The sequence below is a fragment of the Stenella coeruleoalba genome (assembly GCF_951394435.1).
Source record: "Stenella coeruleoalba genome assembly, chromosome: 6".
Classification (NCBI taxonomy): domain Eukaryota; kingdom Metazoa; phylum Chordata; class Mammalia; order Artiodactyla; family Delphinidae; genus Stenella; species Stenella coeruleoalba.
In genome coordinates this window covers 6457611-6593361 of record NC_137151.1, presented here as the reverse complement: position 1 = coordinate 6593361, position 135751 = coordinate 6457611, and the positions used below count along the sequence as shown (strand labels likewise).

Genomic DNA, 135751 nt, shown 5'->3' with positions numbered 1-135751 from the left:
GAGACAGTGCAGAATGGCACAGGAGGTCTTAACGGGCCCGGGCCTGGAAGTGAAGCATATCACTTACCCTCATTCTGTGGCCGATCCTAATCACGAGTGAGGCTGAAAAGAGTATCCCAGCTGTGGGAACAGGAGGACACACAGAGCATTTGGTGCACACAGAGCATTGCAGCCAGGGGTAAGAGTCCAGCATTCTAATGCTTCTTTTTTCCGAAATAAAGCTCTTAGCAATGGGCCTCTCACCCTCAACCTCTTCCAAGGGCTGGACAAAGTATTATTATCATCATCAAAATCAGCATCATTTAGCTGGTTATCGAGCTGCCACATAACCAGGTTTTGCTTTCCCCTTCCACTACTTCAACCTCCCCAGGGAAATCATATTAGTCACCAGGATGCCATTATTCTGGTCATGGGGCAGAGGTCCCCCTGTTTACAACCAGTGGCCTGGGTTTAAGTGCCAGAGGCCAAGACTGAGATTTATTCACTGGACTGCCCACAGTTCTCCAGAGAGGAGAAAGGGACTCTTATTTTGTACCTGTATGGTCAGGCCACTCAAGATAGCTGTTCTCTTGCTCTCTGTACATCCCCTGCCCAACCAGTGCCTGCTTCACCTATATTCTACTCACCTGACTGACCTTCCTACATACTTGCCTCGGGCCTCAGCTAACGATTGTTCTTATCAAAAAGACAGTGAGGGGCGTGTCCCTCTGCTGGTCCCTGGTAACTAATGAGCCAACCCTACGTCAATTTCCCCTTATAAACTGGCCACCATGTCCTGCCTGCCCTTCACAGCACACAGTGGGGTGTCACTCCAGGACCTTGCTTCAGACTCCCCCCATCCATTAAACCATTGATGTCTCTGTCGCTGACTCTGGGCTCTTCCTTTGGTCTTAAAGCTGGGCAAGGGCAGGCCTTAGAGGCCTGCGGGGTGCAGCCCAGCAGTGCCCCTCCTGCGGCCTAACCCTTGGACAAACCTCTGGGTGGGTCCCTCAGATGGCGTATGATAAAGCACAATCAGAAATGAGTCATTCCTCCTGGACAGAGATTGTAGACACCCCCCTGGCCCATAAGGACTTTGGATCTAAACTTCACCCAGTCTGGAAATGTCTATCTCACAGCTGCTGATCCAGGGAGGATGCAGTAGCTGGGCTTCCCTGATGATACAGGCATTTCCTTGGTTTGTCAGAACCAAGATCCTCTAGGGAACACAGTCCAGTAGCCCCTTCCCTGTACCTCCTCCCTCCCCCATCTTCTGAGCCATATTTTCTTGCCGTTCCAGGAGGCCAATTTTGGTGTCACCTCTTCCAGGAAGCCATTCCATTCTGGCTCTTGGGGGCCTCCACTTTTTCCCAGCCGTAATTGCACTTGGACCTAGGAGCTATATGTTGGTTCTCAGTGGGGGCTGGGTTTTCCCCCTATTTGGAAATATTTGGAGACAATTTGATTGCACCACCAGGGGAGTGCATATAGTTGGTAGAGGCCAGAGGTGGTGCTAAAAATCCTAAAAATCCCACAGTGCACAAGACAGCTCCTCCCAATGCCCCTATAAACAATAATCTACTCTGAAGTGTCAATAGTACCAAGACTGAGAAACTCTGAACTACCCAGATAGAATGTTTTCTGTGACCTACAGTCCTGTACTGTGCATAACTGTTTCTGGGGAAACATTTAAGCCCTGCTTTTCCCCAGATATTCCTCTGCCGTTGAACTTTGGAGATCACAGAAATGAAAGGCGAAAGGGCCTTCAGATCCTGAGCTAGGATGAGCAAGTTGGAGAAGCACCTTCCCTGAAAAATCTCTAAAAATGGAAGTCTTATCTGTCTTTGAGGAAGGGGAGGGAGTCCAGGTTTGTTTGAGGGTTGGTGTGGTGTAATGTAGTGCAGTGAGCACTGGCCCTGGAGTCAGGTTGACCTTGATTCAAATCTTGCCCCTGCCACTTTTAGCCATGTGACCTAAGCAAGTTTCTTAACTTCTTTGGTTTTAATTTTCTTACTGTGAAATGAGGATAAACACGCCAAATTTGTAGGGTTTTTGAGGAGGGTTGAATGGGTTCACATGCAATGAAGCCAGTACACCAAAAGCACTCACTAAGTGCTCATTCTCTTTGAGACCGAGAATTATAAAATTCTCTAAACAGTAACTCTGTCACAGAGGTCTATGCTTACTGCTGTGCTATTTTAAAGTGTTAATGGATAACTTGGCTGCTGTAGACCAGATGGGAAGTTCGGGGTTACCAGGAAACAAACCACTTCAGGTCGCTCTATGATGTGTTGGCAGAGCTGAAATGAAATACTCACTGTGCTCTGTTTTAGTTGCTATGGTGATACTACAATGGGTTTGATCATTGGACAGAAATGGAATGAAACAGATTGTCCCATGGAGGCATTTTGGCTCAAGTCAGAAACACATTCTTTTTTTTTTTTCCTGTGGACTTAAATTTTATAATGTGTATAATACAAATATTAACTTCTATCGTCTTCTCATATGTTTACTTGTGGCAGGCAAATATTATTTAAAACACACACACACACACGTACACACACACACACACACACACACACACACATATACACACAGCTCCCTGCATCTTGAGGAGAATCCAGGTAACTGGAGTATCCAAATTGTCCTTTGTTTGCTGACAAGTGAGGGGTGTATGGACACGAGACCGAAGAGCATGGAGGTGGAGAGTTGAAAGGCTCTAGCAAAAACGAGGTTGGTTTGGTTGCTTGGAAGAGGCGATTGTCAGCTGGTGGCCTGGATGAGGGCCTGGGGGAGAACTGTGCTGAACAATGTGAATTCCACCTTCCCAATCCCAAGCAAACTTCTGTCTCTCTTAGGAGACCATTAGTAAACTTGCCATGTCTTGTTAATGGGGTGGATTTTTCAGGGAGGTAGAAGGGGAGAGTGCAGAAGCAGTATGAGAACACAGGCTGATTGCTGCATCCAATTATTTCTGGGTTACATAGCTTCTCTTTCTGGGATATAAGTGCTAGGTCCCCAAATTACTAATAAAATGACAGTAAAGTAATTTAAAATTTTGGAAGACACTATAAACACCAACTTGTAATTTGTTTAGTCTAGATTCTTTTCTATGTATAGGAATTAGAAAAGAAGCATAAAACTATACAACAATTAAAATCTGGTTTAATGAATGTCAATTAGTCCAATTCTCATGGCCTCCTTCCAGATCCTGTATTATGTCTATCAGATACACAGAATTATTACCGGATAAATAGGCTTTCCTGTATCATTCTAAGCGGAGTTCAATTATTATTGAACATTTCTTTTTTTTTTAATTTATCTATCTATCTATTTATTTATTTATTTTTGGATGCATTGGGGTCTTCGTTGCTGCATGTGGGCTTTCTCTAGTTGCAACGAGCGGGGGCTACTCTTCCTTGCGGTGCACGGGCTTCTCACTGCGGTGGCTTCTCTTGTTGCGGAGCATGGGCTCTAGGCGCGCAAGCTTCAGTAGTTGTGGCTCATGGGCTCTAGAGCTCAGGCTCAGTAATTGTGGTGCACGGACTTAGTTGTTCCTTGGCATGTGGGATCTTCCCAGACCAGGGACCGAACCCGTGTCCCCTGTATTGGCAGGCGGATTCTTAAGCACTGCGCCACAAGGGAAGTCCCTATTTCTTTTTCTATGATAAAATTCTTTTGAAAATAGCAATTTCAGAAATGAAAAATTTCTAAGATTGTGAAGTACCATATCTAGTAAAGTCATAAATTTTGAATATTCAATAATAGAAAAGTCCATTCCTCTTGCCCACAAAAATCCAGATACATAATAATCTAGTAGACTGGCTTCCTTTAAACAAGTTTGAAGACTTTTGAAATCCAAAAACTTTTCCAGTTTCTGTTGGACTCCATCTACACCCTCTGCTAGCATTTCAGGGATCTGGGCAACTGAAAGAAAATCTGGAGACAGAATCTTTTCATGCTCCTGGAACTCACTGTCTTTCTCCAACTCGGACACGGTTCCCCCGGAGTCATCCCCGAGGGGGTCGTTCCCCTCACCTTCCAGTGGTCCCCAGAGACGTTGCCCTGATCCAGCCGCCACGCGGTGGCCCCTCGTCGCCGGGTCCCAGAAACATATTCTTAAAGGTTAGCGGACTATTTGCACCTTGAGGAGAATTGTGGAAGTAGCACTAGGCCGTGGGAGAGCCCAGTCTGGCCACACATGTGACAGGGAATAACGTGCCCTGACTTCCCAGCCTCTCTTCTTGATTTCCAGGGCTTGGGGTACCTCAGCAACAGAAAACCCGAGGCTCTCAGAGAACTGCCCCTCAGGTGCTCCCTCTGAGCTCTGCCAACTGACACAGCAGTCAGGCCAGGTCCTTGAAGTCATATGGACACTGTTTGCTGGGAGGGAGGACTTGACGTGCCACTTGAGAAAGGTTAGCAACAAAACATTCAAGCCCCTTGTTTCAGTAAGTTCCCTTCTGGAATCTCCCTGTAATGACATAATGCAAGCAAAGCTGTGAGCACAGACTTGTCCATTGCAGTGCTGTGGACGATAGTGATGGACTGGCTGCCTCCTGATGTCCATTCAGGGATGACTGTTACACAAATAATGGAGCACTTGTAGATTGGACCACCATGTTGTCTTTTTTTTTTTTTTTTTTTGGCGGTACGCAGGCCTCTCACCGTTGTGGCCTCTCCCGTTGCGGAGCACAGGCTCTTCCCGGACCGGGGCACGAACCTGAGTACCCTGCATCGGCAGGCGGACTCTCAACCACTGCGCCACCAGGGAAGCCCTTTTTTTTTAATTTTTATCGGAGTGTAGTTGATTTACAATGTTGTGCTAGTTTCTGCTGTACAGCAAAGTGAATCATTTATACATATACATATATCCACTCTTTTCTAGGTTCTTTTCCCTTGTATGCCAATACAGAGTATTGAGTAGAGTTCCCTGTGCTATACAGTAGGTCTGTATTAGTTATCTATTTTATACATAATAGAGTGCATGTGTCAATCCCAACCTCCCAATTTATCCCTCCCCCGCCTTTACCCCTTTGTAACAGAAAGTTTGTTTTCTACATCTGTGACTCTATTTCTGTTTTGTAAATAAGTCCATTTGTACCATTTATTTTAGATTCCACATATAAGCGATATCATATGATATGTGTCTTTCTCTCAGCACGCTGTCTTTAAAGACTGGTGGTTAAAGTTTGGTACAGTGTCAGAAAATGCTTATGATTTAATGTCAGATGTAAAAAAAAAAAGCAGGAGACGCGTTTGTAAGTATCCCAAATGTGTTTCTATCAAATTTGAAGACAGGCTCTGGAGAGAGATGTCTTATAAGTCATTTTGTTCTACAGAGATATTCTGTTTCACTACCTGTTTTTGCAAGAGGACAGTGGAACGAGAGCTGTAGAGGACCTAACCCGGTCCCGGGAGTCCCAAAGTCGGGGGCTCGCCATTTCCAGGAGCTGCTAGGATCAGCAGTGCCAATCCTGTGGGAGTGAAATGGTATCTTTCTAAACCAGAAAAACCACCATCCACGTGAAGCCCCCCCAGAAGCAAGCATTGGCCCAGGAAGTGGATGAGGTTTTAGGGGCCGGGAGGCTAGCTGGAGCCGGGCAGATCTTGAACACAGTGCTTGCGGGGAGTGGGTGGGAAGCTGGCTGAAAACCTCGGAGCGCACGCTTCCTCCAAAAGGCCCTTCCTTAAGTCACCTCCCAATTCGCTTCCCTGCCTTTGTCCTGGGCTGGTTGGGCTGTAAGCGACAGAAACTCCTTCAAGCTGTCTCAACAATGGAGTGTGCCGCAGAAGGAAGCTTCCGTGGAGCGCGCTGCAGGAAACACAGAAAGTTCGGGCAGCAGTGGCCCCTGCCTCTCTCTGGGGCCACGTGGTCTCTGCCCCTGTGGCTCTTCTACTTTACCCTTCTCTCTCCCACCAGCATTTGGCTCCTGTCCCCCAAAGAGGCCCAAGGTCAGGGCTGCTGCCCTGCTGTGGCCTCAACTCTGTCTAAAAGATGATAGCTGGTCCTCACACCTCTGCCTGGAGTTCCCTCCCAAGTCCTGGAGAAGGGATAGAACCTGACCGGCTCTAGTTGGGCCAACAGTGAGGACCCCCGAGGCCTCTGCTGGCCCAGGGAAGGCATTGCAGCTGAGCAGGCATCTCCCGTGGACTCATTTTCCACCCACCTCCAAAGCCCTCACCCTCACTTCCAGGGACGGCCTGTCCCCTCCAGCCTGGCCTCTCCCAGGACACACTGCCTGATGCCCTTTCCTTCGGAAGGATCTGTATTGCCTCATAGCAAAATTCCCTGCTGCATTCAAGTCCCAGCCCAAGCCAGCCCCCTCTGCTCCCAGGGACCCTCCTGGGAATCTAGTTGCCCCAACGGCCTTTAGCTCTGGTGTAAGGCTTCATGGCATCTCCTGTATGTGACCCCGATTAGGACATGGGGTGTTTGGGAGCACAGCCCCCGCGTGGGCTGCCTTGGAGTCCCCTTGGTGCCCGGAAAGATGCCCAGCTTCCTGGATGGATGGTCACCGTGGGATTTGGCTGGTGACCAGCAACAGGTGTGTGGAATTGGGCTTCAATGGCCCATGGAGACTCTCTGCTGAAGACGCTGGGGTTAAAGATCGGACCGCTGGGAAGCTCTGCTAGCTGGGGCTGCAGGAGCCATGTGGGAGTGGGTGTGCCTGGAGCCCCAGGACAAAGTCCTGTAATAAATTACGTGGGCCCAGAGGACTCTGCCGTTTCCTCTTGGGGCCCTTCCGCCGTGCTCTCCGACGCGCCCAGAGCCCTGGCACTGTCTCCTTGCCCAGCTCTTTCAGAGTGCTGAGGGCAGAGGGGAAGGTGGTCAACAGGAGCCCCACCCTGACAAGGTAAGAGCGCCCTTGGGGCCCTCTCCGTGTGCCAGGTGCCCCGGGCCTGCGTTCTGCCGGCTGGGGGCATGGGAGGGGAAGCGCCTCCCGGGAGGAGGGTCTCTGGGCAGCAGGTGGGTTGGGAGACACAGACCTGGGGAAGCCCTGTAGGGAACAAGGTGGAAAAAACCTCGTCCACATGACCAGGAGAGAGCTGGAGAGCCCCTGCGGCAGGCTGGAAACCAGAGCCCCAGTGCAGAGATCCATCCCAGCAGCTGCAGGGCCCCTGGGGGGCTAAGCAGGAGGACGGACAGGAGGCGGCCCAGGCTTCTGCTCTAGGAAGGCTTACTCAGGAGCGGAGGGGAGAGACAGGGGCCGGGGCTGCCTTTTTCCAGCAGGAGGGCCTCGGTTGGGTGGGGGGGGGGCGGGCTCATGGGGCGTGAAGGACAGCCTAGGCGCCAAGGACCGAGCGCCTGGCAACGTCAGCCATGCCGTAAGTGCCATGTCACTGCATGCTGGTGTTTTACCGACAAGGAGACTGAGGACCATGGGAGTCAAAGTGCCCACGCGAAGAAGCAGAGGGCGACTCGACTCCAAGACCCGGGCTCCTCTGAGCCACCACCTACCTTCTTGGACAATTGTGGACACGTGTGTTAGTCGCCTCTGAACGGCCTGGGTCCCCGGGTAAGGCAGGACCCTGCCTGCCAGGCCTCAAGGTCTTCCCTGGGAGGGGCGCTGGGCTGTGGGGAATGGAGAGCTGAGAGGAGGGCCACGACCCTGGGCCCCTCCCTCGAGCAGTCAGCGTGGTGGGCACCCGTCCCCTCCTCCCAGAGGAGGGAATCTGACATGGACTCTCTCTGGGGAGGGGCTGGCAACGGGCAGGGGGCGACCCCATCCTAAGCCTCCTGACCCTACAACCAGGCCTCCCCTTCAGCCTCCACTCTGTAACTCTGCACTTGAATTTTGTTCCAACCCATAAAACCCCTGAACTCCATACAGTATTTTATTTTGAAGAAAACCAAAGCTCTGCGTGCGGAGGACAACCCCCCACCCCAACCAAGGAATGTTTTTTTCAGAAGCACTCAGCTCAGGGGCTTCCCTGGCAGTCCAGTGGTGAAGACTCCGCACTTCCAGTGCAGGGGGCGCGTGTTCGATCCCTGGTCGGGGAACTAAAATCCCACAAGCTGTGCAGCACGGCCGAAAAAAAAAAATAAAGATGCAGAGGAAAGAAAGTACAAGTCCAGCTCGGGCACTGCTGGCTCCTGGCAGGAACCCAGCATAGGTGTAGGGAGGCAGTGGGAAATGCTCTTTCCATGCTGAGAGCAGCGTTCTCTCCTGCACTGTCTAATACAGCAGCCACTGGCCACATGTGGCCATGGAGCCCAGGGAGTGTGGCCAGTGTACCTGAGGAACTGAATTTTTAATTTTCACTAAGATTAATTTAAATTTCAATAGCCACATGTGGCTAGTGGCTACCATAATAGACAGTGCAGCCCTAGAGAGTGGAGCATGTCAGACTCAGGAAAGAGGTAAAGTGGAATCAGCGAGCAGAGCCAGACAAGCGTGGGTTCAAATCCTGACTCAACCGCCTACCAAGTATGGGACCTGAAGCCTCGGTTTCTTCATCGGTCAAACGCAACCACATCACTTACGTTGCAGCATTATTGTACAGATTAAATGAATGGACTACCATTGGAGAACTTTCAGCACAGCGTAGTATGAGCCCCTACTCTGTTTTGGGGGCTAGGGACGGAGCGCTGAGGGTACAGAAAGGGGCCATAGCACAGTGGGAGACCAGCATGCACATGTGGATGTATCTCTCAACCTCTCTTTCATTCATCACCTGCCTTATTCAAAAGTAAACAGAAGAGACAGCTTGAGACAGCTTACAGAGATACGTGCAATACAACAGAATCAGAAACATGAATAAAATAAATGAGAAACCAAGATGAAGGAAAATTAAGGTAAACACAATGCATCTGGAGAAAGGTTTGCAAACGAAGCTCCAGTCTATTTGCTAGACAGAGCTACCAAATGTATTCTGAGCTTCCTGGCGGATAATGCAAAAATAAAATAGCGACTAGATTAATAATGTCCTTGAGTTAAGAACAAGCCCGTTTCTGAGAAGAAGCCCATCTTTCCTGATGGGATACCATGAAGGGGGTACCAAAAGAGGAAATGCTATTGACATAAATGGTAAATTCAGGAGGGCTTCTCAAGGGCCGTCCCTGTCAAGCTCTCTCCAGGCAGGCTGACAGCACCCCACCAAAGCAAAGCTTGAGGAAAAAAAATATTCTCTGGACAGGTGTAAACCATGGGTTTCAGTGCAGGGTGGTGAACATCCTTCCCAAGGGCTGGCTAGGGTCTTCTGGGACATGAGAGAGACAGATATTAGCTAGGGTGGCTGAGGACAGCGTCAAGGAGGCTGCAAGGGGACTCTTAAGCCAGGTCTGGAAGAGTGGCCTGGAGATGAGTTTGGAGAGGCAGGGACTTCACCTATACCTGCAGGGAGCCAGAAAGCACTTGAACCCAGGTGTGAGAGGGGACTGGATAAACCTAGTTTAATTCACTCACTGTATGACTTTGCGGAGGACCAACAGCTTGCTTGCTGAGTTCCCCACAAGTGCACTGCGTCTCAAGAGTGGGAGTAGAGCCCTGCTAGGAGGAGAGAGTCCCCTGTGAGGGCCCCTTCACCGGGGCCACCCTGCCATCTCTGACTTCCCCTGCAGGGGCCAGGAGCCTGGCTCCGGGGGAACGGGATCTCTCATTGTCTCACACTGCAAGGTTTTTGGCAGTGAGGGTGGCCAGGCCCTGTGCCCTCTAAGGGAAGACGGGACCCAGGACTATACCTTCACATCCTCACCCTGGGTGACCTGGGCAGAAGGGAAGGAGCCCTAGCAGGGACCCAGGAGCATCACATCTCTGGGCCGGGGGCACCTCTCCACACCTTCTGGGCGGCCAGTCACGGGTATTCCTGGGAGTGCCACCCCTGGACAACATCCCGAATGCCGGGCAGTCCTGGGTGGGGTGGGACTTGCTTTCAACAGAGGGTGTGTCCTTCTTCAGGCCCTCTGGGGTCCTGGGCTGCAGAGAGGGGCTGAGCTGTCCCTGGGTGGCTCAGGGCCCACAGAGGGGCTTAGAATCTGGATTCCCAGGCCCTTTCCTGTATGCGCAGCTGAACCCTGCCACACTGAGAGCTCCCAGCTCAGTGGGGCTGCTGCTGCCGTGAGCTCTACTGCCCTGTCACTGAGCCTCGTGGCTGATGGTGGTAGGTAGTCGTCACTGTGGGGACGAGGTGGGATCTCAGGCCCCTGGACAATCCTGTGAGCTGTAAAATAAATAATAAAAGCGATCTCTGGCTGTGGAAAAGCTCATCTCCCTCTGCTCCCCCTCCCCATTCCCTTTTCCAGAAGAAACCACTGTCGATGGTTTAATATAATTACCTCTAAAAAAGTTGTATCCCCAAAAAATACATCTTATAGCTTGTGTGGATTACGTACTCATATATCAACACGTATTAGACGGGACCACGTGAAACTGCCGATATTTGACTTTTCTTCACTGTCTGGAGTGGGTGGTCCAGCCCGGATCCCTATCACCTGCTGGACGATGCTGATTTCCACAGAGCATTGGCCCTTCCCACCTTTGCCAGCCCATGCAGGCTTTGTTTTCCTTGCAGTGACGGATTCTACACTAGGGACCTTGAGCTCTGGGAGGGTGGGGAATAGCCAGTTAGCTGGTGGCATAGCGTATCAATCTCTCACCCAACCCCAGACACCCTTTCGACCCAAAGATGCTCGCATCCCTGACTTGGGCAATGCTTTGTCGGCCCTCTAGGACAGGGGCTCCTTTTGGCCTGGCAGCCCGTAGACTAGAGTCTCAATTTGGTTTTGCCTCTTAGACCCCAGTCACCTGATCTGTGCCCCACCCACCACCTGGCACACAGCACCCTGCCCACTCTGGTCCCTCCTGGTCCCTGCAACCTTTGATTTTCTCCCCAGGTCCACTTTCTCATTCACCTTTCAGCATTTTCTTACCTACACCCCCCACACTGCTGTTCAATGATGACCCAGAGAGGCATATTGTGGTGTGGTTTTAGACCTCCAGCAGCTCTGAGGACGTCTTTGGGAACCAGCAGCTTACCCTTCTCCCCTCGGGTGGTAGTCATCCCCATTCTGATTCTTAAGATTAGGTAGACCCTGGGGCCTATGCAGGATACTGACCACCATGGGCTCAGCCACAGTGACCTGCCTCAGAGCTGGACAAGAGGGTCTGAGCTAAGAAGAAGCATCTCACCTCCAGGGGGCAGGAACTTGCAAATACCCCTGGGCTTCCCCTCAGAAACAACCCTTTACCTGCCATCCTGGGATGTGGGCAGGGCTGCTTCCATCCCCCAGGAACCATTCGTCCATCCACCTATCCACCCACCCATCCATCCATTCATTCAGCAATGATATCGTGAACTCCTTCTGGGATGAGTAAGGCACAGTTCTGCTCCTAAGTTTCTCACAAATGTGGGAGAAACAGAAGTAAGTGATATAAGAAAAAAACAGAAGTAAGGGATGATGTAGCAAGAGCTGCTGCGTGCGAGATGTATGTGCCTGTGTGTGAGTACATGTGTGCATGCGTATGTGTTCTTAACTCATTTCTGATCAAGTTCAGAGACACTGAGGTGAGAGAGAATATGGGGTATTTCAGGAACCACATGAAATTCAGCACATCCTGGGAGAAGAGGTGAGATACAGGGCAAGCTGAAAAGGTAGGCAGGTTAGGATCCTGAAGGACCTTGAATGCTATAAAGACACAGCACACTCTTAGCTGTGGAGAGGCGTGACACGATTGATTTTTTCCATCTTTTAAAGATTACTTGGTTGGTTAAATGAAGAATGATTTTTGGAGAGCACGGAAGAAGCAAGTCCACCTGGGAGGCTTCCATTCTACCAAGTGAAGGATGATGGGGACTAAGGGATGGGCAGGGGGGAGAAACCCTCAAGTTTTTCCTTTCTTCTAATGTCTGTTATCTGGTCTTGGTATTAGGGTAATGCTGGCCTCATTGAATGAGTTAGGAAGTGGTCTCTCTGCTTCTATTTCTCGGAAGATATTGTAGAGAATTGGTATCATTTTTTTCCTTAAATGTTTGGTAGACTTTATCAATGAAACCATCTGAGCCTGGCACACTCTTTTTTGAAAAGTTGTTAATTATTAATTCAGTTTTTCTAATAGGTATAGACCTATGTAGATAGTCTATTTCTTTTTATGAGAGTTTCAGTATATTGCATCTTTCTGGGAATTGGTCCACTTCATCTAAGTTACCAAATTCGTAGGGATAGAGTTGTTCATAATATTGCTTTATTATCCTTTTAATGTGCCTGGGATCCGATCAGTTATCAATGGGGTGTCCCTCTTTCATTTCCATATTAGAAATTGTGTCTTCTCTCTTTTTTTCTTGGTTAGCCTGGCTAGAGGTTTATCAGTCTAATTGTTGTTTCCTAAGAACCAGATTTTGGTTTCATTGATCTTCTCTGTTGATTTCCTGTTTTCAAGTTCATGATTTCTGCTCTAATTTTTAATATTCATTTATTTTTCTTATTGCTTTAGGATTATATTGCTCCTCTTTCTCTAAGGTGGAAGCTTAGATCATTAATTTTATATCTTTTTTCTTTTATTTTTGAATTTAAAAATTTTACTGAAATATAGTGGATTTACATATTATATTAGTTTCAGTTGTACAGCGTAGTGACTCAGTATTTTTACAGATTATACTCCATTAAAAGTTATTACAAGATAATGGCTGTATTTCCCTGTGCTATACAATATATCTGTGTTACTTAGTTTGTGTCTCTTAACCCTATATCCCTAACTTGCCCCTCCCTCTTCCCTTGCCCTCTTGGAAACCATTAGTTTTCTGTATCTGTGAGTCTGTTCATGTTTTGCTATATACATTCATTTGTATATATATATATTTTTTGGCTGCACCGTGTAGCATGTGGGATCTCGGTTCCCCAACCAGGGATCGAACCCGTGCCCCCTGCAGTGGAAGCTCAGAGTCTTAACCACTGGACAGCCAAGGAAGCCCCTCATTTGTATTATTTTTTAGATTCCACATATAAGTGATATCATACAGTATTTGTCTTTCTCTATTTGACTTATTTCACTAAGCATAATATTCTCTAGGACCATCCACATTGCTGCAAAGGGCAGAATTTCACTCTCATTTTATGGCCAAGTAATAGTCCATTGTATATCTATATACCACATCTTCTTTATCCATTTGTCTGTTGATGGACACTTGGGTAACTTCCATATCTTGGCTATTGTAAACAGTGCTGCTCTGAGCACTGAGGCACATGTATCTTTTCAAATTAGTGTTTCTGGTTTTTTCTGGATATATACCCAGGAGTGCAAATGCTGGATCATATGGTAGTTCTATTTTTAGGTTTTTTGAGGATGATGATAGCCATTTTGACAGGTGTGAAGTTTCTCATTGTGTTTTTGATTTGCATTTCTCTGATAATTAGTAATGTTGAGCATTGTTCCTTTTTGTTAATATTTATTTATTTGGTTGTGCTGGCTCCTTAGCTGCATCACATGGGCTCCTTAGTTGTGGCTTACAGGCTTCTTAGCTGTGGCATGCAAACTCATAGTTGTGGCATGCATGTGGGATCTAGTTTGCTGACCAGGTATCAAACCCAGGCCCCCCACATTGGGAGTGTGGAGTCTTACCACTTCGCCACCAGGGAAGTCCCCAGCATTTATTCATATGCCTGTTGGCCATCTGTGTATCTTCTCTGGAAAAATGTATATTCAGGTTTTCTGCTCATTTTTAAATTGGGTTCTTTGGTTTTCATTTTGTTTTTGATGCTGAGTTGTATGAACTGTTTATACATTTTGGATATTAACCCCTTATCAGTCATATAATTTGCAAGTATATTCTCCCATTTAGTAGGTTGTCTTTTCATTTTGTTGATGCTTTCCATGCTGTGAAAAAGTTTTAGGCTTAATTAAGACCCATTTGTTTATTTTTGATTTCATTTCATTTGCCTTAGGAGACAGCTCCAAAAATTGTTGCTACAATTTATGTCAGAGTGTTCTGCCTATTTTCTCTTGTAGGAGTTTTGAAGTTTCAGGTCTCACATTTAGTCTTTAAACCATTTTGAGTTTATTTTGTATATGATGTGAGGAAATGTTTGAATCTCTTTCTTTTACATGCAGCTGTCCAGTTTTTCCAGCAGAACTTATTGAAGAGACTGTATTTTCTCCATTATATATTCTTGCCTCCTTTGTGATATATTAATGGACCATAAATACATGGGTTTATTTCTGGGCTCTCTATTCTGTTCCATTGATTGATATGTCTGTTTTTGTGCCAATATCATGCTGTTTTGATTACTGTAGCTTTGTAATATAATCTGAAGTTAGGGAGCATGATGCCTCTAGCTTTGTTCTTTCTCAAGATAGTTTTAGCAATTTGGGGTCTTCTGCGGTTCTATAAAAAATTTAGAATTATTTGTCCTAGTTCTGTGAAAAATGTCATGGGTATTTTGACAGGGATTACATTAAGTCTGTATATTGCTTTTGGTAGTATGGACATTTTAACAATATTATTCTTCCAATCCAAGAACACAGGCTATCTTCCCACTTCTTTGTAGCATTTTCAAATTCCTTCTTCAATGTTTCATTGTTTTCAGAGTACAGGTTTTTCACCTTCTTGGTTAAGTCTACTCCTAGTTATTTTATTCTTTTTGATGTGTTTGTAAATAAAATTTTTTCCTTAATTTCTCTTTCTTATACTTCATTATTATTGTATGGAAAACCAACAGATTTCTGTATATTAATACTGTATCCTGCAACTTTACTGAATTCACCTATTAGTTCTAATGGTATTTTGGTGGAGAGTCTAGGGTTTTCTATATATAGTATCATCTCACCTGCAAATAATGGCAGTTTTACCTCTTGCCTTCCAATTTGAATGCATTTTACTTCTTTTTCTTGTGTGATTGCTGAGTCTAGGACTTCCAATTCTGTGTTAAATAGAAGTGGCAAGAGTGGGCATCCTTGTCTTGTTCCTGATTTTAGAGGAAAAGCTTTCAGGTCTTCACTGTTGAATATGATATTAGTTGTGGGGTTGTCATAAATGGACTTTATTATGTTGAGATATTCCCTCTATAACAATTTTGATGAAAGTTTTTTATCATGGATGGGTGTTGAATTTTGTGAAATGCTTTTTCTGCATCTATTGAGATGATCATGTGCTTTTTTATCCTTCCTTTTGTTAATGTGGCATATAACATTGATCAATTTGTAAATATTGAACCATCCTTGCACCCCTGGAATAAATCCCACTTGATCATGGTGTATGATTCTTTTTATATATTGTTGAATTAAATTTGCTATTTTTTGAGGACTTTTGTATCTATATGCATCAGAAATATTGGCCTGTAAGCTACTTTTTTTTTTTTGGTAGTGTCTTTGTCTAGTTTTGGTGTCAGGAGAATGGTGGTGGCTTCACAGAATGATGTGGGGAGTGTTACATCCTCTTTGATATTTTTGGAATAGTTTGAGAAGGATAGATATTAGCTCTTCTTTGTATGTTTGGTAAGATTTCCCTGTGAATCTGTCTAGTCCTGGGCTTTTGCTTGCCAGAAAGTGTTTTTGTTTTTCTTTTTTAATTACAAATCAGCTTCACTACTAGTGATTGGTTTGTTCACGTTGTATAATTCTTCCTGACTTACTATTGGAAGGTTGTATGTTTCTAAAAATATTGTCCATTTCTTCTAAGTTATTCAGTTTGTTGACATATAACTGCCTGTAGTAGTCTCTTACAAATTTTTGCATCTCTGTTGTATTGGTTGTTATTTCTCCTCTTTCATTTATTATTTTGTTTATTTGTATCTTATTTGGTTTATTTGCGTGTCTCTTTTCTTCTTGATGAGGCTGGCTAAAGGTTTATCAATTGTGTTTATCTTTTCAATGAACATGCTCTTGGTTTCATTGATCTTTTCCATTGTTTTTTGGTCTCTATTTTATTTATTTCCTTTCTGATTTTTATTATTTCCTTCTTCGGCTGACTTTAGGCTTTGCTTGTCCTTTTTTTTCCTTTAGATGGAATGTTAAGTTGTTTATTTGAGATTTTTCTTGTTTCTTGAGATAGGTCTGCATTGCTGTGTATCCCTCTTAGAACTGCTATGCAGCATCTCAAAAATTTTGGAAAGTTCTGTTCACATTTTCATTTGTCTTAAGGCATCTTCTAATTTCCTCTTTGATTTCTTCATTGACTCGTTGGTTTTTAGTAGCATGTTGTTTAGTCTCCACATATTTTTGCCGTTTTTCTTCCTGTAATGAATTTTTACTTTCATACCATTGTGGAAAAAAATTGCTTGATATAATTACTTTCTTCTTAAATTTGTTGAGACTTGTTTTGTGGCCTAGCATGTGATCTATCCTGGAGAATGTACCATGTGCATTTGAAAAGAGTGTATATTCTGCTGGTTTTGGATGGAATGTCCTGTGATACGTATTCAGTCCAACTGGTCTATTGTGTCATTTAAGACCACTGTTCCCTTACTGATTTTCTGTCTGTATGATCTGTCTATTGATGTAAATGGGGTATAAAGTCCCCTACTATTTTTTTCTCTTTTGTAACATCTTTATTGGAGTATTATTGCTTTACCATAGTGTGTTAGTTTCTGCTGTATAACAAAGTGAATCAGCTATATGTATACATACATCCCCATATCTCCTCCATCTTGCATCTCCCTCCCACCCTCCCTATCCCATCCCCTAGGTGGACACAAATACTGAGCTGATCTCCCTGTGCTATGCGGCTGCTTCCCACTAGCTATCTATTTTACATTAGTGTATATATGTCCATGCCACTCTCTCACTTCATCCCAGCTTACCCTTCCCCTTCCCGTGTCCTCAAGTCCATTCTCTATGTCTGCATCTTTATTCCTGTCCTGCCCCTAGGTTCTTCAGAACCTTTTTTTTTTTTTAGATTCCATATATATATGTGTTAGCATATGGTATTTGTTTTTCTCTTTCTGACTTACTTCACTCTGTATGACAGTCCCTAGGTCCATCCACCTTGCTACAAATAACTCAATTTCATTTCTTTTTATGACTGAATAATAGTCCGTTGTATATATGTGCCACATCTTCTTTATCCATTCATCTGTCGATGGGCACTTAGGTTGCTTCCATGTCCTGGATATTGTAAATAGAGCTGCAATGAACATTGTGGTACGTGACTCTTTTTGAATTATGGTTTTCTCAGGGTATATGCCCAGTAGTGGGATTGCTGGGTCGTATGGTAGTTCTATTTGTAGATTTTTAAGGAACCTCCATACTGTTCTCCATACTGGCTGTATCAATTTACATTCTCACCAACAGTGCAAGAGGGCTCCCTTTTCTCCTCACCCTCTCCAGCATTTATTATTTGTAGATTTTTTGATGGTGGCCATTCTGACCAGTGTGAATTGATACCTCATTGTGGTTTTGACTTGCATTTCTCTAATGATTAGTGATGTTGAGCATTCTTTCATGTGTTTGTTGCCAATCTGTGTATCTTCTTTGGAGAATGTCTATTTAGGTCTTCTGCCTGTTTTTGGATTGGGTTGTTTGATTTTTTTATATTGAGCTGCATGAGCTGCTTGTATATTTTGGAGATTAATCCTTGTTCAGTTGCTTCATTTGCAAATATTTTCTCCCATTCTGAGGGTTGTCTTTTCATCTTGGTTATGGTTTCCTTTGCTGTGAAAAAGCTTTTAAGTTTCATTAGGTCCCATTTGTTTATTTTTGTTTTTATTTCCATTTCTCTAGGAGGTGGGTCAAAAAGGATCTTGTTGTGATTTATGTCATGGAGTGTTCTGCCTATGTTTTCCTCTAAGAGTTTTATAGTGTCTGGCCTTACATTTAGGTCTTTAATCCATTTTGAGTTTATTTTTGTGTATGGTGTTAGGGAGTGTTCTAACTTCGTTCTTTTACATGTAGCTGTCCAGTTTTCCCAGCATCACTTATTGAAAAGGCCATCTTTTCTCCATTGTATATTCTTACCTCCTTTATCAAAGATAAGTTGACCATATGTGTGTGGGTTTATCTCTGGGCTTTCTATACTGTTCCACTGATCTATATTTCTGTTTTTGTGCCAGTACCATATTGTCTTGATAACTGTAGCTCTGTAGTATAGTCTGAAGTCAGGGAGCCTGATTCCTCCAGCTCTGTTTTTCTTTCTCAAGATTGCTTTTGCTCTTCAGGGTCTTTGGTGTTCCCATACAAATTGTGAATTTTTTTGTTCTAGTTCTGTGAAAAATGCCATTGGTAGTTTGATAGGGATTGCACTGAATCTGTAGTTTGCTTTTGGTAGTATAGTCATTTTCACAATGTTGATTCTTCCAATCCAAGAACATGGTGTATCTCTCCATCTGTTTGGACCTTTAATTTCTTTCATCAGTGTCTTATAATTTTCTGCATACAGGTCTTTTGTCTCCTTAGGTAGGTTTATTCCTAGATATTTTATTCTTTTTGTTGCAATGGTAAATGGGAGTGTTTCCTTAATTTCTCTTTCAGACTTTTCATCATTAGTGTATAGGAATGCAAGAGATTTCTGTGCATTAATTTTGTATCCTGCTACTTTACCAAATTCACTGATTAGCTCTAGTAGTTTTCTGGTAGCATCTTTAGGATTCTCTATGTATAGTATCATGTCACCTGCAAACAGTGACAGTTTTACTTCTTCTTTTCCAATTTGGATTCCTTGTATTTCTTTTTCTTCTCTGATTGCTATGGCTAAAACTTCCAAAACTATGTTGAATAATAGTGGTGATAGTGGGCAACCTTGTCTTGTTCCTGATCTTAGTGAAAATGGTTTAAGGTTTTCACCATTGAGAACGATGTTGGCTGTGGGTTTGTCATATATGGCCTTTATTATGTTGAGGTAAGTTCCCTCTATGCCTACTTTCTGGAGAGTTTTTATCATAAATCGGTGTTGAATTTTGTCAAAAGCTTTTTCTGCATCTATTGAGATGATCATGTGGGTTTTCTCCTTCAATTTGTTAATATGGTGTATCACATTGATTGATTTGCATATATTGAGGAATCCTTGCATTCCTGGGATAAACCCCACTTGATCATGGTGTATGATCCTTTTAATGTGCTGTTGGATTCTGCTTGCTAGTATTTTCTCGAGGATTTTTGCATTTATGTTCATCAGTGATATTGGCCTGTAGTTTTCTTTTTTTGTGGCATCTTTGTCTGGTTTTGGTATCAGGGTGATGGTGGCCTTGTAGAATGAGTTTGGGAGTGTTCTCCCCTCTGCTATATTTTGGAAGAGTTTGAGAAGGATAGGTGTTAGCTCTTCTCTAAATGTTGGATAGAATTCACCTGTGAAGCCATCTGTTCCTGGGCTTAAAATTAAATTAAAATCAAAATTAAAATTAAATGTGTTAATTTCAAATACATGCTACAAGAGATACATTTTTTATTCGTTTCCCCCATACTTTGTGTTTTTGGTGCCATATTTTATATCTTCATGTTTATACCTTTACTGATTATTGTAGTTATACTTAATTTTATAATTTTTTGTCTTTTAACCTTCATACTAACTTTTTTAAGTTGCTGATCCTCAGCCTTTACTATATGTGTGCCTTTACTAGTGGGCTTTTTTTCTTTCCTATAGATACTTACTTCTTCTTATAGCTTTTTCTCTTCCACCTTGTGGAGACCCTTTAACATTTCTTTTAGGGTTATTTTAGTACTGATGAACTCTTTCAGGTTTTGCTGGTTTGAAAAGTTGTTTATCCTTGAATTCTAAATGATAATTTTGCTGGGCAGAGTATCCTAGATTTCAGGTTTTTCCCTTTTAACATTTTAAATATATCATGTCACTTCCTTTTGGTCTGTAAAGCTTCTGCAGAAAAATCAGCTGAGAGTCTTATGGGGGTTCCCTTGTATATAACTCTTTGGTTTTCTCTTGCAGCCTCTAGAATTCTCTTTTTTCTTTAACTTTTGCCATTTTAATTATGATATGTCTTGGTGTGGGTCTGTTTGTGTTCATCTTGTTTGGGACTCTCTGTGCTTCCTGTACCCAGATATATGTTTCCTTCTTCAGGCTTGGGAAGTTTTCAGCCATAATTTCATTAAATACATTTTTTACTTTCTTCTCTATCTCTTCTTCTTCTGGGACTCCTACGCTGTAAATATTGGTACACTTGATGTTGTCTCAAAGATACCTTAAACTGTTTTCATTTTTAAAAATTTGTTTTTCTTTTTACTGTTTTGTTTGGGTGATTTCCACTATTCTACCTCCAGATCACTTATGCATCATTCTGTATCACCTAGTCTGTTGTTCATTCCTTCTAGAACACTTTTCATTTGAGTTATTGTATTCTTCAGTTCTGACTGGTTCTTTTTTTTTTTTTTTTTTTTTTGTGGTACGCGGGCCTCTCACTGCTGTGGCCTCTCCCGTTGCAGAGCACAGGCTCCGGACGCGCAGGCTCAGCGGCCATGGCTCACGGGCCCAGCCGCTCCGCGGCACATGGGACCTTCCCGGACCGGGACACGAACTCACGTCCCCTGCCTCAGCAGGCAGACTCCCAACCACTGCGCCACCAGGGAAGCCCTGACTGGTTCTTTTTTATATTTTCCAGTTCCTTGTTAAAATTCTCCCTGTGTGCATCTATTCTTTTCCCTAATTCAGTTAGCATTCTTATTACTACTACATTGAATTCTTTATCTAGTAAATTATTTCTGTTTCATTAGCTGTTTTTTTTTAGGGGTTTTCTCTTGTTCTTTCAATTGAGACAAATTCTTCTCTCTTCTCATTTTAATTATCTTTCTCTTTCTCTACGAATTTTAGTTAAATTGTTACCTGTGGTGGTCTTGAAAGTGTGTCCTTATGTGGGAGCATCCCTATACATTTTGTTTGTGCTCAGTGGCTTTGCTGGGAAAGATGGATTTGATGTGAACAAAAGTGATGTCTTTCCTCAGGGTGTGTTGGCAGCTGTCTTCTTGGTAGTAGGTGGGGCTGGAGAAGGAGGGTCTAGGGCTAGAGCCAGGTGTGAAGTGGGGCTTACCCTTTGTTCAGTGGCAAACTTTGCCTTATCAAGGGCGGGGTTAGGTCTCAAGTTGCTGGAACAGAAGCCCTGAGTGTCGGGTGTGAGCTGGCTACATTCCCTTTAAGTGTGTGCTCTTCCCCCTCCCAGCACCAGCACCTTTAGCCCCAGAGGGGAGCAGAGCTGGAGCAAGAGGCACTGGGCTGGGTATTCAATGAACGTTGGGCACAGAGTATGTTGATATGGCCACTGTCAAAGATCTGGAGTGCCTCTGATGTATCACTTGTGCAATCACCAGTAATGACAGCCCCCTCCCTACTCAGAAGCTGCTTAGTGTTTGAGCTGCCACAGAGTCTCACAGCAAAGCTTTTTCCTTGGCCATGGCAGCCCTCACTCCAGTGTGGAGCTGTGACATGGGGCAAACAGTGCTGGAGCATTTGCTCAGCTCGGGCTAGGGCATGCTCCGGGGTAGTCCTGGGAAACAAGTCAGCCAGCTGTGTGGTTTCAATCTGCCCTCTCCACCCTGCTTTGGGAGTAGGCAACTGTTCATGTGCTCCTCACAAGCAAGGTACAGGATTTCCACCTCCTTCCTGTTAGTCCCACTTGCCCTCCAATGAGCCAAGGGGGCTTGTCTTCCCTTTGTCAGACCCCAGGGTTAGAGCACCCAGTATGTGGCTCAAACTGCTCCCTCTCCAGGGAGGGTCTCTGCCCATGTAATCTCTCTTTTCTTTTGAGTCCCCTCCCAGGGGCACAGAACCCCACCTGACCGCTTCTCTTCCCTTCCTACCCAATTTTGTGTGTATCTTTCTTAGAGCCTTGGTTGTACAGGAGTCTTTCTGTCAGTCTCCAGTTAGTTTTCCACAAGAATTGTTCCACATGTAGATGTATTTTTGATATGTTCGTGGGGGGAGGTGAGTTCTGTGTCTTCCTACTCCACCATCTTGATTTGGATCCTCATCTTTTTAAATATAGTCTTTCAGTATTATAAATTTCCTTCTAAGCATTGCTTTCTACAACTTTTAGTAAGTTGTAGCTTCATTTTCAATTAGTTGAAAACACTTTAAGAATTTTCTTGAGACTTTGACTCGTGTTATTTATAAGTATGTTTCTTAATCTCCAAATATTTGGGGATTTTCTAGTTATTTTGATTTCTAGTTTAATTTCTTTGTGGTCTGACAACAACAGACATTGTATGATTTTTATTTTTTTAAATTTCCTCAGGGGTGTTATGGCCGAGAAGGTGGTCTATCTTGGTGAATGGTCCATGTGAACTTGAGAAGAAGGTATATTCTGCTGTTGTTAGATGAAGTATTCTACAAATGTCAATTAGATCCAGTTGACTAAAGATGTTATGCATTTCAACTATGTACTTATTGATTTTATGCCTGCCAAATATGTCAATTACTGATAAAGGGGTGTTAAAGCCTCCAACTATAATAGTGGATTTATCTTTTTCTCCTTGTAGGTTTACCAGTTTACCACATGTATTTTGATGCTCTGTTGTTACACACATACATGTTAAGTAAAGTTATGTCTTCTTTGGAAATTGGCCCCTTTATTATTATGTAATTCCCCTTTATATTCCTCATAATTTTCCTTGCCCTGAAGTCAGCACTACCTAAAATTAGTATAGCTACTCCAGCTTTCTTTTTTTTTAATATTTATTTATTTATTTGGTTGTGCTGGGTCTTAGTTGTGGCAGGGGAGCTCCTTAGTTGTGGTTCGCGGGCTCCTTAGTTGCAGCTCCTGATCTCCTTAGTTGCGGCTCACTGGTTCTTTAGTTGTGGCACACGGACTCCTTAATTGTGGCACGCAAACTCTTAGTTGTGGCATGCATGTGAGATCTAGATCTCCAACCAGGGATCGAATCCAAGCCCCCTGCATTAGGAGTGTGGAGTCTTAACCACTTCACCACCAGGGAAGTCCCCAGCTTTCTTTTGATTAATATCAACATGGTATATTTTTCTCTATCTCTTTATCTTTAATCTATCTGTGTCTTTATATTTAAAGTGAGTTTCTTGCAGACAACATATAGTTGGGAGCCTCAAGCTTTTAAAAGATGAAATCTTCAGATCCTGGTGATCATTTAGATATGAGGATCATAGGATGACTCAAGTGTTTTCTTCAACAATTGCTAGTTCCATTCACTGAGATAAAGAATGAAGGGGAAAGAGCAGATTTAGGGACAGAGGAGATGTGTGGTCATGTTGAGTTTGTTGTGCCCATGGCCTATCTCCTGGAGATATCCAGAGACTAGGGCCTTGGTGGAGCTGGAGTTCCAGATAGAGATGAGGGTTTGAGACATTGACTTCAGACTCAGAAGTGCTTTGATTTTGTCAGTGGCCCTGGGAGAGGGTGGAAATGTGCAAGGGGAGTGGGCAGACTGAAGGAGAATAGAATGAGGACCACCATATCAATGAGAATTCTTTGGTTTCAATGACAGAGTACAGATGGCTTAGCTCAAATAACAAAGTGCAAAAAGTCAAAGACAGGATTTCTGTCTTTTGTTTCATTCCCTCCTGTCCTTCCAACTTTCTTCTCTCATATCAGCTATTTTCAGGACACTAGGACCGTAGCCCCTGGCAGTTCTGGAATCACATTTCAGAACTTTGCAACTAGAGAAGAAAACTAATCCCCAGCTTCAATTCAGAACATCTCAGAGAAAGCCCTTTCTTGGATTGCATGCCATCTTTGAGGTACCATGATTCATGGTTCCTATCAGAAACATTTTGGACAAAGGGAGGAGAATTTCCCCCAAAAGAAAATAGGGGACGGCACATCAGGCAGACAAAAACAACCAGCATCTCCCTCAGACACCAAGAGATCAAGGTGAGGGAAAGGGCCCTGGGAGGAGATTGAGGGGACCCCCTAAAGCAAAGGAATGACAGGGAAGTGTAGTCCTGCAGAAGCCAAGGGGGCGTGCTCAGGGAACAGGACATGGCTGAAAAAGTCCTGTCATGGACTTGGGCAATGTTAGCCCTGGAGGAGTCGCTGCAGCGTTTGTGGGTACGTGTGTGTGACCCAAGGCTTGGGAAGGCATGAAGGGTGAGATAGTGGAGGCAGCATCATGGGGCAACTCTTTCAGGCAGTTCAGCTGTGGAATAGAAACAAGAGGAGGGCAATAGCTGGAGGCGGTCAAGAGGCCAAGAAAATTCATTTTAAGATAGACAAAATTTGGATCTCTATGCAGGGAGAAAACTAGAAGAGTAAGAAAGAATGAAGATGTGAGAGGGAGGGGTAATTGTATTAGTTATCTACTGCTGCAAAACAAATTACTCCAAGATTTTGCAGCTTAAAATGACAAATATTTATTTCCTCACCCAATTTCTGAAATCCAAGAACAGCTTATCTGGGTGGTTCTGGGCCAGGAACACTCACGTGGTTTATATTCATTTTCTAAGGTTCATTTATATTCAGCTTCTGGAGCTGGAAGTCTCAGACCAAAGATGTTGGCAGGGGTGGTGCTTCCCAAGGCCCCTCTCCTTGGCTTGCAGACAGTTAACCTCTTGCTGCTTTGTCCTCGTATGACCATCCCTCTGCATGTACAGCTCTGGTATTTCTTCCTCTTCTTACAAGGATATCAGTAATGTTGGATTACGTCCCACCCTCACAGCTTCAGTTTAACTTCACCACCTCTTCAAAAGGGCTTTATCCTCAAATACAGTTCCAATGTGAGGTACTGAGGGTTAGGACTTTCAACACGTGAACTTGGAGAGGGGTTCACAATTCAGCCCATAACAAGGTTGCAGTCAAGACGTTGGCTGGAGCTCTGGTCATCTGAAGCCTTGACCACGGCTGGAAGATCTGCTTTCAAGATCACTGGCTGTTGACTGGAGACCTGAGTTCCTCACCACATGGGTCCTCCCTGGGGCTGCTTGAGTATCCTCCTGACACGGCAGCAAGTTCCCCCAGGCCGAGTGATCTCAGACAGAGCAAGGAGGAGGACACAGAGCCTTTTATGGACTAGTCTCAGAAGCTATACTCCATCACTCCGACCTCATTCTAGTTGTTAGAAGGGAGTCACTAAACCCACATCCACAGTAGGGAGAATGAGTCTCCGTATTTGGAAGGGAGCAGTGTCAAAGAACTTGTGGGAGTATTTAAACCACCAGAGTAATCGATAAAGCAAAAGCCCTGATGGAGGAGGCCAGAGAGGGCAGGGCTGGAAGGGTTAGCGTGGGGCTGTCAGGGGGCCCCTTCCCCTGGGCAGTCCCTTAAATGTTCTCAGATATAGGGAAAGGCAGGGAGTGGGCAGAGCTGGAAGCTGAGGGTGATTTTTCTCTCTTTTTTCAATGACACAGATCAAGGTGTTCTGCAGAGTGAGTAGTGGGAGGGAGATTTGAAATAAGAGTGTCGTTGGGTTTTTTTTTCCAGAAAGAACTGACCAGGGCCCACTCAAGTGTCCCTGAACATTTCTAAGGTCGTAGGGGAGGTGCCGGCCCCTGTCGTCAAGAGGGTGTGACCCATCCTTGGTGGGCTCAGCTTGGTGCCGGGACTTTGCAAGGTACAAGGAGGAGTCAACAACATTCACAAGACAAGGGTGGACCAGAGGGGGCCACATGGAGTGCAGCTTACCGTACTTTATTTTTATATTCCGTTTATGGGTACTTATAAAACCACTTTGTTCCAGAAAAGATGTAAGTCAGTTTCCAGGCAGGTTGGGATAGAAATGAAGCTCGGATGCCTGGTTGATAGAATGGAGAGAAAAGCAAGGGCTGAGGGGTCGTGATGAAATGAGGGAACAGTTGGCCATGGGCGGAGGGCCTGGTGCTGGCCTGGGGTGTGGCTGGAGGGTGGCAGCTGGAGGACATAGCTTCTGAAGTGGAGAAGTTCTGGGACACAGGAAGACCAGGGCCAGTCGTGGGGGAGTGGAGGTCAGTGGAGTCTGGGGACCAGAGGAGTGGGAGTCCAGAACACTTGGCAGGTTCCTCCCCCAGGGATGGCAGGACTGGTGGGGGGCACCTATGGGACACATCCTGGTGTCTGGAGAGGGATTATGTCCATGGAGGTCAGTGCCATGGGTGAGGGGGTAGAGGGTGACAGAGCTAAAGAACGTGGGTGAGCCTCAGATTCCTACCTGGGGTGGAGAAGTGAGGGGACAGAGCCACAGTGGGGAGCGAGAGGCAGGCAATGCCCTCTGCGTCTTTCCCACCCACCACCTCATTGCAGTATGTGAGGCGCAGAGATGGACCAGCCTCCCCTTGAAAGAGCAGTAGCCTCAGACCCTTAAAAAGGAATCTCAATCTGATTACTACCGCCTTTTACATTGTAGGCACTCAACAAATGCTAGGAGGAGTAGATCGCCATAAACATATATGCTCACACACGAAAGAAAAATTGGAATAAGAAAATTCTTTGTCCAGCAGAACAGAGTGGCAAAGCTTCTCTGTCACATTCACCCACTACCTACACCTCCCAGCTTGGTCTGCTCAACCCAAATGTGCTGGCCCCTCACATCCTTTGCACTTTTCCCTCTGCCTTTGCTAAAGTTGCAGCATCCCTAGAGAATCGCTCCCCCCTCCCTTTTATTTTGGTCTCGCGACTTGCAAGATCTCAGTTCCCTGACCAGGGATTGGACCCGGGCCACGACAGTGAAAGCCCTGAATCCTAACCACTAGGCGACCAGGGAACTCCCGAGAAGGCCCCTCTTTCCTTCCACTGTGAATTCTTACAAATCTGGCAAAACCATTGTCAAAGGACATCCTCTCCAAGGGCTTCGTTCTCTGTTTCACTGAACAACTATTTCCTGGGTCCCTCCTTGGAGCAAGTCTGTGTTAGAAGCAGGGAGCATACGATGAACAAAAAAGCCAGTACCTGCCTCCCGCTGCTCAGTGGGGCAAGGCTGGGGATGGGTGGGGCTCCTCCTTGAGATCAGGGCCTCCACCCTCCCTCCCTCCCTCCCCTCCCTCCCCTCCCTCCCTCCCTCCCCTCCCTCCCTCCCTCCCTCCCCTCCCCTCCCCCACCTGCTGGCAGCTACACAGGCCTGTCTGTGTGCTCCCAGGGCACCAGGGAGGCCGCCAGGTGCTGCGGACAGGTTTGAAAGGAGGCAGGTCCAGGTTGAATTCCCAGCTGTGCTACTGATCAACGGGTCACCTTTCCTTTGTTGAGTCCCATGAGTGAAATGGGGGGTATCTGTGTTTTGGGGGTGTCCGTGAGGTTTATTTATTTATTCTTGGCTGCCTTGGGTCTTTGTTGCTGTGTGCGGGCTTTCTCTAGTTGCGGCGAGCAGGAGCTACTCTTCGTTGCGGTGCGCGGCTTCTCATCGTGGTGGCTTCTCTTGTTGCGGAGCACAGGCTCTAGGTGCACGGGCTTCAGTAGCTGTGGCTCGAAGGCTCTAGAGCGCAGGCTCAGTAGTTGTGGCGCACGGGCTCAGTTGCTCCGCGGCATGTGGGATCTTCCCGGACCAGGGCTCGAACCCGTGTCCCCTTCATTGACAGGTGGATTCTTAACCACTGCGCCACCGGGGAAGCCCCTGTCCGTGAGGTTTAGATCAAGTATGTTGTGTCTCTAGTTCTGCTGGCTGCTTCCCTCAGCACTCCGTGTGGTGTAGGGTGATGACTGGTATTCACGGATGTCTGACCAGACACAGCTTGAGCTTCTGGACGGCAGGGATGGTGTCCTAGGGATGTTCAGAACCACCGCACTCCCAGTTGAGCCCAGTGCCAAGTGCAAACTAGACGTTCAGTAAAGATGAGATAGGATGGACGAAGCTGAGGGCGCCTCCTCTCACACTTGCGGTGGGACCATGACTCATCCATCCATTCACTGAAGAGTCATTTCTCGGCCCCATGCCAGGCGCTCAGAGCCACGCTGATGAACACACGTGGCTCCTGCCCTCCAGGGCTCCAACTCAGGGCCACAAGGACTGACATTCTGCTTTCTCTCTGCACACAGGTTGTCAGGAGTGGCTGCCTCAGGATGTCGGGCTTGAGACTGGTAAGAATGGCATCTCTTCCGTCGAGGGGTTGTTCGTGGGAGTTGCCACAGGCTGAGTCAAATCACTCCCAAGGAAAGAAGAAGAGAGGCAATGAGACCCTATAAGGAGAATATCGGAGACAGGGAGTTTGGAGGAAAGAGACAGATTGTATTACCTAAAGAAAATGACCTTGGCCAACCTTTGGGCTTTGGCAGGGGGACCACACTTGCACAGTAATCCCTCACTTATATTCAGGGCTTAAAATGTCCTGACAAAACACACTACAATATATAAACTAGGTAACCAACAAGGACCTACTGTATAGCACAGGGAACTATACTCAGTATCTTGTAGTAACCTATAATGGAAGAGAATGTAAAAAAAGAATATATATATATATATGTATAACTGAATCACTTTGCTATACACCTGAAACTAACACAACATTGTAAATCAACTATATTTCAATAAAAATTTTAAAAATAGAATAAAATGAAAAATAAAAGAACAGAAAAAAAAAGTCTTGACAGGGTATTTCTCATTGGTTGGATCCTTCATTTATCTAAGTAAAGGCAGCACAGAGGCATCTCTAGGCCCATCTTTTCTATGGGAAGAGAAGACATGGCAGGTGGGCACATGGGATCAGGGCACAGCGCCCATTTCAGCCAATGTCCAGAAGAGCCAGCCCACCTCGGAAGACTGAGGATCAGGTCTCCCGGAAGTGGATTCTTCATGGCCTTGGGTCTTTGAGTTTCCTTGTAGTAATTTCTGTCTCAGGCTGGGAAAGGAACTTTCTGCATCATGGGTAGCAGCCAGTTGTCAGGTATTTCTTATCACAAAGAACAAGGAAGGTCACGTAGATCTCTGCTTTCTGTAATTCCTCCTCTGTTTCTTGAATCTCAACATAGACGACTTTCTTTGCAGCTGATAGCTTCTGCTTTATCTCTTCTCACTCACTCTTCTCCTGATTCAGCTGTTTCTGCACAGTCATCTTTTTCTTCCAATAGAGTTCATGAAGCAGCTCTATTTTCTGCGCTCGGCTTCTCATTTATTTCCTAGGAGAGCTTTGGCCAAATGGAGTGAACAAAAGTCATGTTCTAGCTCTTTTGTTTATCTTTCCAGCTCATGTTGGCCTGACACCTTATCATTAAGTGTGGACTGGAAATGGTCTTTCTCTTTTTCATCTCTGGTTAATATCAAGTTCACTGTGAGATGCCCATCATCTGTCTTTTTATTTATTTATGTACGTATTCATTTATTTATTGGCTGCGTCGGGTCTTCGACGCATGCGGGATCTTCGTTGAGGCATGCGGGATCTTCCGCCGTGGCGTGCAGGCTTCTCTCTAGTTGTGGCGTGCGGGTTTTCTCTTCTCTAGTTGTGGTACACAGGCTCCAGGGAACGTGGGCTCTGTAGTTACGGTGCGCGGGTTCCAGAGCGCGTGGGCTCTGTAGTCTTCGGCACGTGGGCTCTCTAGTTGAGGTGCGCAAGCTCAGTAGTTGTGGCACTTGGGCTTAGCTGCCCCGCGGCATGTGGGATCTTAGTTCCCTGACCAAGGATCAAACCTGTATCCCCAGCATTGGAAGGTGAATTCTTTACCACTGGACCACGAGGGAAGTTCCCATCATCTGTCTTTGACTGATAATCTTCTCTCTTTGGTAATCTGCCCGCTGTTTCAGCTGCATGCCGCAATTTTCACACTGGAATTTTATCCTTGTTGTAAGAAAGCTTTTCTAGGTCTCTGAGGTTCCTGATGTGATTCAATTAGTTCACTGAATCTAGTATGTTTCTCAGGCTGGTCTTCTGCATCCTGTGGCAGCTGTTCCTTACTGTTCTTTTTCATTTCGCTTTTAGTTTTATTAAGTTGTTTTGGGCACACAGTTTGAAGAATCAGTCCCCCACTTCCTCTTCCAGAGAGGTGACCACCTCGACCTTCTAGTCGATTCATTGATACTTCCCTCTGTGTCTCTAAAGGACATGTGTACAGGGCTGTTTGAGTTTTCGGTTCCAGGCAACACCTATTACTGACTTCCCACTAGGTGAGAAGGGCCTTAGCTCCTTGTCCCTAACGCCCGCCCACAGCACTCATATTGTCTCTCCTTCCTCCCGAAATTGTTAAATCCTAGCTTTCATTAGATCTACATACAGAGTTTACCTGTTTTATCTAAGAAAATGTTCCTCTCAAACGAAATTACGGTTACCGGGGGGAAGTGACAGGGGTGGGGAAGGATAGTTAGGGAGTTTGGGACTGACATGTACATACTGCTATATTTAAAACAGATAACCAACAAGGACCTACTGTAGAGCACAGGGAACTCTGCTCCATATTATATAACAACCTAAACGGGAAAAGAATTTGAAAAAGAAGAGATACATGTATATACATAACTGAATCACTTTGCTGTACACCTGAAACTAACACCACATTATTTTTTTGTTGTTTTTGTTTTTATTTTTGGCTGCGTCGGGTCTTAGTTGCGGCACGCAGGGTCCTCGTTGAGGCACGCAGGATCTTTCTTTGTAGCACGTGGGCTCTTCGTTGTGGTGTGTGGGCTTCTCTCTAATTGTGGCCTGTGGGTTTTCTCTTCTCTAGTTGTGGTGCACAGGCTCCAGGGTGCGTGGGCTCTGTAGTTGTGGCTCATGGGTTCCAGAGCACATGGGCTCTGTAGTTTGTGGCATGTGCACTCTAGTTGAGGCACTAGAGCTCAGTAGTTGTGGCATACGGGGTTAGTTGCCCCATGGCATGTGGCATCTTAGTTCCCTGACCAAGGATCGAACCCACGTCCCCTGCATTGGAAGGTGAATTCTTCACCACTGTACCAGCAGGGAAGTCCCTAACACAACACTGTTAATCAGCTATACTCCAATATAAAATAAAAAGTTTAAAAAAAGAAAGAAAGAAAATGTTCCTCTCGACTGAGCCCTGCAATGTATTGGAAGTGCTGTGCTTCCCTTTGCTAGACTTTGTAATTGTCCTTCTGCCCTATCTGCTTTGTTTTCTCTGTACTTATGACGACATAACCTTCCCCCGACCCCCCCGACCCAGCTTTCTCCCAGATATGTCAATGTCCTTTCAAAATGATTCATCTGGGAGTTCAATCAGTTTCATCCTCAGGAAGAAGTTTCTCCCAGCGTTGCTGAGGCCATATCTAAACTGGCATCTTCTACTTCTGAGGCACACATCTCAGAACTGTCCTGGGGTCTCCTTCACAACCACCCTGAAGATTTCTTTCACCTCTCCTTTGCACTGAATCCCTCTTCTTGGACCCAAGGTTCTTCTCTCTCTTGGTTTACTCCCTTGTTTTGATCAAGCACAACCTGTAATAGCTTCCTGAGAAAGGGTACATATGAAGTATTTTTAACAACTTGCATGTCTGAAAATATGTTTATTCACATTTGAATGTCAGCTGGGCATAGGATTCCATACTAGATGTAATTTTCCCTGAGAACTGTGAAGACATGTACTCCTTCTGGTTTCCAGCCTTGCTATGGAGAAGGTGGACAACATTTTAATTCTTGAGCCTTTGTATAAAACTTATTTTTCTCTCTGAAAGCCTTTATGATCTTTTCTTTGTCCCAAGTATTTTGAAATTTCTTGATGTGTGTGTTGGTGTGGACCTATATTCATTCTTTGCACTGTTGACTGAAGTTCGTCCCCTAATCGTTTTTTTCCAAAAGGCTTATGGGAAAATATTGTATCTTCAATAATGTTTGTTATCTTTATACTGGAAAGACAATTTGGCTGGGTAAAAAAATTATTGGATTTTTTTTTCTGTTTTTTTTTTTTATTGTGGTAAAAAATATAACATTCAATTTACCATCTTAACCATTTTTAAGTGTACATTTCAGTATTGTTACGTATATTCACGTTGTTGTGCAACAGAGAACATTTTCATCTTGCACACTTGAAACTCTATACTCATTAAACACTATGTTCCTTCCGTCCTCCTCCAGCCCCTGACGACCACCTTTCTACTTTCTGTTTCTATGATTTTGACTACTTTAGATACTTTCCATGAGTGGAATCATACAGCATGTGTCCTTCTGTGACTGGCTTCTCTTGCTCAGCATAATGTCCTTGAGGTCCATCCACACTGTAGCACATGACAGGACTTCCTTCTTTTTTAAGGCTGCATAATATTCCATGGTGTGTAGTATTCATTGTGCTATATCATTTTATATAAGGCACTTGAGTATCCATGGATTTTGGTATCTGCAGGGGCTCCTGAATCCATCCCCCAAGTACTTTTAGGGATGACTGCATGTACTACATTTTTGTTTATTTGTTCATCTGCCAATGGACATTTGGGTTGCTTTTACTGCTTGGCTATTTTGAATAACGCTGCAATGAACACGGGAATGCAAATACGTCTTTGATATCCTGCTTTGAATTTCTTTGGATATTTACCCAGAAGTGGGATTGCTGGATCATATGGTAATTCTATTTTTAATTTATTGAGGAACCTTCATACTGTTTTCCCCAGTGGCTGCACCATTTTCCATTCCCACCAACAGTGTACAAGGGTTCCAATGTCTCCACATCCTCAGTAACACTTGTTGTTTTCTGTACTTTTTTATAATGGCCATCCTAACAGCTGTATTGCTCTCTTCCTGAGATCTGTGTAGGAGATGTTCGGCCCTCGTATATGATTTGAATTTGTCCTGACTTATCTCCTTATAAGTGAACTTGTCTTTTTGTCTGCCTACCCCTCAAAAAATTATTTCTTAATTTTTTAGTCCAATACCTTTATGTCCTAGCGTTGATTTTTCTTTGTCATTATTTCAAAGAAATAATGGTGTGTCTTCAATCCATAGATTCAAGGCTTCATTAATTTCTTGAAAGTTGTCTTGAATTTTATATTTAAGTAATTTTTCTGGTTTTTCCCCCGATTTTCTTCTTTGTGCACTTCAATTATTAGTATTTTTGTCCGCCTTCCATATCTGTCCTTTTTTTCCTAATCCTAACTTTGAAATTTTCTCTGTCATTTTGCTCACTTTTCTCCTGTCTTCTATGATCTTTATTACGATTTTAGCAAGTGCTTATTCCCCTGTTGTTGCTTCCAGTTTTGCTTTCATCTCCGGCCCATGTTTACTTCTTTTCCTCCCTTTCTTTCTTGAGCTCTGCCAGTTCACGTCCCATCCTTTTCAGTTGTCTCGGCGTCTAATTTCTGAGCCCTCGTGCCTCAGCTCTACACCTCAATAAGTTTTTTGGAAATCATGGTGAGATACTTGGTCACAACTTTCCACTGCTCTGCGGCAGTTCGTTTCCCCCTGGTGAGTGTTATTCCCCTGCTCATTTCCTCCTTTTGAATGTCAGTATATTTGCATGTGGGTCTCTGCTTGTTCCTTTGGGATTCCTCCTCTTTGAGCAGCGTGAACTTTCCTGGATTAGAAAGAGGTTCATGTGGGTCAATGCCATGCTGCAGGCCAGGCACAAACCTAGTGAGATTTTAGTCTTTGTCTTTCCCCAGCCAACGGGTTTGGGTGCTACAGGGCTATTCGCAGGGCAAAGACTCTCTTTTTGCACCTCACAGAGAGATACTTTCCTGCAAAAAGCTGGGCCGGGGAAGCTTCCCCTGCCACCTCCCATTAACTTCCCGGCAAGAGTGAGAAAGGGCTGGGAGCAGGGTAGGAGAGAGGGAAGAAGAAAAAGAAAAAGGAGGAGGAGGGGAAGGGGGAGACAGCATGGCTCAGCCAGCGTGGGATCTCTTGGTTGGAAGGGACACCCCCCGGGGAGGTAAGTCCTGAGCAGGAAGGGGAAGGTGGATCAAGCGTCTGACCACCGACTCCTCTCTGCTCTCCAGGGCGACCACGTGTGGCTGAACTTCACCTCTGCTGACAAGACCAGCGTGCCCATCGGGGGCGTCATCAAAGAGACAAAGCCTGGCAAGATCTTGGTTGAAGATGATGACTACAAGGTCAGTATGGCCTCGCTCTCCTGAGGGGCTCAGCCTTCTCAGCCCCATCCCCCCACCCCTCCTGGGCCCCGAGCCCCCTCCCTTCTCTGGTGCTGCCCCCAGCACCAGGGATTCCAGAGCCCAAGTCAGGGACCCATGTGGCAGGACAGACTACAGGGAAGTCCCGTCGTGGTGAACGTTGTGTGTCTGTCTTGGGAACTGCTCCTATAGGGAAGAAGCAGGGAGTGTGTTGGCAGATGGACAATTAGGACTATTAGGGGACCAGGAAAGCGTGAAGTGGGAAACGGGCTGTGATAGAGAGAGGGGGAGGGCAGGAAGATTGTTTGCAAAGTAAAGGAAGCTGAGCAGGAAGGACAGGAGGAGGGAGGGAAAGGTGAGAAGGATGCCTGGAGGGGAGGCCCTGGAATGTGAGATGGAGGAAGCCCAGCTCACGCTGAGCAGAACAGCCCAGAAGAGAGAGTAGGAAGCTCAGGGTGACCTGCTGGGAAGCAAGCTCCGTCCCCTGGGGGGCTGGGGAGCAGCAGGGGAGCGACAGTGGAGAAGGGCATGCAGAGTGAGGGGTCCAGCTGGTCATTTAAGTCCTCCTTGGGCAACCCTCTTTGCTGAGGTGCTTCAAAGTGAAGCATGTGGAGACTTCGCCTCCAAGGAGAAAATTCTAGACTGTGACCTGTGAGCCCCACAGATTGGAAGCCAGTCAAATGTTAACAATAATACCTTCGATTTGCAAAATGATGTCATGCCATTTAAAGAACACTTTCACTTGCACTCTTTTATTCCAACCATCTGTGAGGCTCCCCAGCTGCAAACGGCCCCTGACCCCAATCACTGACCCTCAGTGCACACTGACCCTCGGCCCTGGACGTGTGCTGACTCCAGCCTCGGATTGAGCCGATCCCTTGACCTTCACCACAGACCAAAGCCGGCCACGTGCCGGCCACCAGATCGTCTGATCCATTGAGGACGTGGGGGACAGGTTGGCCCAGGACAACCCCCGCTCAGGAAAGCCTGTGCCCTTTGTTCCAGGAACACTGGATCCGAGCAGAGGACCTTGGCACCCTCAGCCCCATGCACCCCAACTCTGCTCAGGGCGTGGATGACATGATCCTCCTGGGGGACCTGAACGAGGCGGGCATGGTGCACAACCTCCTGATCCGCTACCGGCAGCACAAGATCTACGTGAGTCCCTCCTGGCCACATGGGGCCCCCTGGTGTGCTGGGGCCACACGTGCTGACTTGGCTGGGGAAGCAAACTATGCCCCGGGCACACCTGGCTCAGTCCCTACTCCCCACGCCCTCATAGCATGAGAATGCTCATCGATCTCTGCTCCCCAGTCTGAAAGAAGCAGGGGGATAAAGCCTTCAAGCGTACAGAAAGCTGACATGCAGCATGCCAGCTCAGTACCCGGCACATAGGAGGCACTCAATTACTGCTGCCTCTTCGCTCCTCTGTGGCTGAGCGGAAGGCCTGCTCTGATGGCCGAGGGGACTGAAGGCCATGGGGCGTAGTCTTCTGCCTGGTTCCTTCCTAGGTATGTGGCAGAGACAGGGTCACCAGGCAGAAGACCTCTGCCCTCCTATGAAGTAAGTTGCGTATGACCAGGAGGGCCGCGTAGGTAAATGCGGGTCCTTCTCCCAAAGCCTAGCGGTGGATGGGAGGGTCTCATCCCTGTTCTAATGCAGACCTCCCAGGGGAGGTGGTATTCCAACACTGACACCAGCCCTGCCGTGAGTGGGTGTGACCCGGGGAAGTCACCACCTGCCTGGGCTTCTCAGAGGGAGGTGGCTCATTGACCTCTGACCAGCCCTGATGCTGGGATGCTCAGAGGAGTGGGAGAGTGAGCAGGGGCCCCCGAATAGAGGGCTGGGCTGGGAGAGGAGAAGGAGGAGACCCTCGGGAAGGAGATGGGGATGGGGCACTCTGAGTCCACTTTGGATGAGTGAGCCTCAGATGCTGGGACCAAAACCAGCGATTATCCAAGTTGAACGGCAGCTTATCTTTTCCAAAGAGCTTATGCTTGCATTCTTTTATCTGGTGGTTGTCATAGTCCCGAGCCAGAGAGATTATCCTCTCCCTTCCTAAAATGAAAACGAAGACACGACTTCATGACAAGTCATGAAAACATGACTGTTGAGGTGGCCGTCCCCGTCCCAACCCAGAGGGGCAGGCAGGCCCAGTGGAGGCTCCAGAGGAGTGGGAGGGTCCAGGAGGGGTCCAGGAGGGCTACTGTGGTGGCCCAGCCTCACGGAGGCCCCTGTGAAAGGCAGGTGAAGACTTGCTTCATACATTCACTCCTTTTTTTTTTTTTTTGGCTGCGCTGGGTCTTCGTTGCTGCACGTGGGCTTTCTCTACCTGCAGCGAGCTGGGGCTACTCTTCATTGCGGTGCACAGGCTTCTCATGGCGGTGGCTTCTCTTGTTGCAGAGCACGGGCTCTAGGCGCACAGGCTTCAGGAGTTGCAGCACGCTGGGCTCAGTAGTTGTGGTACATGGGCTTACTTGCTCCGTGGCATGTGGGATCTTCCCAGACCAGGGATCAAACCCGTGTCCCCTGCATTGGCAGGCAGATTCTTAACCACTGCTTTTTTTTTGCGGTACGCAGGCCTCTCACTGTTGTGGCCTCTCCCGTTGCGGAGCACAGGCTCCGGACGCACAGGCTCAGCGGCCATGGCTCACAGGCGCAGCCGCTCCGCGGCATGTGGGATCCTCCCAGACCAGGGCACGAACCCGTGTCCCCTGCATCGGCAGGCGGATTCTCAACCACTGTGCCACCAGGGAAGCCCCATTCAGTCCATTTTTATCAAGCCTCTTCTGAATACCAGACAGAGCGCCAAACATTAAGCACGACCACCTCATTTAACGCCCCTGTGAATGCACGCCTGCCTGGGAGCTCTCTTTCCTGGTGAAGGATCTGAGCTGCTGAAGGATCTCGTCTCTCGGTCCAGAATCAGACCCCGCCTCCCCGCCACAGTCAGCCAGCCCTGGTGGCCCTCGGGGGGTGGCATCCAAGGCCCAGATCAGGGCCAGGCAGCGCTGATCCTCAGAGTAGGGGTCACTAACCACCTTCTCCCTTCCCCAGACGTACACAGGCTCCATCCTTGTGGCCGTGAACCCGTACCAGGCGCTGCCCCTCTACACCGTGGAGCAGGTGCAGCTGTACTACAAGCGCCACGTGGGCGAGCTGCCACCGCACATCTTTGCCATCGCAAACAACTGCTACTTCAACATGAAGCAGCACAGGATGGACCAGTGCTGCATTATCAGGTGAGGTCCTGGGCGGGCAGGTGGGCCAGACACTGCCTCCGAGCATCTCATAAAGGAGGGCGCATCTCCTCTCCCAAAACCTCTCCCGAGTAGTGTGTGACTTAGGGCCTCTCGTTCAACTGCAAACACCCCCCTTCACGGCCACAAAGTCCTTCTGAGGCTGCCTTCCGTCAGAACCTGCTCTTCCACTGTATCATCAGGGCCTGGACCGCCCCAGCCTTCTGTTAATATTTCCTGAGACAAGGAAGGAAGGGTGGGGATCGGTTGGTTTACAAATGGGACCCAAGATAGGCACTTGGGGTGCAAGGATCCAACAGGTGAGGCCCCTCAAAAACAACCTCAGGGAGACTTCCCTGGCAGTCCAGTGGTTAGGATTTTGCCTTCCAATGCAGGGGACATGGGTTCGATCCCTGGTTTGGAAGCTAAGATCCCACATGCCTCAGGGCCAAAAAAACAAAACATTACACAGAAGCAATATTGTAGAAAGTTCAAGAAGGACTTTAAAAATGGTTCACATCAAAAAATCTTAAAAAAAAAAAACCCTCAGGGCAAGTCTCAGGGAGGACAGATCGCAGGTACTTGGGCCCAGAAGGGATGTGTCCCTCTCCAGTCCAGGTGATGCTGCTGCTTCAGAGACTCGGGCCTGGCCTGGCTTCTCTGCCTTCTGCCCTCCTGGTACCCATGGAAGGGAGGCAGAGCGGGAAAGAAAGCGGGGAGAGGGAATTTGGCTCCAGGACACCTTGCTTAGTTCTCTAGTAGAGTCATCCATTCACTCAGTCACTCATGCATTTGTTCATTCATCCACTCATCCATCCATTCACCCATTCATTCACTCATTCATTCATTCCTTCGAGGTTCTTTTGTGCTCCAATTCTGTCTCCTGTCCTGTCCTAACATGAGGAGACAGCAGCAAAGGAAAGGGACTAAAATCCCTGCCTTGTGGACCTTACATTCTAGAAGAGGAGACAGGCAATAAACAAGCGAATTGTTTCAGCGGGTAATAAGAACTTTGAAGGAAAATACTGCAGGGAAAGAGGAGAAAGAGAGTGATGGGGCCGCTGCTTTAGGTAAAAGGGCAGATCGGGCTGGCCTCTCTGAGGAGGGGACCTTGGAACAGAGACTGGAACGAAGTCCTACAGCTTAGGTTCTCATGTTTCACGCTGTCAGCAACTCTCTGTAGTAGATACTCCTATTCCTGTTTTACTGCTGGGGAAACCTCCCACCGGTTGACATTCTTTTCTAGAGACGCACAGCTGTTAAACAGGGAATTTAAACCCAGGGCTCTGGGAAAAGAAGACAGAGTGATGTCTTGCCAGGAAGCCTCACCGCCAGGACAGCAGCGCCTGTAGAAAAGCACAGAGCACCCGGGTGGCTGTTTGCATGACAAGCATCACTTGAGTCCAACTGCCTCCCCGGGGCGCGAGAGAGGCACCTGAGCCCTCTTCCTTCGGAGTCATCTCTACATGCAGGGGTGTTCTCCTGACTGGCTCCCCTGGCATAGTGATCGGGGACATTTGGATCAAAACTTTTTTTAAAAATTAATATTTTCAGAGTAAACCATATTTGTCTGAGGTTTGCTTCAAAACAGTACAGGAAGGGAAACAAAACTGGTCAGGAGTTGCATTTCATATCCGTGACTCATTGATTTTGTGACTGGAAGTTTGTACCTCTTAATCTCTCTCACCTATGTCTTTCCTCCCCACACCCCTGACTCTCAGGCAACCACCTGCTTGTCCTCTGTATCTATAACTTTGTTGATGTTTTGTTCTGTTTGTTCATTTGTTGTGTTTTTTAGATTCCACCGGAAATCACACAGTATTTGTCTTTCTCTGACTTATTTCACTTAGCATAATACCCTCTAGGTCCATTCATGTTGTAGCAAATGGCAAGATTTCATTCTTTTTTATGGCTGAGTAATATTCCATCGTATAGATATCATTTAGTCCCTTTACATTTAAAGTAATTGTTAATAGGTATGTCCTTATTGTCATTTTGCTAATTGCCTTCGGGTTGTTTTGTAGTTCTTTCTGTTCCTTTCTTCTTCTTTTGTTCTCTTCCCTTGTGATTGGAGGACTATCTTTAGCGTTATGTTTGGATTCCTTTATTTTTCTCTGTGTGTCTCTATTATAGATTTTTGGTTTGTGGTTTCTGTGAGGTTTATATATTGCTATGTAGATATGTATGTCATATATCCTACATATAATCATGTATATAATCATACGTATACATGATATATCATACATAATCATACATATATACATGATTATTTTAAGTTGCTGATCTCATAGGCTAAAACATATTTTAATAACACTGCATTTTTACTACTCCCGCCCATTTACTATTTTCCACATCATATTTTATATCCTTTTCTTTTGTATATCCCTTGACTACTTATTGTGGATTTAACTCCTCTTGTCTTTTAACCCTCCTACTAGCTTTGTATGTGGTTGACTCACTACCTTTACTGTATACTTACCTTTAACCATGAGCGTTCTTCCTGTCATGATTTTCATGTGTCTAGTAGTGGCCTTTTCTTTTTTGCTTAGAGAACTCCCTTTAACATTTTTTGTAAAGCTGGTTTGGTGGTGCAGAATTCCTTTAGCTTTTGCTTGTCTGTAAAGCTTTTGATCTCTCCGTCAGATCTGAATGAGAGCCTTGCTGGGTAGAGCATTCTTGGTTGTATGTCTTCCCTTTCTTCACTTCAAATATACTGTGCCACCCCCTCTGGCCTGCAGAGTTTCTGCTGGAAAGTCAGCTGACAGCCGTATGGGAGTTCCCTTGTATGTTACTTGTTGCTTTTCCCTTGCTGCTTTTAATATTTTCTCATCCCATTATCATTTTAATGACAATGTGTCTTGGTGTGGCCCTCACTGGTTGATCCTGCTTGGGTCTCTCAGTGCTTCTTGGACCTGGATGTGTGTTTCCTCTCCCAGATTAGGGAAATTTTCAGCTATCATGCCTTCAAATATGTTTTCTGCCCCTTTCTCTCTTCCCCTTCTGGGACCCTTGTAATGTGAACGTTAATATGCTTGATGTGGTCCCAGATTAAACTGCCCTCATTTCTTTTCATTCTTTTTCCTGTTGAGCATCAGTGATTTCCACTACTCTGTCTTCCAGCTTCCTGATCCATGTCTCTGTATCATCTGATCTACTGCTGTTCCTTCTAGTGCATCTAGCTGATGGGTGGGGCCAGTTCCCGCCATGGCTAGCTGCAGGGCCTGGGGTGTCCCAAACCTGGCTTCGGCCTGTTGGTGAGGGGGTCTGGATCTCAGGGTGTCCTGGGGCTATTGCTGGCTCACTGTGGACAGAACTGGGTTCCCAAGGTGTCTCAGAGTTGGTGTCAACCTGCTGGTAGGCAGGGCTCGGGGATTTCCAAGGTTGGTGTTGGCCTGTTGGTGGGTGTGGGCTGGTCCCAGGGGTCCTGAGGTTAGTGCCGGCTCACTGGTGGGTGAGGCTGGGTTCCAGGTCCTCTGGTGGACAGAGCCAGGTCCTAGGGCAGCTGTCTGGGGGGTCTTAAGGCAGCCTCCTGCTGGTGGGTGGGGCTGTGTCCCCACCTAGCAGTTGCTTGGCCTGAGATGTCCCAGCACTGGCAGCAACAGGCTGTTGACGTCTTGGCACTAAAGAGCTCGAGGGAGGATTCCACAATGGCACCCCCAGCCCCAGTGTCCACTTGCTCAACAAGCTCCCCAAACGGCTGCCACCAGTGTCCGTGTCCCCAGGGGGAGCTGCAGTTACCCCTTGCCTTCAGGAGACTCTCCGAGATCAGCAGGTCTGACCCAGCCTCCTTTCAAATCACTGCTTCTGCCCCAGGCAAGCAGTGTGAGGTTTTGTGTGCGCCCTTCAGGAGGGGAGTCTCTATCCCCCACAGCTCTCTGGCTCTTCTTAAAGTAGGTCCCATGGGCCTTCAAAGGCAAACATCGTGAGGGTTTGTCTTCCTGGTTCAGGAGCCCAGTGCAGGGCTCAGACCCCTCTCTCCTTGGGGAGAACCTCTATAATTGTAATTATTCTTCCACTCGTGGGTCACCTACCCGGGGGGTATGGGTCTTGACTGTACTGCATCTCTGCCCCTCCTACCATCTCATTGCGGTTCCTACTTTGTTGTTGTTGGTTTAGTTGTTTTTTTGTTTTTGAGTTGATATAATTTAACTGTGAACTAAATGTATTTTATTCTTTAAACATAATGCCATTTAACATTTAGTCCCAAGACAATTAAGCAAATATTTTTGTTTGTTTTGTTTTGTTGTTGTTGTTGTTTTGGGGTTTTTGTCTTTTTAATTTTATTAGAGTTGATTTACAACGTTGTGTTAGTTTCAGGTGTACAGCAAAGTGATTCAGTTATACATACACATATATACATTCTTTTTCAGATTCTTTTCTCATGTAGGTTATCACAGAATATTGAGTCCAGTTCCCTGTGCTGTGATTCCTTCTTTATGTATTTAGTTAAAGAATTTCTTTTCCTCTAGTCGTCCAGTTTTTTTCATCAATAATTTCTCTGTACATAGTTGTAATTTGGGGGGACTTCCCTGGTGGTCCAGTGGTAAAGAATCCACCTTACAATGCAGGGGACGTGGGTTCGATCCCTGGTCAGGGAACTAAGATCCCACATGCCGCGGAGCAACTAAGCCCGCGCGCCACAACTACTGAGTTCACGCGCCTCAACTAGAGAGGCTGTGTGCCACACACTACAGAGCCCACGCGCCCTGGAGCTCAAGCACCACAACTAGAGAGAGAAAATCTGCCCACCACAACTAGAGAGAAGCCTGTGAGCCACAAAGAAAGATCCCACATGCCTCAACGAAGATCCCGCGTGCCGCAGCTAAGACCCGACACAGCCAAAAATAAAATAAATAAATAAATAATGAATAAATCTTTTAAACAAATAAACAGTTGTAATTTTGGGGGGCTCATGGCAGGAGGCAAGCTCAGGGTCCTCAAGGTCCTTCTCTAGCACTCTCTTGACCACTGCACTGCCCTAAAATATGAAAAAAACTGGCTTTCATATTTTACCATTATGAAATTAATATATATTCACTATGAACATTTTAGAAAATTTCAGAAAAATATTCTCAGCAAAAATATTGCCAGACATTTTTGGAAGAAAAAGCTTCCTCTACCCACTTGGTTAAAATGTGACTGAATACTGCCTACATTTACCACTTCACTTCACTAGTAAGCGTTGCTCGTGTGACTGCAGGCTCTGTGCAGACCTGGACTAAGTGGCTGCACAATGTTCTCTGACTGGATGGACTGTAACTAATTTCCCCCATTTTTGTTGCTTCCCATGTAATCGCAATGATAAATAAATAACACTTCAATGAGCAGGAAGCTTTGTGGACAAGGCTTTTTCTGATTTTAGGAGTCTTTCCTTAGACTGATGGCGGAATAATTCTGAAGCGTTTTGATACCTATGCCAGACTGCTTTCCCAAAAGGCTCATGCAGTTCCCCCTCTGGCCAGCATGAGCTCACCGCTCACAGAGAGAACGTTATTATCAGGGCATCGCATCACCTGGTCTTATTCATTCATGGAGTTACTGAACACTGTGCCAGGGACCCTGGAATGAACGACATACAACCATACCTGCATAGTCGAGCAGGAAAGATGAACACACTAATAAACTAACACAGAGTAGGCAGGGGACGTCAGGGAGAACGCAGTGGGATTTCTGCACAGGGAGAGAGCATCCTTGTTCAGACCGGCCCAGAAAGCGGGCATGTGATGGGTCTGCAGGACAGCTGCAGGTGTTGAAAACTAGTTGTTCTACTGACTGACGTTCCTGCATGCCCTCTTTGCAGTGGCGAGTCTGGAGCAGGGAAAACAGAGACCACCAAGCTCATCCTGCAGTTCCTGGCCACCATCAGCAGCCAGCATTCGTGGATTGAGCAGCAGGTCCTGGAGGCCAACCCCATCCTGGAAGGTATGCAGTCACCCACGGGACCAACCTCCTTTCCAGGACCTGTGGGCTGGCACCTTCCTGCCCGGGGGTGCCTGTGGGGAAGGGCAGGATAAGCCATACTCTTTTAGCGACTTCTCAGGATTTCAAAAGGGCTCCAAGGGACTTCCCTGGCTGTCCAGTGGTTAGGACTCTGCGCTCGTACTGCAGGGGAAGCGGGTTCGATCCCTGGTCAGGGAACTAAGATCCCACATGTCGCGCAATGCAGCCAAAAACTAAAAAATAAAATACAAAGGGCTCCAAGATGAAATCAATTTGCGAAATGCTGGGAATGGATTATTGATACATGGAAGGATCCCAAAGGCATTCTACGGTTAAGAGTAGACAGATCCTCTATTCTTTCCAATTATGTGTGCAGGAGAGGATGTGTGTGCAAAGGATCTCTCTTAATGCAGTCACACCATAAAACCCTGCAGAAACGGCTCTATGGAATGTACTTTGGATCGTGCTGCAGCCCAAAGGCCATCTGGTCTAAGCTCCTCATCTGCGCTCTGACCCGTGCCAGCTCTTGCCACTCTCTCTGCGAGCTTGCCCTCTCTAACCCAGCCTCCACCCTACAGCCTGAGCAATCTTTCTAAAATGTAAATCAGCCTCCACACTCCCTCAGAAGGTTTCCCCCTTCCCCCATCACCTGTGGGACTAATGCCAAACTTCTCAGCTTGGCATTCAAGGCTCTGCGCTACTTGGCTCCGCCTGCTAACGGTTCCATCCATCTTCCACTGCTTTCCTCCTGTATCCTATGGTCCAGCCGAATTTCCCTCCCTGGAAGCACACCCCATGCTTCCTGACCTCCGAACCTTTAGCTGCACTTTGCCTTCCTCTTAGCGAACCCTTGGCTGCCGCCACTGTCCAGTGTAATCCTACCCATCCTTCGAGTCTGGGCTTGGCCACCTCCTCTGAGAAGCCTTCCCAGAGGATCCCAGTAAAAGTAAATTTTCTCTTCTCTGCTCCCGTCATGGGCATCATCCGTCGGCCCTCAGCCTTCGGAAATGCCAAGACGATCCGAAACGACAACTCAAGCCGCTTTGGGAAGTACATCGACATCTACTTCAACTCCAGTGGGGTGATTGAGGGGGCGTGCATCGAGCAATTTCTCCTGGAGAAATCCCGGGTCTGCCGGCAGGTAAGGCCTCTGCCTGCTGCACTGGTCCTGGGGGAACCTCCTCCCACCCCAGGATGGGAGTCAGGGGATTGGGGAGGCTTCCAAGAGGGGTCCCTTCCATCACTCTTACCCCTCCTTTCCTCCGCCCCAGACTCCCATAGGCCTTAGCTTGCTGTCATTGAACCCTGGTCCAAGACGGGCCAAGGACCCTTAGAATAGGATAATGATGGTCCTTCCCCAATATTCAAGGAAATGATTTATTCAAGGATTTTCTCTTTCGAATTTTCCATCTGTATAGTTGGCCTCATCCTTTGGTGCTTACTACTCTTCACCTCTACTAGAATTAATTCTGAGGCCAGGCCAGTCCCCATCTGGGGGTGGATGTATCATCAGGTGTGCTGGGGCCCCTGGCAGGAGGACCTAGATGACACTGTCCAAAAGACCACCTGCAGGAAATGAGGTGGCACGTGGTCTGTGTCGTCAACACAGGGCCTTGTACTCGCAGGGGCCCGGTTTGATGCTCTGTCGTTGCCATCTTGAAATTCTTAATAACTCTTTAGCAAGAAGCGCCATGCTTTCATTTCGCACTGCGCCCCACAAGTCAAGGAGACAGTCCTGGGTAACAAGGAACCCAAAGTGTGGCAGCCACATCGGCTGAGCTAACACGGCTTTGTTGGGGGTAAGGTGCTCTCTCATATGATGGTATAACCCCTAACACGTGTGTGCACGAGCGCACACGTACCACACACACACGATGTTTCAGATTGGGGATATGCCACCAAAGGGACTGGCGCTGTGTGTTAGGACAGACAGACACCTGGGCAAGCTGAAGAAGGAAGCTCACCTTTAGTGACCCCCACCTGGTGCCAGGTGTTTCCCCTGCATAATCTCATTAGACCTTCACAACAACCATGAGAGACGGGTCTCTTTCTCCCCATTGTAGAGATGAAGAAACTGAGTCCAGGTAAGTTAAGTAACTTACCCAGGGTCACAGAACTAGTAGAAGGTAGTCTCTCCGACTCCAAAGTCTGCCCTTTCCAGAAGCCTGTAATTCTTCGCACGGTGGTTGGTGAATTCAGAGAATTCGTTCCTCAGAGAGGTACCCCAGAATGGACAGGAGACTTCTAGAGCAGATCAGAGACAAGTCCTGTCCATGAGAAGATTAAAAAATCTTGGCATATCTATACTGTGGAATGCTGGGTCAGCTAAAAGGCTGAGGAGGTGGGTCTGTGTCAGTGTAGACAGACGGCTAAGAGACCCGTTTAGGTGAAAAAAAGAGGAAGCTGAAGAACAACAAGTATGTTCTTGCCTAAAAAATAAACTTTTTATAGATATACTCTAAGTAAATACATTAGTGATGTCTGCAAAGGAACACAGACCATCAAACTGTTCTGAGGAGGTCATTTGAGGAGTGGCAAGTTGGGGCAGAAAGAAACTCACCCTTTAACACTCTATACTTGGAATTTCACAACGGGGATGTGAAATAAAGTTTAAAAATAATGTTTAGGGCTTCCCTGGTGGCACAGTGGTTGAGAGTCCGCCTGCCGATGCAGGGGACACGGGTTCGTGCCCCGGTCCGGGAAGATCCCACCTGCCACGGAGCGGCTGGGCCCGTGAGCCATGGCCGCTGAGCCTGCGCGTCCGGAGCCTGTGCTCCGCAACGGGAGAGGCCACAGCAGTGAGAGGAACGCGTACCGCAAAAATAATAATAATAATAATAATGTTTAAAAATGCAGAGGCCCAGCTAGGTAAACCTGTGGATGCCAGGTCCTGGGGGTCACAAGGTGAATAGGAAGGCTTCACCGTAGACTGTAAAGAGTCCGGGGTTCTGAGTCAGAGGGCCCGGGTCTGAATCTGGACTCGCTGCCTCACCTGTGACTCCGGGCTGCAAGGAGCGGTCAGGATGCAGGGAAGCCCCGGGGACTGACGAGTTCCAAGGGCAAGGTGGCCTTTCCACGCAGAACAGTCAGGATGAGCTGGCCTTGGAGGAGGACAGCGACCAGGCATGGCCATCCCTCAGGTCAATGCCGGAGCGCTACCCGCTGAGGAAGAAGGAAGCTGGGACAGGGGTGGGGGCAGGAGACAGTCCTGAGGCCCCGTAGCCTCAGGCGTGATGCTTACAAGCTCCCTGGAACTCCCTCCCCGCCAGGCCCCGGAGGAGCGGAACTACCACATCTTCTACGGCATGCTCATGGGCATGAGCGCAGAGGAGAAGGACCTGCTGTGCCTGGGAGCGCCCTCCGAGTACCACTACCTGAACATGGTGAGGCCCGCCCTGCGCCTTCCCTCCTCCCCCCTCCCCTTCCCACCCTGCCCCCGCCCTGCCCTGCCTCTCCCTTCCCCCCTCCCCTTCCTACCCTTTCCCTCCTCTCCCTGCCCCGTCTCTCCCTTCCCCTCCCCCTCCCCTTCCTGCCCCTTCCCTCCTCTCCCTGCCCCGCCTCTCCCTGCCCCTCCTCTCCCTTCCCCTTCCCCCCTCCCCTTCCTACTCCTTCCCTCCTCTCCCCTCCCCTCTTCTCCCTGCCTCTCCTCTCCCCTCCCGCCTCTCCCTTCCCTTCCTCTCCCCACCCCGCCTCTCAGTAACAGTGAGGAAGACGGAAGAAGGGCCGCCTCCTGCTCAACGCTTGGTTTACAGCCTCATAAAAGCCCAAACTGTGGTTGGGCCCCTGGGCAGGGACTGAGGACTCCCCTTTTCCATTCTCCACTCCAGCCCTCCTGTGTTTGGCATCCACTTTACGGCCATCAGAGGCTTACCCTTGTCCGTGTGCGTCCTTGTTTCCTACTGAACCCATGGTCCCGCCCCACAAGCCTCAACTTTCTTTGGTCCCTATGGACAGAAGGCTCTGAAACCCTCATTTCATTCCACTCACCGTCCTCGTAGGTGCCGCTAGAACTTGAGCCCCAGGAGAGCAGGGGCCTTGCTCGCCGCGTCCCCATGCACGAACAGTGTAGCACAGGCAGCCATCAGGCTCACCTTGCTGCTGAGGGAGTGAATGAAACCCATGTCTTGACCCTGTGTCCTGCCTAAGCCCTCTCTCCTGAGTCTCTGCCTGGAGGCCTTCATCATCTCTTGCCTAGACCATGGTGCTATCTTCCTCCTGGGTCCCCCCGTCTCTCCAGACTTGACCCCAATCTATCATCCAGCCCAAGACCTACCACAGAGCAAGTCTGACAGACCACGTCTCTCATTACAGCTCTTCAGGGGCTCCTTGTGTCTCCTTGGCAAGGTTTCCAAGTCCCTCCAGATCCCACCATCCACCAACCTCTCCCCCGCAACGGCGACGCCAGGCTCCTTGCAGTTTCCACCCGTGCCTCGCACCTCACTGCCCAGTTCTGGCCGTTTCTCCCCTGTGCTGCTGTGCAGCTCAGCCTGAGGGACCGCTCAGATGCCTCCTCCAGGAAGCCTTTCCCCAGCTCCCAGGAGGCCGGCCCAGCCCCCTTGGTCTCAGCGCCTGTAACAGCCTATGACCCCGCCATTCTCTTTGTGCCTCCCCTCCTGGGTGCAAGAGCACCCAGGGCAGGGCCTGGTCTCTCCATTTCTGAATTCCCAACAAATAGCCCAGGGGCTGGCACACAGTGAGCCTTGGAAGGTGTTTGTTAAAGGAACGAACCCGTGATGTTCCCGCCCCCCACCACCACCACCAGAGGGTGAGGCAGGCGTTACCATGGATGGCTGACAAATAGAGGCTCAGAGAAGCCTACTGACTTGGCCGTGGCCACACAACTGTCAGGCTACCATAGGACGCTGCGTCTGTGTCACCACCGTTCCGCCTCTGTGTATTTTCTTTTTTTTAAATATTTAAGTATTTATTTATTTTTGGCTGATTTGGGTCTTTGTTGCTGTGCACGGGCTTTCTCTAGTTGTGGCGAGCGGGGGCTACTCTTCATTGCGGTGCACGGGCTTCTCATTGTGGTGGCTTCTCTTGTTGCAGAGCATGGGCTCTAGACGCGCGGGCTTCAGTAGTTGTGGCACGCAAGCTCGGTAGTTGTGGCACACGGGCTTAGCTGCTCTGCGGCACGTGGGATCTTCCCCGACCAGGGCGTGAACCCATGTCCCCCTGCATTGGGAGGTGGATTCCTAACCACTGCGTCACCAGGGAAGCCCTTCTGCGTGTTTTTTGAGCTTGGGCCTCCAGGTGGCCCCTTGGGATCCACCCAGAGCCAGTGCAGGATCACTTACCAGGGCCCTTTGGCTGAATCCCTGATGCACCCCTGCCTTGCTGGCCCTACAGTGGAGGAGGTAGGGTGTGGGGTGGCCTCAGGAACCTGATGGGCCCCATCTTGCAGGGGAACTGTACCTCCTGTGAGGGGCTCAATGACGCCAAGGACTATGCCCACGTCCGCTCAGCCATGAAGATCCTCATGTTCTCCGACTCCGAGAACTGGGACCTCAGCAAGCTGCTGGCCGCCATTCTCCACCTGGGGAATGTGGAGTTCATGGGTAATGCTGTTTCCACCCAGAGTACACCCCCTGGGGAGGAAGAATGGGGAGACTGGGACAGAGGAGGAAAAAATCCCTGCAGGTCCTCACCCAAAGGACCCACCAAAGTCACGGCATCTTGGAAAAGTACATTGAAAATTTTAGCTATGATTTTGGAGGCCTTGTGGGGTTAGGGGGAAGATGCCAAACCTTAGGGCCCTCCAAAGGTGAAGACTCTGATCAGTCACCCCCCACTTTTGGCTGGGAACCCAAAGGGCGAACCAGAGCAAGCAAAGCCCCGCGTGAACTTACAGACCAGTTTGTAGGTGTCCAGTTGGTCTGCGGATGAAGGTGTCCTGGCTTGCTAAAACAGGTAAAATTAAATGCTACAAAGGAATGCAGGTGGTTAGATGACACACAGGTAAACAGGTAAAAGTAAATGCTGTTTAGGGATTCATAGGTAGGTAGTAAAAAGATAAAGAGAAAATAGGGAACTGGTTTCCATGGAGGTCAGGAGAATACTGCCTCTTGTGGAGGAACTGGTCTGAGCAGGAAAGGATGTAGGCGGCTCCGGGTGTTAGCGAGGCTCTGGGTTTTGGCTTCATTGTCGTTACACAATGTTGACTTAATAATTATCCGTTATAACATGCCCTTGGATTTTATGCATTTTAAAAAATCTGTATGCTTTATTTTACAATTTTTTAAAGTTTAAAAAAGAAAACAAATACAGAAACAGCATTCCTTCCTCCGCCAGCTCAGCAGCCCTAAGGTGGAGGGACCCAAAAGGGGGAGACTTGAACTAGGAGGTGGGTCAGGAGACTTGCAACAGAGCTGGGCCCGGCTTCCAACCACTCCTCCTCTCAGCTCCGTGCTTGTTTGACCAAACGAATGAACACGCCTAGGTTTCTATGGACAGCAGAGTGGATGGAAGGGGACTGATGGCTGATTTTCTCCCTCAGTAGACCCCACATGCCCCACCAGCACCTTCTCCCTCCAATAACTTCAAACTCCCCTTTGCATCAGGGTCCCGATCTCAGCAGAGGGGGACATACCCTGTTAACAGTAGTTACAGCTAAGGTGTTGATAGGTCCCCAGGGAGGCCTCGGCTCTCAGAGGCGCTACTGGGAGAGGCAGTGCTTCCCTCCTGGGGACGGTTGTCTCTAAGTGTGCATCTGGGGCTGCCTTCCTGAGGCCTCTGTCCCATCACTTCAGGCCAATTTGCCTCTCAGGGTCATTGCTTCTCTCTGCAGCTACGGTCTTCGAGAACCTGGACTCCTCTGATGTGATGGAGACGCCCGCCTTTCCCACCGTGATGAAGTTACTGGAGGTGACTGGGCTGTTATGTCCGCCAGCTTCCATTTTCGTGAGGAGCCCCGGGGGTCTGGGCTGACAGCCCTTCCCAGGCTCTAGTTCCTTCCTCCTACCCCTCTCCCAGGCTCTCCGCTCACCCCTTGAGCTCCCTCGTGGAGCGTTGCAGGCCCTGGGGGTGGGAATCAGGGTGGGGCCGTGGAGCTAACCATTAACCAAGTCCCGGAAATGATCAGTTTGACTTGAACGTGTGTTTCTTCCCTTTTCCCTGACCCTCCTGCTCTTCTGTGGCCTTTACTCAACTTTCCACCCCACCCAGACCCCAGGCTCTCCCCACTCACACAATCTGATGTCCTTACATCAGAAGGTCCCTGCCCCGTGTCCTGGTCCCCGGGGCTTCTCCATGAGTTGTGCTATTCTGGGCCGGTGGAATGTGCTCAGACCATTCACCCTACAGGTTATTAAGGAGACCACATAGAGCGTTGACTTGGAGGATGAGCGATGGGGCATTGTCATGTCCTCCACATCACACCCCGCTGGCAGGTCCAGTGGAAAATTAATAGAATCAGAAGGGGTGGGGGAAGCAATCACATTAGGTGGGCATGTTTTGCTCCTAATGTTCTTCATGTGATTCAGGGTTCTCAGAAACCTTCCATTTTTGCTGGTTCAGTCTTCCCCGCATGGTGGGAGGGACTCCATCCAGACTCGTCTTGCTCCCTTGGGTCTTCAGCCTCCAGGCAGGAGTGGCGTCAGCTGGGGCGTATCCAGATGTCAATGGCCGGGCCTCAGAGCCCTTCCTTCCCACTGTTTCCCAGGGTCCACCCAATGGTGGACCCAGCCGCAGGAGACCAGCACAGGACTGGTCAACCAAGGAGCCAGCATGCTCGGGGCCCACCCAGCTTGTGCATCCTCCCCCAACACTGATACCCCAGTGCTCAGACTGACCCTGGACCGGGCCCTGCCCAGCATCCCGACTCTGGCCCTAGTCACAGGCATCTCCTACCCTCAGGCCTTGGGCATAGGGTATTTGGTCATAAGACAAGGTGTTGGCGCCAGGCCCTGCTCAGTCAGCTGTGATGCCAGCCCCCACCCGCCTTCCAGGTGAAGGACCAGGAACTCCGAGACTGTCTGATCAAACACTCCATCATCATCCGTGGGGAGTTTGTCACCAGGCCCCTGAACATCTCCCAGGCTGCAGACCGGAGGGATGCCTTCGTCAAGGTGCAGCGCTGCGGGAAAAGGGGCCCGCGTGTCAACCTGTTGAGCCTTGTGGGTGGACAGCAGGGAAGGGCAGAGATAGCTGGGCAAGTCCCAACTCTGCCGGTCACCTGCCTGGTGACGGTGGGCTGCCTAGTCTCTCCAGGGTGGTTTCTTACCTTAAAGTAGGGATGATCTCCTTGAGTAGGTCCATGAGATCCAGTGTGCCTGCAGCCTTTCCAGGTGAACTGGAAAGGGGCAACCTTCCTCTTGTACATCATAGCCTGTGGGCTCTACCCCATGTCTCCACAGGGCATCTATGGGCACCTCTTCCTGTGGATTCTCAAGAAAATCAACGCCGCAATTTTCACCCCACCTGCTCAGGACCCCAAAAACGTGCGAAGGACCATCGGCCTCCTGGACATATTTGGTTTTGAAAATTTCCAGAAAAATAGGTATGGAGATCGGTGCACCTGCTTTTGGAAAATGGAAGATAAGCTTAGCTCTTCTCTGAGCCAGCTGGAGGGTAGCCACTCCTCCCCCTCTGGGCTAGGAGCAGGACCTCTCACCTCCGCTCACAGACACCAGGGTGAGTCCCTCAGCAAGACTAGGGCTTTCCTCAGTGAGGTGGTCCGTGCACATCCCCTGGCATCCACAACATGTCTAGAAAAAGCCACATAACTAAAAGCATCCCTGAGAGTCAGGCTAAAAGCACCTCAGCATTCATCACCCCTCTTGAGCCATCCACCCTCCTCATGAACTGGAGTGAATCATCACATGTGGTTAGGGTGAAAATGGAAATCAGTAACACTGATGCAACTGCATCTAGGTGGGATATCATACTGGGTAATGGAGTTTGTGGCCCATCACCGACTCTTCAGTTTGGCAGGGGTAAGGTGAGGCAGGACACTTCTGATCCAGTGTCCCAGTCTGGAGGCTGAAGATCTGGAGGCAGGAGGCAGTTCAGAGAAGTAATTCCCAGCTGAGACTGTGATGAAGGCTGGGAGTGGGGGTAGAGAGGGGTGGTTAGGGGAGCCAGGCAGTGGGGCCAGATGAGGACAGGTGTTGCTCTGGGGCATTATCCGGGGGCTGGAGGACGAGGAAATGAGGACTGGGAACAAGCAAGCAGGAAGCGTCCTACATGCGTGACCTAGCTTACCCAGGTGAGCCTGGTTCATTTAAAGGGATGGGCTGGATGGAGCCTAGAGTTGGTCCTATTACCGAACTGAATTCAGGTCTGCTCACCCAGTGTGCAGCAAAGCCAATCTACTGACACTGGGCTATAGTGAAGGAAAACACAGCGTTTATTGCAGGGTCAGGCAAGGAGAATGGGCAGCTCATGCTCAAAACACAAACTCCTTGATGACTTTCAGGGAAAGTTTTTTAAAGGCAACTTTAGGGGTGAGGATCACAGGGTACGTGGTCAGCTTGTGGACTTTCTTCTGATTGGTTGGTGGTGAGGTAATGGGGTGAAGTTTCAGGTAGCTTAATCATCAACCTTCTGGTTCCAACCAGTCTGGGGTCTACATACTTGTGGTCAGCGTGTAGTCACCGTCCTCCACCTGGGCAGGGGTCTTAGTTTCTGTAGAAGAACTCAAAGAGATGCATCAGATTGTTATGTGTACCCCTTGAGGAAGAACTAGGACTCTGTTTTATCGTTGCATTATTGTTTCTTGACTGCATTTCCTCACTTCCCTAATTAGTAACTGTTTGAGTCTGCTCTTTGGAACTCAGGGGTGGCCTAGGAGACTAAAGCCTTTCTCTACAAACAAGAAACGGGGGTCGCAGGGGGGCTTTTGTACCCAGGAGGGTCCCTCAGGGTCCTGCTTGGTTTCAGTTCCAAGTGGAGGCCTCTGGGCACTATTAGAGGAGCCAAGGGGCTGTCCTGACCTTGGCATGCCCCTGCCTGAGACCCTACCTCCAGCTGAAGTCTGAGAAGGTCCCTTTGTTGCGGGAAGGGGGACCGCTTCCAGAGCCCAAGTGTGGGCCCTTGTCTAACACTTAGAAATGAATTGTCCAAGGAGACACATGTGCTGACAAAGAAAGAGACTTTATTGGGAAGAGGTGCCCGGGTGGAGAGCAGGAGGCTAAGGGAACCCAGGAGAACTGCTCTGCCGCATGGCTCGCAGTCTCAGGTTTTATGGTGATGGGGTTAGTTTCCGGGTTGTCTCTGGCCAATCACTCTGACTCAGGGTCCTTCCTGGTGGCGCACACATCGCTCAGCCAAGATGGATTCCAGCGAGAAGGATTCTGGGAGGTTGGTAGGACATATGGACTGGTGTCTCCTCTCTCTTTTGACCTTTCCCGAATTCTTCCGGTTGGTGGTAGCTTGTTAGTTCCACATTCCTTACCAGGACCTCCTGTTTAAGATAACTCATGCAAGTGGTTACTATCGGGCCTGGCCAGGGCGGGCAGTTTTGGTCAGCGGTTTCCCTAACAACTTGGCCAGGATTGTCAAGATACAAGCCATTCCGAGTGCAAGCACACGGGGGTGACAGCCTCCCAGGACCAGCTCTCTGCAGGCAGGTGGGATGGGGTAGGGCTGGCAGAACTCAGCCCAACGCAAAGCAAACTCTAAGTAAACTAAAAAGTGATTCTGATCATTGGTTTCTGGCCCTGAGAGGGGCCGTTGAGCAGAGCAAGCACACTGTTGGACCCTGTGGAGGTGGATGAGTAGTTGGTTGTAGGGGATCTGGGCCACGAGCTGGGTTTGCGACAGGGCTGCAGTCCGGGGGCCACAGGGAGGAGCAGGGCCATGTCACTCACAGCACCCAGTCACTGGCCCGACCGGGTTCACCGAGTGCTCTTGTCGACTGAAAAAAAGTGCACAACCTCAAAGTTGAGAGTCATGTTTTATTCAGTGGACATTCTTAGGACTTGAAGCCCAGGAGACAGCGTCTCAAATAACTCTGAGAAAACTGCTCCGAGGAGGTGAGGGGGGTCCCAAGGCATATAAAAGTTTTGCAACAAAAGGCAGGTAGTTGGAACATCAAAAGATTATCATTAATTAAAGAAAGTCGGACATCCCAAGTTAAGGCATTTAGTGCCTTTCTGTGTATGGGAAGATGCAGGAGTCTGGGCTCATTGAAATCATTCCTTTGATACGCACCTCAGCTCTCTGGGGCCAGGATCCTGTGCTTCTCATCCTGAGTCTCCTCCAGGTGCAGGGTGCATCGTTGCGGGTGGCTGCAGTCTGATGACTGCTAGCTAGATGGTGGTCATTCCTTGTCTCCATCCTGAGTTCCCTCAGGGCTCGTAGCTGTGACACCCTTTGTTTACTGATATGACAGGCAGCATTCTTAGTCCACACTCTGCAGGCAGTGTGTTAACTCTCTTGGGTTAACAGACCTTGAACAACGAGTCCTGGGTACCATGCGGCTTTGCATAAATGGGCAACCCATCCTGAAAAAGAAATGCCTAAGTGAGACCCAGAGGGTGAGCAGACCAAGCAGGTCAGAGGAAGGAGGGGAGGGGCTCACACGTGTGAAGAAGACTCGGAGGTAAGGAGGGGCCAGGTGCCTTCCCAGCACTGTGAGAAGTCCACGGTGCCCCTCAGCCGCTCCCTGGCAGAGACGGGCAGGCTTTCTACTGTGTCACTGTCTGTCTGGATCCCAACAACAGTGGGCGCCCAGGTCCACGAGGATTCGAAGTAGGGGGAGAGCGGGATCAGATGTGCTCCCTCTGGTGGCTGTGGAGGGTGACTGGGGGGGGTGAGGCTGGAGGCAGGGAGAGCCATGAGGACGCTGTCGCTGTGCTCCAGGGGAGGAAGAAGGGTGGCCTGGATTAAGGTAGCAGCAGTGGCGGTGAAAAGAAGTAAACAGGTCTGTGTTGGAGGAAGCGTGGACCAGACATTGGCAACTGACTGGAACTGGGGAGGAGGGAGAGAGGGGTGTCAGGCATGACGGGCTGGTTTCTGACCTGAGCTAGGGGCGGTAAGTGGCGGACCCATTTCCCAAGGTGGGGAACCCGGGAGGGAGAACAGGTTGGGAGGATTGGGGTGGGGGTAGGGAGTGTGTCTGGTTGATGCAAAGGAGCCCAGCCAGAAACTCATCTTAATACCAAAGCCACTGCCCAAGGCTGCTCGGGTGGCTACAGGACACTTGGTCCCCCAGGGATTGTCTCCGTGTCAGGATAGGCAGGCCTGGCAGAGGACCGCAGGGGACCGGAGGGAGACAAAGGCGGGGGCCTGATGATACACAAGCCCCCTCATTTCTCTGAGTCTGTTTGCTGTGGGGTGGAGGAGGGGATGGAGGCGGAGGTAGAAGAAGAGGGAGGCTGTGTGTCAGCGTGCGCATGTGTTTGGGGATAGGCAGCTGTGTGCCAGTGGCCGGCTGCAGCAGCGATCGAGCCGACCCTTTCCCGCCCGGGGTGGCCCTGTCCCCACAGCTTCGAGCAGCTCTGCATCAACCTGGCTAACGAGCACCTGCAGCAGCTCTTCGTGCAGCACGTGTTCACCATGGAGCAGGAAGAGTACCGCACCGAGTGCATCCCCTGGGACTACATCCACTACAACGACAACCTGCCCACGCTGGACCTGCTGGCCCTCAAGCCCTTGAGCATCATCTCCCTCCTGGACGAAGAGAGCCGCTTCCCACAGGTGCGCCCCTGGGCCCGCCGCCCCTCGGGTGGAGACCCCACACGTGGGAAACTCCAGGGCTGCTGGAACCTCTGCCGGCAGTCAGCAGACAAGCCCCAGCCTTCCAGCCTTCCTCTCCTTCAAGGCCTCCTGCAGGGAGGCACCTGACTCTACCCTCACTCCCACTCCCCAGAATGCATTATTTAGATTCAAGAACACACCCCAAGAGGGGGCTTGTTCAGCCTTGTAGGTCAAGGGCTGCAGAGGGTTCAAGACAAGAAAACACTTTCATTCTCACTTTGGAGGACTCTGCCTGTCCTTGGGGAGATGGATTCTCAAAGGTAGTCAGGAAGAGCTGTGATCTACGGAAGGGAGAAGCTCTGGTCCCTGGGCAGTTGTAGGGAAGGGTAGAGCGGGACGCTGGCAGTGAGGATCGCCCGACCCAGTCTCTACTCCCGCCTCTGTCCTCGCTCACCGCAACAAGCTGCCGCCACCTGGGCATCCGTTTGCTGTCTGTAGAAAGGCCCTCAGTCATTCAGTTGTTTTGCCCCCTTGAGGGAGCCCCTGAGACCTGGGAGTGTGCCAGCTGACCTCCCAGTGGCTGGACTCTGGGACCTCAGCCCATAGGGTGTCCGTTCTTCCAGGGGACAGACATCACCTTGCTGCAAAAACTGAAGAACATCCATGCCAACAACAAGGTCTTCCTGCAGCCCAAGAACATCCACGATGCCCGATTCGGCATCGCCCACTTTGCCGGCGAGGTGTACTACCAGGCAGAAGGTGGGTGCAGCTCCTCTCCACAGCCCCTTTCTTCTAAATCCCGAGCACTCCAGGGAGGCCAAGGAAAGAAGGCTGAGGGGACTAGGTCATTTTGCAGAACCAGCAATGGGACAGAGGGAATGGAATGGACCAGGCATGTTTGTTTGTGTTTTGTTTTGTGGGTAATAGTTCTATTGAGAGAGAATTCACATACCATAGAATTCAGCCATTTGAAGTCTACAACTCAATGGTTTTTAGTATATTCACAGAATTATGCAGCTGTGGCCACAATTTTTTAACTTTTCCATCACCCCAGAAGAAACGCCCATTAGCGGTCATTCCTCATTTCACCCCAGTCCTAGGCAACCACTGATTTCTGTCTCTATGGACTTGCCTGTTTCGGACATTTCACATAAACGGAATCGTACACCATGTGGCCTTTGTGACTGGCTTCTCTCACTTGTCATAATGTTTTCATGGTTCTTCCACGTTGTAGCATGTGTCCGTACGTGTGCAAGTATTTTCTCCTATTCTGTGGGTTATCTTTTCACCCTCTTGGTAGGGAAAGTGTATACGCTGAGATAAGGTCAGGCATGGTTTTGCCTTTGTCCAAGACAAAGATGTCGGCAGGACTGGTTCCTTCTGATGTCTCTCTTCTGGCATCTTTATTGTCTCTGGATCCTAATCTCTTCTTCTTCTTTTTTTTTTTTAATAAATTTATTTATTTTTATTTTTGGCTGTGTGGGGTCTTCGTTGCTGCACGCGGGCTTTCTCTAGTTGCGGCGAGCAGGAACTGCTCTTCGTTGCGGCGCGCGGGCTTCTCATTGCCGTGGCTTCTCGTTGCGAAGCACGGGCTCTCCATGCACAGTCTTCAGTAGTTGTGGCGCACAGGCTCAGTAGTTGTGGCACAAGGGCTTAGTTGCTTTGCCGCATTTGGGATCTTCCCAGCCCAGGGCTTGAACCCGTGTCCCCTGCATTGGCAGGGGGATTCTTAACCACTGCGCCACCAGGGAAGTCCCTTATCTCCTCTTCTTATACGACACCAGTCAGACTGGATTAGGGCCCACTCTAACAGCCTCATTTTATCTTAATTATCTCTTTAAAGGCCCTTCTCTCCACATATAGTCACATTCTGAGGTACTGGAGGTTAGGGCTTCAACATATGGATTTTGGGGGCAAACAGCTCAGCCCATACATTGCCCTCCCTGATTTCTGGAGGCTCAGTCCTTAGGCTGGAGGGCCCTCTGGCCCTAGAAAGTCCTTCCAAGGCCCCAGAGCAGGGCTGGTAGAGGGGCCCTGGGGTTCCCAGGCCCTCAGGGTCTCCTTAGTGAGTGACAGACATGCTTCGTTCTTAAACCTACTCTGTCCAAGCACACACATATGCTCACACGCATGTGCGCACAATGCCTATGGGCACACATTCATTTCCAAGACGAGTGCAGTTTAAACTTATGATGAAGAGGGAAATATGTCTCAGGACCTCATAACCAGTAAGTTCCCCCCGCCCCATCCTTGAAGCCAGGAAGCCAAATGGTGTTTAATTTCTTTCGTTTCCCCGTTTTGGGCTTCCAGGAAGAGCAAAGCAGCTTCTGTCCCCACGCTGCTTCCGCAGGGGCGTTTTGAAGTGGCCGTTCCTGCACAGACCGGCCAGCTGGGAAGGGTGGGCCTCCAGGTGGGAGTGCCCAGTCCTCTCCAGACTGCAAGCTGCCTGGACGTGGCCAGGTTGCCAGATTTTCAGGGATTATGAGGGGTGGGGAGGTTTCTGTACTTTCTCCTTTTCCTTCTCTTCTTCTTTTGGCCCCTTTATGTAAACACGCAGTTGCCTCGATCATACTTGCCCAGGGTCCGCAGAAATTCAGAGCCCTGATGAGAGCCTGCTGGCACTGCCCTCGGCGAGGTCTAAACTGCACATGGAATGGACACTCCGTCTGCTGTGCTGCTAGTGGTTTCCTGGGTGTATGTGGCAGTGACAGCGGTGGCTGGGATTGCTGGGATGTTGAGGGGCATGGACTCGGTCTTGCCCGTGGTCCACCCAGGGAGCCGTGGCTGGTGGAGCAGATGGGAAGTCCTCAGGCCACCCCTGAGCCAGGTGACAGGACGGAAGGGAGCCCCAAGGAGGGCCTCTCGCCCCACTTGTGGCACAGGAGAGCCTCCTGGAGTAGATGACGGTTGAGCTGGCCTGAAGCACAAACCAGAGTTGGCCTGAGTGGGACGGGAGGGTAGAGGGCCCCAGGGAGCTCGTGGAGGCTGCAGGCCCCCCTGGAAGAGATGAAACCCCCTGGGGGGGGGACACAGGGCCTGGGGGAGAGATGAGGTCTCCCTGGGGTAGGGTGCAGGCCCCAGGGGAGAGAGGAGGGAGAAGGCAGTCACTGGCAGCAGAAGAGCAGAGGAAAGGTAAGAGGGGTGACGGGCGATGTGCCCTCTCAGGAAGGTCCCTGGGGGCAGAGGGGCCAGGCAGGCAGGGAGGGGCAGGGGGCGGGCAGGCTAATCAGGCGGAAGGACTGGTGGCGGCTTGGATGGGGGCGGCAGTGGGGATGGGGGCTAGTGCCGGCCGCGGGATGTGGCTGTGGCCGTGACACCGCCCGGCGCTGGTCCCCGGTGATGGAGGCAGGCCTGGAGGGGTGGCCTGCGGGACTCCTGTCGCACCGCGCCCGAGCTGGGTGGGGGACTCTGCTTCCCCGTGTAGAGAAATAACTGAGGACGTGGAAGGAGACGTGCCCCATGAGTCCCCCCGGCAAGCTGGGTGCGTGCGAAAAAGCCAGAACTGCAAGCAGTCCTGAGTGCTTTGGACGCTGATCCATGAAATGTCCTCAGTACAATCAGAATAATGGGAACACAAGGAAATGTCCTTGCGTTGCTTTTGCGTTCGAGGATGAAGCAGGGCACTTCTTAAGAAAGCCCACCGTTTACTGTATAATCAGTAAAGCATATCTGGCTGCTTCGGTATTTCTGGAATGTTGAGAAAACAAGTCTTAAGATGTAAACATAGGTAAAGCTTAAATAAAAGCCCCCACAGCAGGACGAGCCGGCGCTGTATCGCCTGAGCGAGCAGCAGCCCTCTACTGTTGTGTTTCTGCACAATTCATCTCGTGTGGTGAGCTCACTTTCAACCCTGACATAAGAAACTACAACGCCCTGCAGGCTTCCTGGAGAAGAATCGGGACGTGCTGAGCACGGACATCCTCGCCCTGGTCCACTCCTCCCGGAACGAGTTCCTGCGGGAGATATTCGGGCTGCAGTCCTCGGAGCACAAGCGGGGCCGAGGGACCATCGTCCAGGTGACGGCAGGCAGCCAGCTCTTCAAGGTGGGCTCGGTGGCCCTGCCCAGCCGGGGGCCTGGGTTCTCGGGTCGGGAATCCTCAGGCGGGGGGCAGAGGTGACTGAAAACAGGGAGAGGGGCTTCAGGGGCAGCGGGCGGGGCGGGGTCGGGGGAACGGGACTCCGCCTGCTTCCCAGTGAGCGGTGGACTCTAGACGGCCCACCTGCTTTGGCTTCTCTTGTTTCTTTCTATATCTGTCTCTGTGTGTGTTTTGTGTGGTGTGTGTGTCATGTGGTGCGTGTGTGTGTGGTATGTGGTGTGTGTGTGGTATGTGGTATGTGGTGTGTGTGTGTGGTATGTGGTATCTGGTGTGTGTGTACTATGTGGTGTCTATGTGTGTATGGTGTGTGATATGTGGTGTGTGGTGTGTGTGTGTGTGTGTGGTATGTGTGTGGTGTGTGTGTGGTATGTGGTGTGTGTGTGGTATGTGATATGTGGTGTCTGTGTGTGTGTGTGGTGTGTATGTGTGGTATGTGTGGTGTGTGGTATCTGGTGTGTGTGTGTTGGTATGTGGTGTGTGTGTGTGGTATGTGGTGTGTGTGTGTGTGGTATGTGGTGTGTGTGTGTGTGGTATGTGATGTGTGGTGTGTGTGTGGTATGTGGTGTGTGTGGTATGTGGTGTGTGTGTGTGGTATGTGGTGTGTGTGTGTGGTATGTGGTGTGTATGTGTGGTATGTGTGGTGTGTGTCTGTGTGTGTGTGTGTGTGTGGTGTGGTGGCAGCAGCACTGAGGCTCCTGGCCAGGGAGGTGGGCAGCAGAGAGCCCCAGGTGCTCCTCAGAGCAGCCTAGGACGCCCCAGCAGGGTGCGGGTCTGCACACCCCCTAGCAGCCATGCCTTCACCCCTTAACAGTGACGGTTCCAGAAAAGCCCTGTGAGTCACCTGACGAAGAGCTCCCCCACGCCCAGGCAGGGAGATGAGGCCGGCTCAGGGGCTCAGGAACTGTGGGTGCAGCAGAGGACACCCCCTGTCCTCTCCCCTGCATGCTGCACAGTCAGCTCTGGCCACACTGAGGTGCCCTTGACCTCTCATCATCCCAATCCCCACCTCTACTCCTGAGGCTTTAGCGCCCAGGGCCCGCAGCACAGCCACGTGCAGAGCCAGCCCAGGGGGGCACCAGGGAGCCGCGAGGCTGTGCAGGAATTGCCCAGGTCTGGAACCAGGCGGAGCTGGGCCAGACCCTCTGCATTCACAGAGCCAGCCTGGACGTCACAGCGGAGGCCGGAGCACAGCCTACTCCTGGCCCTGTGGGGACACCAGAGCATGTCCCACAGGTTTCAGGGAACAGAATGACAGTGGAGGGAAATGCACATTATCTTATAAGCCAGGACAACAGGAAAATGCTACCCATCGTCATTAGGCCCGCCAGTGATCGCATCCTGCTTTCAGAGGTGTTAAGTGGTGAGCTCGTGTCTCCAGACTGACGCGATTTGGCAGTACACACTCGAGAACATTCGACCTTGGAAAGGTTTGATCAAGGAGCATTGTCCAAGGCCAGCATTGCACAAAAACACACACTACTCTTGGCCCGGGGCTTGGGCTCTTGTTTTCTCTTGCATCCATCATTTTAATACATGTATTTTAAAACTGTATACATTTACTATAATGCTTACAGTGTACAGTATAAAACATTCAAAAAAAGCATATAAAACCGATACAAACACTGAAAATGTAGAATGGTGAGGTAAAGCATTCGCTCCTCACCCTGGTGCATCATCTGTGCGCCCCACTTGGGGGGCCCCACCCCTAGACAGGAGGTTTGCCCTGTCTTACTTGGCTCTGGGTCCCCAGTGTCTAGCTGGGCACCTGCACACGTAGGCACTTGGGGAACCTGTGCTAGATGAATGAATGAGCGATTGGATGAATGTAGCCCTGCCCACCTGCGGGACCTCGGCAGAAGCCCTCACTGTGCCATGGGTCAGCTGTGCCCCAGGCCAAGCTCCCCAGCCCCCCACCTGTGCCCTGTGCTTTTGCCTGCAGTCTGCAGACTCCAGCAAGCGGCCCTCCACCTTGGCGGGCCAGTTCAAGCAGTCCCTGGACCAGCTGATGAAAATCCTGACCAACCGCCAGCCCTACTTCATCCGCTGCATCAAACCCAATGAGTACAAGAAGCCACTGGTAATGCGGGGAGGGAGAAGGCCTCTACTGGATGAGTCTGATGGCATCTGGGGTCATGTCACTCACTCCCCGCACGAGTGTCTGGGCAGCTTTAGAGCTAACTGCCCCCATTTTACAGATGTGGGTACTGAGGCAAGGTGACCAGTCTATGCCATTTGAAGGTCTGTGACCTTCAGGGCTTTGGATCACCCGGACCTCAACCGTCTCAGCCCTGCCATTCGCCTGCCATTGGCCAGGTGTGTTGCTTCTCTGAGCCTCAGTTTTCTCTTCCTTAAATTCAGGACCTGCCTACCTGCAGGGGGCAGCAAGGATTGCACATGACGTTTTTGCCACATCTGCATACGTAAACCACACTCCATAAGGGGCAGCAACCAGTACTGTGATTTTAGAGACTGACACCAACTGCTGGTCACCGAGACCTGAGGCCATGCAGCCCTTGGAAGGCGGCTTTATCTGCTTATGTGTGGGGCGGGGCGAGAGCCTGCTGCCTGCCCAGCCCCTGACACGTGGGCTTGGGAATCCCACCCAGAGGCTGCAAATACAGGACTCCAGAAACTCGGAGATGCCATCTGAGAGGAGATAACATGATTAAAAAAAAAAAATCTTAAGAAAAGAAATAATATTACATTAAATGGAGTGCCTTTTTGAAAAGTATAAAATCATATGAAATTCAGGCTGGCCCAGGAGATCCAAAGTGTGTCTTCCTTAAAGGCACAATGCACAGATGTTAGAGAGTAACTGTGCTCCCAGAGGTCCTCTACCCACGCCCACAGGTGGGGGCCTGAGGGTCATTCTCAGGTCTTGTGGGTGCCCCCGGCTGAGACATTTCTGGGAGTTGGTAGCTGCTGTGCGGGTGTAGGGGAACCCAGGCTGAGGGGCCAGGAAGGCTCAAGGTAGGAACCCTGGCTCAGCCACTCAGGAGCGTGGCCCTGAGCCTCAGGCAGCTGGTCTCTAAGTTGGAGCTGAGTGCCACACCAGGTAGGGCTGTTGTAAAGATTAAAGGCAAAGCACAGGCCCACCGGAAATAATACATGGGAGCTAAGGAGTTGCCCAGAACTAACTACTGTGCGGCCCTAGATGCCACAGGCAGTTGCCTCTGTGGCCCTCTGTGTTTCCAGGTGCTGGTGGGCTTGCCGGATTGGAGGGCTTGCCCCTAGTCCCCAGACACTCCTGGTTGGAGGTGGAGGGGGGCTCTCCAGGGTCCCAGGCATGCAGAGTCTTGGGGCCATGGCTGAGACCCCATACCCCTGTGCAAAGCATCGTGGCCAAGCTCCTGTCCAAATACCCATCTCTGGAGGATGGACAGACTAAGTTTAGAATATTTTCTGACTCAAAGTAGGAAAGGTACTTATTCCTTCCACTAGAGTGTGAGAGGCACGATGGAGGCCCAGCCCGAAGGACTGCAGGGGCACCGGTCACCCCGACACAGGCAAAGCCAGAAGGAAGCCGTGTTCTTTGGCACCGTTGCTTGGGGGCGCTTCAAAAAATGTTAAATGTGGCATATATGCAAAAACACTTCGATACTCCTCATACTTTGCATATTCTGAAAATGCGGGAAGCATCTGGTGTTCTTGTGGATGTCCCAGTTCGTATGTTATCGACTGTTGAGCTCCTCGGAAAATACTTCCAGGACTTTGCAGCGACTTCAACCAAATATCTCCCTTCAAAACAGAACGTTCATGAAACCAAGTGTTTGCTTGGTTCTCCTGCATCTGGTGGACAGCCGAAGGGTTGGTGGCAGGGAGGTCCGGAAGGGGGAGGCCCGCGCCATCAGCCCCTCTCCTCTGCGCCCGCAGCTCTTCAACCGGGAGCTATGCATCTGGCAGCTGCGCTACTCAGGCATGATGGAGACGGTGCACATCCGCAAGTCCGGATTCCCCATCCGCTACTCGTTCGAGGAGTTCTCGCAGAGGTTCACCGTCCTGCTGCCCAGCGCCGCGCGCAGGGAGGTGTGTGTCCCCGCAGCCCAGCACACGGGCCCCGAGAGGCGGCGTGCGCATCCGCAGAACCCAGCCGCCTCTGGGCGCCCACACGGCCGCCGTTCCAAGCGGGCTGCCCACCTGATGCCCAGGGCCCCTCCCTGGACTCCAAGCTTTGAAATGACCCCCGTTCCTGCTTCCCTTCTCTAGACGAGGCTAGCGGCTGAATATGTTCCTTCTAGGAGCATCCGCAGTTAAAAGCAAACACTCTCTTTTACGTGGCAGAATGTCACAGAGATGATAAGTGGCCAGGGAGCAGGACACTTCCTGCTTCCTAGCCTTCCCCGAACACTCAGCCATCCTGAAGTTTGGGCTGCCTGTGTCCAACGGCCACACTGAGGCCCCAGGCCCTACAAGGTGTGGTGGCCTCTTGGGCCCCTGGGCCCCACCCTTGATCCAGGGTGCCCAGTGCCTGTGCCCCTGCCCAGGAGCCCCTGACGGCGCCCCCTGTGGGAGCAGAAGGACCCCGCTCCCTAGGAAGCCCCCGAGGAGGGACCGCAGGCTCCGGCGTGACTCCACAGAGCCAGTCCTGTTTCTCTTCGGCAGCTTCGGGGCAAGTTTCGCCAGATGACCCTGCGCATCGCCGAAAGCAGGCTGGGCACAGACAAAGACTGGAAAATGGGAAAGACCAAAATTTTCCTGAAGGTGAGACCCTGAACGTGCTGGTCCTCAGCCTCCGGAAGCCTGTGTGGCTGGTCTGGTGCCCGTGGGCGCCTGCGCCGTGCGTGGCCCCTGCCCTCAAGAAAGCCACGCTAGGGAGGAAGGGAGGAGGGCGCCACGGGGAGAGCACGGCCGTGAAAGCCGGGGGGCTTCTCAGAGGAGGACATTTAGGGCAAGGCCTGAGGAGAAGGAGGGACTGCCTCCAAGCCACCGCGGGAGAGCAAGAAGGAGCTGAGGGAGGTCTCCCACTGTCCCGGAGAACAGCCCTTCAGGCCCGGGGCCACAGTCTGCTGTCAGACCTGGGGAAGCCCCGCCCCTGCCTCCCTGGAGAGGCGGGGCTTCAGGCAGGAGGCAGTGCGCCCCCTCCCCCCATGACAGCTCCTTGGCCGGCCAGTACAAGCAGCACCATCTCCCACCTCCCACCTCCCTCTGCATCAACTCACAGGGAGGCTCAAGGTCACGCAGAGGCAGCCTCCCGCCCTTGAGGCTGGCCTTCGGGCCCTCCAGGATTGCGAACTGGGTCAGAGAGCCACAGGGAGAGAACCTCTGTGTCTCCTAGCCTCACACGACTTGGGCAGGTCAGCAGGGCGAGAAAGAGAAGATCAGGGCTAGAATCAGGGCTCTGCCAGCCGGCCCCGCACCCCATCTCGTCCCCACTGCCCTTCCTGAGGCCTCCACTCTCTCCTCCTCCCCCGTAGAGCCTGCCCAAACGTCCTTGTCTGTCCTCCCAGCCCCAGCTCTCCAGTCGGTCTGTCCGTCTGTCCATGCGTTAGTCAGGTCTGCCTGTGCTGGGACTCTGGGGCTTGACAGGAAGGAAGAAGCAGAGGGGCTTCAGACCCCACTGGGGAGGTGAGGCTGGCAGAGGGAAGAGGTCTGGAGAGTCCCAGGGCCGCTGCCCAGGAGGGTGCGGTATGGAGAGGGGGGTCAGCGTGGATGGATGGCCAAGGAGGAGAGGTGAGTGCCCGCCCCTCCATCCCTCCCCCTCCCTGGCTGCTCCCTGAGGCCACAGTCGGGGGTCTAGTCCATCTCTGTGTCCCCAGGGCCCACCCAGGCACACGCAGAGACCCAGTGCTTGCTTGATGCAAGACTGATGGGGGCAGGAAAGGCCACCAAGCCCCTGGCCTCTGCTCATCACTTACCAAAGGGCCGTGCTGCGCTCTACTCTGCAAAGACAGTCCCTTCCTTCCGGCCCGGGATCCAGGGGGAACAGGGAAGTGGGCCAGGGAAAGTCACCGCTCAGGGATGAATACGGCTCATGACCTCAACACTCTGAATTCTATGCAAAGGCTGGAATTCATGTTTATATGGAAACAAGCATGCATCTGTATTACAGCTGAATGAGCGTTGCACATGAATTTTGGGAAATAAAATACAGCTTTGGGGAAATGTTTTGCCCCCTCTTGGGTTCTCCAGAGCAGAAGTGAAATTTCCCAGATCGAATCAACAAGAAGAAAGAACTAAAATGGGAAGTTCTTGGATTGGGGCTGGGGATGTAGCTGCGGTTCTCTGCTCTGAGCCACATCGGTGGCAGCATGAGGGCCCCTTCCCCTGCCCGCCCTCCTAGGAGCCCCCCTTCCCCTGCCCGCCCTCCTAGGAGCCATGTGGGAAGAGTCTGAGACACCCTGACTTCTGGCTGCAGGTGGGCGAGTAGGGGTGAGGCAGGGCAGCTGCATGATGAGATCTCTCCCATCCCAGGAAAACCAGGAAACCCTGCTGGCGGTACAGAGGAGCCAGGCCCTGGACAAGGCTGCAGTCAGCATCCAGAGAGTCCTGCGGGGCTACAGATACAGGTGCCTGCCCTGCCCCCTCCCAGCCCATACACCCACCCACCATGTACCCCCCAAGGGCCACATGTTCCCGCTGGTCCCCCTCTCGGGGTAACCGAGGCAGAAGCACTGTCGGGACCTCCTGACCAGGGACGCTGCAGCCTGTGTTGCCCAGAGAATTCTAATACATTATTTGAATCTTTGGGGTGGAGGGCAAACTCCACCATGGAAGCAAGAGCCCAATGAAGCGTCAGCTCTGGTTTCGACTATATCTCGGCGTTCTCCTTCAGTTGTCTTAGAGAATGTATGGGTTTGGTTTTATGAGGTGGCTGGTTTTGGAGGGAAGGAAAGAACTGTCTTTGACTCAGTTCCCTGGTCAGTAAGAAGATAACGCTTGAATTTCAGTGCAGGTTCAGTAAATCAGCCATATTACCGCCTCCCTCCCGCTCACCACGTCCAGGGGGCTCGGCAGGTCCCATGGTGCCATTCCCTGCTATCCTGTCGGCCTGTTGCCAACCATAGGAAGGCCTGGAAACCCAGATAGGACAAAATGCGAGAAAGTGGCTGAGCCACGGGAATAGCGGCCATGGGCACCAGCAAGCAGGGTCATGAGGCGGGGAGGTGTGGCTTAGAAGGCCATACAGGTTCAGGATTCCCCAGTGGTCTCCACTGCCATTGTTGGGGGTGAGCTCATTACTACCCATCAAGGATGACTTCCTACACAACCCAGGTGAGGGTGGATGTCTAGGCTTTCCACTGGGCATCTTCTGGTGTAGGTGGGGGAACCACAGTCGTTTACATGGTGTTTCACTGGAGTAGACTTGGTTATTATCTAAAAGTTTTCTGCCTTGCTAAACTGCCCCTTTCTTGATCCTTTCGGTAGAGAGAGAAGCCTTTTCTTGGGGTCTTTCTGGTCTGTGCCCATTGTCATTTCTGGATTGCCTACTTCTTCAACTCCTAGTCTGGGGTATGTGAGGCAAAAAGAAATCCAGAGAAGTTACCACTGTGTTTGAGATCCTTAGCTGGTCTTCCTTCTTCTCTCCATCTTTCAGAGTCTTCTTAATGTTTGTTTTATATAATGTCTAGGGGGTTTTAGTTGTAGTTAACAGGAGGAGTAAGGGAAAGTATGTCTACTCCGTCTTCCCAGAAGTGATCACCATTGGTAATTAATGGTGTTCTTGCTGTTCTGGCCAATGCAATTAGACAAGAAATTTAAAGAAAATATAGAAATCAGGGTTTTTCAACTCCAACATTATTGATATTTTGCTTGAATAACTTTTTGTTATAGGGGGCTATCCTGGGCATTGCAGGATGTTTAGTTGCCAAATGTGCCTGGGGGGCAGAATCACCCCCAGTTGAGAACCACTGGTATAAATATTAGAAAGGAAACAAATTCTCTTCATTTTAAGATAACTCAGTTGTTTACTTTGGCTTTATATTAGAATCATCATGTGAGTGTGTGTGTGTGTGTGTGTGTGTGTGTGTGTGTACACGCACCAAAAAATATTGAATAGACAGATATACAAATATATATTGTCCACCCATCAACAAAGATTCTGACTTAATTGGACTGGACGGCACCCAGGCATCAATAAATATTGAAGTTCTCCAGATGATTTTTTTCTTGTTCTTTTTTGTTTGTTTGTTTTGGTTTTTGTCCCCCAGTTTTATTGAGATATAATTGACTTACAGTACTGTACAAGTTTAAGGTGTACCACATAATGATCTGACTTATACATATCATGAAACGGTTACCACAATAAGTTTAGTGAACATCCACCATCTCATACAGATGCAGAAACAAAAGAAAACAATTTTCTTTTCCTTGTGATGGAAATCCTTCTTAGGGTTTACTCTTTTAATAACTTTTATATATACCATAGAGCAGTGCTAACTATAGTCATCATGTTGTACATTACATCCCTAGTACTTAATCTTATAACTGGAAGTTTGAACATTTTGACCACCTTCATCCAATTCCCCCTCCCCCAACTCCCCGAAGATGATTTTTAATATGATTGAGATCTACTGTCCTAAACCTAAGAAAATACCCTGAAAAATTATTAGAAGTGTTAAGAAAACTCAGTTAAGTGTGGGAGAAAAGGTACATCCCTATGCACCTCTGACTCCCCAGAGGCGAGGTTTCAGGTTACCTCCTCCAGTTTTCAGCCCTCGTTCCTCCGTGTGGAGGGAGCAGTCTGCTGGAGCTTGCCAGGCTGCCTGGGTCTGGGGGCAGCCCTCTGCTTTGACCTGCCCCCAGAGAGGAGCTCTGGTCCTGAGACTTCTGACCTGATTTCTGGTAAACGCCTGGGCTGGTGGCCAGAGGAGGGGGCAGAGTCTGACAACGAATAAAAAGTTGGAAATGGGTTTTATCCCTTCAGAGATCTTTGGGGGAAATGAGGAAATTTACTCTCCTCGCTCTAAAAACTGGACTGTCCTCAGGAATTCCCTGGAGGTCCAGTGGTTAGGACTCCTCGCTTCCACTTCAGGGGGCACAGATTCAATCCCTGGTTGGGGAACTAAGATCCCGCAAGCTGTGTGGCGTGGCCAAAAAAAATAAAGAAAAAAAAAAAAGAAAAAAGATCAATTTAAATAAATAAATAAGAACTGAACTGTCCTCATTCACAAATTTAGTTGTTGGCAGTAGATTTTAAGTTCCTAACCTGTCTGTCTTTCAGCCTATAAAGGCTTCTGGAAAAGAAATATTGTAGGCATTCATTTCCTCTCTTCCTTCAAAATCAGTTTTCCCCCCAAAGGCTTTAAAATGTCTGTGGTTGTTACCACTGACTTGCATTTCCGCTTGTAGGAAGGAGTTCCTGAGGCAGAGGCGGGCAGCTGTGACCCTCCAGGCCTGGTGGAGAGGCAACTGCAGCCGGAGGAACTTCAAGCTGGTGAGAGGCTCACGTGGGAGGCGGAGCCTGCGGGAGCAGCCGTCCAATTAGAAACGAATGTGGACGTTTGTTTGTGACTGTGAGAGCTGGGGCAGGAAGCATCCCACCAGCCACAGGCACGATCCAGACCTCAGCACCCCACACACTCTTCTTAGCATAGCATCAGGTCACACAGTTTGCAGGTTTCAAAGCGTTCTCCTGCAGAATTGGGGGCATCTCCAGGGCTAGAATGAGATGACCTGCTCTGAAATTAGATGGTGGCTTTTTTTCCCAATTTCCAGGCAACAGAATAAGTTAATGGATTGATTATTTTCTGTTTCAAGCATTTTTTCCTCATTTTTTCCTCGACCCCAGGCACTGCTAACGAGTGTCTGCGCAACAAGCAAACCAGAGCAACCTTGAACCGTGTCCTGTGGGGCCTGTTTGACTGCTTGCCTTGGTCATGGCTGCGACTGTGGTTGGGACATGCCGTGGTCACGTCAGCAAAACTGACCCACACCTGTCCTCATTCCGTGCTCACAAGGGCACATTGGCAACTGACATGGATGGAAAGGCTCCTTGGGGCCTGTTGCTCTGTGTGCGTCATTTTATTTTTTTTCCTAAATTTCTTAGGTGTAGTTTTTTTTTTAATACATTTATTTATTTTATTTATTTATTTTTGGCTGGGTTGGGTCTTCGTTGCTGCGCACGGGCTGTCTCCAGCCGTGGCTCGCGGGCTCTAGAGCGCCGGCTCAGTAGTTGTGGTGCACGGGCTTAGCTGCTCCGCGGCATGTGGGATCTTCCCGGACCGGGGCTCGAACCCGTGTCCCCTGCATTGGCAGGCGGATTCTTAACCACTGCACCACCAGGGAAGTCCCCATTTTATTTATTATTAAGCCAACGCTGTATGCCGAGGAACCGAGGCATAGAGAAATTAAGTCATTTCCCCAAGAGCACGCAGTCAGTAAGCAGCAGAGCTGGAGTTGGGAGGTGTGTCTGTGTGACTTCCAAACCTGTAAGATGAAGCATGACCCCTCACACCTGGCAGCCGTTAGGCTGGTCTTTCAGAAGCCAACAGGAGCCATCCCAGAGGCTTAGGGACTGCTGTGGCCTAGGGTGTGTTTGCAGCATAGAAGCAGGTACTCATAGTTTATCATTTCCTCTTTATTTTCAAGATCCCTGAGGGATTAGCTTGATGGAGCCGGCCATAGGCCTCCACACAGGTACTCCAGCTCCACACAAGCTGGCTGGACTTGGCGGCAGGTGTGAAAAGCAAGGCCTCTGGAATCGTATCACTCATGTGACACGCAAACCAGTTCTCTGTTACTGGTAGAACTCCCAGGAAACTACTTTATTATTGACGCCATTTAAAAAGACTTCGTTAGCACTAATTTGATGCCAGGCTCTGTTCTAACTGCTTTACAAGTGTAACTAACTCATTTAATATGCTTGTACTCACAGGCACATAAAATTTTAGCACTAGCGCTTATGCCATAAAGCAGGTAGCTGTAAAGCTAATTTGTGAGGACACCTTGCCCCTTGCTCTCTGTCCCCTCGGGAAGGCCTTTCTCTGCTCTGTGCCCTGCTGGGCCCAGGCCTCTCTGTGAGTGCCCGTCCTTCTTGCCTCCGCAGATCCTCCTGGGTTTTGAGCGTCTGCAGGCCATTGCCCGGAGCCACCTGCTGGCAAAGCAGTACCAGGACATGCGGCAGAGGATGGTCCAGCTGCAAGCCCTCTGCAGGGGCTACCTGGTGCGCCAGCAGGTCCAGGCCAAGAGGAGGGCAGTGGTGGTCATCCAGGCGTACGCCAGGGGCGCAGCTGTCCGGCGGAACTTCCGGCGGCAGAAAGCCAATGTAGGTGGTCACTGCCCTCTCGGGCAGATGGGAGGTGGCTGGGCCCAGGTGAGGGAGGGTAGGCGGAAGGAATGGGCAGCAACATAGGGCTCTCGCCAGACACTTCTGCCCCCTCCAGGTCCAAAAATACCAAGAAATACCAAGAGGAGCCTTCAAGAGAGTCCTGGCAAGAGAGGTGGGAGGGCAGGGAACAGGGGAGCGGCGCCGAGATGCATATCCCTGCGTTTTGAAATTTCACCCTTGCGTGATCCCATTTCCTCCATTCGGAGAGCACCTGAGACTCTGCCTCACTCCTCAGAACTTGCTCATTTGGCAGTGGTGATAAGGAAAGAGGGCCTAGGATGAAGTCTTCCCCTGCTCCGTAGATGAAAATGGGTCCACGGGGCACAGTGCTAGTACAGTGGCCAGAGCAGGAAAGAGTGCAGAGCCCCAGACACGTCGGCAGCGTGTTCCTGCCCCCACGTGGCCCCGGACGGGCCACAGACCAGGGCAGGCCCAGGGCCCCCTCCCAGGGGAGCCTTGGTACTCTTTGTGAAGGGACCAGGTGGGCCTGAGTGGGTTTTGCAGCTAGGTTCTGGGGGTGTTCGGGCTTTGGCGTGGTACCCTGTGTGGACAAGCAAGCACCTTCCCTCTCGGGACCTCTAATTATCCGCTGGGAAAGGAGAAGCCCAGGCTGGTGGATCTCCAGTCCCTGTCGCTTTTAAAACCTAGGATTTTAGAGGGAAATGTATTGATTTGGACAAATACGGCGGGAGGAGGTTTATTTGGCTCCCGGGAGGGGCTTGCCCCAGCTGGGCCTGTGCTAACCGTGGCCCCCCCCGGGGTGTCTGTGCAGGAGTCTCTGGTCATCCCTGCTGCAGAGCAGAAAAGCCCAAGCGCCGTCCCCAGCAGGAAGCGTAAGTCCATCTACGACACTGTCACCGACACGGAGATGGTGGAACAGGTGTTCGGCTTCCTGCCGTCCCTGATGGGCGGGCCGGAAGGCCAGGCCACACCGCACGTCGAGGTAAGATAGGCCCTGCCGGCCCAGCAGCGAGGGGGGCTATGTCCAGGGGCCAACCTCTAGGCTTTCCTGAAAAGCCAAGACTCAGCTCGGGGAGCCGATGGAGTAGGTAGGTGTTGAAGTGAGTTCTGCGGTCCTGGGTGAAGAGGCAGGGAAAACAGGAGCGAGGGTCTCTGTGGTCAAACCCTTTCAAGTTGAGCAGGTTTCTTACCTGCAAGACTTCCTAGAGCCCTTACTGCGCGAATGTCATTGGGCTTTCAATCGGGCAGCGTTTCCCGCGTGCGTTTGGCCCCCGTCACAGAGCACCTCGGTGGCTGCCGCTCTGCAGTATGTGACCTGGGGATCCGAGGTAGAAAACGCACGGCAGGAGGAGGGTGTGTCTGATTTGGGGGCAGCTCCGGAGCTGTCCCGTTGACTCGCACCGCATCTTGCTCTGGGCCAGTGACCTAGGGGCCCCCCAAGGTGCTCCTGCCTCCCCCTCCCCCCGCCCAGGCTCCCCCCCCACCAAAACAAATCATCTGTGCAGTGCGGCCAGCCCGGCCCCCCTCCACTGGAGGAGCATTTGACAGAAGCAAGCAGGAAGCGGGTGGGGAGTGGGGGGTGTCTGGAGAGCCCAGGTCTGCAGGCAGAGGGTGCCAGATACCTGGGGCTTTCACACCGAGGCCTGCCCAGCACCCGGCAGCCCACCAGGGGCCCACCGAGGGTGAGGGTCGGGGAGGTCCCCAACACAAGGGGCAGTGGATAATTCTGCACCCCGTCAATAACCAGACAGACCCTTCTTGGGGCTCCCTGGCCCCCAAAGATGCACACGCTGCCAGGTCACATCTGAAAGGACAGCAGACCCTTGTCCCTCTCTCTCACTGGCACCCAGGATCTGGAAGAGAGGACCCAGCAGCTACCCGAGGTTGACCTGGACACGGTCCCCATGATGGAGGAGCCCGAGGAGGACGCAGATGGCCTGGCCGAGTACACCTTCCCCAAGTTCGCCGTGACCTACTTTCAGAAATCAGCCAGCCACACCCACATCCGGCGGCCCCTCCGATACCCTCTGCTTTACCACGAGGAGGATGCCGACTGCTCGGTACCTGGTTCTCTGGTTTCTAGTGGCTCAGGCCTCCCCCTGGTTCAGCGGGAACCAGGCACGGACGGGGTTCTGTGGGCTCCCCGCTGCGTGGAGCTGGCTTCCAGCTGGGCACTCTGTCCCCGTCTCCCCAGGCCGCCCTGGCTGTGTGGAACATCATCCTGAGGTTCATGGGTGACATCCCGGAGCCCGTGCTCTTTGCCAGGAACACCCTGCGTGGTGGCTCGGTGATGCCGCAGACCCATGACACCCCGGGCAGGGAGAGTGGCGCCCAGCCTCCGGCACACGGCGGATCCACACAGGTGCGCAGTGGGCGGGGGCACAAAGGGCGTACTCCCTTCCGGGGTCCCCAGGCCCCGGAAGCTGGACTGGAAGGGGGAGGCAAGACGTGGAGTGAGCATCGCCTGCTGGACCCAGGGGCCCCCGAGGCTTTTCAGTCTTGAATGGCGCTCAGGAACTCATGAGTCAGGCATCACACCCAGGACTTTGTGAATTCATCCAGTCATCATAGGAGAAGATCTCCCAGGCTCTGAACACTGGGCTTGACCTGAACATTGGACAGTAATACTAACAACAGATGTTATTACTGACTGGCGACGTGCTATGTGCCAGTTGCTTGTCTTCAGTTAATTTCCAGTGGAGCCATCCCTACAAGGTAGGGATCATTAAGTTTATTGTAGCCAGAGAAACTGAGAAGTGAAGCGACTTGCCCCAGATCACAGTGAATACGTGTGACACAGCTGGGCTTTGAATCCATTCTGCTGAATTCAGAGACCAAATTCCTTACCCATGTTCTGCCCTGTCCTCTGATGGAAGGTTAATTCACATCCATGTTTGGTCAGGAGTCCTTCCTAAAGCCCTGGTTTCATGATGTCATCTTAGTGGAATTAACCAAAATAGTCCAAAGGAATGACACAGCAGCGATAGCACTCGGGCCCACCAGCATTAGGAGTCCCACGATTGCCTCTGATTCTGACACCAATTCCAATGTATGTGGACTTTTCCCCACGCCAAGACTTCTCAGTACCAGCTGGGTGTCGTACAATTCAACTCAATCCTGACACTATCTGTCTGGAGATAGCGTCTGATTCCACAGATGAAGGGCTCCATCCTTCAAGATGAGCCCTGCTTCAGCACAAGTCCAGATTGTTCCTCATTTGCTGACCCACTGGCTATAATCAGAGGTTCCCACGACACCCTCCTTGGGTTTAATTTGCGAGAGTGGCTCAGAGAATTCGGAGCAATATTTTACTTACTACATTACTGGTTTATTATAAAAGGATACAACTCAGAACAGCCAGATGGGAGAGAGGCATAGGGCATGGTGTGGGGAAAGATTAAGACGCTTCTATGGGGAATTCCCAGGTGGTCCAGTGGTTAGGACTCCATACTTTCACTGCCGAGGGCCTGGGTTCAATCGCTGGTCGGGAAACTAAGATCCCACAAGCCACCTGGTGCAGCCAAAAAATAAATAATAAATAATAGGAAAAAAAAAGCAGCTTCCATGTCCTCTCCAGGCACCACTCTCGCTAAATCTCCAAGTGGTCACCAACCTGGAAGCTCTCTGAACCCTGTTCTTTTGGGGTTTTCCGCAGGCCTCATTACATAGATACGATGGATGAAATCATTGGCCACTGAGCCAGCTGAACTCAATCTCCCGCCCTTCCCCCCTCCCCTTGTCCCCTGGCAACCAGACCCACCCTTAGGTGCTTTCCAAAAGTCACCTCATTAACATAAAAAGACACCTTTATCATAGGAAATTCCAAGGGTTTTAGGAGCTCTGTGCCAGTAATGGGGACAAAGACCAAATACATATTTCTTATTAGAAATCACAATATCACAGTGCCCCATACCTCAGCTCAGATAGCTGTGAGGTCCTGTGTGCAGACCAACTGCATAGACGTCTAAGGGAGTCTGCAGCCTGGCATCACGTGGCCAGATCTGGTCCAGGGGTTACATGGAAGTTGCCCAAACTCAAGCCCTGACTCCCTGACCTCTAGAGATGTGGGCTCTGCAGAGTGTAATAGTCATTCATTGCTGTGTAACAAATTACCCCCTAAATTTGACAGCTTGAAACAGCCCACATTCGTTATCTCAGACAGTTTTTGAGGGTCAGGAACAGCTTAGCTGGTTAGTTCGGGCTCAAGGTCTCTGGTGAGGTTGCAGTCAAGCTGTCATCTCCAAGCTCGACTAGGGCTATGGGATCTGCTTCCAAATGGCTCCCTCACATAGCTGCTGGCAGGAGACCTCAGCTCTGGCCACCTGGGCCTCTCCGTGGTGCTGCCCGAGTGTTCTCACATATGCTTCCTCCACAATGAGTGACCTCAGAGAGACAACAGGAAGGAAGCTTCAATGCCTGCATGCCACGGTGGGTGAGAATGTCAGGAGGCAAGGGCCACTGGGGGCCACCTTGGAGGCTGGCCACCTCTCAGGGAGGGGATGCTGGGAGGTGGTCCAGCCACTGGCACCTCTGGAAGGTGAGCACAGGGAGGACTGGCTTCCCAGAGGTCAGATCTCGAATGTTCCTTCCTGCACACTTATTAAGCACCCACTGTGTGCCCCCCGAGGAGGAGCAGTGGGCTGAGTGAGCCTTGCCCACCCTCGCCCGCCAGCCTACCATGTTTTATGTTTGTCCCCTGTGTGGCAAACCAGTTTTAGCCCAGCCAGAAGCTGGTGCCCAGCCCTGGACCCGGTCCCACATTGAGCTCTAATTTTGGCAGGAACTTCTCATGACACCATCAGGACAGGGTGTGACCCCTGCCTAAGGAGACCAGCAGATCACGATGGCTGGGGGCAGACCCCTCCCCACCCAGACCAGGCCCCGCAGCTTAGAATCTTCTCATCTCTGGGAAAGCCCTACCTTGCAGTGGGTGGAGTGTATTCCAATTCATCCACCAAATTGTCACAGAGAATGACCATAGCCTGGGGCTGTCCTGGGCACCTGGGCTCAGACCCAGCCCGCTTGGCTGGCGAGAGGTCCAAGCTTTGGAATCAGGACAGTCCTGAGCCCTCCCAGAGGGCGGGTGACTGGCCGAGCAGCTTTTGTCCAGTTTCTCACTTTCCCTCGCCTGTTTCCTCACTCAGCTGTGAGGATGGCAATGCACACCTGTCAGTGTTGCACAGCTCGGTCAAGATGAGGGGCTGCTCGGCGCTTTGTCAATCGGCTGGGAAATGGCTGGGGGATCTGGAGACTAGCCCCACCCTAGGCACTGTTGGGTCAGATTGGGAGGTGCTACCCCAGCTCACCATCCCTCAAGAACTGTCTCCATCCACAGAGGCCCAACCTCAGGGACAGAGGGACCAAGGACATCTCCTCCATGAAGCTGAAGCAGTCCTCCAGGGTCACGGGCCAGGTGAGCCCAGGGACAGGGGACCTGGGCCTGTTCCCAGCTCTGCCGCCCGCTGGCTGGCCTGCGGCAGCATTCCAGGCTTCCGCCCGGTTTCCTCCTTTGCAAATGGGAAGAATCTCAGCTGTCCTGACTGCCGCCTTTGGGTTTCAAGGTGGCCAGCCAGCTGAATATCAGGGAAGAGGCATTTGATCCTGACGAACCCATCTCAGACCGACCCATGTCCAATCTGGAGAAAGTGCAGTTCATTGTGGGTTATGCCATCCTGCGGCCCAGCCTCAGGTCAGTCCCCACCCCCATCGCACCCCATTCAGAACATGGGACCCCTCATTGGCTCTCAGCCCATGGCTGCAGCCCTGTCCTGCTCCCTACCCTGGGGCCTGCAGCCTGGGTCTCAGGACAGCAGACGTTATCATCAAGGGTTCTCTGTTTGCTCTGGGTTAAAACCCCTGGATGAAACCCAGTTTTAGGAAGACAGATTCATCATGGGCTGGTGATTCATTTGATAACCAGCTTTAATGCAAGTCCATTTAAATGGGCAAGTCCCTCATTTATGTTATATATATTTTACTTTATATACAATTTGCTTTACAGGAATTGTGTTTTTATAGAAATTTAAAGAACCATGTATACTGCTTTCAGGGACAGACTACTGTATCTCAAGGGTTCACATATTTTAAGTTATTATTTTTAACCAAATTGGGGGAATTTGGGGCATTATTTCTTCAAATGTTTTTTTCTACTTCATTCTCTCTCTCTTTTCCTTTGAACTCTAATTAAACCTATGGAAGACTTTTATATTATCCCTCACATCCCTGAGGGTCTGTTCATCCCTGCTTTCTTTTTTTCTCTTCTGTTCTTCAGATTGGATAGTTTCTATTAATCTATCTTCACATTCACTGATTTTTCTTTGGTCTTCCCCAGTCTGCTATTATACCCATCCAACATTTTTTTTAAATTTCAGATGTTATATTTTTCAATTCTAGAGTTTGCAATTGGTTCTTTTTTATAGTTTCTGTTTCTCTGCCAAGATATCCTGTTTGTTCATTCACTATGAGCATAGTGTCCTTTACATCTTTGAGCACAGTTATGGTAGTTTTTAAACCTTTTCTGATAAATCCAATATCTGGTTCATCTTGGGGCCAGTTTCCACTGATTGCCTTTTCTCTTGAGAATGGTCATGTTTTCCTGTTTCCTCATATGTCCAGTACCTGACTGTTATTTTCTCAGAAATCTAGTACTTTGGGGTTGTATCCTAGACATTTGGGGATGATATGCTTAGAGACTCTGGAATCTGTTGTATTCCTTCAGAGAGTGTTGACTTTTCATTTTGGCAGACAAGTAACTTGGGTGGATTCAAACTCTGCCTCCCTTTGGTGAGCAGCACCTGGAAACCCTGTTCAGTTATTTTAGCCTTTGCTGGACTACCTGGAGTCTTCCCCACACATGTGTAGATCAAGGGTGAGCCAGAGATTCAGAAAGATTTTATATGCAAAATGTAAGGCTCCTCTTCTTTGGCTGTCTTCATTACAGGATTTCTCTTTTCACTTTCAACTGCTGTGGGTACCCAAACTCTGTCTTCTGGTTCTTCAAGCCAGTAAGACTAGCGTTTTAGCTGCCTGCATGACACTAACATGGCAACTCTTCCAACTTAGTTGGTTCTACTGGTAATTCTCTCATGGTTAGTCCTCACTGGCCACCACACCCTCCAACATGGCAGACCCATATAAGATGATTGTGGGTTCTTCAGATACCCTGTAGGCACTTCCGCACAGTCCTGACCCCAGCTGGGGCCATCACTGTCTCAGGGATCCCTTGAGGTTCTCTGTCATCTCTAGACCCTAATGGAACATACCACAGCCTCTTAACCACTGGGACCCTCTGGAACGATGGTTGGCCTGCTTGTGTGGATCCCAGCAAGATGCCTGAAGCTCAGCTCCTTCCATGGCCTCCTCTTGGTCAACCGACACCCATCCACGCTTGCCCCACCAAACTGTACAAGTGCAGTTCTCAGCTCTTGACTATTCTTTCTCCATCTTGCCCATCAAGGGTGGCTTAGACTTCTCTAGCAGGAAGCAGACACTAGTCTCTTGTTCATGGAGACCCCCAACTTGTATCTCCAGGGGACACAAACGAAGCACTCTCAAGAGCTCTGTCGTCATGCCCCGTTCCAGTACCCTGGGGTGGTCCAATGGGCTGCTGGGGCTCATCATGCCTCAGATGGGGAGTGAGATGGGTCCCGTCTCTAGCAGACAGTCTCCATCTCCATTAGCAGTTCTCCTGGGTCCCCCCTCACTCCCCCTCGCTTAGATGTAGTGAAGATGAGCCAGAGATCTCTCTACTCCCATGAAGTCGCTTCCAGGAATCACCTTTCAAATTTCTCACCTTCCTTTATGCAGGCTGGAGATGGCGTGTGGCTGGACTGGTTCTGCCATCTTTTAGTAAATCCTACAAGAGAGTATCTCTTTAGAATATTGAGTATTATCATCTGTTTATCCTTGGCTTTGGAGTCTTAGCCAAATTCCAAGACAAAGCAAATGGCCCACTTCACATCCAGCCACACGTTTGATAAATGTTTATTAAGTACCTGCTCAGGGCCAGGCCCTGGCCTGTGGGCTGGGGATGTAGAGATGAAGGCAACGTGTCTCTGTCCTCAAGGAGCCCATCCTTCAGTTGGGGAGCATGGGAGGACCCACAGACCCACAATAACTGCCTGTGCTAAGGTGGTGATCCAGTGGGGGCACCGAAAAAGAGTAGGGCCAGGTAGGGTGGGAAGGAGGAGGGGTGTTCGCTAGACAGAGGGAGAGGGTGATCAGGGCCACAGAGTTCTGAAACAGCCTGAGGGTCTGGAATTCCGGATGATTTGTCCCAGCTGGGGCCCGGAGTTTGAATTCAATCCTTAGAGCACAGGGAAAAGCTTTAAGAGAAGACCATGATCATAGATGACTTCCAGAAAGATCTTCCTGGCAATGACATGGAGAGATGGAGCCTGGGGGTGGGAGGCCAGGAGAGGGCTGCTGCAGAGCTGATGAGGGAGCCCAGGGAGCAGAAGTAGAGAGCAGGGGACAGAGAAATTTTCCAGGAGACAGATAGTAGGATGTGGTGGCTGGTGGGTGGAGTCTGGGGTGGCCCCCAGATTTCCCATCTGGGAGAGTGGTTGATGGCAGTGCCTGCAGAGGCTGCAGAAGGAGGAGGTCTGCTGGGACTGACTGTACTGGCCCAGGAAAGCTGGCCGTGCACATCTCCTCTGAACTCTGTGGTCAGCAACGTGACATTGGTAGCTTGAAATCAGCACTGGTGGGAATATTTACACCACAAAAATTGGCAAATGCAATGAATTTCAGGGCTCTTTCCCCCAGAAGAGTTGGTTGTTAAACATTTAGGAGCATACCGCTGTGTAATTAGGGGAAAGATGCTGGTCTCTGGATGTGTGAGGTTGGAGAGGCTAATGTGACACTTTTATAAGTTGATAGAGGCTTGAGTCAGCAGGGAAGAGTGGAGGAAAGCCCCTTCCCCAAGAGGACACAGAGAAGAGAGGCTCATGAGCCTGTGGGAATGGGAACTGATCAGGAGGTGAGGAGTTGAGGGGTTCTCCCTTGAAGTCCCCACTCTCCTCCCTGCAGTGGCGGGGTGGGGGGTGCTGCATTCAGGGGAAGGGGGAGGACCTCTAGGCAGAGGGAAAGGTTTGAAATAACTGTGAGGTTGGGGAAAGGAACAGATCAGATTGGGCTGATCTACTAGGAGCAGGGCTTTGGCTGGAGACCCCTCGGCCCTCCCTGTAGCTGTGACCCACAGCTGGAGGGTCAAGGTGCTGTGAGCAGAGTGGGTGAGGGCGGGAGCAAAGGCCCAAGGGGCCGAGATGACTGACTGAGAGGACAGAGGGCTGAGGTCTTGGGAAGACAGGAAACAAGGGCTATCAGGAACGGGGGTGCAGAGGGACTTCCCTGGTGGTCCAGTGGTTAAGACTCCACGCTCCCAATGCAGGGGGCCCGGGTTCGATCCCTGCTCAGGAACTAGGTTCCGTGTGCCGCAACTAAGACGCAGCACAGCCAAATAAATAAATAAATATTAAGGGGAAAGAAAAAAGGAGTGGGGCTACAGAGCCCACTGGGGAGACATTGGAGGGAGCACAGTCCTGGGAGATGACAGGGTCCACGGTGGGCCTGGATGTGAGGAGGTGAGGGTGTGCAGCAAAAGCAATTGGAGGCGAGGAGGCTGGAGGTCCCCCTGCAGACATGTCTGCCCCTAGGGGTGCAGAAGGAGCTGTGTGCCCCTGTGCCCCGTTCTCCTCTTCTCCCCCAGAGCCAGCCCCCTGCCTGGCCTCCCAGCGCTCCGTGTCTTTTAGGGACGAGATTTACTGCCAGATCTGCAAGCAGCTCTCGGAGAACTACAAAACAAGCAGCCTGGCCCGGGGCTGGATCCTGCTTGGCCTGTGCCTGGGCTGCTTCCCGCCCTCCGAAAGGTTCATGAAGGTGGGAAGGGCCGGGGGCAGGGGCTGAAGGCGGGGGCAGCACGGGTGGGCCCGGGGCCCTGGAGCAGGTCCAGACATCCTGACGCATGCATGGCCCAGGTCTCCTGCTACTGCAGGCCAGGATGGGTATCAGTGCCTGGGCTTCTTTGAGGCTCAGTTTCCCGTCTGCAAAAAAGGATGCTCCTTCCAACCTCTAATCAGGATCTGCAGAGTCATCTTACCTGGGCTCAGTCACCAGGAGACAATGAGACAATCAATGGGTGCAGTGGGCATTGAAAAGGCAAAGGGGTCTGAGGAGTGAGCACCAACCAGAGATTGGCTGCAGCATCTCTCTCTAGGCCTTAGAACTAACAAGGGAGGTGCTTTCAAGTGTTGGAGGCCCCAGCCTTTGCTACTCTAATATACCTTTTGGTTCTGATGATAAAAGTAATATGTAGGGGGCTTCCCTGGTGGCGCAGTGGTTGAGAGTCCACCTGCCGATGCAGGGGACACGGGTTCGTGCCCCGGTCCGGGAAGATCCCACGTGCCGCGGAGCGGCTGGGCCCGTGAGCCATGGCCGCTGAGCCTGCGCGTCCAGAGCCTGTGCTCCGCAATGGCAGAGGCCACAACAGTGAGAGGCCCACGTACCGCAAAAAAAAAAAAAAAAAAAAAAAAAAAAAAATGTGTAATATGTAGGATATGAAGAAAATCTAGAAAGAAAATAAAAGTCATCCCCACACCCAGAGGTAACTTCCATTACAATTCCTGGCCTTTTGTGGTGTGATAGGGTCATACTTGGAATCACATAGAAAACAATATCACTAGCTCTTGTCCCTTCAGGGACAGCAGGAAGTGTGGTCACCCTGGCCATCTGCCCTAGGCCCTGGGCCACCCTTGACACCAGTAAACCCTTGCAGGCTGCATCTCCTCAAAGAATCTCTCTGAGAGACAAAAAAGTTTTCAATGCCTTGTTTCAGCATCCTATCAAACATATTTTGAACATCGGCTCTCCTGCAGCTTTCACTTATCTTATGTGTCTTCTCGTGTCATAAACTGTTCCCAAATGGCAGTGCTAATGCCATCTGTTAGTGCTGTCCCAGCGCGTATTTCACTCATTGATGGACATTTAGGATCCATCTTCCAATTGCCCATCACCATAAACACCACTATGATTAAAAACTATAGGGACTTCCCTGGTGGCACAGTGGTTAAGAATCCGCCTGCCAAAGCTGGGGACATGGGTTCGAGCCCTGGTCCGGGAAGATCCCACATGCCGCGGAGCAGCTAAGCCCCTGCGCCACAACTACTGAGCCTGTGCTCTAGAGACAGCAAACCACAGCTACTGAGCCCACGCACCACAACTACTGAAGCCCATGCGCCCTAGAGCCCATGCGGCACAACTACTGAGCCTGCATGCCACAGCTCCTGCAACCCGCATGCACTAGGGCCTGCGTGCCATGACTACTGAGCCCACGTGCTGCAACTACTGAAGCCCGCGTGCCTAGATCCCGTGCTCTGCAACAAGAGAAGCCACCGCAATGAGAAGCCCGCGCATCGCAACGAAGTGTAGCCCCTGCTCGCCACAACTAGAGAAAGCCCACGTACAGCAACGAAGACCCAATGCAGCCAAAAGACTAAATAAATTTAAAAAATGAAAAGCAAAAAACCTATATATCTCCCTTTATCATAGGTTTGAATTATTAAGTCGAAGAGTATGTACATTTTTAAACTATGTACTATTTAAAACATATTGACAAATGACTCCTCAGAAATGCCGTGCAATTGATATTTCTTCTCACAGTGTGAACGCCCCATGTCAATGCACCTTTGCCAACACTATTATCATTTTTATTTTCATTTAAAAATTTTTTCCAGTTTTACTGAAATATAATTGACATATAACATTGTTCAAGTGTAGGGTGTACAGTGTAGTGATTTTAGATAGGTGTGTATTGCAGAATGATTGCCAAGTAAGGTTAGTTAACACATCCAACATCCATAGTTACAATTAGTATCACAGTTTCTAGAATCTGGACAGTAAATAGAAAGTGTCCTCTATTCTAAGTGTCTTCGTCCCCTTCCCTTTCTCGCCCACCAGTATCTGCTGAACTTCATTGGTCAAGGGCCAGTCGGCTACGGGCCCTTCTGTGCTGAGCGCCTGAGACGCACCTGTGCCAACGGGGTGCGCACGGAGCCGCCCTCCTGGCTGGAGCTGCAGGTAGGGGCGAGAGACGGTCCATGTGGGGTGGTGCCAGCCGTCATGGCTCTTCCAGCTCATGGGGCTGCCGGCAGGAAGTGTGCACTCTAGGCCCGTCCACCGCCTTCTGTGCCTGTGGTCCCTGGGCGCGGCCCTGGCCCAGTCTGTCAGTTCAGTAGCAGATGCCGGTTGGCCAGGACTTTTGTTAACTCCCTGCCGAACCGGGTGGGGCTTCAGAAGGCTCCTCCCCCTGGAACCCACAGGGATGAGCCAGCAGGGGCAGCGTGTTGAGAAGAGGGGATGGTGGACCGGCCTCCCATCCCAGGGTTCCGGGAGCACCAGCGCCGGCAGCTGAGTCCAGGAGCCTCCCGGGTAGAGGACCTGAGTCTTCGTCTGTCCCCAGGCTGTCAAGTCCAAGAAGCGCGTCCCGATCCATGTGACCTTGGCGACTGGAGAGAGCCTGACCGTCTCGGTGGACTCAGCCTCGACGTCTCGGGAAGTCTGCCTGCACATCGCCCACAAGCAGGGCCTCAGCGACCACGTGGGCTTTTCCCTGCAGGTTGCCGTGTACGACAAGGTACTGGCCAGGGGGTCCCATCCACCACCCGCCTATCAGCCTAGCCACCGCTCGCCTTGCCGGCTGCCAAACAGATACGAACACAAACTCCCGCTCACAGACATGCCTCCTAACCAGGCAACGTGCCCTCCTGCCCCAACACTCATGCGCTCAGCCCAGTGGCTGTACCTCGGCCCCAGACGGTGTCACAGGCACACTGGTAGGTCCCCCCCCACATCCTGCTCCAAGCCCCCCACGCTGGGAGCTCAGACTCCCATGTAGCAGTGCGGAGGTCACACCAGCACTGCCCCACCTGAACCCCACATCGTCGCCCCCCCAGATGCCCTGATGCCCATGCCCACAGCCTCAGACCGAGACGTGCTCACGCCAACCAACCAATCAGTGTTCCGACCCCATCACGTGGGCATGTGCCGCCTGTGGGCGGGGCGGGCAGGGGGACAGTGTTGGGGGGGTGATTGACAGTCCACGCCACGTGGGGAGGAGTCCCTCGGGCGTCCAGCGGGCTCTTGTCCTCCGTGTGCCAAGGGCAGGTGGGGCAGCCTGACATGCAGCAGTCACTCACCCCTGCCGCCCCGATTCTGGCCTCAGTTCTGGTCCCTGGGCAGCGGGCGCGACCACGTGATGGACGCCGTGGCCCAGTGTGAGCAGCTGGCTCGGGAGAGGGGCGAGAGCGAGCGCCAGACGCCCTGGCGCCTCTACTTCCGGAAGGAGTTCTTCACCCCGTGGCATGACTCCCGGGAGGACCCGGTCAGCACCCGCCTCATTTACCACCAAGTCCTCCACGGAGTCCGGTCCGGCGAGTACAGCTTCGAGAAGGTGAGGGGACCGCGGCCGTCAGGGCCCTGAAGACCCACCCATCAGACAGCCTGAGGAAGCGCCCTGTTCCAGCGCAGGGGTGGCGGAGACAGAGCAAGGGCAGCTGGGCTGCGGCCACCAGGGATGGCCGTGGGGAGCTGGAGGGCAGGCGGCCAGGGGAGAGGAGCGGGCCCGGGGGTGCGTCCGCCAGTGCAGGTCCCTGGGCCCCTCTGGGCGCAGCTGTCCCTGCCCGGCCGCCTCCATCTCTTCCCTCAGCCATAGGTTTGCTCAAGCCGCTGGGGTTTGGGGCACCTGCAGCAGGTGGGGAAGCCCTCCCATCAGCCCCGAGCCCACCTGGCCTCACCACGGCAGCTGCTTATGGGGCAGCAGGGCCTGGGGGTCAAGAACATGGCCTTGGAGCCCCAGCACTTGAGTTCAGGTCCCACCTGTGCCTCTTCCTGGCAGTGTGACCTTGGAACTTCAGGTCACCTCTCTGAGCCTCTGGCCCTCACCTGGAAAGTGCAGAGCCACCTGAGCTTTCTGTATGTTTGTGAGACTCGAGGGAAGGGAGCTTGTGCACCGGAAGCCCTAGGGCAGCACTGCACCTGTTCGGTGGGTGCAGACCTCCCGGGCCTGAATCAGAGGATGTTGCCCTGGGGGGTCAGAGGCAGCCATGGCAGCCCTGGAGGCCTGCCTGGAATGGGGCAGTGGGCAGGGAGAGTCAGGGGTGAGGGGAAAAGGGGGCCCGGAGGGCAGGCAGCTGGGTGGCCGGGCAAGGTTCTGGTCTCCCGGGAAGCCAGGATCCCTGCTCTGTGCTGTGCATGCTGGGGTCTTACACAGGCTTCCACCCACATGAGCCCTGCAGAGGCCGTACAGGGGTGGCCACTGGTCACCTTTGCTCAGTGAGGACTGGGGGAGACAGGGTGAAGGCCTCGCCCACACTCACCCCACTCAGACAGCAGTGTTTGGGGCTCCACCCAGGCCTCAGAGCTCCCTCCCACACATTCTCTGGCTCCGGCGGGCTGAGAGAGGGGCACAGGGGATCCCCCCTTGTCCTCAGGCAGAGGCCCCGCAGGGCTCAGGCCAAGGCTGCCGGGAGGTCCCTGCCTGCCAGCCGGAGCCCAGCCCGCGTCGGGGCCCAGTCGGGGCCCGCGGAGGTTCTGCTGTGTTGGGGGAGGGGCAGGTCCTGCCTAGCGGAGGTGGCTGGTCACCTCTGCTGCGCCGGGGCGAGAGCGTCCTGGGGGAGGGTGGGCTCTCAACGCCCCCCCTCCCCCCGCTGTGTGTCCCCCGGGCTGTGCAGGAGAAAGAGCTGGTGCAACTGCTGGCCCAGTGCTGCGCCGTGCAGCTCGGCGCCTCGGTGAGGAGCCAGGCCGTCCAGGAGCTGCTGCCCAGCTGTGTCCCCCCCAAGCTCTACAGGACCAAGCCCCCAGAGAAGTGGGCCAGCCTGGTCACCGCCGCCCTCGCCGAGGTCAGCTCCCCAGAGCCTGTGCACTCGGGCTGTGCAGCTCTTTATGGGGGCCCTGGGGGCCCTGGGGTGTGTAGAGCGGGTGGAGACCCCGTGACGAGTCCCCACTCATGGGGGGTTGGGAGACTAACTTGCCGCTCAGCAGAGCCCTGTCTCTTCAGGTTTAAAGAGTCTCGCTCAGGTCCACTCCCTCTGACAGGCCCGTTCCGTCTTCCCTCCTCCTTCCACGGTGGCATCCTGCCATAGGTCAGGGCAGCTCAGCCCTGCACTGGTCTCCACTGCAGGGTCGGGCTGGGCCCTGGCCTTCTGGCGCGGGAGGGCATCCCCAGCTGCTGACCGCGAACGCGCCCTTGCCTCGGCACCAGTCCCGCCCTGTGAGGCCCCATCCTGGCCCCAAGCCTTACGGTGTCCCCTTGCTGGGCCCTGTGTGCCCGGGGCTGGCTCTGGACAGCAGGGAGGGCTGCCCCTCTTCTACCCCTGCTTGGTCAGCCCGCACCAAGTGCAGGCGGCTCCCAGAGGCTCACAGCCTCGTCCCCTAGCCTCTACCTGCACCTCCCAACACCCACTCATGTTCTCGGGATCACCTGCACCAGCGGAGGTTTCTGCTTCTCCTAAACTTCCACCCCAAGAAGGGACAAAGACAGGCTGCCTGATTCAGTCCCCCTGTCTCTCTTCCCCTCCCCACAGGGCTGTCCCAAACCCGGCCCTCTGTCAGAGCCTCCTTCCTCATAGGGTGCTTTGCTCTGCAGCGTGGCCTGAGGGTGCAAAGGCATCTCTGAGGACCTGGCTGGCTGGTGCAGCTGCTGCAGGAGAGCTGTGCACGGAGGGTTACTGAGGATACAAGCCTTTGGTTAATGCCTCCCCTGCATTAACTTGCACTGGGGGCCAAGAAAGAACACGACAAGCAGTGGGAAATACGAAGGCAACATGGCGCTTGTCTGTCAGGGTTGAGAGCCCAGTGGCAGGGGGATAAGCCCCGGGGGAGTGGCAGCAGGGGCCATCCGAGTGCGGAGAAGGGCAGGGAGGATGACCAAGCAACACGCTTTCCATTCTGGCAACACAGAAGGAGGTGCTCAAAGTGGGTCCGTAGACAAGGGTCCTGTACGCCTGCGGCAGGGGATGCAGCTTGGTCTTTCCTGCTCTTCGGGTGTCACAGTGCACAGCCCTTAGGAAAGGCTCTAAGAAGTCCTGCAGGACAGAAGCCTGATTGTCTTACCCACTGTTCCCCGCACAAGCTTGACCGCATATGCTCTGTTCCACAAGGCAGTGGCTAGCATCCCTTGGGGACAATCCTTGAACGGGAATTTGGGGAAGCAAACCCTGTTGGTTGTTCCTGTTGTTTCCCAGCCTGAGTGGATGTGTTTACAGGGGAGAGACCATGGACGTTTTAGGGCTAGTACGAGACGGAGGGGAACGAGAGATGCACACAACCCCAGATGAACATGAGTGAGAAGTGGCTTCGTAATTTGGGAAGGGGGAGTTGGGGTGAGAGTAAAGAATTAGGAAATTCACACCACACTTTTTCCAAAGTGGACATAGTTTCACTGATTTTTTTCCATTAAACACTTAAAACCTGGGCATTACCAAATAAACCAGAAAATACAGACAAATACAAAAACAACAGGGAAATCACCAATAATGTCACATCAAAGAGCTCATCCCTCTTAAGCTTGTGACGTGTGTCCTTCTAGACTGCCTTATTCACATGTACACAATGGAGACATGCATATGATTGGAGTGAGAGAAACACGCCTTTTTTTTTTTGGCTGTGTTGGGTCTTCGTTGCTGCACATGGGCTTTCTCTAGTTACGGCGAGCGGGGGCTACTCTTCCTTGCAGTGCGCAGGCTTCTCATTGCGGTGGCTTCTCTTGTTGCGGAGCACGGGCTCTAGGCACGCGGGCTTCAGTAGTTGTGGCACACGGGCTTAGTAGCTGCGGCTCACGGGCTTTAGAGCGCAGGCTCAGTAGTTGTGGCACACAGGCATAGTTGCTCCGAGGCATGTGGGATCTTCCCGGACCAGGGCTCGAACCCGTGTCCCCTGCATTGACAGGCGGATTCTTAACCACTGCACCACTAGGGAAGCCCAAAACATACCTTTTTAAAAAATAAAAATAGGATTATCATTAGATAACTTTAAAACATGCTTCTTTACTTCACTTAATAGTTTGCGGCCCTACTTCTGTGTCACTCAATACCGATCTCTCTGTTTTGAAGGGCTGCATAGTACTGTATTCATGAGTTATAATTCACTTTACTGATTCCTACTGATGAATGGTAAGGTCATGCCCCATGTTTCACTGTTAAAACAGCAAGGTGAACCTCTTTGTAGATACACCTTTTCTATGTTTGCCAGTTATTTCATCAGGATCGATTTCTAGAAAAGGGATTTCGGAGCGTGTGACTGTTCTAAAATTCCTGACACCCGTCGCATACTGCCAGGTCTCAGGTGGGATGTATCAGCTGACACCCCCAGTCCAGTACCTGAATGTTACCCAACCACCTTTTAAAGTAGGAACCAGAGAAATAACATTTTATTCAACAAATTAACAAGAAAGCTCAGTTGGATGTTACAGGCAGCGATGAGCACAGAGCAGTGAGATGGGGAGAGGAAAGGGTGAAGGTGGGGGAAAGCCGAGGACCCTGAAAGACGCCTCCCGAATGTGCAGACGAAGAGCTCCGTGGAAGAGAGGCAGAGGGGCACCAGCAACACACAGACACACACACCGTGGCTGGCCTTGGGCACGGGGCAACATGCAGCCCCTTGAGGCCAGTGTTGGCGAGAGACGGGGGCCTGCAGACAGGGGCCCGCAGACACCTGCACGTGACCCTCACAGGCTTCCAGGCTGAGGCAGGAGCCTGGCCCTACAGCCTCTGGAGCTCTGATGCTGAGGAGGGGAAAGCCTCCCTTCCTTCTCAAGACCGCCCGCCAGAGCCTCCCACCCAGCCCTCGCCGGCACTGGCCTGCCTTTAGGCAGAGGCTTCCCAGAATGATCCAGCAAATGAGCACCCTGGGCGCTGGGTGAGCAGTTAGGTGGGGGATGATGAGCGATGGAGGTGACACGTCACCGTGTCCTCCGAGCAGGCACCATACACCCAGAAGCAGACGACGCCGCTGGCCGTGCAAGAGCAGGTGGTGAACACCGCCTGCCTGAAGTGGCCGCTGCTCTTCTCCCGGCTATTTGAAGTCACCACACTCTCAGGTAACGGTGTCTGACCGGGTACGAGGGTGCCGCTGGGCCCACACCTCGGGCCAGCCCAGGCTTCACACTTCTGTCTCCTTCCGCCAGGCCCCCGACTGCCCAAGACTCAGCTGATCTTGGCTGTTAACTGGAAGGGGCTGTACTTCCTGGACCAGAAGGAGAAGGTGCTCCTAGAACTCTCTTTCCTGGAGGTCATAAGCCTGATCACCAACAGGTGGGTGCCCTGAGGGAAGAGGCCCCAGATCTCTCTCTCCCCACAACCTCAGCCCTTGGGGGCTCCAGGAGAGACAGGGAGAGGAGGAGGGACATCGTCCCTGGGAGCCCGGCTGGCTCATACCACGTCACACGCGTGGTGTGATGGCCGCTGGATCGGGACCCACCTTCCACTGTCCCAGGGCCAGCACTGTGCACATCACGCATTGCCTTCTCAGGCTTCCTTTAGAACGCAGCCCCCCTGGAAAGGGGCACATAAGCTTGCAGCCTCCAGGCTGTACGTTCACTTACAGGCTCCTTCCCTTCTCACGGGGCGGGGGAAGCACTCACTCGGAGGTACCAGCCGTCTGGGAGAGGGAGCGAGGGACAGGGCTGCGTGTGCAGGGCACACAGCAGCAGGAGGGCGGCCTTGCACGCCTGCTGGGACCTCGGATGCCCTGTCCCTGCGCTCTCCACGGCTCTCACCTTCTGAGAAGGCCTCCATGCCCTTCGGGAAGGCCTGCTTGTGCCCTGCCAGAGCCCCTGTTTGGTTAAAGCACAGCCCGGTGTGGCCACTGTGGTCAATACCAGTGTGTGCAGGGCGCAGGCTGGCCACCACTTACTGAGGCTGACCGTGCTGGGTGCTCTCTGCCATGCCAGTAAGTCCCCCCAGCACCCCCAGTCTGCAGATAAATAAGCGGAAGCACATAGAGGCTGGGTAGCTCGCCCAAGCTCACCCAGGCTGGCGCTCCATCTCAGCGCCACCGTTCTTTGCGGTGGCCCTCCACGCTGGCCACCACCTTGCCTGCCCGGAGCTGACCCCACAGACTGGGGCTCAGTACCACCACTGCGTTTGGAGCCCATGGGAGCCTAAGCTCTGGCCCACCTGCCCACACACACAGCGGGGCCTGGGACCGGGGCAGACCTGCTCTCAGCCCCTGGCCCTGCCATGGCTCTGGACTCGATGCTCGGTTTCTTCATCTGTAACTCAGGCGGGTCACCCCGCCCAGGCTGTCGAGGGGCTGACCCAGGGGGAGGGTGGAGTAGACCTCTGGTCACATTGCCCCCTTTCCCCCTCAGGGAGGCCCAGGGTGGGCAGAGGCTGGTGCTCTTGACACTGCACGAAGAGGAGTTCAAGTTCAGGTCCCCCAGCAGCAGGGCCATCGCCGAGCTGGTGGCCATGTTTCTGGAGGGCTTGAAGGAGAGGTCCGTGTTCGCCATGGCCCTGCAGGACAGGAAGGCCACAGATACCCAGCCAGGTGGGGAGGGGACCCGGTGAAGGTGGGTGGCTTGCTCGTGCAAGGTCCCAGTGGTGACGTGGCAGGCGGGGCACAAGGACTCGAGCAGAGAGAGGGAGAGAGGCCACCAAGCCCTCGGGGGGCAGCGGTAGGCAAGGCCTTCCCACGTGCAAGATGAGGAGACTCCAGGAGGGGTCTCAAACCCTCCGAAGTGAAGTGCGCTGAAGGCTGTCCTCGTGCTGGAAGCGTGGGGAGGGCCAGCGCCCTCACCTGCAGAGAACAGCTGGGCCACCCGCCCGTGCCTTGCATACCATCCCCACAGCTGCCCTGTTGTCCCATTTTACAGGCAAGGACTGGAGGCTCAGAGAAGGGACACAACTTGTCCAGGGCCACACAGCTCAGGAGGGGGGTTGGGGGCGGGGTGAGCCCGGGCAGTCGAGTCCTCGGCCACGGCTTCCCTGAGCACGGCTGGAAATCAGGCTTCAGGAGGGAGGTAGCAGGGGAGGGCTGTGCACAGGGTCTTAAGTGCAGTAAGAAACGTCAGCGGAAGCTTTGCCCCTGGGGCCCATTCCATCCTCACAACAGCCCCAGGAGGGAGGGATGACTTTCTTCATTTTACAGTTGAGGAAACAGGCTCAGAGAGGTCACCCAGCTCCCGGGCAGGCTTGGTGACCGCCAGCTGGTATTCTGTTCCCTTGGTCCACCTGCCTCCCGGCTTGCGAGCCATCTCCTTGTCAGGCGTCTGAGCAGGTCTCCCCAGCTCCTGCCACCCCAGGCTCTGTGCCTGTCCAGGCCCCCTGAGGGCCAGAGCTCTGGGAATCCCACCACCAGCTCACTGTCAGGGTGGCCTTGGGCCCACTGCTCTGCATCTGCGTTTCCCCACCGGTCAAAGGAGATGGCCCACAGGGTGCCAGCCCAGCCTGTGGCCTCCGCTGAGCCCTTGGGAAACGGCATCTTCTCTGCCCCGTGTGTGTGTCCGTGTGACCTGGATTTGTAGAGGATGCTGCCCTCCTGCCCTTCAAGAAGGGGGACTTGCTGATCCTGACAGAGAAGCAGGGGCTGCTGACCTCTGAGAACTGGACCCTGGCCCAGAATGACAGGACCAAGAAGACGGGGCTGGTGCCCACGGCCTGCGTCTACACCATCCCAACGGTCACCAAGCCCTCGGCAGAGCTGCTGGTAACTCATGCTCCCCTGCCCTCAGCTGGGTACCCGTGGGCACCTGGGGAAGTGGCCGAGATGCCCGGCCTGGGGTCCTAGCTGAGGGGCCCGGGACCCACCTCACGGATCCCGGGCAATCACGTCAGCTCTGCCGGCCCCATCGTCCTTCTGGGGTGACGGAGAGGCAGGAAGTGCTTGTGCAGTGAGTGCCTGGTGCAGCGCTCGGCATTTAGTAGGTGCTCAATCAGTGGGCATTCCTTCCACCCCTCCCACCAGGGACTGTCCTGGGGATGCATCCGTCCTCGTCTCAGCCACATTTAAACCCTGACCCGGGGGGCCACCCCACCCCGGCGCCCAAGACCAGCCCCCCAGGGGGACAGGACAGACAGGCCTTCCAGCGTGCATGTATTGAGCGCCAACTGCGTGCCCCTCGCCTGCAGTACAGGATTGAACACAGTAGTGTCCCCGCCCTCAAGGAGCACTGGGACGAATGACGACTTGATGGCAAGCGAACGGAGTGCCACCAAGGAGGAGTACCTGTTGTTATGGGAGCAGATCCTAGGGCGGGGGTCTGCCCTGTCTGGGAAGCCATCCCTGAGGGACTGGCACTTGTGCTGAGGCCGGAAGCAGTGGGCCTGAGAGCCCGCTTAAGGGAAGGGAAACAGGCTCAGAGACACTGAGTCACTGATCCTGGGTCACACAGCAGGTGACACAAGAAGGGTAGACCCAGGCCTATCCAGCCCCGTGGTCCGGCCCCTCCCGAGTCTCTGAGGCAACTAGGCTAGGAGGAGCTAGTGGGCAGGGGCTCCTGGACACCCACAGACCCGTGCCCTCACAGAGCTTGCTGGCCATGCCACCAGAGAAGCGGAAGCTGGCAGCCCAGGAGGGGCGGCCCGCAGAGCCGGCCCCCGAGGAGCAGCCTGAGGAGAAGCTGCACACCTTGGAGGAATTCTCCTATGAGTTTTTTAGGTGACTGCCCTGCCCACCCCCAGAACCCACCCCAAGCAGCCTCGCTCTCCGCTCCCCGGGGGCTGGAGGCCATGAAAGCAGGTGCGCTGCCTGCCTGGCCTCTCTGGGCAGGGAGGGGACCCTCTGACCCTCCCCCCACCACCCCGTTTCTGAGCTGAGAGCTGTGGGCACAGAGGGCATCCCCGTGGAGACCTGCACCGGAGCCCGGGGCTCTCTTGCCACTTTGTGCGTGGGGCTCATGGTGGGGAGGGGACAGAGAGGGGCACGGGCAGAGGAGGCGTGAGGAGGGCCCTCACCCCCGCCTCGATCCCTGACAGGGTCCCGGAGAAGGAGACGGTCAGCAGAGCCGTGCTGCCCCTGGCCCGGCCCCGGGGCCGCCTGTGGGCCCACTCAGCCGAGCCGCTGCGGCAGCCTCTGCTCCGGCGCGTCCACGCCGACGCCGAGCTGCGGGATGTCGCCTGTCGGATCTTCATTGATATCCTTTCCCGGCCAGCCTGCCCCAGCCCCGCAGCCCGCCCGCCAGGGGGCCGGATCTCCCAGGGCACAGCGCTGCCCCGGGGTCCGCGCGGGCCTAGGCTCGGGGGTCAGCGGTGACAGGCAGCCCCGCCGGCGCATTCTCCTTGACGGCTGCACCCGTCCTCAGGTACATGGGCGACTACCCCTCTCGGAAGGCCTGGACCTCCCTGGAGCTCACCGACCAGATCTTCTCGGCGGCCCTGCAGGAGGCGGCCCTGCAGGACGAGGTTTACTGCCAGATCCTGAAGCAGCTGACGCACAACACCAACAGGTCTGCGGGGACCAGGGAGGGGCAGAGGGCACCGCACGCGCGGGTTGCCATGCCCAGGGCCCCCTCAGGCCTCGCCCCAGCCCCCGAGGCTGTGTCCACTGTCAGAGGGGGAGGCGGCCCCTCATAAGGGCGACCCTCGCAGTAACGGTGGGAAGGTTGGGACCCGGTGTGTCCCTGACTTCCTGGGCTGGCCAGAGCCGGGGGTGGGGGTGGGGGAGGCAGACCTGCCCTGGGCCCTGCCTCTCCCCCTCTCTCCTTTGTCTCCTGGGCAGGCCCTAGCCTCTCTAAACCTCAGCGCCCTACTCCACAAAATGGGCACGATAGCATCCCCTCCCCTTCTCGTGGGCAGGGAAGCCGGTGGCATTGGCAGCAGGGCAGCGGCTGCCTTGCCCAGGGCCTCAGGCAGGCCTCAGCTCATAGCATAAATCCTACAAAGCCCCATCTCCCCGAGGTGCCTGGCTGGCCCGGGCTTCCGGGAGGGGGCCCTCCCGGGCTGACCGGCACTTCCATCTGCAGGCACAGCGAGGAGCGGGGCTGGCAGCTGCTGTGGCTCTGCACCGGCCTCTTCCCGCCTGGCAAGGCGCTGCTGCCCCACGCCCAGAAATTCATAGACACGCGGAGAAGGAAGGTGCTGGCCCCCGACTGCAGCCGCCGCATCCAGAGGGTCCTGAGGTGAGCCTGACAGCTCCGAGGCCCCCGGGAATGTCGGCTTGGGGATGCCGGGGGGCCCCGCAGGTCCTCCAGGCGCTCATGGTCCAGTGCGGACACCCGCCAGTGGAGCCAGACTCGGCTTCCTTTCTAGAAGCTGGTGTCAGTTTGTGGAGGCGGGACCAGGTCCCAGCAGCCGGGGAGGAAGATGGAGAGTGAGGCCCCAGAGGGTTGCAGGGTGGCCAGGCTGGTCAGTGGAGGTTTCTGGCCATGAGCTCCTCCTGCCCCTGTGGCTGCCTGTCCAGGGCAGAGAAGGAACTACCCTGAGGCCAGAGGAGGACCTTGATGTCCCCAGCCACCTGTGTGTCCCCCTAGCCCAGCCCACAGTAGTTGAGCTCAGACCCATCCCTGCCAGCCCATCCTGCAGTTCTTCCCTGGCTCTGCCTGCCCTCCAGCCCTGGCTTGGTCTCCTGTGTCTATGCAAGAGGGTGGGGTGACCTGGTGAGCAGACGTGACAGTGAGTGGCAGCCTGGGTCGCAGTGGGGAAGGTGGGTGTCCCCATCCCCAACCCCCTGCCCAGCTGTGTGGGAATGAGAACATGACTCACCCTGCCTACTGGTGCCGGGCCCAGGACCCCTGGCCAGCCTGGGTCCCTTCCCCATGTGTGTCCTCAGAACCTCGGGGCACCTGGGAGTGAGGCCAGGCTGGCCACTGCTGCCTCCTCTAGGCCATGTGCCCAGCACCGCAGGCAGGGCAGCCCCCCAGAACGGCGGTGGTCTCGGGGTTGGCTTCTGTTTTGTGCCTGGCACAGAGCTTAGCTTAGAGGCTGGGCCCAGGTGAGGGTGTCGGGTGGCATGTGCAGCACGTGCACTGTCTGCTCCAGGACGGGGCCCCGGAAGCAGCCCCCGCACCAGGTGGAGGTGGAGGCCATGGAGCAGAACGTCTCCCGCATGTGCCACAAGATCTGCTTGCCCAACAACACGAGCGAGGTGAGGCCCTGCGCCCCCCGGGGACCCGCAGCTGGAGCAAGGTCCCTCCCCACGGGGGTCACCCGAGGAGAGCCGGGAGACACCGCCCGACACGGCTGTTTCCAATATAGAGTGGATGGTCTCCCCTTCAGCGCTCTCCTAGCCCTGCCCCGTCTCCCCCGAAACTACCGCTTCGCCCCACCCCAGTCCCCATGAGCATGAACTGAGTGCTGGGCGCCCTCAGGTGCTCCGGGCCACACAGGGGAGGGATGGGCCCCGCGGAGGCTGGAGTGCAGTCGGGAGTCTGGACGTCCCAAAGGTGTGGGGGGCATTCCAGGCTGGGCACAAGGGAGAAGAGGCCACAGGGCTGGGGGCCCCTCAGGCTTCCGACCCAGCCCCGGGACATGGTGAGCAAGGGCCGCCATGGGGTGCCTGCGGACAGACCCCAGTCGGCCTCTGGGGACGGCGGAGGGGACAGGTGGGAGGCGGGAGACCCTCGGCCAAGGGGCAGCAGTGGAGCGAGGGCGCCCTCACAGCCCTCCCCAAGCGGACTGTGGCCTTGACGAAGTTCCCGCAGTCTGGCTGCAGGCTCTCAGAGCAAGTTCAAAAGGCTGGGACTCTTGGGACCCCAAGACAGCGCGCCCTGTGACCCAACAGCGCATACATCCGGCCAGGTTTCCAGAGGGGGAGTCTTGCCCTTCTCAGGACAGGGCAGGCGCGACCCCAGCCCCAGTCAGCAGGCTGTTGAGGGTCACCCCGGCCCGAGCCGCGTCCTGAGACGTTCCCCTGCCCCCTCTCTGCCCAGATGGTGCAGGTGGGCACCAACACCCGGGTGCGGGAGGTGTGCGACAGCATCGCCGCCCGGCTACAGCTCGCCTCCTGGGAGGGCTGCAGCCTCTTCATCAAGATCGCGGACAAGGTGCGCGGCCCAGCAGGCCAGGGGCCTGGAGGGAGGGCGGGCGGGCGGGCGGGCGGAGGTCTCCCACGTGCGCTGGGCCAGGCCCCCCGCGGCACACAGGGTGAAGGGACGTAGGCAGGAGGGGTCGGAGCCCCAGTGCGGCACCTAGCCTCCCAGGCCAGAGATGGGTCCCTGGATGCCGCACACCTGCATGCCTCCCTGTGCCCTCCTCTCCACCCGGCCCAGGTCATCAGCCAGAAGGAGGGAGACTTCTTCTTTGACTCCTTGAGGCAGGTGGCCGACTGGGTGAAGAAGAACAAGCCCCAGAAGGAAGGTGAGGGGAGGGCTCTGTGGGGCAGGCTGGGGCCAGGAAGGAGGGGAGGGGCCGGGAGGTAGGGGTGGGGCGGGGAAGGAGGGGAGCGGCGGGGCCGGCAAAGAGGGGAGGGGCGGGGAAGGAGGTGTGGGGCAGGCAAGGAGGGGAAGGGCGGGGAAGGAGGGGAGGGGCCGGCAAGGAGGGGTGGGGACGGGAAGGAGGAGTGGGACGGGGAAAGAAGGGAGGGGCGGGGAAGGAGGGGAGGGGCGGGAAAGGAGGGGTGGGGCCGGGAGGGAGGGGAGGGGCCGGGAAGGAGGGGTGGGGCCGGGAAGGAGGGGTGGGGCCGGGAAGGAGGGGAGGGGCCGGGAAGGAGGAGTGGGGCGGGGAAGGAAGGGAGGGGCAGGGAAGTAGGGGTGGGGCCGGGAAGGAGGGGTGGGGCCGGGAAGGAGGGGAGGGGCCGGGAAGGGGAGGGGCCGGGAGGCCGGGAAGGAGAGGTGGGGCGGGGAAGGGGCGTTGCAGGGATGTGAGGCGGGGCAGGGCTTGTCTGACTCCTGGGCCAGGGTCAGGCGGCTCCCCGGGCCACTCCTGCATGGCTATGCCCATTCATTTATTCATTTATTCTCATTCCCCTTCATGTTCCCTGGGTCATGGGTAGGCCAGGCCTGGGGCCAGGCGGTCAGGCCCTGCCCCTGGAGCTCTCCCAACTCCGGCAGGGGCCGGGCATGCGGCAGGCCTAGAACACATGGCGGGACTGCGGGGTGATGGAGGGTGCATGGGGGCAGAGAGGGCGGAACGGGGCCTGACCCCACGGGGAGATCCGCGAATGCTGCTGGAAGAGGGGGCTTCCACACTCATCTTGAGGGATGAGGAAGAGCTGGGGCCCAGGGAGGAAGAGGCATGGAGGCTGTCCAGCTGGGGAGGCCGCAGTAACAAACAGCGGCGATGCGAGGGGCCAAGGGGCAGGGTGCGGGGGTGGCGGGCAGCGCCCCGGGCCTGGCTTGGTGCTCACTGCCGCCTCTATCCAGGGGCTGCTGTGACGCTCTCCTACCAGGTGTACTTCATGCGGAAACTGTGGCTCAGCGTGGCCCCAGGGAGAGATGTGAAGGCAGACACCATACTCCATTACCATCAGGTACCCGGGCCGCCCCTCCAGGTGGGCGCCCCTCCTGGGGCCACCCTCGCTCCAGCCCACACCTGCCCTGAGAGTGGAGCTCAGCCGCCTCGCCCCTGGGCACCCAGCTCCCGCCCAGGGCCTCACTGTGGGCTCGCCGCGCCCCTGAGGGTTCTGGAGCCAGGAGCAGAAGGACAGCGGCGTCTGGAGACAGCGGCCGCACCATCACCTGCAGCATGCCTGCCTGCCTGCCTGCCGGGGCGGGGAGGTGCGCAGAGGGTCCTGCAGCCCGTGGAGCACTGGCCCTTGCCCTGAAGGGGTAGAGCAGGCCTCGGCCTCCACGGCAAGACAGCAGGGAGCCCTGCCTCCATTCAGTGGCCTTCCCTCTGCTGGACACCTTACCCTGATGACCTTAGCTTTTTGCAGCCTCGGTTTCCTGGATGGGGGCGGGCTACTACATGAGCATGAAGCCGGGCGTGGCTGCAGCCTGAAGTCCAGTTTGTCCTTCACCCAGGAGCTGCCCAAGTACCTGCGTGGGTTCCACAAGTGCTCACAGGAGGATGCCGTCCACCTGGCAGGCCTCATCTACAAGGCCCAGTTTGGCAATGACCGGTCCCAGTTAGCTAGCATGCCCAAGGTCCTGAGAGAACTCGTGCCTGAGAACCTCACACGTCTGATGTCCTCAGAGGAATGGAAGAAGGTCTTTGGCAGGGGCTGGGGAGGGGCCCCTCGGCTGCTGTCCCCACAGGGACCCCGCCCAGGTGCCACCGTGGGGGGTGGCCTGGGTCCGCTGTAGCACCTTCCCCGCGCTGTCCACGGCCTCAGGCAGTAGCTGCCGCTCTGGGCCAGGACCTCGGGGCCTTGTGTGGCAGCCCGGTCGGGCAGTGGCCTCCACTCAGGCCCTCACTAGCCCTTGCTTCCCCCAGCGCATCCTCCTGGCCTGTGACAAGCACAGGGACATGACAGTGGAGGAGACCAAGGTGGCCTTCCTGAAGTGGATCTGCCGGTGGCCCACCTTCGGGTCTGCCTTCTTCGAGGTGAAGGTAGGCCGCGCCCCAAGCCCGGCCATCCTGGCCACGCAGGCCCCGCCCGGCTCTGGCCCCAGCAGCCTGAGCTTCTCCCCAAATCACGCCACGGGCAGGGCCAGCGGCCAGGTCTGGGGGAGCAAGTGTGCACGTGTGTGCGTGCGTGCGTCTCGGGGAGGGGCCGCCTGGCCTCCCAGGCTGGGCTGTGATCACTGTGACCCCCCTCCCTCCCCAGCAAACCTCGGAGCCCTCCTACCCGGACATCATCCTCATCGCCATCAACCGGCACGGGGTTCTGCTCATCCACCCCAAGACCAAGGTAGTGGCAGGACCCCGGGGACTGCGCCAGGGTCCTTGGGCCCCTGCGCAGCTGGGGCTGCCCTCCTGGGCTCCCACACATGGCCCCATGGGCTCTGGAGGACCCCGGGCAGCAGCTCAGACTCAGGGCCCCTGGGCCGTCTGGGCTTTGATTGGCTTCTACCCGCCGCCCACTGTGCCCCCAGGACCTGCTCACCACCTACCCCTTCACCAAGATTGCCAGCTGGAGCAGCGGCAGTACTTACTTCCACATGGTGCTGGGGAGCCTGGGCCGGGGCAGCCGCCTGCTGTGTGAGACCTCTCTGGTGAGCCCGAGGCCCGGGGGCCTTCTCCCAGCCCAGACACGAGGGACCCAGAGGCTCCGGACACTGGGTTTCCCCGACCCTGACCCAACCCCCTGGCCACCAGGCGAGTTGCTCCCTGGGAGGACGTGGCCCCCATGCCTGGGGTGGGCAGGCCAGGCTGGGCCAGCAGAGGAAGGAGGTGCAGCTCAGGAAGGGCTTGGCGTGTCACCCAGGGGGGCAACAAGGCCTGGCAGGGGGGCCTGTGGTCCCAGGGAGGGAAGGGGACTCGGGGCCCAGCCGCAGGAGCCCTGTTTCTCTCTTCACGCCCTGCCCGGTGTGTCACTGAGGCAGAGGTTGGGCCCCGCAAGCTCTGGCCCAAGCCCCGCTTAGCTGTACCCCTCAGACTCCGACCCCACCCTTCCCCCCGTCCAGGGCTACAAGATGGACGACCTGCTGACCTCGTACGTGCAGCAGCTGCTGAGCACCGTGAACAAGCAGCGGGAGCCCCGGACCTCAGTCCCGGCCAGTCCCTAGCAGCGGGGCCTCGTGCCCATTCAGCCTCCCTCTGCAATCGGGGGGTCCTGGCAGTACTTCCCGAGGACCTGCCCTCTGGTGGCAGCCTTTCAAGTCACCCTCTCCCCAGAACCCCCAGCACCACCACCCTGTGGCACCCCAGGGCCCCCCCCACCGGGTGCTGACTCTGAGGGCCAAAGGGCAGGGCCGGGACTGGCAGGCCTCCAGGCCGACGGACGGATGGCGGGGAGGACTCCCCCCCAGGAATGTTCAATAAAAGTTCCGCAGAACAGTGGGGAGTGTGTCAGCGAGAGACGAGGGTCGGGTTGGGGCTCGGGTGGGCAGCAGGTCCAGCAAAGGCTTCCTTCCAGAGAAAGCAAAAAGCACTGCGGCCCGTCCAGGCCCAGCAAAGGACAGCTCTGTCCTCATGGTGTGACTTCCTTCGTGTCTCCCTCCTCCCTTTCCTTCCACCCCCACCCCTTCCCTTCCTCCGCCTCAGACTGCAGAGACGCTTTCTACCGGCCCCTCTGCACACCTTTCCGCCTTCCCCCGCCCGGCACCGGACACGGGCTGCCGCCAGGAGGGTCTGCTGGAGGTGGCTGCTGGCTTCGCTGCCCCGAGGGCGGAGCTGCACGCAGGGCCTCGGAGCCTGGGCTGGGCGCCCACGGCCCCCGCCAGCCCTGTCGGAGCCTGTCCTCCGACTCCACCCACCGGGCCAGGCTTCAAGGACTGAGGGTCTCTGTCGGCAGCCTGGCCCTGGGATGCCTGTCTGGTCTGGCGGCTGTCTCCCTAACCCTGCGGCAGCATATCCGCCGCAATGTCACAAACCACGCAAGCGCTGGGGTCGTGTAGAAAAGCCTTCATTCGTTGTGCAAGTGTGAGTCCCAACACCAGGGTCCCACGCTGTCCTCCCCGGAGGGCAGGAATGAGCCGCCCACCAGAGCCCACCGCCTCCTGGCCCCAGGCTGCACCGGGGAGTCAGCGGGTGCCCTGGCGGCGGGGCGAGCGGGGGCCCTCCCGCTGCTGCGTGGGCTGAAGAAGCGGGACTCGCCGGCCTGGCCTGGGCACGAGGCTCCTGCTTGGCTGAGCACGTGCGTGGTCGGGGGACTGCAGGGTGGCTCCCCGGGGGCGCCCACCCACATGGCCCTGGGGTCCGGGCGGCCGCCTGGCCGTGGGCTGCACCTGTGCCACGGGGGGCGGAGGCTGGCCAAGCTGCCACAGAATGCGAGCCACGAGGCCTCCTGCGGGGATGGGACAGGTCAGGACAGGCCGGCCCAGGTGACCCTGGCCCTACTTGCTTCTGTCCCTGGAAGACCTCGGGCCGAAGCTGTGGACGAGGATGTGTCACAGGCTTGCCACGCCCAGGCCCCTGCCCCGTGGCCTCTGGCCTCGTGGAAGGAGGGAGGGGAGGGACGGGACGCCTTGGGGGGGATGCTGAGCGGAGAGACGGCAGGGAGAAGCCGCAGGTTCGGGCAGCGGGGGCGGGCGGCGAAGCGGGGGGAGCAGGAGGACGATGCGGGCGGCGGGCGGGCCTCTCAGGCGGGCTGGAGGCCCGCGGACTTGGGCTGCGCCCTGCGGGCTGCCAGCTCCGACAGCTTCTTCAGCCGCTTCTTCAGCTCCAGCGGGAACTTCTCGTAGCACCTCTTACACACGGGCTTCATGTCGAACTCCACAAACTTGTTCCTGCAGAGGAGGGGCAGCGGCCAGGAGAGCCGGGGTCTCCTCGGACCCCCGGCCCAGAGCCCACCACCTCCCCTACCCCAGCCTGTCCCCCCCCCCAGCCGGCCAGGTCCGGGGGGCACCTTCTGGCCGGACGCCATGGGAGATGAGGAGACGGGCCTCCAAGCCTCCCTTTCTGCCTAGAGACTTCTCTGGAATGCTGAAACTCCAGAACCTTCCCTCTTGTCCTCAGACGCCGGGCCGCACCTCACCTCACCTCACTGCTCCAGCTGTCCTTCCCCTCTCAGCCTCCTAGGTGAGGTCTGGCTCCTTTGGCTCTGAGCGTGTTTCCTGCTCCCTGAGCCGGAGTGTGCTTCCCTCCCCAGAGGCCGGCGCCCTTCCGAGTGCGGAGGCTAGTGTGACTCTTCCTCCCACCATGCCCCGGGGGGGCCCCTGGACCTGCCTTCTCGGGGCTGGGGCTGCCCCTGCTCCCACTGCAACCCCAGGGCCTGATAACAGTGGTCGTTCAGGGAGGGTCGGACGAAGGGTAGAGCCCGTGGCAAGCCGACTCCAACGTGAGCCCCTGACGGGCTCCGGGGTGGGGGGGGACGCCCTGCAGGTCTCTGCCCTCCTCGGCCCCCGACCCCTGGGAGCCAGCACGACTTACTTCAGGGTGAGCCGGCTGTTGCAGGTAGAACAGGAGAAGCAGTGCACACACCAGGCCTTGTTGAGGGCCGACACCACTGTGAGGGGCAGATGGGAGCTTAGCGGCCGCCCCCCAGGCCAGCCAGAGGCCCAGCTGTGCACACGGAGGGCCAGCTGGGCACGCAGCTGCAGGACCCACAGCCCAGAGAGTGCGGGGGAACGGGGCCTGGGGCAGGAAGGGGGCACAGGGACAGGGGCCTTACCATCGCCCTCGATCACGTGGCTGCAGGTGTAGCAGACGTCCCCAAAGAGCTGTGGACAGAGCGGGTGTTAGACACGCTGCAGGCATTCGTGCCCCAAGCTCAGAGCCAGGAGTGTGGTCCCCACCCGCCCCCCGAAGGGCAGCTCTCAGTAGCCACCTGGGCCTCCTGCCAGGGCACAGCCTCAGGCCCGAGGGCCCATCAGAACTCCCCTCTGGGAAAGACAGCAGGTGGAGGCATTGCTCCCCCTAAGGCCCCTCTGCTCCCGCCCGTGTCCTGAGAAGTGTGGGCAAGGCAGTAACCCTGTCCTCTGTGCCAGAAAGGCTGGGCAGCTTCGCCAAGCCTGGCAGGGGGGAGGAGATGGTAGTATATGTCACCCCAAGAGCCCAGGACTTAACACTGCCATCTCATTCAGTGCCCGGGGCAGGCCTGGGCCACAAGGCACGTTTCTCAAATGGGGACGCTGAGGCCCAGAGGGCTGCCCCGGTCCCGAGACCCTGAGCTCACAGGCCTGGCCTCAGCACCCACGGCGGGGCCCCGGGGGCCGCCCCGTGTCCTCTCCTGCCATGCACACAGCCGCCTTCCCAGCCCGCGCCCTGCCGGCTCCCCGCAGCTCCTGCCTCCCCTGTCCCGGGCCCTACCTGGTTGTAGTGGGTCTCACAGTAGGCCAGGCCCTTCTTCTCATAGTGCCGGTGCCCCAGGAACGGCTTCTCACACTTGGCACAGACAAAGTGCTGGGGTGGGGGGTGGGGGTGCAGGGAGGGCAGCGTCAGGCCTGGAGCGACCTCCCAGCACACAGCCAGGAAGCGGAGGCTGGTGGGTGGGGGGCCTCGCTGGGCTGACACCTCCACGGACTGCTCCTGGCCAGCAGACCCCACTCCTTCCCTGATGCCCGGTGGCGCTGCATCCTCCCCGGGCCCACGGGGCACCCTCGGCCCCCGTGTCGGGGCCGGCGAGGTGCCCGGGCCGTGGCGGGTTGCACCGCCTGCCTCTGGTGCACACCTCTACAGGCCCAGAGTCACCGGGCACACCTTCCGCCCGTGGAGGCCGTGGCGTGTGAGGATTCACCCTCCCCCGGGGGGCCGGGGGCCGTGCCAGGACCCTCGCCAAGAGGCCACCCAGGGCAGAGACTGTGGGACACAGAGCTGGCCCGGTCACAGGCTTGCACGCCTCCCTGCCAGGTGGTGTCCCTACGGCCATCAGAGCCCCCGGCGCAGGGGTGAGTGTTCCCGGACAGCCAGTCGGACACACCTGAGCACCTCGCCTGCAGGTGGGCCGGACACGCAGCCGCTTCCGCCAACCGCAATCCCATAGGGCACCCCGGGCCAGTGTCCCCAAGGTGTTCTCATGACTTTGGAATCCTCTAGAAGGCCAGGATGGGGAGGGAGGGAGGGGGTGTGCCTGCCCAGCCAGGGCCTGTGGGCTCAAGTCTGCCGGGTCCCGCACACAGACCTGTCCCAGACCAGGGGTGCGGAGGGATAGCACCTACGAGGAAGGTCCCCGCTGGGAGCCGGCCACATGGCCTGGGGGCTGGAGGGCGTGTGGAGGGGCTTCGGGGCCAGGCTGGCTGGGGACGGGAGCCGGGGCGCCCACCTGCTGTCCGGGCTGGCCTCGCTCACCTCCACGTGCCACTGCTTGCCCAGCGCGTTGACCACGCGGCCCTCGATGGGCCGGCGGCAGGCCCCGCAGATGGGGACACCCATCTTGTCGTGGCAGGGCAGGCAGTAGAGCTCGCCCTTCAGCTCGCGCGCCTCTGCAGTCAGCTCCTTCCTGGAAGACAGCGTGAAGCCCCCAGGTGACCGCCCTGCCCTTCCGTGGCCTGTCGTGCTGGGAGGGTCACCCCAGCCCCTCCAGCGCCAGGGAAGCAGCTTCCTGAGACACACCACCACCTCCACCCCCCACCAGCTCGGTCCCAGCAGAGCACCCGCCCGGGGCAGGCGTGGCTTTCATCTCTGCTCTCTTTGGAGACTTCCTGTGCCCCAGACGGGCCCCAGGGCACAGGATTCCCGCCCGGCCCTTGCAGAAGGCGGCCTGTGTCCGGCACAGATCTGTTCCCCGGGCCCCCGCCCTCCAGACCAGACTGGGCGTCTGGGACCAGCACGAGGGCATGGCTCCGTGGCCTCTCCTTCCTCCCTCATCCGCTCCACCTCACGCTCACCCTCCGCACCTGGGATTCCCTCCTCTCGGCTTCACCGGCGGCGGGGGTGGGGGGCAGCCCTCCCTCACCCACGAGTCCCTCCCGGACCCATTCTACCTGCCCCTGCACCCCACTCTCTGGACGCCCTTCTCTGCCCCGCTGGTGTTCCCCTCCCGCCCCATCACTGCCCCGGGGCGGCCAGCCCACCTCCACCCGGCTCTCCCCCTTCCCGGCCAGCCGGGCCCGGCTGTGCACCTACCCGCAGTGGGTGCAGCTGAAGTGGTCTGGGTGGTAGGCGTCGTTCCTGAACATGAGGGGCTGCTCGTCGATGACCAGGTGGCAGCGCTGACAGACGTACTTGCCCAGGCCCTTGGCCTTCTCACGGTTGTGGCAGGGTCGGCACAGGTGCCTGTGAGGAGTGAGGTGGGGGTCAGGGGCAGAGCCACTCTTCCTGCCCGGGCAGCCTGGGCCACCTCCCTGGAGAAGACGCCCCCCGGCCCCCGCCCGCAGCTTGAACGAACGCCTGCTGGGAAGCCTCGGGGGGCTCAGCTCGGTGGTCCAGAAAAGCAAGCTAACAGTCCTGTGGCCGGGAAGGCCACGGGTGCACCCTCTAGAAGGAGCCTCTGCACGGGGCAAAGACCAGGAGGAAACACAGCAGCATGCCGTGTTTGGACAGTACGGCAAATGTGGTGTTTTTCTTCTTTACGCTTTTTCTGAGCCTAGGACATCGTGTGTGGACGAGAGCAGACACTTCATGGGCATTTGCTGAAAATTTCATTTTATTTTTCAAATGTCTTTTAACACACACGAGTGACCGTATAGTGACTTTCGTGCCCAGCCCAGGGGCCAAGGAGTGCCAGGCCCGTTGGGCCTGCACGCCTGCTTCCTCAGGGGTCGGCCCGACAAAGAGGAACCCGGACGTCTACAGGCTCTCTCTGTCTCCAAAGACAAGTGCAGCTGTGTCAGATGGAGGCCCCCAGACCCAGGAACTGTCATTACAGAGTCTTTTTTGTAAAGACCTCAGAGTAATTTCTGATGTTACTCCCTCCATTGGGCCACAGCTGCGGTCTCTACCGAGAGAGAGAAATCAACATGGTTTCTGTTTCCTTGGGAGAAATCAACATGGTTTCTGTTTCCTTGGGCCTCAAAGGCGGCAGGAATTTAGATTCAGGGTCCCCGGGCGAAGTTGCACAAAGGCCCCAGTGCACTGCTCCCATCCCCCACCTGCCACCCCGTCTGCAAGTGCTCTCAGCATCCGGGCCCTCCTTCCCTCCCTTTCCAGGTCCCCAACCCACTCTCACCAGCCTCCCGGCCACCTGATACCGGTGCGGGCCTCTTTTAGAGGCAGGTCAGGGAGTCCACTTAAGAGAGTAACTCGCAGGAACCCCCAAGCAGGTGTGGTGGGCAGACCCTAGGTGCCAGGGCAGCCGCCTCCATGGCCTTGACCGCAGTGCCTCGTACCGCGTTCGGGTCTGGACTGCCCTGTGCTTGCCCTGAGTGTGTCCTAGCTCCCCGGGGTGAAGGGCAAGGGGCCCGAGGGAGTGCCCAGCAGCCACCTGCTAAGCTGCTGACCAGCTCCCAGCTGTGCTCTTATGGACCCCGTGTGCCCCACACAGGGCAGCGGCTCAGGACAGGTCTTCTGATGCGTAAGCGGGTGAATGATTGTAAAAGACAAGAAGGGAAGGACGGCGGGCGTCATCGCCCACGACGACGTGGCCACCGAGACTGGAAGGTCGTCTCCTGGCCTGGGACCCCCAGCTCACTCTACCGGCCCAGGGGCCACAGACGTGGCCTGTGGCTACAGTCCCCATCTCCCTTCCGTCCCCAGATCCCTGAAGCCCAGTGGGCTCTCCCCGCCCCACTCTCCCCCAGACACCCCGTGCCCCAGCCCCATCCCAGGCCTCCTGCCATGGCGGGGCCACTCCCACGCCTGCCGCCTGCTGTCTCTGCCACAGACAGGGCATTTATTCCCTACAACCCCACTCCAATCCTGGTGACTCGTCTTTAGCAGTAGGACAACATGCAACCCATACGGAACGGTTTTTGTTTCCAAGATATAGAAATTAGCGCAACTCCTCAAAATTCTGTCGCAACGGTCAGTGCCCTTAAAACCACTGCCATCAGTCACCCGACAGAAGCCAGCCAGACTCCCACATTTCAAGTCACCGTGAGCCAGTTCTCCCAGACAGCCACCCCGGGCCACAGCGGGGAGGGGGGCCGCACACCCCACCGGCTCCCAGGCATGACAGAACTGAGCAGTCCCGCTCTCTTGACGGAACCCCAGACGGGAAACGTCTTTTCAACACACCTGATCCCAGCGCCAGATCTAAAGGCAACCTGCAGAATTTTTTCCCAGGTAGAATGAAGATGGAACCTAAGAATTTTACCACTGAGCTGCAACAGAAGAGAACAAAACACACACGCATACAGCCTGAGTTTTAGAGTGACGCACGCTTGAGTCCAAATGTGGGCTCGGCCACCCCACTGGTTTGTCGTGGGCCAGTTACCTCACCTCTCTGAGTCCCAGTTTCCCCGTCTGTAAAATGGGCAGTGATCCCAAGTGCACGGGTTTGTGCGAAAGAATTTCAGACTTGTGGCAGGTACTTCCCAGGGATGGCTGTGTACATCTTTCAACGTTGTAACTGAAAAGTTTTCCCAGACTCCCAGGAGGAGCTGTGGGGCAGGTGGGCGGCGGGCCGCAGCGACCCTCTTCCCAGGCTTCCCGTCCAGAGGAGGAGCCCACACAGGCGAGGGCCAGGCCTCCGGGTCCCCACAGGCACAGACAGCGCCCCATTATGAGGCAGCCTGCAGCTGCGCCCCGCTCGAGATAAAGGCCGCGATTTATTCCGCACACCCAAACGGGGCCCCATTATACGGGGCAGGACACAAGGACCCTAAGCAAGTGTCCTGAAAGGGTCCCCTCTCATCGGACCGTACAAGACTCCTTGGCCTCCCACCCTCCCCATTCACAAGACCCCCTCTGCCGATGGCCAGTGCGGGCTTGGGCGCCCAGGCCCGTTGCCATGGCGGCCAGCCCCTCCCTGGCCCCCTCCCCGCCTCCCAGGAAATGACTCTGATCTGAAACGTCCTGTTGTGTCTGTTGGTCCCAGCCAGGCCTCCCACCCGGCCGGCGCCCACTCTGCGGCTTCGAAGACGGTCGCACACTCGGCCTCTGTGCCGCTCGGTGGCCCAGCTGGGGGCGGGGGGTGGGGGGACGGCTGGGACACACTGGAATATTCACGGCCCAGCGGCAGCAGAGGCAGCCAGAGGAGTGGCCCACCACACAGGGGACCCCTCAGGAATGAAGTGGCCTTTCAGGGCCCCGAGGGGCTGCAGCCTCGCCTCCCCTCCTTAAATAGCCAGCCAGCCTCCACCACAGCTGCGCGGAGCCCACCACCCACCCACAGGCTGCAGCCCACCTGCCGCCCCAGACCCGCCGACAGAGGTAAGGGCAGGGCCTGGCGGGGCGGGCGGGGAGCTCCAGCCCAGTAGAGGCGGAGGCAGAGCAGGGCAGTGACGCGAGCCCAGCCCCAGCCCCGAGACGCCTCTCTGCGGCCGGGCTCCGACCTACTTACCCAGGCCGTCCCGGTCTGAATGAGAGCAGCGCACAGGCAGTGTTCCTGTCTCCCTGTCGGGGCTTTTAAAGGAAGAGTGAGCGCCCGGCCTGCGGTCCCACGGCTGCAGTGACAGCCCCCGTGCCCCTCACCTCGAGCCAGGCGGCTCCGGGAGGGGCCAGAGGAGGAGTCGGGAGGGAGAGGTGCTGGCGGCCGATGCCCGGGAGACGGCCTCCCCCCGCCACCAGGCCCGCCCACGTCCCCTCTGCGGAGGCCAAGCCCTGCGCCTGACCCACGGCCGGCCGGGGCCCCAGACCCGCCCAGGCCCGGGCCACACTGCACGCAGCGCAGTCGCCCTGCCCGAGCTGAGCGACACGCCGAGGGGCAGCGAGTGCGGGCGTTTCTGGGGACCCGCGGAGCCACTGCGGACCGCACGGCAGGACCAGCACCGAAACTCCTAACGTGGGGGAAGGGAGAGGAACCCCGGCAAAGCAGAAGCGAGCCTGAAAGAATTCTGAAACCAGGTCTGCGCCCCCGGAGAGAGCACGGCGCACGCAGCCTTCAGGGCTGGGAGGCGGAGGGCACGGGGCGGGAGCGGAAAGCCAGGCGCTGGCCCGCCCGCCAGGTGCCACCTGTGCGGGCACGCGGGCCCACGCTCGGTTCGCTGCTCTGCCGTCACCATTGTGCTGCTTTTTGAACAAGGGGTGGTGCCAACTGTATCGATGGTCCTCGGGCCAGGCCCCCGTGGGAGCCGCTGAGCCAGGGAGGAAACTCCAGCACGAGCTCTAGCAGCCGGGAGCTGTCAGCCTCCCCGAGAAAGGCACGTGGAGGTGTTGGCTGTCCCCGCCGGGTCTTCCTGACCTGACTTCCTACTCCAAGGCCGTCGCCCGGCCAAGTGCCCCTGGGCAAGTTAGCTGATGCTAAGCCTCCGTTTCCTCATCTGTAAAATGAGGCAACTGACGCCTGCCCCTCAGGACTGGTGTGCGGTGTCCGGGCAGGCCCGCCGCCTCATGCCGGCCAGAGGAGGTGGTCAGTACCTGGAAGTGGCCCTGACTGAGGGGCCGGGTGACGACTGCACCGCCGCGGGGCACAGCCCGAGGTCAGCCCAGAGCGGAGGGCACCCAGCTCAGCCCCTCCCCAGCCCCAGGTTTGCAACAGGACCCCTCCCTCACTTGGCCTCCAGACCACCCCCCTCAAGTCACACACACCTGGACCAACAGGCAATAACCCCTGTAGTAGAATTTCAGGCAGCCTGAGCCACTCTGGAGCCAGGAGACATCATCTGGGCAGGGGAACGGCCCTGGACCCCTTCAATAATTAAAATGTGACACGATCGGGCAAGCGCCCGCCCTCGGCTTGAGGACGACGGGCCAGATGCTCTCTGCCACTCACCCGCGGCCATCTGTGGTGGTTCACGAGGCACAAAGCTGCTGCCGGCCCGACAGCCCCTCGTCCCCGCCGTCTGGACCACCCTCCCTCCCTCTACTGTGGGAACCCGTGCCTGGGGACGGCACCCAGCCTCCTCCTCAGGGCTGACGCGCCCATGCCCATGGGGCACCTGTCAGCCCTGCCAGGGCATGAAAGGGGAGGGCTAAGAAGCTTGCAGGCAACCTGCTCCGGGTCCTGTGGCTCGGCCGGGACGCAACGCCGCGCAGGCTGCCCCGCTTCCTGCTGCTTCCCGCCTCTCCTGCCCCCCTGCAGCCCAACCGCACAGGCAGGGAGTGGAGGTGTGGGGGGCGGGGCTTCAGGGGAGCCCCAGAAGCTGCGCTGCAGGCAGGGGCGCGCGAGGCTGAAACCGAGCCCAGCTCGGGACTGTGGACTGTGTGGGGTGTGGACAGAGGGCGCTGTGGCCCGGCTGTCCTGCCTTCTCCTGCCCACATCCCCGGGTCCCAGGCCTGGCGAGGGAGGCGGGCTATTAGGGACCTTCCCTCTCTTTTGTGGATCTCCCTAGTTGACCAAAATCAAAATAGGAACCTGTGACTCTGTCTGCTGGGGCGGCAGCAAGGGTCACCCACTCAGACCTGGGGTCGGCAGACAGAAATGGCTTGTTAGCAAGGCCAGTAGGGCTCCGAGCTGCGCGGCCCCTCAGGTGTAGGTAAACCAGGCGGGCGAGGCCAGGCGGAGACAGGCCGCCTCCCTGGGCCCCGGGCCTCTCCGGGGCTGCAGATCTTGGCCAGAAAACCCTGGCAGGTCTCTCTACCTCTGGGAGAAATGGCTCTTCCTCTCCTGGGAAAGAATCCGCCTCTTGGTAGTTCAACTACCCTGGGTGGTCAAATACCCCCTGCAGGCCTGGGGCCCAAGGGCTTTCTAAACCACAGGTCTCCACTCGCTAAGATGCCTACCGTGGGGCCGGCGGGCTAAGTCCAGAAAGTTCAAGAGACCTTGGGACCCAGGCCCGGATGGCCTTCCGGTGCCGGCAGACAGAGCAGGCCTCTGCCCTCCCTGACACTGACACTGCATTCCCAGCCAGGCCCTCCTGGGGCGGGTGGCGGGTGCCGGGAGAACTGGGGAAGCCGGTGGGCGGGCGGGTCAGGGAGGGGTGCGCGGGGTTCTCCCGAGGCTGCGGAGAAGATGGCCGAGCTCTACGCACGGGGCCCTCAGGAACAGGTGACCCGCCCACCCACCCATGAGAAGTGGGGCTCAGGGGCCCCATGCACCCCGCCCCTCAGACAGCACACAGGGGAAAGGGACAGAAAACGTGGGGCTCCGCCCCCCGCCCTCGCACCCCCCAGAGCCTCAGACAGACGGGTCACCACGCTCTCCCTGTGGTGCTGACTCCATCCCCCAGGCCTGAGAGGTGGCCTTCCGGATCACCAGGGTCCAACCAGGGCCTTCACATGCCCTGCAGGGACGTGGCTGCACAGTGGGGAGCCGGCCCCAGCAGCAGCTTAGCACCCAGTCCCTGGTTTTGGTTTTGCTTCCTGCTGAAGTTCAGAGAGCCTGTGATGCCTGCCCACCCCCAGATGGACCCAGGAGGTGTCCTCAGTGGCCCCCGAGGCAATGCCGAGCGTGGAACAGGGTCGGGGTCGGCAGGCACCGCAGGCTTCCGAGGGCTCACGTCTGCAGAGGGTGACGCCCCGCCGGTCGCAGGCTCTCCGGGGCCTGTCTGCTTGTTCCCTCCAGGCTCAGCGCCGGGCTCTCCCTCCAGCCAAAGCATGAATGGCCTCGAGGTGGCTTCCCCAGGCCTGATGGCCAACTCCTCCCTGGCCCCCACGGAGCAATGTGGCCAAGAGACGCCACTGGAGAACGTCCTCTTTGCCTCCTTCTACCTCCTGGATTTCATCCTGGCTTTTGTTGGCAACTCCCTGGCCCTGTGGCTCTTCGTCCGGGACCACAAGTCCGGCACCCCTGCCAACGTGTTCCTGATGCACCTGGCCGTGGCCGACCTGTCCTGCGTGCTGGTCCTGCCCACCCGCCTCGTCTACCACTTCTCAGGGAGCCACTGGCCGTTTGGGGAGATCCCGTGCCGGCTCACCGGCTTCCTCTTCTACCTCAACATGTACGCCAGCATCTACTTTCTCACCTGCATCAGCGCTGACCGCTTCCTGGCCATCGTGCACCCCGTCAAGTCCCTCAAGCTCCGCAGGCCCCTCCACGCCCACCTGGCCTGCGCCTTCCTCTGGGTGATGGTGGCCGTGGCCATGGCCCCGCTGCTGGTGAGCCCACAGACGGTGCGGACCAACCGCACGGTGGTCTGCCTGCAGCTGTACAGGGAGAAGGCCTCGCAGCACGCCTTTGCGTCTCTGGCTGTGGCCTTCACCTTCCCGTTCGTCACCACGGTCACCTGCTACCTGCTCATCATCCGCAGCCTGCGGCAGGGCCCGCGCGTGGAGCGGCGCCTCAAGAACAAGGCGGTGCGCATGATCGCCGCCGTGCTGGCCATCTTCCTCGTCTGCTTCGTGCCCTACCACGTCCACCGCTCCGTCTACGTGCTGCGGTACCGCGGCCACCGCGCCTCGTGCGCCGCCCAGCGCGCGCTGGCGCTCGGCAACCGCATCACGTCCTGCCTCAGCAGCCTCAACGGCGCTCTCGACCCCATCATGTACTTCTTCGTGGCCGAGAAGTTCCGAGACGCCCTGTGCAGCCTGCTGTGTGGCAAGAGGCTCCCGGGGCCGCCCCCCAGCGCCGACGGGAAGACCAACGAGAGCTCGCTGAGCGCCAGGTCGGAGCTGTGAGCCGGGGGCCACCGGTCTGAGCACCGCCTCGTCCACAAGGACCGGCCCTCAGACTCACCACCAAGGAGGAGCCCGCCTCCGTCCCAGCGGCCCCGAGAAAACACACTGCAGGCTCAGCGGGCCGCCACCACCTGCTCCGAGGCCCGAACTCGTCACCCGGCGCTGAGTCCTGTCTTCTCTGCCACGCAAATCCCTGAACGGGGAGCACAGAAGGGACCAGACGGCCACCCCCCTGCGGAGACTGGCCCTGCTCACTCACAGCTACAAGACACTCAGCAACGTCACCCCCTGCTGAGGGGGCAAGGAGGCCAGAAACATTCCCTGAACAATGAGCGTCTTTCTCTCCCAAGGGCCGCCTGCGAGGTTCCCAGCCTCCTTCCCCCGACAGAAACGCGCTGCGGTGAAGCTTTGCAGAGAGGATGCCGGAGACAGCTGCAAACGGCCCACGGGAAGAGGGGGCACTGGAAGCTGGGCGGGGGCGGGGGGGGGAGTCTAAAGGTTTTCTCTCAAGTGCAAGGTGCTTTGAGGTCCCTTTGTGGCACCTTTGCCAAAGGACTCTGCATTTAGGGGACACAAGCTATACATTAGAACCCAACACTGGAAGCACATTTCAGGGTGGTCGCCAGGTGACAGCCAGCAACACGGGCGGGGCCCGTGAGGCACATCAGCTCTCCATCCCTCCCGCCAGAAACCCACACACAGACCCGCAGGCGCCCGACAACCCCCAGGGCTTCTCAGCAGCTGCCCGGTCCCTCCCGGGTCCCCGTGGAACACACACTATGGGTGGACGGCCACAGGGAGCTGAGCCTTGTCGCCGCCGGGGGGCGCGGAGGGCAAGGCCCAACCTGCGAACCCGGCTCCCACCAACCCAGACCCAGCAGGGGCAGAGCCCCACTCCTTCCCAAGAGGCTTCCACCAGTCCCGGCGGGCCAAGCTTTGAGCCGTTTTGCTTATAGGGTGGCCTGATCGCCCTCACCGGTCCTTTCTTGTACTTGATTATACTGACCATAAACATAACTGTACTTGAATAACTGAAGGTTATTCTGTTTGGTTAACACAACTCCCTCCCCAGAACTTTTCTTCCCTCTGACCCAAGAATGGCAAAGCGGAGGCAAAGGCAGCAGTGTGGACTGTGGTTCTGGTGGCCCTACGGTGGGCCTGCCCCGCGCAGACTCTGAAGTTCTGCCCCGTGGGCTTCAGAGCGCCGACCTGGGCTGGAGGGTGTGCGTAGGACCCCGCACTCCTTTCATCACAGTGATACTGTACTTTCCTGAGCACGTCCAGCCTCTTCCGGATTTTTCCAGCAGAGCACCGGAGTAGGGGTCCCAGCGTGAGCTGCGGCTCAGGCCCACACCCGGCAGGTGACCCCACGGACCAGCATGGGACCCCCCCCCGCCCCGCTGCACTGTCTACCCCCCGACGGTCTCTCAGATCCGCACCCAATACCCAGGCTGCTACTGAGTGCTCTGCAGACACCAAGACGGACAACACGCGTCTCTGGTGGCGCAGGCAGATGGGCGAGACCACGACGGCAGCGTCAGGAAGGGGTGCTCGACAGGCACCAGAGAATGTGACAAGTGCCCAGACGGGAGGGCATGGGAGATGGACAGCTAGGGCGCTGCGAATGAGGCAGGCCTGCTCTTCCCTGAGGCCTGGCTGTCGGCAGAGGGGAAACTCGGAGTCGGTTGGTTGGTTGGGCTCCGTGGCATTTGGGGTGCCCTCTGGGCACCAAGTGGAGCTGGCACGTGGGCAGTGGGGTACTCTGGGAGAGGTCTGGGGTGGAGGCGGACATCTGGACTGCCCAGCACACACTCACCATGTGAGGCCCCGGGACTTTGGGCCCGGTGCAGAACCCCAGAGGAGCCCAACGTGGAGAGACGGGTGGAGGAAAGTGAGCCAGGAGAGGAGAGGGGCAGCGCAGCCGTGAAATAGGGGGAAACTCCCAGAACACGGGGGCCTGGGTGCCCAGAGAGGAGCGGGGGCTGCCGTGAAGGCCGTGGAGACACCGACCAGCCTGGGCGATGGGGAGCAGACGGGAGGACGCGGCTGGTGGGCTGGGGAGGGCTGCAGGCAATCGCTGTGGAAAGAAGGCTCAGAGGGTGCTTTGAACCCTGGGGGCCACCAAGCCTGAGCCCTTAGAAAGGGAGAGAGAGCGGACCAGAGCCATGAGCCCCTGCTGGAGAGGGTGTGTGGGGTGAGCAGGGCTTTGGGGTGCAGGGACACAGCCCCCACTCTGACAAGGCAGGGGGGCAGCACAGATGCCGGGCGGCAGGGGTGCCCATCCGTCGGGGAGGGGGAGGGGAGGTCCTGGCTGTGGGTGTGATGGTGCAGGGACAGTGGGGGGGTCGGGTAGGAGGCGGGGAGAAAAGAGCAAGTCTTCGTGGAAGGTGACAGCTTAGCCTGCTGAGGAAACCTGGGCCCCAGCTGAGTGCTGTCCCTCCAGCAGTGCTCGTGGGGCGTGAGGACGGCGGTGGACGGCCGGGGCCAGCACTGGGGGTGGCCGGGCAGGCAGGAACTTGACTCAAAGCTCCTCATCCTTCCGCTGCACCAACTTGGGCCGCTTGGGCACCCGCTTGGGCCGCCTTCCTCCTTGCTGTATGCTGTCAGCCTGCTCCCAGGAACAGCCTCGAGCCTGGGGTGGCCCCCGGCTCACCATCCCTCACTCTCTCCAGGCTCCGTCCTCACCCGTACACTGGACAGGGCTCTCCCGTCCACCTCGCAGGGACAGGGCCGCACGGCAGCCCCATCCGCAGCCTGCAGCGCCTGGACCGGGCCTGGACCCGTGATGAGGGGCCCATCTCACCTGCCGGCGTTCTTCACGAAGCCCAGGTCGGCCAGCTCCACGTCGCACAGCTCGCAGCGGAAGCACCCGGGGTGCCAGTTGTTGTTCATGGCCTTGATGACGCGGCCGATGATGAACTCGCCTGGAGGAGAGAGGTTCCTGCTCGCCTCGTGCCCTGCCCCTCCGCGGGCCCCTCCCAGAGCCGGGAGGGTGGCGCCCGTGGGAGCCCAGGGCCGATGCTCTGAGGGGCAGAGCTCTCTGCCCACCCGCCTCCCAGGCAGCGCCGAGGCCTGTGCGGCCCTTACCGCAGGTCCTGCAGCATGGAGCGAACAGCATCTGGAAGTCGTGTTCGCAGTACTTCCGCCCTTCGAGCTGCAAACGGGGCCAGCAGACAGAGGACAAGGAAGGCACTGTCATCCCCCGAGCTGCGCTGGCCCGTCTGCTGGGTGAGGACCTGCCCTCGGGGACGCTGGACAAACACCCCACTTTGTGCACCTGCTACCACCACAGGAAGCTGGGGGGGGCGGTGCGGGGAGGAATTCCAGACAGTGAGCTGCCGTGCAAGGCCTGGAGATGGAACGGGACTGGCCTGTTCGACTTGGGGAGAGTGCAAAGCGCGGGGCCTCGAAGAAGCCGGCAACTCAGCAAGGCCAGCCCCGCAAAGGGCCACGGCTGCTTGCAGAAGATCTCGGCCCTGCTGGTCTCAGGAACGAGCTGAGGGCTGGGGGCGGAACGTCAGGCTAGGGAGGGCGGGGATCGAGTTTGACTTCTGTGTGTCCCTTGGCCCTGTTTCCTGTGTGAGAAGTCCATTCCCCCAGCGGCCACAAAAGACCCAGGGAAGGGACACAGAAGGAGGGACACAGGAAGGGGGGCAAGGGAGTCCTGCAGCCGCTGTCCCCATCTGTCTGGGCAAGGAGGGCCCTCACACTGGCCCCAAGTGTGGCCCCAAGAAAGCCCCTGCTTTCTTCTCCCTAGATAATTGTATTTGGTTTTCCCCTGTTCTCTAAAATGAGTGTCTTATTAAGCTGCACCTGGCTAGAGCGCTAGCCAGTGACCTTCAGAGGCGGTCGTAGGCACATCCACAGCGCCCTGCCCACATCTCCCCTCCCCCCACCCCCGCCTCCATCATCGGCCAGCATTTCCCAGGAGGCACCACAGGCAACAGCAACTCCTACTCTGCCAGGCAGATCACACACCCCACAGCCGTCTACCAGCCCGTCCCATCAGCTTGGAAATCTATCCAGCCTCTGAGCACTGCCCTGGTGTGCTGGTAAGCATTTCACAACTGGCTCTGAGGCTGCCTTGTAGCGTTTGCCGATTTCTATGGTATAAATATTCCCACCCGTGGTCAATTTCAAGCTACCAACAGACCTCCGCATGGAGCTGAGAAGAGACGTCAGTAGCCACCACGGTACGGTGTTTCCAGCACACAGGCATAATAACAAATCATAACCTCAAAGGCATAGCTGATCGTGAAATGTAATAAAGTAATTAGGAAGTGGTGAGTTTTGAGTATCTGTTACCTTTGTTGTTTTTTTTAATTAATTTTTTTTGGAGTATAGTTGCTTTACCATGTTGTGTTTCTACTGTACAGCAAAACGAATGTTACCTTTGTTTTTAATACAGTTTTATCTCATTGTATGTTTATATCATTTAACTTTTAGTAATGGCTGTGTTTAACAACTGGCTTGCAAGGCTGCTGAAAATTTAACGATCTGCTCTTGTGACCCAGTGCAGCCCAGTGTAGGCCCCTTCGCTTCCATCTGGATTACCGAAATAATCAGCTTCTGGTCCCACCTGTTCTCCTAGCTTCTGTCCCCGCCGCACACAGTCTCTCCTCAGCATAGCAACCAGAGGTCCTTCTCTAAGGTCAGACAGACGATGTGACCCCTCCCCTCCAGACCCTGCAGTGGCTGCTGCCCCTCCCAGGAGGAAAGCCTGAGGCCCCACGAAGGCCCACGGGGCCAAGCAAATCTGCCTCCCCACTCTCATCTTCTTCTGTTCCCTCTCCTTTGCTCTGCTTCCATCACACCGGCCCCCCACTGCTCCTCAAATACCTGCGTGCTCCAACCTCAGGGCCTTTTTGCCCTTGCTGTGCCCTCTGCCGAGAGCTCTTCCTGCAGGTACACGCTGCTCTCTCACCTCCTTCAGGTCTGCTCAGACATTCCCTTCCCTGATCACCACCACCCCCCCCAGATGCCTTACAACCAGAGCACTTAGCGCCATCTGGCTCGAGGGCTGGCGTGTCTGCCTCATTCTTCACAAGAGGACCACGGCCAGGCGTGGCCCACAGGCTGCCCGAGGGCAGAGCCTGAGCGGGGTCTGGGGAGCACGCTCACCTCGTAGAAGAGCCCGTCGGGGAAGGGCCGGAAGCACTGCGCGCACACGAAGCAGTGCTCGTGGTACAGCTCGCCGCTGCTGTTGACAATCCTCTCGGCGGGGGCGAAGCGGGCCTGACAGCGCTGGCACACGGCATTGGCCAAGGCATTGGACATGTTACTGGGCGGGAAGAAGGAACGGGCAGGTCAGGGCCTGGGGGCCGCACTCGATGGACACGCTTTCTGGGGTGAAGACAGCGCTGTGCTCACCCCGGGTCGGCCTTGGCCCCGCAGGGACTGAGCCACGCAGGCGGGGCCACGCTGCCCGGCACCGGCTTGGGTCACCCATCCCTGCAGCCACCTTGTGCCTCGGGCACGTTGGGTGCCAGCGCCTGCCAGGCCACGGTGGCCTTCCCAGGTGGCAACCCTGCGCGGCCAGCGCAGCACCTCCATCTCCCAGATGGACAAGCGGAGGCCTGGAGAGACTGACCCGCCCACCACCAGGGCCCCGGTGGGCGGGGCGAAGCCTACATCAGAACCGGTCCCCCGCCTGACTCTGGGGCCCCGACCTTCCCCCACACCCTGCAGCCCCCGGTGCCCTACACAGGGGCTCAGGCGCAGGCCCGGCCGTCGCCGGGCTCACGCCGGCCAGAGCAGTCACGGCTCAAGTCCGTTGCTCTCACTCACAGGGCGGCCGGGGCTGGCCCTCGCTCTCCAGGCCCAGACGCCCAGCCGTGGAAGGACCCTAATCACGGCCGTGGCCACGGGTTACAGGCTGTTAGATGACGGACACACAAGCTTTCAGCGGGGTGCCCGGCCCACTGTAAGCCCGCAGCGGATGGCGCTGTGCTTGTCAGTGTCACTGACCGGGCCCCCAGGCTGCTCAGTCACGGTGCTGGGCCGTCTCTCGAGGTGTCAGGGACACTCGGCAGACACAGGGGAGTGGCTCGGGGTTTACACACATATTTAATCCCCGAGGCCACCCTGCTTTCCTAAGGCTCAGAGGGGTTAAGTAACTTGCCCAAAGTCACAGAGCAGATGACAGCGTCCAGATTTGAACACAGATTGGTCCGACTTCAATGGCTCTTTCCCCTGCACCACGACTTAGTTTCAAATCACCTGCACCCCCAAAACATATAACCACCCTACCATGGGGAAGGTGAGATTGTGAATATTGGGGATGGGAGCAGAGTGGGGAGCGGACCTCCTCATCCACAGAGGGCAACTGCTGTCCCCGGGGAAGCGGCAGACATCCCGCCGGGAGGCGTGGAATCCGAGCTAAACTACAGGGGAAACGGCCACACAGACAGATGTGTGCTGGCTCCAGGCTGGGGCCCCAAGGCTCAGGCCAGAGGAGCCTGGCTGTCCGCCCCGACAGTCTCTACAAACGCCCAGCACCCTGCTGCCTGTGCCTTCGGCTACAAGGGCGGCAAAGAGATTTTGTCTCATGTCAACTGGGTGGGCACAGAAGGTCAGGCTCAGTGAGGAGAGATGTAACCAGTTGGCAACATCGCGTAGACGCGTGCGCTGGCACGCGGCACGTCTCCTGAGAACATCTCTTCAGCCTGTTCCGCCTCCCGGGATGCAGAAGCCCACCCCTCCCTCACGGCCACAGCACAGGGAGGAGAATTCTCAAGCGAGCAATGCTCGTGCTGGGGTCCCTAGGCGCGATGAGCCCAGGAGGTGGGCGAGGGCTCTGCCTGTCAGGGGTCTAGGTGTGGACAGCGGGTCTAGCGGAGGGCCGCTGCCACGTGGACGCGGTCTGGAAGCCGGGCTGGGGCACTCTCTGCTCTGTTGGAGGAGCCCTCGCGGCAAGGGCAGGGCCGGCAGGCCCCTTGGCAAGCCTTGCCAGGCAAGTGCACCTCTGCATGCCTCTGCCTGCCCCCAGGTTACTTGGGGGACCAAAGCCGTCTCCTGCACCCATATTTAAGCCAAAGGGGCAAGGAGGCAGGACAGTGGCAGGAGGGATGGGCAGAGCCCAAGATGACAGGGAGGCTCTGCACAGTGGCCACCACCCTCCTTTCCAGCTCCCTGCTGATCGCCACGAGGCGATCGGTACCAGTCGCCATGGGCTGGGCTGGACTCTGTCAGCACAGGCATGGTTTCCTGTCCCAAGAACACTGTGAACCTGGAGGCCTTGTTCTCCCCAAAGACACATACCCAAGGTGGCTGGGAGGAAGTTCCAGTGCCTGGCCACGAACAAGACCTTGGCAGGTCTTGGAGTAGTCAGAAGTCAACAGGAAATCCTGTGACTCTTGAGCCTGGAATTCCCCACTGAAAGGACCCAGAAAATGAAGCCAAAACAAGAATTCAAGCGCAGCCCCAGGCTTCCAGACTGTTCCAGACCTCTGGGCCCTAACCAAGCGAGTGCACAGCAAGCCCATCTTCGGTTTGCCTCTCCAGAACTCCGGCCTCCCCGCAGGGCAGACGTTCGGGGACTGCGTCTCCACGCTGTCACCACAGCAGCCGGCCCCCAAAAGAGCAGCTGGCCCTTCACTGGTCTGGGTCTAGTTCCCTGGCTGGGTCCCTGGGAGTCTCAGGTCAAGGATTCTGCCGTCTGTCCCCGACACACCTCGCAATAAGCCCCGGCACAGACAGGTGGGGTGCGGGGGTGACCACCTCCCCCCTGCCCCACCAGCTGCCCCAGCCCAGGTCTCGGCCAGGTGCACCCCCGGCGTCACTTCTGTGGCTGCGTCCCCACGGCTCCTGCTCCGGACCGCAGAGAACACCCCAGCTCACTGGCCGAAGGCAGACGGATGGGCCGACATGCTCATGTGCCGGACAGCCGGACCACAGGCCCGTCAGAGAAAATGCCAGCTGTCCCCTGCAGGAGGAGGCCGCTCCACCCCGCGAGGTTAAACCCTGACAGCCCTAGCCCCCAGCTGTGCACCTGGAAGAAGGCGCCAGCTCCTCGGGGCCTCATTTCCTCATCTGCAAAGAGGTCCCCAGGGGAGCAGGACCAGCCCCGCAGAGCTGAAGCGAAGAACTCGCTGCCTGCAGCGTAGGTACAGCGCGTGGAGCACAGGGCCGGGCAGGCCAAGCGCTGGATACAGAGTGGTTGCTGCCGGCAGCTCAGGGACCCCACCACCACCCCACCACCCCCCACCCCCCGCTGCCCCAGCCCAGCAGCGCTCCCTGCAAGGACAAAGGAGGGAGACGCGCCGGAGCACAGTCTGCCCGGTTACCTGCAGGGAGACACCGCCGCCCCGCCCCGGCTGGACAGCACACAAACACTGCCGAGGGCACGGCCACCACCTAGAGGCCGAACCCCAGAGCTGGGGGGCGGGGGGGCACACCTGTGCTCCCGAGCAGGGGCCATGGGGATGCCGTCACAGAAGTGCCCGCTCCCTGAGACGGGCTGGGGCAGCCGGTGGGGCAGGAGGGAGGTGGTCACCCCCACCTACCCTGTACCCTTCTCCAACCCTCCGTGGCACCCCAAAGGCTCTCAGTCTTGACAGCCAACGCAAGCCTATTTGTTGCAAGACGTCACTGAGCTCTAGCCTGGGGTGGGCTGGAGGGAGTCCTCTCCGAGCCAGGTCCTCGGGAGGGGAGGTTGCTGGTTCCAGATAAGGAAACTGACGTGCAGAGAGGGTCAGAAGCCTGCTGAGGTCACACGGGGTTGGACCCGTGCTCTCTCGTCCCCTCAGCTCCTGGTGGCATCACACAGGCATGACCGTTCACGACTGCTTTTTCAACAGCCCCAGACCATCCCCCACTCCAGTCTCCCACCCACCAGAGCCTAGAAAGCCAGCGTGAGGGCCCAGGAACAGGCAGGGGCTGGCCACAGGGGGCCTTTGCGCACTCGAGGGTGAGTCCGTGTCGCTGAGGCCAGGTGATCCCGCAGTCAGTCACAAGCCAGAAGCTCAAAGAAATACCAAGCTGAGGTTAGCACATGAACGCATGTGCGTGCGCGTGTACACGGGACTTTCCTGAGGCCTGATCTTCGCTATCAGCCCTGCCCTCCTTTCATCCGGCTCGAGTTCTTGCGCTGCATCCATACAGCGCCGCCAGCCTCCAGCTTGGCCTCTGGCCCATCAGGGCCCTGGTCGCCCACTCCCGGCTCACTCCACAGACGTCCACGGTCACCCAGAGGCCAACCGGTGAGGGTTCCCGTTCACTCAGGTAAGTCACTTGGCCTCCTGCGCTCCGGATTCCCCACTGGAGCAGTGGGCTTGTCCAGTGCCCATCCCGGTGTGGCCCCTGGTGAGGGGCCTGAGACACGGATGCAGGTGCAAGCCCGGCTACAACAGGTATCCCGCGGGTGGCCCTCTGCAGCCTCTGCTCCCTGCCCCCCACCTGACGGCCTCCCAGACACCTTTGAGGGCTCAACCCTCAGCCCGGCTCCGGAAGGCTGCCCTGGCCATGCGCGCACCGTGAGCACACAGTGGGGCGCACGTTTACCGCGGAGCATCAGCCTCTGGGTTCGCTCTCCTCCCGCAGCCTCCAGGCTGCCCACCTCTGTGACTGCTGCTCTGTCTCCTCCCTGAATCCCCACCCCCTCCTTGCAAACCCCATGTCCTTCCCGCAGCTCCTCCCCCACGCCTCCGGGGGTCCCACCTGCTATTTTGATGCCAAAGACCCCAAGCCCACGGCCCTCACCGCTCTCACTCCCTGCAACTTCGACATGTCCAGGAGCCCCTCCTCCAGCCCCACCCTCACTCCGGGGGGCTCCACTATCTAAGTGCCCCCTCAGGCCCTCCCCACCCCAGGCTAACTCATCCTCGAGATGCCCTGAGGTCCATCCCGTACCCACAGGTTCCCCCTCCCAGTCCCAAAGGAAGCTCTCCTCATTGCCTCACTGGCAGTTCTCCCCGGGATAAAGCAGTTCAGGCTTCAGAGTCAGTCCACCCTGGCTTCAAGTCACAGCTTAGCCATTTTTTGGATGGGTGATGTCCAGCGCGTTCCCTGACCACCCAGGGTGCTCATCTAGAAAGCGGCCAGAAAGCGATCCGAGTCTGAAAGCGGTCGTGGAGGTTACCTCGGGCAACTTATCTGAGCGCCCCATCCTCAGCGCCCTGCCCAAGAGCGCTGATCCCAGGACAGCAAACCCGGCTGGATTAAGCCGCGCCCTGCCCCCCATGGCCGCCACGTCCGGCGCCGAACTCACGCCCGGGGCAGCCGGGCCGCCGCCGCCGCCGCCGTCGGAAGGGCCAGGCGGGTGTCCGAGGAAAGGCCCGCGGCGGCAGCTTTCCGGCCATTGTCTCCCGCACCCCCGCCCTGCCCCCGGCCACCTACCCGGGCGCGGCGGGCGGCGAGCTCTGCCGGTGCTGGCGCCGCCGGTAAAGCCCCGACGCGGCGAGCGCGCCCAGCCGGGCGGCCATGGCGCGGGCCTCCTCCTGCCGGCGCGTCGCGGGCCGCCTGCTCCGACCGGCCGTCGGACCCCAGCCTCGGAGGGCAGGTGCGGCGGCGGGCAGCCACCAACGGCCGGGCTGGGCCGCCGGACTCCCGGCGTGCGGGGGGCGCCTCGGCCCCCACCCCTCTGCACAGGAGCTCACGTTACGCACTGCGATCTCCAAAGGGCAGCAGAGTCAACTCCGAATAGAAAGGATATTGTTCCCGCGGCGGGGGCAGCACAGTGAAAGCTGAGGCTGGCAGGGTTGGGTCCAGGCTGGGGAGGGAACACGCTGGGAAGATCCCAAAGTGCACCGAGGTGAGAGGTCTAGTCCACAGTGGCAGGGCAGGATGCCTGGAGATCCCGGGTTGCCAGGAGCCTCCGAGGAAACCCTAAGCCCCCTGGACATGCTGACGATGGTACAGTCATCTGAGGAGGGCAGTATGGGACTGAGCCAGCTTAGGAATCCTGCAGTCAAGAAGCTGATGAGGGATTCCCACACATGCCCACGTTTGCCTTGTTCCCTTCCCTGAGAACCTGCAGCCACCTAGGAGACCCAGACCAGGGCAGCCCGGTCCCTGGATCTGGCCAACAAATAACCATCCACCCCAAAAGGGGTCCACACTGTCAAAAGCTAGAGGGCAGGTAGCCCCCCAGCTCACCACGGCAAGCAGAAGCAGCAGCCTCCGATGGAAGACCACCGGAAAGGCAGCGTTTCCATGCCTTCTTACCTAAAGGGACTGGCGGGGTTACTGTGATCTAAGTGCAGACACCCGCGGCCAGCATCTCAGCTGTGGCCACTGCTGGCCAGGCAGGCACCACGCGCAGCGTTAAATAAGGATCCAGAGGACTCGCAGAAATCTATAACTTAGATTCCATTTCCCTGGAAAACCTTGCTAGCGGGATCAAGGAAGCGTGAGCAGGATCTTCCTCTGCCTTCCATCGTTCCAGGGCGCTGGGCCTCCAACACGGGGGCAGGAGGAAACTGAGGGGATCCATCGAGACTCAGAGGCCAGGCCCGGACACCGAGGAACACACGTCATCTAGTAAATCCAAACACGGGGCAGTAAGTACTCATTAACTACCCTGGGGGTCAACCCCCAAACACAGCCAGATGACTACGAACATTGGGTGCAGTACATAGTTTGTCAAAGCAGCTCAATTCCAAAGGTACCAAGCACTGATCAATTCAACAAATATTTTCTTAAAGGTGGCCCCAGGGTCTAAAGGGCAGAGAGAAGCTGAGCCTGGAACCAACAAGAAGGATCACCTCCCACCTGCTGATGTAGAGAGATGAATGCTTAAGAAAGCTAGTGTAGAGAGTTTTCTTAGAGCGGCTTCAAGTCGATGGCCTGGGGCCTAGGGCCCCTCTTACCAGTGGGGGTGGAGGTACCAGTCACACTGGGATCCCCAGCCAGCATTCTGGCTCCAGAGAACACAGTTGCAAAAACACAGTCAGAATGATGTCAGCAAAAATGGCAGAATAAGGACCTCTGAAAGTTTGTCTTTCCATAAAAGCAATGAAAAAACTAGCAAGGAATGTCAGCATCACCTCTTTCAGAACTCTGTAAATTAACCAAAGACTTACAGTAACCCAGAGAGCAAGAAAAACTGCTGAGAAGACATACAGATGACCAACAGGTACGTGAAAATATGCTCAACGTCACTAATCATCAGGGAAATGCAAGTCAAAACCTCAAGGAGATATCACACCTGTCAGAAAGGCTATTATCGAAGGGCTTCCCTGGTGGCGCAGTGCTTGAGAGTCCGCCTGCCGGTGCAGGGGACACGGTTCGTGCCCCGGTCCGGGAAGATCCCACATGCCGCGGAGCGGCTGGGCCCGTGAGCCATGGCCGCTGAGCCTGCGCGTCCGGAGCCTGTGCTCCTCAACGGGAGAGGCCACAACAGTGAGAGGCCCGCGTACCGCAAAAAAAAAAAAGGCTATTATCAAAAAGACAAGAAATAACAAGTGTTGGTGAGGGTGTGGAGAAAAGGGAACCCTCTTGCACTGTTGTGGGAATGTAAATTGGTGCAACCACCATGAAAAACAGTATGGAGGTTCCTCAAAAAATTAAAAATAGAACTACCATATGATCCAGCAATTCCACTTCTGGGTATTTATCTGAAGAAAACAAAAACACTAATTTGAAAAGATATACACACCTCTATGTTCATTGCAGCATTATTTACAATAGCCAAAATATGCAAACAACCTAAGTGTCCATCAATGGATGAATGGATAAAGAAGCTGTGGTATATAAATGCAGTGGAATACTATGCAGCCATAAAAAAGAATGAAATCTTGCCATTCGAGAAAATATGGATGAAACTTGAGGCTATTGCGCTAAGTGAAATAAGTCAGACAGAGAAAGACACATACTGTGTGGTCACATTTATACTTGGAATTTTAAAAACAAAACAAAACAAAAAGCCCAGGTCAGATACAGAGAACAGATTGATGGTTGCCAGAGGTGGGGGTGCGGCGGATGGGTGAAATGGGTGAAGGGGGTCAAAGGATACAAACTTCTTTTTATAAGACAAATAAATTATGGGGATGTAACGTACAGCATGGTGACTATATACTGTATTTCATATTTGAAAGTTGCTAAGAGAATAAATCTAAAAAGTCCTCATCACAAGGAAAAAAATTTTTTATAACTATGGTGTCTAGTTAACTAGATGTTAACTAGACTTATTGTGGTGATCATTTCTCAATATATACAAATATCAAATCATTATGTTGTACAGCTAAAACGAACATAATGTTGTATGTCAATTATACCTCAATAACAATAGATCAATTAAAAAAATAAGCAGCTGGGAGGGGGTTATAAAAGCTGAATCTTGGTAAGAACACCTCTTTGGTGTTTTCATTTACCCTAGTCCTTAATCCCCACTTCCTAACTCCATAGCTGCCTGGAAAAGTAACTGGCTGCATTCCCAGTAATGAGGGAGCAGAACAGGGTGGAAACTCTGTCAAAGCTTCATTCCCAAAGGAGAAAGACCTGGTCTTCCCTGGAAGATCCCACTTGAAAGGCTGGTTTTTATGTGACCTCACTCACACTTACCCAGTGCTCAGAGCCTCTCCTGGGGTGAGTTTTTCAAATGTGTTACTATCACAGCTACCTATGTATTACTATCATAGCTGCCGTTGTCACAGGCAAAGGGGACAGTTGGGAATAAGATGTCCTTAGGGGCTTCAAAAAGAACCGACATATTCCTGGGAATCTAGAAGGCCATGCGAATGCCCAGGGCTACGTGCATGCTCAGGAAAGTCCTTAGAAGGTCCTAAGCTCTCACTTCTGATGGACCTTTTGGGCTCTGTACAATCAGGAAGTGAAGACTAAGGCGGAGTTGTAAAATGCCTGGTTGGATGTTGAAACTGTGCCCCAACATACACTCAGAGCCTTCAGTAAAGGCTGGGAGACTTACTGGTTTCAGACATTCAAGAAAATCTCTGTCCAATCATTAGCTGACTACTAAACTAACCAGGCAGAGACTTCAGTGGCCACAAATGACAGAGATGCAGACTTTACAGAATCTGTTCAGAAAACTCACTAAACAAACAATAAGCAGCAACAACAAACCCTGGGGAGTAGGGAGAATCTGGTTTCCAGAGCTGCCACGTTATTTTATTTGAAAAGTCCTGTTCTCAGCAAAAATTATGATACATGCAAAGAAACAACAAAAAAAATGACCTAGACACATTAAAAAGAGAGCAATCAACAGAAACTGTCCCTGAGGAAGCCCAGATGTTAGACTTACTAGACAGACCTCAAATCATCTGATACAAACACGTTCAAAGAACTAAAGGAAGCCAGATCTAAAAAACTAAAGAAAAGTATGAAAATCTCTCACCAAATGGAGAATATCAATAAAGAGAGAGAAATTATAAAATGGGACCAAAAACAAATCCTAGAGTTGAAAAGAAATACTAAAGAGAGTCCTTCAGGATGAAATGAAAGGACACTAGACAATAATTCAAATCCACATGAAGAAATTAAGAGCAGGGACTTCCCTGGTGGTGCAGTGGCAGTTAGGAATCCGCCTGCCAGCATGGTGGGGACACAAATTCAATCCCTCATCCGGGAAGATCCCACATGCCTTGGAGCAACTAACCCTGTCCTCCACAACAACTGAGCCTGTGCTCTAGAGCCTGTGAGCCACAACTACTGAGCCCGTGGGCCACAACTACTGAAGCCTGCGAGCCTAGAGCCCGTGCTCCACAACAAGAGAAGCTACTGCAATGAGAAGCCTGAGCACTGCAACGAAGAGTAGCCCCTGCTCACCGCAACTAGAGACAGCCCACACAGAGCAACGAAGACCGAATGCAGGAAAAAATAAATAGGGAAAAAAGAGAAGAACCTGTTAAATTATTTAAAAACAAAAAAGAAATTAAGAGCAGTAAAGGTAACCATAAGATAAATATAAAAGACAGTATAAATGTATTTTTTGTTTGTAAACCTTTTTTTCCCATCTGGTTTAAAGATGACTGCATAATGAAATAATTTAACACAAAAGAAGGCAATGGTGTAGGAATTAAGAAACAAAAAAGATGTAAGACAAATAGAAAAAAATAGGAAAGTGGCAGATGTAAACCCCAGTTATCAGTAATTACATTACATATAAATGGATTAAACTTTCCAATTAAAAGTTTTTTGAACTTTTTTAAATGGATATTTTAAATGTGATCCAACTATATGCTTTCTACAAGAGGTTCACTTTAGATTCAGAAACACAAAAAGCTGAAAATAAAAGAATGGAAAAGATATACCATTCAAACAGCAAACAAAAGAGAACTGGAGTGGCTATACTATCAGACAAAATAGACTTCAAGGCAAAAATTGTTACAAGAGCAAAGAAGGAGATTTTATGATGATAAAAGAGTTAATCCATAAAGAAGAAATAACAAGTATAAACATATGCACCTAACAACAAAGCCCCAAAATACCTGAAGCAAAAATTGACAGAACTGAGAGAAAAATAGATAATTTAAAAATAATAGCTAGAGACTTCAATACTCCACTGTCAATAATGGATAGACCATTATATAGAAGCTAAGCAAGGATATAGATGACATAAACAACACTATAAGCCAACTAGGCCTAAAAGACATCTATAGAACACTCCACCCAACAATAGCAGAATATACATTCTTCTTAAGGACACATGGAACATTCTCCAGGACAGACCATATATTAGGACATAAAACAAGCCTCAGGGCTTCCCTGGTGGTGCAGTGGTTGAGAGTCCGCCTGCTGATGCAGGGGACACGGGTTCGTGCCCCGGTCCGGGAAGATCCCACATGCCGCAGAACGGCTGGGCCCATGAGCCGTGGCCGCTGAACCTGCGCATCCGGAGCCCGTGCTCCGCAATGGGAGAGGCCACAACAGTGAGAGGCCCGCATACCGCAAAAAAAAGAAAAAAAAAAAACAAGCCTCAATAAATTTAAAATGATTGAGATCATAAGAAGCATATTCTCAGGCCACAGCAGAATAAAATTAAAATCAATCATAAAAGGAAAGTTAGTAAATTCACAAGTATGTGGAAATTAAACAACATACTCCTAAAGAACCAATGAACCAAAGATGAAAACACAAGGGAATTTAGGAAATACTTTGGAATGAATGAAATGAAAACACAACAGACCAAAATTTATTGGATGAAGCTCAAGTGGTGCTCAATTTATAACTGTAAATATCTACAGTAAAAAAATCTCAAATCAATAAATTAACCTCCCATTTTAAGGAACTACAAACAGATTAGTAAACTAAACTCAAAGTAAGCAAAAGGAGGAAATAATAAGGATTAGAGCAGAAATAAATCAGATAGAAACTAGAAAAAAATAGAGAAAATCTATGAAACCAAAAGTTGGTTCATTGGTAAGATCATCAAAACTTAACAAATCTTTATCTAGTCTGACCAAGAAAAAAAGAGAACATTCAAATGACTAAAATTCAGAATGAAACAAGGGACTGAACTTAGAGAAATTTAAAGGATTGTAAGGAAATACTATGCACAATCATATGCCAACAAATCAAATAACCTAGTTGAAATGGACAAATTCCTAGAAAGATATTAATTACCCAAACTGACTCAAGAAGAAACAGAAAATCCAAATAGACCAGTAACAAGTACAGGGGATAGGTTAGTAATTAAAAAAAAAAAAAGAAAAAGAAAAAGAAACTTCCCACAAAGAGGACCCCAGGACCAGATGGTTTTATTAGCGAATTTTATCAAATGTTTAAGTAGAATTAACACCAGTCCTTCATAAAAATCTTCCCAAAAACCAACCAAGAGGGAACACCCTAACTCAGTGAGGCCGGTATTGCCCTAATACCAACACCAGACAATGACATCACAAGAAAACTACAGATCGATATCCCTTATGAATACAGATGTCCTCAACAAAACTGAATCTAGAATCCTATAACAAGCATTATACAACATGACCAAATGGGATTTATCTCAGGAAGATAAGGTTGTTTTAACATTAAAAAATTGATACAATACATCATATCAGTAGAATAAAGGGAAAACACCACATGATCATCTCAGTGAATGCAGAAAACACACTTGACAAAATCCAACACCTTTCATGATTAAAACAAAACAAAACAAAACAAAACTCAAGGATCTAGGAATAGAAGGGAATTTCTTCAAACTGCAGAAAAACCACAGCTAACATCATACTTAATTGTAAAAGACTGAAAGGTTTCCCTCTAAGGTCAAGAACAAGACAAGATATCCAGCCTTCTCATTTATTTTCAACATTGCACTGGAGGCTCTAGCAAAGACAACTAGGCAGGAAAAGAAAATGAAAGGCATCCAGATTGGAAAGAAGGAGTAAAACTATCTCTAATTGTGCATCACATTTTCTTATATATAGAAAACCCTAAAGAACTTCCCCCTGACACACACACACACACACACACACACACACACACCTATCACAGCTAGTAAATTAATTCAGCAAGGTTGCAGGATAAAAAACAATATACAAAAAGTCACTAGCAATGAGCAATCTGAATATAAAATTAATAAAACAATTCCATTTTTAATAGCATCAAAAAGAAAAAATACGGGGCTTCCCTGGTGGCACAGTGGTTAAGAATCTGCCTGCCAATGCAGGGGACACAGGTTCCAGCCCTGGGCCAGGAAGATCCCACATGCGTGGAACAACTAAGCCCATGCACCACAACTACTGAGCCTGTGCTCTAGAGCCTGCAAACCACAACTACTGAAGCCTGTGTGCCTAGAGCCCATGCTCTGCAACAAGAGAAGCCACCACAATGAGAAGCCCATGCACCGCAACGAAGAGTAGCCCCCGCTTGCTGCACCTGTGCGCAGTAACGAAGGCCCAACGCAGCCATAAATAAATAAATAAATAAGAAAAAATACTTAGAAATAAATTTAACCAAAGAAGTGTAAGCCTTATACACTGATAACTATGCAACATTGTTGAAAGAAATAAAAGAAGACCTAAATAAATGGAAAGGCATCCCATGTTCATAGATTAGAAAACCTAACATTGTTAAGATAGCAATACCTTCCCCCCCAAATGACCTATGGATTCAACACAATCCGTATCAAAATTCCAACTGCTTTTTTTACAGAAATGGGCAAACTAATCCTAAAATTCATATGGAAATAAATGCAAGGGACTCAGAATAGTTGTTCAAAACAACTTGAAAAAGAACAAAGTCAGAGGACTCACATTTCCCAATTTCATAACTTACTACAGAGTTACAGTAATCAAAACAGTATGGTACTGGCATAAGGATAAGCACGTACATCAGTGGAATCGGATTGAGAATTCAGAAATAATCCCATACATCCAGGGTCAATTGATTTTTGACAAGCCTGCCAAGACAATTCATTGAGGAAAGAATAGTCTTGTCAACAAATGATGCTAGACCCACTTAATAACCACATGAAAAAGAATGATTTTAAACCTCTACTTCAGGTCATATATACAAACTGACTCATAAAAAATAAATAAAAACTAACTCATAATGGATTGAAAACTGAAATATTAGAGTTAACACTAAAGAACTCCTAGAAAAAAACATAGGTATAAATCTCCATTGATTAGGTAACAGTTTCCTAGATATGAAACCAAAAACTCAAGCCATCAAAAATAAATAGGTAAATAGGACTTCATCAAAATTTAAACTTTTGTGCATTGAAGGACACTATCAGGCAAGTTAAAAGGCAATCCACAGCAGAAAGTATTTGCAAATCACATATCTGACGAGTGTCTAATATCCAGAATACAAAAAGAACTCTTACAAGCCAACAATAAAAAGAATCCAATTTTAAAATGGGTACAGAATTTGAGTAGACATTTCTCAAAGAAGATATACAAGTGGCCAATAAGTACCTGAAAAAGTGTCCAACATCACAAGTCACTAGGGAAATAAAAGTCAAAACTATAATGTGATACCACTTTACACCTACTGATGCGGATAATGATGTATTAATTAGGACGTGGAGAACTGGAAACCCTCACACGTTCCTGGTGGGAATGTAAAAATTGTGCTATTACTTGGAAAACAGCTTGGCAATTCCTCAAAAAATTTAACACAGAGTTACTGTGTGACTCAGCAATTCCACTCCTAGGTGTTTGCTCCAGAAAGTAGAAAATATATATAGGGATGTTCACAGCAGCATTATTCATAAGAGCCAAAACTGGAAACAATTCAAATGTCCACCACAGGTGAACATATAGACAAAACGTGGTATATCCATATAAGGGAATATTTGGCTAAAAAATGGAACAAAGTACTGATTCATATGACAACATAAATGAACCTTGAAAACATGATGCTAAATGAAAGAAGCCAGGCAAAAAAAAAAAAAAAAAGTGACTTAATGTACGGTTCCATCTATGTGAAACGTCCAGAACAGGCAAATCTGCAGAGACGGAAAGCAGACTAGGAATTGCCAAGGGCTGGGGGAGGGGGGGGGAAATTGACTGCAAATGGGTTTCTTTTGGGAGTGATGAAACCGTTCTAGAATTAGTAGTGATGGTTGCATAACGTGGTGAATGTACTAACAGCCACTGACCCGTACACTCTGAAACAGTGAATTTCATGGCATGGGATTCCTATCTCAAATGTTTAAGCAGCGCACACGTAGCGATGAATGCAACTATGTCACCTACTAGGGCAGAGACAAGGGCCAGGGCAGCCGCCAGCAAGGCATGAGAGGGCGCTGCCTCTCCGGCTGGGTGGTTAGTGCCACCCCCAGGGGAGCCAGCGACACCACCACAAACAGCCTCTCCGCCAGAGTCAACCTCATTGGGGGACCGAAGACGACTCGCCCAGATCCTTTGCCTGAGATGATGAGTGGTGTATTCCAACCTTCTTGCCTCACGGGAAATTCGAGTAAATAGACATCACCAGAAATTCAGAAGATCGGAATAAACAGAGCAAGGAGCACAGTTCAGGGACCTCCCTCTGCCCCGCTCCCCACCTAGAAATGAAGCCCCCAGGAGGGTTTAAGTGAGAATCTGCGTGTGGTAGGTGGGAGCGGGGAGCAGCAGTGTCGCCGGAGAGGCGGGCCAGCCGCTGTGCAGGGAACGCCTGGTGCCTCTCCACAGCGGTGTGCCGGGGCCACCCCGGGCCAGATCACACTGCTGACTGCTCAGTTTTCAGGAATTCCGTGAACTGCTTCACATCACGTGGGTAGCTTGAAGTGAGCCCAGGTAGAGGCGTTGTTATAGCAAGGAACTGGGCACACACTACAGGTCAGGCCAGCCAGAGAGGGGAGTCTACACTAGAAGCAGAGGAAAAGGGAGGCGGTGAGGGGCCATGGGCGGGGCCCAGCCTGGGGCTCAGGCCTCAGCTGCACATCCCGTGTCACCTGCTTCCCACTGGGCTTAAACCCTTGACTCCATCACAGCCCCATGTGCTGTCCTGAGGGCTCTGGCTGCCACCCTAGCTGCACCTCGGCAGGTTCCTCTGCTGAGGGGGTCACTGGCCGTATTCCTGAGGAGGGTGGGGAGCAGCTGGGAGCACATCGGGGTCGGGGGAGGCTGGTAGGTGTGAGGAGAGGGCTCTAGCAGCCCCACTCTGCACCGCACCGAGCGTGGGACCCAGCTGCCATCTGGCAGCCTCTGCGGATGCCGGTCATGCGGTGGGTGGGACTTGGTGGGTAGGCCAAGCCACTGAGTCACACTGCTGCGAGCACCAGGTCCCAGGCTCCCTCTGGAAGACAGCTGCTGCCAGGCCAGGTCCCTGGGTAGGGGACATAACCCAGTCGGGCTTGAAAACCGGTGACGCCAAAGGCCCCTTCAGCTGGAACAAAGATGCGGTGTTTTTAAGGTCCGGAGTCCCCAGGGCTGCAGCTGGGGCTGAGCCTCTTCCCACAGCACAGCTGCTCCCTAGGCAACCAGGCCCATGTTCCAGGCCTCATTCACTCTTCCGCCCTAGCTCAGCCCTCTCCTGGGCTGCAGGCCCTCATGTCCAGTCTCAGGGTTTGCCCCTAGACTCACCACAGCTCTTCGAATGCTTCATGGCCCAAACTAGCTCTGTGTCCACTCCCACACCTGCCACCACAAACTGGGCATCCTCTTCCTGGATCCGTCCTGGGTCCAGACTCCACCCCCCAGGTCCCCTGAGTCCGTCTATTCTTCTCCAGCCCCATGGCTGCCAAGCAGAGGCTCTCCCGTTTCTTGCCTCCTGGCCAGTCTCCTTCCCCTTCTCTTCCTCAGCAGCCCCAGGCATGGGGTGACATGCCTGGTCATGCATGTCACCCCAGGTCACTTCAGTGGCTCCCCACTGCCCTCCCTCTGGTCTCATCTGCTCCAGTCCCACGGAGGGCTGGCACTTTACGCCATTGGCAGGGACAGCCCCAGAAGGTGCATGAGGTGTACAAGGACAGGGTCGTTTCCAAAGGTCAGCCTGGTCTGGGCAGCAAGGGATGATGTGCGGAGAACCAGCATCCAGGTGTGAGAACTGCCCTGGCATCTCGTGGGGGCAGTGGACGTGTGGAGGGCACGGTGGCGTGAAAATGAAACTTCACAGCTTCTGGGACAGGAAAAACCTCGCCCACCCCAAAGATTGAATGTCCATTGCTCTGCCAGCCTGGCCCCTATGCCTGTGTGGGGAGGGGAGGCTAGCCAGCCCTGGCACGGACGCCACATGTGGTAGGCAATCTTCAAAGGAGGGTGGAACACTGTGCTCACAGACCACTCACAGCTTGTGAAAAACAAATGAGCACGAGAATACACCACAAGAAAAGAAGAAAGCCACCAAAATGTTCCTGAGGGCATTTCTGAGGAGTGGAACTGCTGGTGTTTCCTTTCTTTCTTCTAATGTTTCTGTTACCTTTTTTGTTTCTGGGTTTTTCCAAACTCTCTAAGATGAGCAGTTTTACTTTCACAAGGAAAAACCCGACTCAGTGTTTTCCAAGGCTCACTCTGGTCCCTGTGTCACTTGACGACCAGCATCTTTCAGGCTCAGGGAGCCCGCTGGAGCCAGGCAGCAGCTGGGGCAGGCTGGCCTCTGCTCCCCCACCCCCACCCCCCCGCCTGCCTTCCCAGCTTCTCCTGCCGGGCTGCGTCTGGCTGACCCGAGGGCTCCCTCTCCCTGGAAGACCCCCGGGACTCAGGGTTGAGAGGACTCCTGCTGAGGGAACAGAGGTGCGTCAGGGTTTCTGCCTCAACGCCCACCCGGGGAATCTGGGCAGAAGCTGCTACAGAAGCGGGCACCCTGCGGCTCTGCCCTACGATCTCTTCTGCGCCTGGAGAACCACCTGCCACGCATCCCACCCCCACCCCACCACCCATCTGTCGCTGCTCCTGATTCCGTCCCTGTCCTTCTCTCTCCCTTCTTTTCCCCGGAAGCTCTGAGGGTGTGGAGCGAGGCAGCCGCAGGGGCGCCCTGCGAGGGACCGGAGGACACGAGAGCACTAGGAGGGGTGAGCGCTGGAAGCTGGCTTTGTCCACAGACTTGGGTCGGGACAGGGGGTCTGGGAAGTGGGCAGCAAATCGCATATGAAGCACAGGACTCCCCAGGTGACAGGATCCGTGCTGGTTCCTGGGGCTGCCCTAAGACTCGGGGCCACAGCCTTAATAGCGATCAATGTGCCCCTGCAGGCTGGGTGACCGCCCTGCACATCACCTAGGTTTGGGTCCCCCACCCTGTCCCGAGTGGCCGCTCCCCACTCCTGGGCACTGCCTCTCCAAGCCCCTTTCCCCAGCAAAGCCACAGGGTGCCCTCCACCCTTCTGCCGAAGTCAAGGGGTGGTGAAGAAGAGCATCCTCCTCCCAGGGATTGGCTGGAAGGGGGCGCCCGGACCTCAGAGACCAGCCCCTCCCACCCAGCCGTGAGTCACGCACTTGTATCCAGCCACGTTCCAGAAAGGGCCGCAGAGGCCAACACTGGCCGGGAACTGGTGGACATGTGACTGGCCTGGTGAGTCACTCGGGCTCTGTGGCCTCAGTCACCCCATCTGTGCAATGGCCACAAGGGGTATGAGAGCAGAACCTGGGCCAGGCCTGGAGGAGTTTCCTGCCCCCAGCCTATCCCCGCGCAGCCTATGTTTGCGGGCAGTTCTGGCCAGGCCCCCAGACAGACCTTTTACCATTTTTACCATTCCTGGCTTACAGAAGGCTCCAGAGGTGAAGCCTCACAGGATCACACAGGGAAGCTGGTAGAAGCCGACAGCCTGGGTTTTGACGCCTTGCCCTTTAGTTGGTTGTGACCTTGAGCAAGTTCCCGCCCCTCTGAGCCCTGAGCCCCGGTTCTCCGGAGGGGGCGGGGCTCACGGCCCCGTCGTGCGGGGCAGGCGGTTCGGGGGACGGAACGGGCCCTTCACCTGTCGCTGTCAGGGGCCGGCGGGAGGGCGGGACGCGCGGGGCAGGGGCCGCTGACCTGACCGGCGCTGCCGCCCGGGAGCGGCCGAGGTGGAGGGGACGCGCGAGGCCGGCGTGCGGGAAGGGCTCCGGGCGTGCGGGGGGTCCTGTCGCGCAGCCCCCCTCCCTGGCCAGCGGCGCCCTCCTCCCGGGGGCAGTTACCTTCCCGTCATGGTGGCCGAGCGCGCCGAACCGGGACCGCCTCGGGACCCGCAGAGCCTCCGCCGCCGCCGCCGCCGCCCGCCGAGCGCCCTCCCGCAGGTCCGCGCGGAGCGAGGAGACGCCCAAAAAAGGCCGGGAGCCGCTCCGCCCGCCGCCCAGCCCAGCCCAGCCCAGCCCAGCCCGGCCCAGCCACCCGAGCAGGAGGTGGGGGCCGCGGCCGGAGAGCTGGGGAGGGGGGGGGGGAGCCCCGCCCACGAGGTGTGGGCGGGGGCGGGCGAGGCGCTGGGAGCCCAACGCTGGAGCGCTGGGAGGGGGGGCGCCGCGCCACCCGCGCCGCCTTGTCTCGGGGGACACGCGAGCTCGGCCTGCGGCGGGCGCGGGTCACGTCCTCCCCGCCGGCTTCGCCCGCCACCTCCCGGATTCCGGGCATAGCTTTCCTTTAAAAGGGAGGGAAGTTATAATAAACGCGAACGAGCCCCCTCGCCCCGCCGGGG

General features: G+C 54.1%; 3 protein-coding genes across 6 annotated transcripts; 2 read left to right on the top strand and 1 right to left on the bottom strand.

The window, feature by feature from the left end:
- Positions 1-27781: 27781 nt before the first annotated feature.
- Positions 27782-99651, top strand: MYO7B (myosin VIIB; the record flags this gene model as incomplete). 2 transcript variants are annotated; one of them, XM_079923614.1, is made up of 47 exons in its annotated part: positions 27782-27799; positions 33582-33695; positions 34719-34871; positions 36771-36955; positions 42753-42874; positions 43891-44033; positions 46162-46275; positions 48297-48450; positions 49680-49756; positions 50839-50958; positions 51247-51389; positions 55321-55531; positions 56155-56290; positions 59411-59574; positions 61568-61705; positions 63502-63654; positions 64231-64329; positions 66040-66134; positions 68917-69001; positions 70613-70831; positions 71667-71837; positions 72706-72915; positions 73050-73217; positions 76191-76268; positions 76417-76544; positions 80608-80734; positions 82811-82930; positions 83313-83486; positions 84075-84302; positions 85582-85749; positions 88829-88946; positions 89034-89160; positions 90219-90397; positions 91374-91555; positions 92376-92506; positions 92824-92994; positions 93150-93293; positions 93810-93965; positions 94825-94930; positions 95715-95828; positions 96054-96141; positions 97146-97252; positions 97746-97931; positions 98158-98274; positions 98492-98575; positions 98760-98879; positions 99291-99651. In XM_079923614.1, 47 exons carry the CDS (start codon positions 27782-27784, stop codon positions 99390-99392), a joined length of 6447 nt encoding a protein of 2148 aa, XP_079779740.1. In that variant the 3' UTR covers positions 99393-99651. The 2 variants fall into 2 exon arrangements, with proteins under 2 accessions (XP_079779740.1, XP_079779741.1); XM_079923615.1 differs by lacking the exon at positions 76191-76268.
- Positions 99652-100233: 582 nt separating this feature from the next.
- On the bottom strand, positions 100234-135438 carry LIMS2 (LIM zinc finger domain containing 2). Of its 3 annotated transcripts, none has more exons than XM_079924921.1 (10): positions 135258-135438; positions 116923-117082; positions 114889-114955; positions 114605-114725; positions 104332-104481; positions 103555-103705; positions 102577-102669; positions 101939-101987; positions 101698-101773; positions 100234-101054 (listed from the first exon to the last, which is right to left on the bottom strand). In XM_079924921.1, the coding sequence occupies exons 1-10, from the start codon at positions 135266-135268 to the stop codon at positions 100907-100909; spliced, it is 1026 nt and encodes a 341-aa protein (XP_079781047.1). In that variant the 5' UTR covers positions 135269-135438; the 3' UTR covers positions 100234-100906. The 3 variants fall into 3 exon arrangements, with proteins under 3 accessions (XP_079781047.1, XP_079781049.1, XP_079781048.1); XM_079924923.1 differs by lacking the exon at positions 135258-135438 and adding an exon at positions 122137-122670; XM_079924922.1 differs by lacking the exons at positions 114605-114725; positions 114889-114955; positions 116923-117082; positions 135258-135438 and adding an exon at positions 107648-108026.
- On the top strand, positions 110727-111934 carry GPR17 (G protein-coupled receptor 17). The gene has a single exon (XM_079924924.1). The coding sequence runs from the start codon at positions 110782-110784 to the stop codon at positions 111799-111801; it is 1020 nt and encodes a 339-aa protein (XP_079781050.1). The 5' UTR covers positions 110727-110781; the 3' UTR covers positions 111802-111934.
- Positions 135439-135751: the final 313 nt, after the last annotated feature.

What these genes read in the sequence shown, in the direction of transcription:
- LIMS2 (XM_079924923.1), bottom strand. Translation starts at nt 122,222, where the DNA reads ATGGCCGCCCGGCTGGGCGCGCTCGCCGCGTCGGGGCTTTACCGGCGG. An exon ending in TCCATGCTGCAGGACCTGCG is followed by an intron (nt 114,726 to 114,888) that starts GTAAGGGCCGCA and finishes TCTCTCCTCCAG; the next exon opens with GCGAGTTCATCATCGGCCGC. An exon ending in TTCAGCTGCACCCACTGCGG is followed by an intron (nt 103,706 to 104,331) that starts GTAGGTGCACAG and finishes GCTGTCTTCCAG; the next exon opens with GAAGGAGCTGACTGCAGAGG.
- GPR17 (XM_079924924.1), top strand. Translation starts at nt 110,782, where the DNA reads ATGAATGGCCTCGAGGTGGCTTCCCCAGGCCTGATGGCCAACTCCTCC.